At 44.9% G+C, this 110265-nt stretch overlaps 2 protein-coding genes across 7 annotated transcripts; both read left to right on the forward strand.

The window, feature by feature from the left end:
• The first annotated feature begins 9327 nt into the window (after window positions 1-9327).
• On the forward strand, window positions 9328-15842 carry MYCL (MYCL proto-oncogene, bHLH transcription factor). The gene is made up of 3 exons (XM_045771954.2): window positions 9328-9452; window positions 9789-10293; window positions 13294-15842. Exons 1-3 carry the CDS (start codon window positions 9372-9374, stop codon window positions 13890-13892), a joined length of 1185 nt encoding a protein of 394 aa, XP_045627910.1. The 5' UTR covers window positions 9328-9371; the 3' UTR covers window positions 13893-15842.
• Window positions 15843-25404: 9562 nt separating this feature from the next.
• Window positions 25405-88951, forward strand: TRIT1 (tRNA isopentenyltransferase 1). 6 transcript variants are annotated; one of them, XR_015722743.1, is made up of 14 exons: window positions 25420-25593; window positions 51050-51190; window positions 55596-55694; window positions 56406-56551; window positions 58986-59128; window positions 60828-60939; window positions 61318-61430; window positions 61678-61755; window positions 64503-64612; window positions 64935-65052; window positions 67491-67688; window positions 78252-78465; window positions 78584-78791; window positions 81289-88947. XR_015722743.1 is itself a non-coding variant. In XM_045771881.2 (12 exons), the coding sequence occupies exons 1-11, from the start codon at window positions 25420-25422 to the stop codon at window positions 67658-67660; spliced, it is 1404 nt and encodes a 467-aa protein (XP_045627837.1). In that variant the 3' UTR covers window positions 67661-67688; window positions 78252-78565. The 6 variants fall into 6 exon arrangements, 2 of the variants coding, with proteins under 2 accessions (XP_045627836.1, XP_045627837.1); XR_015722746.1 differs by having other exon boundaries at window positions 25405-25593; window positions 78584-88946; XR_015722744.1 differs by lacking the exon at window positions 25420-25593 and adding an exon at window positions 25600-28231 and having other exon boundaries at window positions 78584-88951.
• Window positions 88952-110265: the final 21314 nt, after the last annotated feature.

Here is a 110265-nt window from a genome sequence, read left to right on the forward strand (position 1 = left end):
GTGCCAGGGGCCTCTGGCTTCAGCCGTTATCACAATCTCTAGAGCTTCTCAAAAGTTCCGTCTCATCCCCCAGGTGGCAGCTCAGGCTGGCTACGCTGGCCCTTCAAGGTTGGGACACACCTTCCATCAGGTCTATCTCTAAGGAGACAAACTGCTTTTCCTCCTTGCACTAGGATTAAGCTTTCACACGACTCATAGCCCACTGGGGAAACACTGAAGGGGACCTTTCATATGTGTTGGACACATGAGAAAATGGAGTTTCTTCCATGTAGAGCTGGGGCTCAGGACCCCCTCTCTTGCATTTAACGCTTGGACTTGCTTCTTCCAAAAGTGATCTTTCCAAAGATAGATATGTCTGTCACTCTTCCACTCACAAATCTCCTGTAATTATTCATTGCTCATTATCTTCAGCCCACGCTCCTTAGACAGGCACTCAAGACCTTGGCTGAGACCCCATCCATATTGTTTACCTTAAATTGCCAAAGAAGGAAACAGAAGAAAACTGGCATTTTAAAAATTCTCCTCTGGGGGACGCCTGGGTGGCACAGCGGTTAAGCGTCTGCCTTCGGCTCAGGGCGTGATCCCGGCGTTATGGGATCGAGCCCCACATCAGGCTCCTCCTCTGGGAGCCTGCTTCTTCCTCTCCCACTCCCCCTGCTTGTGTTCCCTCTCTCGCTGGCTGTCTTTATCCTGTCGAATAAATAAATAAAATTAAAAAAAAAAATTCTCCTTTGGGCTACACACTTTGCTAAACACAGCAAATACAGGTTTCTCCTGCTATCTGAAGGTAGAGAGTTCCTATGAAATCTTTCGGAAGCCAAACAAGCATAAAGCGAAACCCGCATTCTGAAAGTTTACATGATGCTCTTGGCTTTTATGAAAAGACTTATATTAGTACAGTAGAGGCTTTTTTTTTTTTTTAATGAAATCCTCGGGGCACCTGAACGGCTCAGTCGGTTAAGCATCTGCCTTTGGCTCAGGTCATGGTCCCAGGGTCCTGGGATCAAGCCCTGCATCGGGCTCCCTGCTCAACGGGGAGCCTGCTTCTCCCTCTCTTCCCTGCTCCTGCTCTCTCGCTGTCTTTCTTCCTCCAATAAATAAATAAAATCTTAAAAATCAAAACAAAATCTCCCGAACCTTTTTCTCACTGCACTCAAAACAAGGCTACATTCCTTAGGGTTCTAAGAAAAGGACTGCTTTTCAGTGAAACTCGAGCAGAGGTAATAGAACCAGAGACAAGGGATAAGAAACCAGATTTTTATCTGATTAAATTCTTCTGGTGTTGGTGCCAGAGTCCTTCCTCTCCCTTCCTTCCCCTTCCTTCTCCCCAACTCTCCCTTCTCATCCTCTCTCACCTTTATCTCCTTAACTTCCACTGGAATTCTAGACATCTTTAAGGCTCAGATCAAATTTCCTTTCTCCAGAAAACCCTCTCAGAGCATCTGGCTCAGGAATCTGCCTAATGAAAGTGAGAGTTGTTGCAGTTTGAAAGGAAGAGGAGATTTCTGGCTAAACATGAGAATTGATCACATGTGTTTATCTCGACTCAGCCCTGAAACTTCACTAAAATGGCAGTAAGTGGATTGGGGGAAAAATATAAACTCACAAGGGAAGGGAATGAATAACTGTTTAATGGTCACAGGGTTTCCTTTGGAGGTGATGAAAATGTTGTAGAATTAGTGGTGATGGTTGCACGTACAAAAAAAGAAAGAAACAAATGGGACAACCTGGACTCCTGCCTCACACCATATACAAAAATTAACTCAAATGGATCAAAGACCTAAATGTAAGAGCTAAAACTATAAAACTCTTGGAAGAAAACAGGAGTAAATCTATATGACCTTGGATTTAGCAATGGATTCTTAGATATGATGCCAAAAAAGCACAGCAACAAAAGAGAAAATAGATTAATTTCATCAAATTAAAAACTTTTGTGCTTTAAGGGACACTGTGAAGAAAGTGAAAAGATAATTCACAGAATGGGAGAAAATATTTTTAAATCATGTATCTGAGAAGGGTCTCAAATCCAAGACTATATAAAGACCTCTTAAAACTCAAAAAGACCAATGACCTGATTTAAAAATGGGCAAAGGTGAGTTGCCTGCGAGGCTCATTCGGTTGTTAAGTGTCCAGCTCTTGATTTCAGCTCAGGTCACGATCTCAGGGTTATGAGATCAAGCCCCGAGTTGGGCTCTGTGCTGGGTGTGGAGTCTGCTTGAAATTATTTCTCTCCTTGTGTCCCCCATTCCCTGCTCTCTCTCTCTCTCTCTCTCAAAAAAAAAAAAAAAAAAGAATGGGCAAAGGATTTGAGTAGACATTCTGGAAAGAAGGTATACTAATGGCCAATAAACCCATGAAAAGATACTCAATATTATTAGTTGTTAGAGGAATGCAAATCAAAACCACAATGAAAGACCACTTCACACCCACAAGTTGGCTTTAATAATAATAACTGAAAATAACAAGTGTTGGCAAGGATGTGGAAAAAACTGTCATCTTTATACATTACCCATAGGAATATAAAATGGTGCAGCCACTATGGAAAACAGTTTGGCAGTTCCTCAAAAAGTTAAATATAAACTTGCCATATGACCCAACAATTCCACTACTGGAATATACCCAAGAGGTGCGCCTGGGCGGCTCAGACAGTTAAGTATCCAACTCTTGGTTTTGACTCAGGTCATGATCTCAGGGTCGTGGGATCGAGCCCTGCCTTGGGTTCTGTGGTCAGCGGGAAGTCTGCTTGGGATTTTCTCCCTCTCCCTCTGCTCCCCGCCCCTCACTCACATGTGCACTCTCTCTCTCAAAATAAATAAATAAATAAATACAGCTTTTTAAAAAAAAAAGAAATGAAAAAATATGTAATAGTCAGGGGCGCCTGGGTGGCACAGCGGTTAGGCGTCTGCCTTCGGCTCAGGGCATGATCCCAGCGTTATGGGATTGAGCCCCACATCAGGCTCCTCCGCTATGAGCCTGCTTCTTCCTCTCCCACTCCCCCTGCTTGTGTTCCCTCTCTCGCTGGCCGTCTCCATCTCTGTAGAATAAATAAATAAATAAAATCTTAAAAAAAAATGTAATAGTCAAAAAAATTTTAAAATCAACAGAAGGATTGGAAGTTGAGGAAAACTCCCAAAAAGTCAAATGAAACACAGAGATAGAAATGAGAGAGAAGATAAAAAAGGATAGCAGGAGTTTCAGAAAGAGAGAAGAAAAAAATGGAGGGGGGGAATTTTTCAAAAATATAATTACAGGGACGCCTGGGTGGCTCAGTCATTAAGCGTCTGCCTTCGGCTCAGGTCACAATCCCAGGGTCTTGGGATTGAGCCCTGCACTGGGCTCCCTGCTCAGCGGGAGGCCTGCTTCTCCCTCTCCCACCCCTCCTGCTTGTGTTCCCTCTGTCACTGGGTCTCTCTCTATCAGATAAATAAAACTTTTAAAAAATACATATATATATAATATATAAAAAATATACATATATAATTATAGGAAATATATATATATATATATTACAGAGTGAATGGGTTTCCAGATTAAAAAGCTTAGGGCAAAGAATGCAAAAGGACCTTGCAATGCAATTCTGACACTAACTGTCCAGAGTTAGGCGAAACTTCACAGGTTAAGGGCACAGTCCTCCATTAAGACTGCCCTCACTTCAGACACCAGCTGCAAGCTCAGGGTTTCCCAGGCCACCAACACTTATAACCAACTGGCTACAAATTCATGGGTTCCCACTACCCCTTTAAACGATAATTCACTAGAACCACTCACAGATCTCAGGAAAATGCTATACTAATGGTTACAGATTTATTATGGCCAAAAGGATACAAATCAGGACGAGCAAAAAGAAGAGACACACAAGGCAAGGTCTTGGAGAGTCCCAAACATGAAACTTCCAGTGTCTTCGCCCTGTGGAGTCAGAATGCATCACCCTCCCAATACATGTATGTGTAATAACATATACAGAGCACTGTTAACCAGGAAAGTTCACCTGAACTTCAGTGTGTAGTTTTTATTGGGCTTTCATAAGGTAACCAGGACTGATTGAATCTTCGTTCATGTCAATCTCCAGCCCCCTTTGGCCCCTTCCCAGAGGTCAGACTGGTATCACATGACCCAAAGCCCCAACCCTCTAATTACATGGTTGGCCTTTCTTGCTTGGTCAGTCCCTGTCTTGGGTCTCTTAACTACCTGGCTATCCAGTTTATCTAATTTAACATATCCTAAACTATCTAGAGGCCCACCATGAGTAAACCATTAGCATGAACTATCAGCAACCATTATGAATAATAAACAAAGTCCTATTGCTTGGCAAATTCCAAGGATATAGAGTCTACCTCCCAGGGACTGGAGACAAGTACTAATCAAATTATTTATTATACAACAGACCCACACCAAGGCATGTCAATGAAAAAATTCAGAATGTCAGAGACAAAGAACGTACCCTAAAAGCTTCCAGAGAGAGAAACAGGTCACAAAGACTCGTATTTCAAATGATATCAACCTTGGGTGCCTGGCTGGCTCAGCCAGAAGAGCATGTGACTCTTGATCTTGACTTTGTGAGTTTGAGCCCCACACTGGGTATAGAAATTACTTAAAAATAATAAATTTCAAATAATATCAACCTCCATGGCAACATTGGTTGCTAAGAAACAGGAGAGCAATACCTTTAAATTTTTGAGGGGAAATTATTTCTAATCTGGTATTCTATACCCAACCATACTATGAACCAAAGATGAAGAGACAATAAGGACAATTTCAGAAATGCAAAGTCTCAAAAATTTTACTTCCCAAGGAGCTTTTCTCAGGCAGCTGCAGAAGGGTGTGCTCCAACAATGTGAGGAAGTAAACCAAGAAAGAAAGAGCAGTGAGTTCCAGAAAATAAGGGAGCCAACACAGACTAGAGGCAAAGGGAATTTCCAGGATGATGGTGAAGGGAAGTTGCTGAATAATGATTGTGAAGTAGGCGTAGACTCGACCAAGAAATTTAGATTGGAGAGGAACCTGGATGCGCCAGGCGGTTAAACATCCGTCTTCAGCTCAGGTCATGACCCCAGGGTCCCGGGGCGGAGCCTACGTCGGGCTCTCTGCTCAGCGGGGAGCCAGCCTCTCCCTCTCCCTCTGCCTGCTGCTCTGCCTACTTGTGCGTGCTCTCTCTCTCTCAAATAAATAAATAAAATCCTCAAAAAAAAAAAAAGAAATTCAGATTAGAACAGGAACATAAAGGGCTCCAAGGGATATGTTTCCAAGAAAAAAATGGAACCGATAGATTACTTGATGGGTTTGACCACATGAAGTGATCTTTGTAACTCAGATGGGAGAGCGTAGGGTTAAATTCATCAAATACAAATAGAAACCTATACAAAAGTAAAACAAAACAAAACAAAACAATCTAACTCTGAAGAAAAATTGTGCAAGAAGGGAAATGTAGTCAGAGTTCTCCATAGTCATATAGTCAAACTACTGTAAATACTTAATATTTAAAAATCTAACTGGGAGAATACGGGAAGGCGAAGTATGTGGCAGAGGGAAGGGAAATATAAGAGCTACGTCTCCTGTTGTAGAATGTCAATAGGAATTTAAAAATCAGGAAAAATAAGGGCGCCTGGGTGGCTCAGTCATTAAGCGTCTGCCTTCGGCTCAGGGCATGATCCTGGGGTCCTGGGATCGAGCCCCGCATCGGGCTCCTCCGCTGGGAGCCTGCTTCTTCCTCTCCCACTCCCCCTGCTTGTGTTCCCTCTCTCGCTGGCTGTCTCTCTCTCTGTCAAATGAATAAATAAAATCTTTTTTAAAAAATCAGGAAAAATAGATTATATTGGTCAAAATATGGAAGTACATATTAGGGACAAAAAACAGCTGAAAGAGTAGTTGCCTTTGGGGACTGAGAATCAGGGGTGGTGAGGGCAGGGCAGAAGACTGCCTTTTTTTTTTTTTAAACCTTGTCATACACTTACTTGATTTTTAAATCCATGTACACGTATTATTTTGATTTAAAATGTTTTAAGAAAAATAAAGGAAGTGAAAAATTGAGTATTCCTAGGGTAGCATTTGTTATCTTGGGGAATTCATATCACCATCCTGGGTCCAGATAGCACCTCAGAAAACAAAGCTGTTAGCCCTAAAAGCAGCAGCATCTCTATGGAACAGACACACATTAACCGGGCTCATGAGACTGATATTTCAAATCAGATGCCAATTCATTAATTTATAAGGGGAAGCAGGGCTCTGAAGCAGACTAGATCTTCTTGTTCACTGATGAGTGCATTCTCTCCCTCTGGGCGGATCTACCTAGGGGATAGAGTGATTTTCAGCAGGTTGTTTGGTGATCAAAAGCACAAGTGAGGTGGCCGTGAATTGGGTGGTTTCAAAGAATGAGGCCTCCATCTCCCTTGTTCCTGGACCAGCATCTTTGTCCCCAGACAGCACGAGGATAGACACTTTGGTAATTGCCTTGACAACTCTTCCTGCTCTCTGCTTCATTGGCCATCTAGCCTCCTCCTGTCACCTTCTTTCTTTATTGCTTTCATGCCTTTATTCAGGAGGTGCCTGGGGGGCTCAGCGGGTTAAGCATCTGCCTCCAGCTCAGGTCATGATCTTGGGGTCCAGGGATCGAGCCCGTATCAGCCCCTTATCGGGCTACCTGCTCAGTGGGGAGTCTGCTTCTCCCTCTCCCTGTGCCCCACCCCTAACACTGCTTGCTCTCTCTTTCTCCAATAAATAAATAAAATCTTAAAAAAAAAAAAAACTTTATTCAGGTTACAGTCTAGACCAGGCCTGACAATTATTCTGTCTCCATCAGGGAGGTGGGCACATCTCTACAACATCAGAGGCTTATGTCCAGTCAAACAGGCAACACATTTACAAAGCACCCATGATGTGCTAGGCTCTGCTCTAAGCCCTGGAGTTACAAGTGGCCAACAAGACTGACATTTGTCTCTGCCCTCATTAAGCTTACAGTCTGGTAAGGAAGACAAACATTAAACAGTGTACAGCTTTTGGCCATTGTGAAGCCGGAAAGGTAAGGTTCTAGCCCAGCCGGGGTCATCGGATCTCACGGCCCTCCTCCCCTTCGACCTTTCCCCAAAGCCCCTCAATAAAATGGTTTGATTCCTCCCCCACCCCCAAAAAAGTGTGCAAAGTGAAGGAGCAGCCCAACTCTCAGAGACAATTTCCTTTATCCTAGTTCTTGAGGTGGGGTCACCAAGAGGTGACCCCACATATCACCTATTACAATGAATCCTGGGGAAGGGCTGTTGAGTAAGGACTTTCATCTAGATAAAGAAAGAACACCCATCTTCCAAGCATAGAATCCCAACCTCCTGTGTCTTCTATATCCCAAACCCCTCCAATAAACTTATTTTATTTATTTATTTTTTTAAAGATTTTATTTATTTATTTGAGAGAGAGCAAAAGTGATCACAGAGAGAGAGGGATCACAGAGGGAGAGAGAGAAGCAGACTCGCCGCTGAACAGAGAGCCCGATATGGGGCTTGATCCCAGGACCCTGAGATCATGACCTGAGCCGAAGGCAGACGTTCAACCGACTTAGTCACCCAGGCGCCCCAAGTTATTCTATGCTTAAATTTGTCTAGAGTTGGTTTCCGTCATGTAGAACCAAGAATCCTGACTGGTACAGCAACCATCCCAGACATCTGTGGACCAGAGAGCAAGTTGCCAAAAGGCACTTCCAAACCCTCTGCCTTAGGACTGCAACCAAACCTGGAACCTTTCTGATCCGCACCTTTCAAAGTTCAGTACAAAGCAGGGCACACAGGCTGTCTCAATAAAATCTGTTTGGCTGAGTCACTTACTAAGTCCACAAGTATCTGCCAGAAACTGTTCTAGATACTGAGGTTATAAAGCTAGTAAGAACTAGTTGCTGCCTTCAAACATGTCCCCCCTACATTTTAGACCCAATATATTCAAAACCGAGGGTGCCTTCTTCCCTGCCTTTTCTCCCAACCCATACATCAACTCACACTTTGTGTATGCTCCAGCCACAATGAACTGCGTGCACTTCTCACTTCCCTCTGCTGGGATGTCAACAGTGAGTACTTTGGTGTTCTTAGACCACAGGAGTGGGAGGAAAAGAGACAGCAGGCAATTTGGCTGCTGATTGTAGACAGCGACCAGACCTTGAATGCCACATAGAACGTTCTAGATGTATTGGCTGCTAACCGAAATTACTTTACTTGGTCTAAATAGAATGTCCGTATAGTTTCGCCTTTCTTTTCCCACTGAAGGCACAGAAGATGGATGACATTTCAAAGGGCTTATATGTCCATCATTTTAGCCATAGATGCAACTGCAAGCAATGGTTCCCATTTTACAGATAAGCAAACAGAGGCTTCAAGTGACTTGGCTCCACTGCTAGCAAACAGCAAAGCAAAGGCTTGAATGAAGTTTCTTGACACCAAATCCCCATTTTCTTTCCTCTAGTACTACAGCTCCTACAGCGATGTTTTGTGTGTGATGCGAGGGAAGGGAGATTCACCCCAGACCTAGATCCCGGGAAAAAATTCTCCTCGTTACCACCAGTGCCCTTGGCCTAGTACCTTCCCTACTCTATCTTTTCAAAGAAATCTCACAATACTCCTGTAAGGTAAGGATTACCATCCCTTTACTTTATAGATGAAACTGAAGCTCAGAAACGTTAAGTTTCATGCTCCAAAGTCCGGAATCTTCCTACCTCGCTTCTCTGAGGTCCAGATTTGGACCACCGCGGTAAAGAAACTGGCCAACAGGTGATAAAGAGGATACCCGGGACCAGCCCCACTTCAGGGCAGAGGGCCGCCAGGTGGCGCGGTGGAGGTGCGCCAGTCCGCCCACCTACACCCGGACCTCGGGGCAAAAGCACCTGAAATAAGCCCGCCAAGCGGGCTCGAGGGGCGGAGCAGGGAGTAACCGTATTCCCTAGTCCACAGCCGGCAAGGAGTGCGGCTTTAGTTTGCGTGCTGGGGACCGCCCAAGCCTAGCTGAAGAGTCACGCCTCCACTAGACGACCCTCAAACTGTGTCAGCTCGCTGCCTGCCCTGCAAGACCCACCGTGCAATTCATTGGAGGCGGGGGGGTCCAGGGAATACAGTAGGGCGCGAGAGAGCCTCCAGGAGGGGTGGGGCGGAGACTCCACCGCCCCCACCTGTCGGCCGCGGGTCGGGGGCGGGTCGGGGGCGGGGCCTGTCCCGTAGGGTCCGCCCCCGGCCCCAGAGCCCGGGGCGCGCGACGAGATATAAGGCAGCCGGAAACAATGCGCCTGCATCTCGCGCTCCCGCGCCGATCCCGGGAGCGTACGGGCTGCCGTGCGCGAGCGAGGGCGGGGGCGCGCGCGAGGGGGGGCGCGCTCTTGAGTGCGGGCCGCGCGCTCAGCGGCGCGCATGTGCCTGTGTGCGTGCTGCCGGGCTGCCCCGAGCCGGCGGGGAGCCGGTCCGCTCCAGGTGGCGGGCTGCCGGAGCGAGGTGAGGCTACGGGCGGCCGGGGGGCGGGCTGCAGGCTGCCTCCTGGGCACCACGCGCCCCCGCCCGTCCCGGCCGGACCCTGGGAGCTGCGCTCCGGGCGGCGCTGGCAAAGTTTGCTTTGAACTCGCTCCCCGCAGCCGAGTCCGCGCGCTGTGAGCCGCTTCCCTGGGCACGCCGACCCAGGGCTGGGCTTCCCGGGACGCGAGGGAAGGGCGCGGGCTGCCAGCCGGGAGGTTGGGGAGGGACGAGAGCCTGGCAGCCGGCTGTGCTGGGGGACCCGGGGACGCCTCCTTCCCCGGCCCGCACCCCATCAGCCAGTTCCCTTCCCTCCCGCAGGGAGCGGACATGGACTTCGACTCGTACCAGCACTATTTCTACGACTATGACTGCGGGGAAGATTTCTACCGCTCCACGGCGCCCAGTGAGGACATCTGGAAGAAATTCGAGCTGGTGCCGTCGCCCCCCACGTCGCCGCCCTGGGGCTCAGGTCCAGGCGCCGGGGACTCAGCCCCTGGAATTGGTCCCCCGGAGCCTTGGCCCGGAGGGGGCGCCGGGGAAGAGGCGGAATCCCGGGGCCATTCGAAAGCTTGGGGCAGGAACTACGCCTCCATCATCCGTCGCGACTGCATGTGGAGTGGTTTCTCCGCCCGGGAACGACTAGAGAGAGCGGTGAGCGACCGGCTCGCCACCGGCGCACCCCGGGGGAACCCGCCCAAGGCGCCCGCCGCCCCAGACTGCGCTCCCAGCCTCGAAGCCGGCAACCCGGCTCCCGCTGCCCCCGGTCCGCTGGGCGAGCCCAAGACCCAGGCCTGCTCGGGGTCCGAGAGCCCAAGCGACTCGGGTAAGGACCAGCGCCGGGCCATCCAAGAGGGGGGCACCCCAAGGGTGGCCAAAACTCTGCCGCTGTCTGAGGTCTGGCATTGGGTCTTTGCAAGCCCTTCGGCCACCTCCCCCTTCCTCTGGCTGAAGCTGCCGGTGTAGCCCCCAGCGGTGTCTGTCTGGCACGTGGGTGTGTTAGTAAACAGTTTGAAGAAGTGGCGTGGGAGCCAGCGTCCTTTTGATGATGATTGGAGCCCCGGGGGACAAGGGAGACAGGGTGAAGCTTAGCGCTTAGAGAGGACAATACTAGGATTGGACTGTAGGGGATTTCTGTCCTCCGGAGGCTGGAAGGGGTCCCTTAAGGGTCACTCCAGGCTTGAAGTTTTTTGTTGCTGCCACTTTCCCTGGGGAAACTCACACTCCCCTAGGGAGAGAGGAAGCTGAGGAGCCTTTTGTGCAAAGCCACAGCCTTCACCCTTAAAAAAAAAATCTAGTTTCCTCTCTGCTTTACTTTAAAATGCCAATAATGCTCTCCCCTGGGCCCCTCCCACCCTTTACCATTTGTGCCCTACACAATCACCCACCAGACAGGCAGCAGAGCAATGAACACTCCCCATTAACAGATGGAAAAACTGAGGCTTAGAAAAAGGAAATCATTAGAACTGAGCCCCATCTTCTTTTGCCCAACCCTCCATTGCAACCAGGCACTTCCTTGATGTTTCCAGGGTGGTCTTGGTAGCTTATCCAGGAAGGGCTACCCCTTGCTTTGTTGGTTTGGCCTGAGTTGGAACGGTGCTCCTCTAGTTCCCTCCTAATTTCACCTGTGGGCTTTGTGCAAGCTGCTTCCTTGCATTCAACAAATGTTCGCTGGCCCCTGCTGGGTACCAAGCTCTGAGCTAGGTGCTGGGGTCACAGATGTGGAACTCCAGCCTCCTCCCCTACCCTTGGATGCAAATTTAAACCTCACTAAAGGCAGACTTAGCATCCTGTGCCACCAAACTACGACATTCTTAGCCTAGCCTCTTTGACCTCTACCCATGAGAAAGACTGGAGACGGCGCTTTTATAGAGTGCCAACTGAGTAGCATCAGGTAAAGCAGGACCTAGAAAACTCGCCATAGCTTTCAAAGAATAACTTTTGCATGACCGATTGAGAAGGAGCTGGGGAGTGGGTATGGAAGTTGTTACACACTTGAGGGGAAAAATAAGGATAACAAGAAATTAAAAGTCAATTTTTTTTTCTTTTTGGTCCACCGTGTTAAGGTCATTTTTAACCTGCTTGCTTTCAACACCAAGAGCTCGTGTTTGTTTAATGGCTGGAATGGGAGTTTTGAGATCAAGAAACCAATAAAGATGTATCTTTACAAAAGCTGATGGAGTGGTAGAGTGGAAAGAGCATTGTCTGGGGAGTTTGGAGATCTTAGTTTGAGATCCAGAACATTACAGAGGTGATATGTGGACTTGGCTGATAGTGGATCTCAGTTTCTCCTTCTGCACACGAGAGGGTTGGACTTGATTGTCCAGCTGAGGCCATTTCCTGGTCTGGGTAGAGTTAGAGCATCTCTGAAAAGAATGGTGTCTTACATTATTTCTTCCTTAGGCAGAACCTTACCAGCTATGAGGTTTAACACTGAAATATTAAAGGTTTGGGATGTGGGGAAGCCTCCTGAATCATTTTCTGACTTGCCCTTTAACCTGAACCTGTTTGCAAGCTCCTGGTTCACTCACAGGCCACATGGCCCAGAACAAAATGCAACAGATTGCAAACAATAAGGGGGGGGGGTGGGGAGAGTGACTGACGGCAAGGCTCAGCCAATAAGGGCTAGGGGCTGGGTAAAATAGCATTCCAAACACAGCTTAGCCAGCCAATCACAGGCCTTGTGGCCAGGAGGGCTGAATGGTCAGGTTTTATTAATGGAGAAATAATGCGATTGTCCACACAATGGAAGCCTTCCTGACAAAGGGGCTCAAGCATCCTGATATTTAAAAGAGGCCGAGAACTGAGCTCTTCTGTTGTCAGGCTGAAATGCACTAAGGTGGCCTTCTATGTGGGGGCTGAAAAATGCGTGAAGCAGGAAGGCTTTCCCCCATTTGCACCTCTCCGTGGTTGGGTAGCCTGAGACCTTTCAGCCAGGGAATGACGGGGGCATTTCCAGGCGTCTCTAGGTCCCTGGGTGTTTTGGCCCTTTTATTGGGATATTCTGTTGCTGTTCAGTTCCTTGTCCCCCCTGCACAGGTCGCTTGGAAATGGTCGCTTGTACCTTTGTGAAGTTCCAGCAGCTTTTGCCGACATGCGATTACAAATCCAGCCCTCTTCTGGTCCAGGGAAGGGGGTGGGGCAGGCGACCTATAAATGATGGATGACTAGAAACCCATTGAAACCAGGAGCAAAATGCTCCTGAGGGAAACCCGCTCCCTCCCCTCTGTGGGTGAGGAGGGATGGGTTGTAGCCCTCCCTTCTCTGAATCTTCAGCTGAAAGGGATGGCAGAATAGAGAGGTGGGGGAATAATAGGATTTATAACTAGTGAAAAGTAACAATTCCCCAAGTGCAGACTGTGCTGGGCAAGAACAAAGGGCAGCTCTGCCCACAGACCCCTCATTTACAATTCTGATGGGGCAGGAAAGAGCCCGATTGGGGAAGATCTTTATAGCTAAACTTTGTCCCAGGCCGATAGCTCTTTCTCTCCATCCCCTCCGTGGGGGAGGGGAGCGCCTGGGCAGACTGGGGGCTGTTGGCTTGGGTCTGCCTTTTGTTCTTATCTAAGCCTTGCTGTGCAAAAGGAAATTGGAGAATATTTTCCTTCTTGCTTATTTCCCCTGCTTTCCTTCACGCTGCCCTTACCCCCTTACAAATGAACAGTTGTCTTTCTCCTCACTTCAATCTGTTTATATCTAAATGGGGAAAATGTCAGCTACTTTCCCAAGCCCCAGCGTAGGGTGTGTGTGTGTGTGTGTGTGTGTGTGTGTGTGTGTGTGTTTCTCATGGGGTGTGTTTCTTCTCTGGATCTCTCTTCCTGGACAGAGGGTGAAGAAATTGATGTTGTGACAGTGGAGAAGAGACAGTCCCTGGGTGTACGGAAGCCAGTCACCATCACAGTGCGGGCAGACCCTTTGGACCCCTGCATGAAACACTTCCACATCTCCATCCATCAGCAACAGCACAACTACGCTGCCCGTTTTCCTCCAGAAAGTTGTTCGCAAGGAGGGGCTCCAGAGAGAGGTCCCCACGAAGAGACTCTGGAGAGGGACGCCCCAGAGGAAAAGGAAGAAGAGGCAGACGAGGAGATTGTGAGTCCCCCACCTGTAGAAAGCGAGGCTCCCCAGTCCTGCCACCCCAAACCTGTCAGTTCTGACACCGAGGACGTGACCAAGAGGAAGAACCACAACTTCCTGGAGCGCAAACGGCGGAATGACCTCCGTTCTAGATTCTTGGCCCTGAGGGACCAGGTACCCACCCTGGCCAGCTGCTCCAAGGCCCCCAAAGTGGTGATCCTGAGCAAGGCCTTGGAGTACTTGCAAGCCCTCGTGGGGGCCGAGAAGAGGATGGCCACGGAGAAAAGGCAGCTCCGATGCCGGCAGCAGCAGCTGCAGAAGAGAATTGCGTACCTCAGCGGCTACTAGGTGACCAAAAAGCCTGACTGCTCTGCCTTACAGAGGCCTGAGTTTATTTTTTCACCTTCCTTCTCCCCTTCGTAATTTGCACATCTTGGTTACAGTGGGACAGTCCGAGTGCATTCCAGAATGCAGTGCGGCCGGTGCACACACTCTAAGGGCTTGCATTCTCGCAAACCTTGAAACCCAGCTCTCCCTCTTCCCTGACTCACAGGAGCACTGGGTCTTCTCCGGCGCCTTTGGCTTCTCAGGCAGGCAGCGGACTGAGGAGACCTGGGGTCTGCCTAGCTCACTGGCTCGGGAGAAAAGCCTGACAGATGCTATGCAACAGGTGGTGGACGTTGTTGGGGGGCTCCCGCCTGCATGAAATCTCACACTCCGGCTGAGCTTGAGGCTGGGAAAGGATGCTCCCACTGGTGTCTCTGGGGTGACGCTAGGACAGCTGGGCCCGGACGCTCTCCCTGAGGCTCTTCTTTCCAGGAGACACATGAGCTGTCTTGGGTGAAGACAGGCTCACAGACTTGATCAACATGGACCATTACCTCACTGTCAGACACTTTACGGTAGCTGAGGAGTTGGAAACCTTTAATATATATATAAATATATATAATGATATTAGCCAACACCCCTCCTCCCACTCTAAATGCTGCGACCTTGAGAACATTTAAAGAGCTTGGCCTCTCGATTCTTTGTCTCAAAGCCCTCTGGGCCCTTTCCTCTGAGGGAGAAAGCATTCTGTCCCCACAAGGGACTTTTTGTTTCCTTCTGCCTGCACCCCTTTCCCACAGGTCAGAAATATTTCCCCAAGACGCTGGGAAATGGGTCCTAGCCTGCGGCCTGGGGAGGGCTTGGAGTCCTGGCTGTGAAGGGGGTTATCTGCCCAGGTGTTCTCCGTCTTGGAATCTTTTTCTCAAGGCAGATGTCAGGCATCTCCGGAGGGAGAACTCTACCACTTCCTCTTTCCCACTTCCCTCTCCTCTCCATCCCTGACTGGTAAGTTTGAAGTTCTACTAGAACCATGTAAACTGTCCTAGTGCAACTCCAAGGAGCTTGATTGCTGGCTCTACAGCCACCCTGGGGCCCCTTGCCAGCCTGACATGAGTCAGATCTCTTTCCTAGCATCTGGGCCTTACTGAAGTTCTTGCTCAGAGAGCTGCTGGGACTCATCCAGCGCTCCAGAAGGTGGACTAGTTTCCTGGTGGGTTTTAAAGGAGCTTCCAGGAGCTCTGCTTAGCCGACCATGGATTTTGCCCCAGGTGAACTTGGTACCTCTGAGTGGATTCCAGGTGCAGCCTCCAGTCTAGAAAGGCATCCAACCCAACAGGTGTCCTGTGGGCAAACTCAGGAGCCCCTAAGCCTGGCCTGGAAGAAAGAGCAACCCCTTCAGAACCCTGCCCAGGGCAGCAGGTGCCTACTGGCTGTGGTTTTGAAAGTGGGGGAGGGGAGGGTGGTAGAACACTCTCTGTGGCTCTGGAAACCCAGCTGCTACTTCGAAACTTATTATGCACAATGGTCTGTTTCTGAGGTCACTTCCTGGCCTCAGAGAACCCAGTGGAAGTTTGGGAAAAAAAACCTCTCTCCCTTCTGGAGTATGGTTTTCGGGAGCCAACTGATTCTGGAACTGTCTTTGGAGAACAGGTGGGATGTAGGTTACAGATGTATCATCACCTGAATAGCTTGTGTTTTATAAGCTGCTGTTGGGTATTAGGCTGGGAGCAGTGGTTTATTTGTTTTTCGTTTTTTTAATACTGTATTTTTGTATGCCTTTTGCAAAGTGGTGTTCATTGTTTTTGTACAAGAAAAAAAAAAAAAACTCTTGGGCAATTCTCCTGTTGCAAGAGTCTGACTTATTTTGAAAGGCAAGTTTACCTGAAGTTTTGTATTTAGTTGTAATTATTGATTGTCTGATTTTAAACTGTTGCCTTCTGGGACTTCTGCTAATAAAAGATTTCTCAAACATGTCAGCGTGGGGGCACCTTATGCCAATCAAGTCCCCCTGAGCCAAGGAAAATGATTTCAGGGTAACCGCCCGTCATGCAGAAGGTTGCATTTCTCTAACCATGTTGCTAACCAGGTCATTCCACTTTGGGTTCCTGAAATGCCATTTCAGACATGTCTAGACAATGTCAGTTCAGTACTTGGTGTACTTGGTGAACGTGAAATTCTCTTGTAAGCTGCAAGGAGTGCTGAAGTTGTACTTTAGGAGGTCTGGAACCCCGGTTCTGCTACCTAACTTGTTCTGTGCCTTTTAGCTTTACTTCTGTCGGCCTTAGTCTCCCTATCTGTAAAATGGGGATAAATACTACTGCACAGGGAGTTGGCAGATATTAATGAAGTAGTAGACTTTAAGCTTCCTTCTTTCTTTCTTTCTTTCTTTCTTTCTTTCTTTCTTTCTTTCTTTCTTCTTTCGATTTATTTATTGGGGTGGGGAGGGGAAGAGGGAGAGAGAAACTCAAGCAGACTCCTCACTGAGCACCGAGCCTGACACGGGGCTCGATCTCAGGGCCCTGAGATCATGTATGACCTGAGCCGAAACCAAGATGCAGATGCTTAACCCCTTGCACTGCCCAGGCGCCCCTAAACCCCTTTCTAAAGTATAAAGCCTTATATTCTTAAGGGTGGTACCGTTCTTACTTTGGTGATCTGATGACTTTGCAGGATGTCTTAAAAATTCTCTAAGATTTTGTGACGTAATGTAATATTTTTTTTCTTTCTCCCTCAATGAAAGAAAATGAAGGCTCCCCTTCCCTCCCACCATTCTCATAAACTTGCCATAAATGCAAGAAGGGAGAATTGAACAATCGCCATTCCTGATAGAACACTGCCTATGGCAACACGCTGCTCCCTCTTACATATGACACCACAACCAACTACTTGCCCGGGCCAGGGAGGAGGGAGACTGAGGTTCTAAGAGTGAAAACAGAACTGCCCAAAGTTACTGGGATAGTAAGTAAATGAGTTGGGATTGAAACCTGCTTTGCCTATCTCCACAGCCTGAGGTCTTAATCACTGTGTCACAGTTTGTTTTGTTAGCATGGGGTGTGTGGGGAGGTAAACATGGAATTCGATCACTTAACTGCTTGTTGGAATTGTCTCTCCTTGGGGCCATTGTGCCTGCCACTTATTGGGATGAAGCGGAGCCAGTGTTCCCTGACCAGTCACTGTGCCGCATTTGTGGGCTGGGTGGCTTAGTCTTGCCCCAGAGAGGCCCCTTCTGGGACTGGGAAAGGCCAACAGTTGCTGTTTGGAAAGGCCATGAGCATCATGGTGGAGGGAGGCCACTTTGCCTCACCCAGTCCTTCCTTACAGCTCAGACCTGGTTGGTATTGCCTGCCTGCTCTCCCTCTCTCGCGTGGAACCAGAGTAGAGTCAAAAAGCTACGCTAAATTCCTCGCATTTGCAAAGTGACCCTCATCACACTGTGTAATAATGCAACCTCTGCCACCGAGTACCGGAGCCCAGGGTGGATTCTTGCTCAAGGCCACAGAAGAAAATCAGAATCCCAAACCCAGTCTCCTGTCAGGTAAACTTTCCACTCCATCCTCATTGCCTCTAAGTCACCAAACCTAGTTTGTAAGCAGCAGTTTGATAAAAACAGGCTTGCATTGTTGGGACTCTCTTCTTAAAACTCCAGTTCCCTCTTTCAGTTCTAGTCACTCTGCTCCCAGCATACTCATCCTGCTTCTTTGATGCCATTTATTGAGAGAGTAATTTGTAGGACTCCTCTCCCTTTCCCAGTCTTGAAAGAATTCATGGGCCCTTGGTAAAATAGTAGGGACTCCTAGGTACGGGGACTGGTGTTAGTTGTTTTACATACCTTAATTCTCACAATAACTGAGAGAACAGGGCGGCATCAGCCCCATTTCACAGATGAGCAGACTGAAGCTCACACACCGTGAGATCATTTGTCCAAGCGCACACAGCCAGCGCCAGCTCTGTCTCCAAGCTTCAGCTCCTCTGAGTCCAGCTCTGCTGCGAAAGGAGTGGGAATAAAGCCATCTCCTGGGGGGAAGGGAGGGTGTTTCTGGAATGTGAAGTATTTTAAGCTCCTCCCTAGCTCATTTCTACAGACTCCTACCTCTATCTTTGTCTGAAAATAGCCAGGAGTTTATTCCTGGATTTCGGAGAACAATTTCTACAAATTAGGTTTGACTCTGAATAGTACACCTAAGGGACTACACACCCAACTCCAGGACACACACGTGGACAATAAGGGGCAGCTGAGAAGCCACACTTGGTGTAAAAAAGAAAGGTCACCCTCCTTGTTAGACAATAAAAGGCTAACACGTGTGCTAATTCCCGCCCCTGTAGGAAGCTATTTTGGGGGGACTGAGACAGGTTGAACTATCTTAGATAGTTAGCTGAATTTGTCTAAAGTGCTCCCCCGGGGGGGGGGTAGGCTATTCCAGAATATTCACTTTAGAAGGAGGCCGGGAGGATGGGGACGGCTTTGTTGCTCTGGAAGGTGATAGGAGGGAGTGAGAAAGAGGTTCCTTTCTGAGGATAAGATAGCCAGTTGGAAGATGATTGATGAGTGGGTGACTGGGGAGGGGTGGAGGGGAGGTGTCTAAATGTGTCGGCTGTGTGCATGTCTACTTTAAGCCCAGTGGGCAGCTCTCGCTCATGTCTTTCTTTGGAACTGCTGCCAAAGGGATCCACCGTATTAACGTTACTGTTCTTGGGGCCAGGAAATGTAAATATGTTCTTAAAGTCTCTCATCAGGTGAGTTATTAAATAATTAAACTCAGTGCCAGGGGCCCAGTAGGTGCCCAGGAAGTGTTGGATCGCCTTTACACTTGTAGGAAGCAGTACAGCTACGTGGTCTCCCACGCCCAACAGCTCTTTGTTCCAATCTGGCGCGGCATTTCCAGCCGCACCTTGGCCAGCACCTTGGGCAAATGATTACCTTCTCGGCGAAACAGGTCGAAATAATAGCACCCACTTCATGGGGTTGTTGTGAGCAGTAGTAAGTACTCAGTAAATGATTAGTGTTTTCAAACCGGGTAGCAAGCCACACCTAGGATACAGATGAGTCATATTTGAAAAGCGGTGGAAGGGGTTGGTAAAATGAGTCTTCCCAGAAGGAGTACTTAAAGTAATCTGGAGTGTGCAGACTGATGCCTCAAGAGGCAAGAAGTCATCAGGGAAAGAGTGGCCAGGCTTTGGGGAGCCTGAGCTAGGCCCAGGGGCAACATCAGGCACAGACCCGAGCTTCCGGCGGGTCCCCAGCAGCCCAGCACCCGCGGCAGGCAGGAGCCGTGAGTCCGTGCTGCCGGGGCACCTACGGGCCCCCCCTGTGTCCTTCCTGGGCGCTGCGGTATCTTTGAGCTGAGCCGGACTCCACCGACCCCACTTCGCCAGGGAACCCCTCGAATCCCTATTTTGTTCAGGCAGCAACTCTCACACCTATCCCCCCGCACCTACCTGACGGGGTAGGCCAGAGGCGGGAATCTGCTCGGCCGACAAGCAAGCAGGAAGGTGGAATCCTGAGGCCACGCTTGGAAGAGTATTGGAAAGAGGAGTTGGAGCCAGGTCCCGCGGAGATGAAGAAAGGAAAAAAAAACCCGCCACAGAAAGTGTGGGGGTGACACAGTACGATGGCGAAGAACGGGGATTTGGAGTTACTGCCTGTGCGGTGTGGGGCAAATCCCTTAACCTCCCTGAGTCCTAGAAGTTTCCTTCTTCACTGAAATGGATATAATATGAATACCTACCACACGGGACTGTTGTAAAGAGTCAACAGGCAATTATATGTAAAACACTTAGAACAGTGTCAGCCGCAGAGTGAGAGCAGTGATCTGTGAAGCTAGGCTCCTTGTGGAAGTTCATGAGCGTGTGAACACGATCACAAGATAAGGCGGTGCATGTCTCAGACGAGGGCTCCGAGCCTCAGAAGGGGAAGAGAGCACTTTGTTCGGAGTCATCAGGAAAGTTCTTAGCGGAGATACTGTGACTAGAACTGGAACTGGAAGTCCCTGCAGCATGGAGCCGAGTGAAGAGGAAGAAGGTGTTCTAGGCTGAGAGAATAGTTTGGGGGCAAGAGGGGATTGGGAAGGTTGTATGGAGTCTGGGGAATGGGGAAGAATCTGGTTTGATGTGCTGGCTGGGTGGTCACATTTTTACAAAACAAGAGGAGTTGCATGGGATTTCTACTTTTTGATAGCAAACATCCTCAGCGATTCTCTGAAATAGGGAAGTCGGGGAAAGAAACTGATTGTGGTTTGGGACACCATGAGGCTTGAGGTGATGGGGTCACACAAGACAGAGCACCCAACAGGAAGTTGAGGATGTGATACTGAAGCTTTAGGAAGGGGTTTGCAGTGAAGGTCCGGATTTGAGACTCATCAGGATATAACCATGATGAAGGCCCGACCTGCCAAGCCGTGAGAAAAAGAAGGGGCCAGAGACACAGAGGAGAGCGCTTGAAAGAGCCACAAGCTCAGGACTGGAAAGGAGCTCTTCATGGCTCTGCATGTTTTCCCTTTTGCACTTCCCCCACTCTGATCTTATAGCCTTCGGGGCTTCGCTATGGGTGTGCAGGCCCTCTTAGACAGCTGAGAAGACCAGAAGCGAGCTCCCTCTGAGAACATTCTGGTGAGCTCTGGAGAAAACCCTATAACTTAACTTTAGGTATAGCATAAACCCTACATCATGGTGAGCTCCACTCTCTTGTGAGGGGAACCTCACCTGTTTTGAGCAATTCTTAGCTCCCAAATTTGAATCGACAGTTCGTCAATGGAAACAGCAACCATGGAAAGTATTGTGATTACTCACAGGCACTCTACTGGGTTGTACTTTGTCCCCCACCAGCATGTCTATCCAGAACCCATGATTGTGACCTTGTTTGGAAATAGAGTGTCTGCAAATGTAATCAAGTTAAGATGATGTCATAGTATGGGGTGCCTGGGTGGCTCAGTCATTAAGCGTCTGCCTTCGGCTCAGGTCATGATCCCAGGGTCCTGGGATCGAACCCCGCGTCGGGTTCCCTGCTCAGCGGGAAGCCTGCTTCTCCCTCTCCCACTCCCCTGCTTGTGTTCCCTCTCTTGCTGTCTCTCTCTCTGTCAAATAAATAAATAAAATCTTAAAAAAAAGAAGATGATGTCATAGTGGATTAAGGTGGGCTCTAATTCAATGACTGGCATCTTAGGAGGGAGAAATGTGGACAGAGACACACAGAGAAGATGGTCATATGAAGACAGAGGCAGGACTGGAGTCATGCTGCCACAAACCAAGGAATGCCAGCAACCGCTAGAAGCTAGAAGAGGCAAAGAAGAATTCTTCCCTAGGGCAAGGCTTGGGACCATGGCCCTGCCAACCCCTTGATTTTGGGCTTCTGGGGTCCAGAACTGTGAGAGAATAAATTTCTGTTGTTTTAAGCCCCACAGTTTGTGGAAATGTGTGATGGCAGCCCTAGGAGACCAATACGGGCACCAAGTTTATCATGAAATAATCCCACAGGATATATATTTTATTTGGGGTACCTAATTAGTACAGGGGTCAGGCTGCAAAGGCACCTAGGGTTTCATAAAAAGCTAATGTTTGTCTTCAACTCAACTTTCTTCTCTTGCCTTGCAGACAGAGGCTTCAGACCTCCCATGGCATGTTCCTCCTTCTGCCCTATCACAGCATCCTCTAGACTTCCAAGTTGAACATTTGAGCTTTCTGGGTGCTTCACTTCGAGTGGTCCTTCCACTCTAATGGCTTCACCTTTAACCTTCTCCCTGTGTCGCTTCTTTCTTTCTAAAAAAAATTTAAATAAATTATTTAAAATACACAGAGGACTGGAAATAATATAATGAACACTAGTGGGTCAGATATCCCCTCTACCTCTCTGCATTTCCTCCTTTCTCCTTTTTTGCCATGTTCCCACGCCCATCCCACCCCATGCACTGCTGTCAATTTTCTAAAGAAGGTGAGGCAGGTGCAGAGGCTGCCAAGCCTGACTGTACATCTGTCCTACAGACAGACACTGTACACACATGCACTGGGAATAATAATTAGGTGGCTGGCTGTGGACTTTCAGAAGGGGAGGCTAAGAATTATTACCCTCCAAGTAATTCGAGTATCCCTAGTTTCTTATTCTTACATTTTAGGTACGTTCTGGACTGAAGCCATTCCAGCATTTTTGCCTTTTCAACTGGAATTTCTTTACCCCAAATAATCTGTAAGCAGTGGAGTATGGCAAATGGGCTTCTGCATCTTCCACCTCTAGATATACAGTACACTTTAAGTGAAAGATCCCCTTTCCTCTTGAGTTATCTTCCAGAATATATTGAGCTACTTCCCATCTGGCCTCAGAGAAGGGGGTGGGGGTCATGGCCAATACTTGGTCATGACTACAGATAGCTTTTCTTTTCTTTTTTTAGTTAATTAATTTATTTTAGAGAGAGAGGGAGGGAGGGAGGCACAGAGGGAGAGGGAGAGAGAGAATCTCCAGCAGACTCCCTGCTGAGCAAGGAGCCCAACACGGGGCTTGATCCCACAACCCTGAGATCATGACCTGAGCCAAAATCAAATGCCAGTCACTCAACTGACTGAGCCACCCAGGCACCCCCAGATAGCTTTCTTGGCTCCCTTTTGTCACCCTTTGTCTTCTTATTACCGTGCAAAGCTTCCCATTAGAGGATTTTATATTGTCTCTAAAATAAATTCTTACTAATTCTTGGTCATAGACTTCAATTTCCCAATTTTCCCTTGAACTTAAACACTCCAGTGAGGATTTCAAGTTACAGATTATCTTGAAGGAACTATTCTTAGTATAATTTGGAGTTCAGAAGATCATTAGGGAAACAAACAGAGTTACAAACAAAATAGCCTAAAGGTATTTTAAAAATATGTTCCTATTCTCTTTTGGTAGGACTGGTAGAATTAACACAAATGGAAATGGTATGATGTTTTTCTCACTTCTCCTGATTTGTTTTGGACTATGGGCTCCATTCTGATTTAGGAGTCTTTCCTGCTCAGCATTTCAGTGATAATTCCCCCCATGGTCTATAGGATCCCTGTTCTCTTTGTTTCTATAGCAACAGTCCCGTGTTGCTTGGCTAGAAGCAATTTTCTGCTGCTGTGGTGAAGCCCCATTTTTTCATTCCTTTCTCCCCAGTTGCCTTGGTAACCAGCTTCTCCCTCTTTGGGTCTCTCAGTGGTAAATTCCACTCCCTTCTTTTTTTCTCTCTCTAGTAACAGTCACCTGGTCATGACTTGGACAGTGCCTTCCCATCTGTGAGTGAGCACACTCTGTCATGGTCAGATTGTCATCATGAAATTAGCCTCCCTTTTGCTTTATTTGCATCATTTCTCCTGCCTGCCATCTTTCTAGTGGTTGTCATGGTAACCGTACCCTCTGAAAGTCTCCAGGCAAAGGCTCTACAGTTAACAACCATCATGTGAGAGTGTCTGCCAATATACGGCCACACATCTCGATTTTAAAACCAGCCCCAGGCGGGTACCACAAATTGAAGAGAACAGGCTTTTGATCAAAGCAGACTGGATTGAGAAAAGGAGGTATAGGGTACCCTGGATTCTGATGTTCTCCAAACAATATATGTGGCTACAAGGTTTAGGCTGGGTCTCCAAGAGTGGCCATTATGCCAGCAGTGATCCAAGCGATTGAGAAATGTATTGGCAGTTACTCCAGGCAGGCCTATCATATGGTCTAAACTTCCAGGAGTAATTCGTCTGGCCCAAGGGATCCTGGTGGTATGACCTGAGAGCTAGGCAGAGCCAAGTAATCTCAGGGAGAAAAAAATTAACCCTTAAATTGGCTAACAGGGGGTTAGTAGAATATATATTTAGGTACTTTTACAAAGTACTGAAAATTTCTCTGCTTTTAGGCTGCTGCTCTTACCTCCTTAGTAAGGCAGATGGGGTGTTACCATTATAATAATACAAAGTGTTCAACGAATGGTGGTTGTTCTGTGCTGGGGTATTGCAGCAGGCACTTTTTGGATATAACTTCATTTTATCCTTATGACAATCCTGTGAGGTATTTCATGATAAAATTGAGGCTAAGAGGTAGTTAATTCTGTGAGGTCAGGCAGCAGCTGAAAAGTAGCAGAGCTGGATTTGAACCCAGGTCTCTCTGATTTCAAAGCTAGCTCTCTCTTTTTCTTTCTTTCTTTCTTTCTTTCTTTCTTTCTTTCTTTCTTTCTTTCTTTCTCTCTCTTTCTTTCCTTCCTTCCCTTTCCTTTCCTCCTTTTTCTTTCCTTTTTTTTTTTAAGATTTTATTTTATTTATCTGAGACAGAGAACGTGAGTAGGGGGAGAGGGCCAGAGGAAGAGGAAGAGAAAGAGGAAGAGTGAGAAGCAGATGCCCCACTGAGCAGGGAGCCCATCGTGTAACTCAATCTCGGGACCCCAGGATCATGACCTGAGCCGATGGCAGACACTTAGCCGACTGAACCACCGAGGCACCCCAAAGCCTGTTCTTAAAGGTTGTGGGGTGTCCTGAATTTCGGTCCTGTGATCTGCACTTTAATCTGAGGGTTACTACTCCTTTATCCTTTCCACCTTCCTTATTTTTCCTCTTCATATTTTGTGGGTTGTTAACTTGCTTTTCTCTGTGCTCAACCCATTTCTTGTATCCTTTCACCAAAGAGTTGGAAAATTTTGTCCTGCAAATTTTGTCCTTCTGATTGTGTCTAGGTTTGCGTTTTGGGATAACAACATTAGAGCAGCCGCCCTTGCCTGAGAACCGGGCAGATCTGATCCTGGAGAACACCACACGTCTAGCTCACTGGCTCGAGCACTAGATAGCAAACCACTCTCCTCTCCATTTAACAATTATTGAGTGTCTGTTCCGTATCAGGCATTGTGCTAGGCCCTGGAGATAAAGCAATGACCTAGGCAGAATCTGTTCCTTGCCTTTTTGGAACTAACAGCCTGGAATGGAAGACAGACAATACACAAGAAATCAGTATATATACATATATACGTATATATATATATATATATATTTTTTTTTTTTTTTAAAGATTTTATTTATTTATGTGACAGAGAGACAGCCAGCGAGAGAGGGAACACAGCAGGCGAGTGAGAGAGGAAGAAGCAGGCTCCCAGCAGAGGAGCCCGATGTGGGACTCGATCCCGAACGCCGGGATCACGCCCTGAGCCGAAGGCAGACGCTTTAACGACTGCGCTACCCAGGCGCCCCAAGAAATCAGTATATATTTTTATACTATAATTAGCGTTATGAAGAAAAGAACTAGGTGCCGTGAAAGAAAGAATAACGGGGATAGACTTGAGATAGGACTACCATCCCACATTTAAGAGAGGAGATGGTTTTTTTTTAAAAAATCAGTCTTTTTAATAAATTGATAATCAGTTGTTAAAACAACAAAAAGGAGAGAGGAGATGGTTGAGGCTCTGACACCAGCTATTTGATGGCCGTCACGTCGGGAGCTTCTCAAGCTTGGAAACCGCGGCCTCGCCCCTCCCACCCCTCTTCTCTTCCTCTTCATGGAGCCGTAGTTATGCGCAGGCGCTCTGACGGTTGCCATGGGGACAGCTGCTCCTGCGCAAGCGCAGATTTCTTCAAGATGGCGGCGGCGGCGGCTGCACGAGCAGTTTCTGCGGGCTCCCGGCTACGGGGCCTGCCACGGACACTGCCTCTTGTAGTGATTCTTGGGGCCACGGGCACCGGCAAATCCACCCTGGCGTTGCAGTTAGGCCAACGGCTCGGTGGCGAAATCGTCAGCGCTGACTCCATGCAGGTATGACAGTACGGCTGGCCCCGGGCCTGCAAAACCCAGAGGCCGCCTGCGGGCCTCTGGCCGAGTGAATGCCCTGTCGCATGGTGGTCGTGGGTGAACCCCGAGACTTGTGCGGCGGAGTGGGTAGGTGAAGGGAACCCATAATTACCAGATGCCCACCGTGTGCCAGACATCGTGTCGGGCGATTGATTCAGTTTCCTCATCTCATTTGCTTCTCACAACGTTGCGGTTGGTAGATACTATCTCCATTGACGCTTGGGGGAATGCACCTAGGGAGATGAAACGGCTTTCTCCGTGTCACATAGGAATAAGTGAAGGAGATGGCATTTGAACCTGCAGGGTTGACAGGCGTCCAGTAAATACCCGTTGAATGAAAATTATTGCAGAGCTTTTGCTGTTTAGAATACTCAGGGACAACGGTATAAATCGGTTATCGTCTGAGTAACTCCTGAGGGAGTGGAACAGGGTGGGTATTCAGGACACCTGCATTCTAGTTCCGAATCTGCCATCCGCCACGTGAGCTTAATGTATCTGTAAAGCGGAAAAAATGCCATCTACCTCACAGGGCTGTGGTGCTTAGTAAGTGAGAGCGTGAGTTTTAGAATGAAGAGCAAAGTCCTGAAGAAGGCCAGGGCCAGGCACCTGGTAAATGTTTAAGTTGAGATTTTTAACTCCCTACTGGCTGATGGGAGTCAGGAGGCTTTGTCCTCTTCCTTGAGTTAGAAGGAAGCTGAGGAGTGTAATACAGGCGGCACCTGGGTGCGTTTGGGCTCGGGTTGAGAGTGGGTGACATTTTGGGTAAATCTCTAATGGAGGAATTATAAACGCTATTTATTGAAGATAATTTGCAGTTAATGAGTTTTTACAGAGTAAATGAGGTGCTTGATGTGACATGCCTGGCACCTACCTGATGGGTACTCAGCAAGGAAGGGCATTCCTCGTTCCCGCTGCACCCCATACACCTCCAGGCGTGGTTTCTACCTTTATTCATTTGGAGGGACATGACCATCAACACACATGAAATGATTAGGATAATTCAACAAATGTTGGTTTGCCACCTCTATTTTGTGTCAGCTTTGAGAGACAGACTTTACCTCAAATCCCAGCCCTGTCATTTCTAAGATATATGACTTCAGCCTGACCTCTTTGTGCCTTTATTTCTTCTGTAAAATAGGAAAAAGGATATGAATAACACAACATTAATTATGATGATTGATGTGATAAAGTATGTAAAGCACTTAATGTATGGTGCATAGTGCTAAAAATGCTATTTTCTACAAGGCTCTTTTGGAGTGAGAAAATCATAATCCCTGTCTTCAGGGAGTTTTAGTCCAGCTAAACATGAAACAAAACAGTTAGAAAGTGTTTGAACTGTGAAATTAATGATGCTTTGCAAAGTGGATGTGGTAGGGAGGAGAGAAACTATAAGTGTTAGATTTTATACTAAACCATACAATTTCTGAGAAGGGAGAAATCAGTGAAGACTGGTATAGTTAGTCTTGGAGAGCTCTCTGAAAAGGGACTTGAAGGGTGAAGGTTGGATAGATAAGAAAGAAGAAAAGGCATGTTAAAGGAAGGAACGTGCATGAAGATTTAGAAAGTGAACTGGGCATAGTGTGTGGACAGTGAGAGGAGGGGGTTCATTAGGTATTGTAGATACTGTGGATGGCATGGGGGATAAGTAACATGATGTGGGCAGTGTGGAAGAAGCATTCATTTGTGAAGAGTATGCATGATGAATTGGATTTGGGAGTGGGTGTTAGGAATGCAGGGGAAAGGAAAGATGTAACTTTTTTTAAAGATACATTTATTAGAGAGAGAGAGTGTGCTTGAGCAAGCTGGGGGAGGAGCAGAGAGGGAGAGAATCTCAAGCAGATTCCTCTCAGTGTGGAGCTCACTGTGGGGCTCCATCCCAGGACCCTGAGATGAAATCAAGAGTCGGACACTTGACTGACTGAACCACTCAGGTGCCCCAAGATGTAACGTTTTGAAGGTATTATCACATAAAGATGATTTGGTCACTGGTTGCTGAAAGAAGAATAATGCATATGTGACTCAGGATTCAGGTCTGTATGCCTAAGAGAGTATAGTGAGCCTGGAAGTCAGGAAGATTTGTCAGGGCACAGTGGGAGTGGCAGCGGGACATCCAAGGGCAAAGTCTGCTGGGTGGGTGGAGAGTGCAGCAGATACGACCCCACTTCAGGACTCTCGTGCTTACTGCCTCTGCCTGGTGGCACTTGTTCCTCTATTTAACCTCTATTGGCTTGCTTTCTCTCTTCATTCACGTCTTTACTCAGATGTCAAGCTAAGCCTTCTCTGAGCATCCCAATTAAAATAACACACCACCTGTTCCCCATCTTTCTTACATAGCAAATATAGTCCTTGTCAGGGGAATGTTCTCAGTAAATCATCTTAATTTTACATCTTTTTTTTTTTTTTTTTAGATTTTATTCATTTATTTGACAGAGAGCATGCGAGCATGAGCGAGGGAAGAGGGAGAGGGTGAAGCCAACTCCTCGCTGAGCAGGAGGCCTGACTTGGGGCTCGATCCCAGGAACCTGGGACCATGACCTGAGCCAGAGGCAGACACTTAACTGACTGAGACACCCAGGCACCCCAATTTTACATCTATTTTTAAGTAAGTTAGTGGGTTCTGGCCATGAGTGTTGTATATAGCTCTGTAATAGCTATTATCCATTTCTCAGAAGTGTTTCTTTACTCATAGCTGTGTACCATAAGGTTGAGGTTGCCAGAGGTCTTGTTGGGTGTAAAATAGGTCATGTCAGTGTGTGACACAGTGTGCCTCGTATAGTGCTGATGGTATGGTAGACTCTTAATATTTGATGAAATATTTGTTGACTTGCCTTATTAAAATGGCACATCTTGATTCATTCAGATTTTTCCTGTGGTTGTATAAGTGACTAGAATATGAGACTTAAATTTTTTTCATCCCAGGGATGCCTTGAGGATTAATGTATGGAAACACTTTGAAGATTATTGAGCTTTCTGTACTGGCTGTACGTTGTGTTGAGTTTCGATTATACCATGGATATTTTTAACATTTCCTGTTGGTCCCCTTTGGAAAACTCTGACCTTTGATTTTACTTTTCAATACAAATAATGATATAAAGTATCTCTGCCCCATTTATGTGGCTGTACACAGTTCTTCCTTTCTACCTTTGCTTACATGCCCCTGTTACCTACTTCACTTGTTTTTTATCCAGTGGAGGGAGATGGTGCTTTTCAGTGGCTTGAGGTCGACTCAAAATTTTTGGTAAACATATGAACAAAATGGCATTTAAAAAAAGAATTGAAGTATAGTTGACACACATGTTACATTATTTCAAGTGTACAAAATGACATTCTTAAAAAGAATGACATTCTTAACGTTGGATTACCAGCTCCTTGAAAGAGCATTTTCAATTTCGAATAAATACACTGGCAGAATGATAATGATAACTTAAATTTGTATAGCAAATTTGCTTATAAAATACTTACAGATGCTTTTTATGCTCACAATAATCTTGTAAGGTAGATCCTGTCATTTCACAGGTAAGGAAACAGGCTTTGCTGTAAGGTCTTCCAATAAGTAGCAAACCTGGAGTTGAGCATAGGTGTTTACTTTCATTGCCCGCTGCCTTTTCCATACAAAGCCCTCCCCTTTAGATGAGGCGGGAGCAGTGGTACTCGGTCATTAGAGAGTATTTGTTGTGTGCCACTCTTCTTTTCCCAGGAGTGTGCTACATTTTGATCAGGATATAAAATGTATTTTAGGATTCATATTGTGAATCACAGTGTGAATTCATAGTGATGTCTGTCAGATGGAGTGTTGAGCTTAGTGGTGGCCACATGATGCGTTGCTTAGGAGGATAAAAACTTGCTGCAACTAAGAGATATAATTTAATGTCAATAATTTAATGATACCTGGAGAGAATGTTTACTGAAACAAAGGGGAAACTTGGCCTTGTGGAAAGCCTAGCCGGAGCAGTAAACTTTGTCGTACAGCCACACAGACCAAAGGGTGACCAAATGTAAAGTGTGATAATTAGAAAGTTCTTTCAAGGTTCCAAGTTGATCTTTTATTTTTTTTAAATTTTTATTTATTTTATTTTTTATTTTTTTTTAGATTTTATTTATTTATTTGACAGAGAGACAGCCAGCAAGAGAGGGAACACGAGCAGGGGGAGTGGGAGAGGAAGAAGCAGGCTCCCAGCGGAGGAGCCTGATGCGGGGCTCGATCCCAGAACGCTGGGATCACGCCCTGAGCCGAAGGCAGACGCTTAACGACTGAGCCCCCGAGGCGCACCCCAAGTTGATCTTTTTAAAAAACAAATATTTGCATTTTAATAATCCCTTTTGGAATGATGTCCAGAATTTTGCATTTCATAAGTGTACTAGTAATTCAAAAAGGATTGCAAAACACGGTCTTAAAATTTAAATTGTCTTGCACCTCATACTTATTTTGTCATCCCTTTGTCCAACCATAACAGTAGGGCGATCCCTGTTGGGCAGTTCCCGTCCCGGGAAAGTGATTGTTTTTGTAAACATTGAATAAGTAAGTGCTTTAAGTATTGAGGTAGCTTCTTTGAGGGAAAATAACAATGGAGTGTTAAGGCTAATATATCTAGGGTGATAGTATGGTCCTGGAGCCTGATAGATAATGACTTGCCTCTGTAGCCATGTAGCATCCAAAGGGCCTGCCTGGCTTCTTGCTTCCCATTCTCACGCACTTAATTTGTTGAGTGGAACGTCATAAACACTGTCTGAGGAATTACTTCCTTAGGGACTGCTGCTGGGCTCTACTTTGGACTTATGCACGGCAGGTGTGACAAAAGTGAGAAACAACATTTGTGCTTAATTTCCTGAGTTTTCCAAACCCCAGTTTCACAAATTACAGAAACTAAATATTGTTAGTCAGCATTAAGAGTCTACATTTAAGGAGGGACAGGTAATGCAATCCCTGTTTTCCAGGATGGAAAAACTGAGGCCCAGACTAGAGATCGCACTGCAAGACACGGGTACACCTGGGAATTGGATCTGGGTCTTCTGACTCCTCTGTGGTGTCTGATATATTGCAGGAAGATGATACTGAAGGTCTTCTTTTCAGTCTGAGTCTTCTTCTTGGCATGTAAATTCAAGGTACAATGCATCGCCTTCAGTCACTGGATGAAACATTGTACTGAGAAACATGAAGGCACTTGCCAAGAGATGTACAGTGACTGCCTGGAAATACAGACTGCCAACTATATGCCAAGGGAAAAATAAACAAAGTGTTCTATTTGGGTTTATAGAGAGGAAGTATCTCTCAGGCCTTAGTTCTTCAAGTCCTGTAGAGAAGCAGTGGTCATACATAGGAGCGCAGTTCCCTTGTGTCTGTCTAAACCTACGGGAGGAGAAGCAAACGATTTTTGGCAGTCTGACTAGTGAGCAGGCCGTGTGTCATCTAATAGATGCGGAGCTCTGTGTCCTTTGCCTGCTTCGGGACATAATTTAGGAGCAGTATTTTTTTTTTTTTTTTTTTTTTTTTGTCAAACCAAAGGACTGTTTGTCTATGATAGTGCCCAAGGGAGATCTGGGATGAGAAGAGGGTATGAAAGGAGAGATGGGAGAGTGGATCACAGTGGCTCAGTAGGACATGAAATAAAAGTCACAAAAACCTGTGAACCAGGAGACGTGGGAGCTTTCTGGAGGCTATTTGCCACGACTGACAGAGGCGATGTTTAAAAAAAAAAAAAAAAAAGACTAAGCCTGATGAGGCTAAGAAGGAAATCTCAAAATTTTTGACTCATCTAAAAAATCCGTATGAGTTTTTAGATGCTTTAGATCACCTCCATTGTGACTGAGTTTAGTTTTCTTTGCGTACAGTATTAAACCTCGGTGGGTTGTTCATATACTGTATATTCACTTTTTTTTTTAAAGATTTTATTTTTATTTTTTTGAAGAGATAGAGACAGCCAGCGAGAGAGGGAACACAAGCAGGGGGAGTGGGAGAGGAAGAAGCAGGCTCCCAGCGGAGGAGCCTGATGTGGGGCTCGATTCCATAACGCTGGGATCACGCCCTGAGCCGAAGGCAGACACTTAACGACTGCGCCACCCAGGCACCCCTGTATATTCACTTTTTTGCAGCTATGGGAAGAACTCCAGAATCAAACATCCTATATTATTAAGGAAAGAGAAGTTACTACTGGCCAAATGAGAAAGAGTAGGAGAGCACAGATGGGACTTGCAGGTTCTGATTTGTGAGGAGGAAGTGCTCCCCTGATGCTTCAGTGCCTGGGGCAGGGTGTTGAAGCAGCTCTTCTTCAAAAGGAATATATATGCAAGGGGTAAACGTTATTTGGGGTATACAGGGATTCACCTCTGTGATTTGTAAGTGCTTGTATGTGGCTTAACTAAGTTGGTTTTGGTTTCTTGGGTAGTTTGAATTCTTCAGATAAGTTGGAATCAGACTGGGGTCCTGTTTGCCTCCTTGCTTACCTTTGGGTCCCTGGTTCCGAGCTAGAGCTTCACCACTGCTCCTTATTGTGGCATCCGGAGTTCAAGGTCTTACCACAATAGCATGAATCATCATCATCATCATCACAACATAGAAAACAATAATAGTGTATATGCCAGGTACTGTTCTAAAAGTTTGACATATATTATCTCATTTAATCTCACCACAGCCTTGTGAGGTAGGCACTATTATTATCTCAGAAAATTACCTACAGAAAATTACTTTCTTGAACCCTTATCTCTGTACTATTCTACGTTTTTTCTTCCACCTCTTCTTATCCATTCATCCTGTATCCCATTCTTTTTTTTTTTTTTTTTAATATTTTATCCATTATGTTAGAGAGCATGCAAGCGAGAGAACACAAGCAAGGGAGGGCAGCAGAGGGAGAGGGAGAGGCAGACTTCCCACTGAGCAGGGATCCTGACATGGGGCTCGATCTCAGGACCCCGAGATCATGACCTGAGCTGAAGGCAGCTGCCTAACCAACTAAGCCACCCAGGTGCCCCCTGCATCCCATTCTTTTCCTCTCTACCACTGTATACATTTTATCAGGCGGAGGAGGAAGACTTCCTGACAAAAGAACAGCATGAGCAAAGTTAAGGAAGAATAGAAGTGTATAGTGTGTTTTCAAAGAGTGACCAGCAATTATCTGGCATAGAGGATACTTGAGGGACAGTAGTAGGAGGTGAAAATAAAAATATAGGGCCCTGTGAATAAATTGTAGAGGCCCTTGAAAGGAATACCAGGAAGTGTGGGGTTTTAAACATGGAAATGACAGTAAATCTGCTTCATTGGGTAACTCTGATGGCTAAGTGGAGAGTGATTTAGAGAGGGATAAACAGCTCAGGATTCGGTTACATTAACCTGGGTGAGAGGTACTGGTGTTGAACTGTGGCTGGGGAGAAGAGTTAACCATTTTGGCATTTTGGAGACAGAATCCGTAGGATTTTGGTTATTGAACTGGAAGTATTACGAGAAAAAATGATGGAGAACAAAGCCTTTTCATATTTAGAAAAAAAGAGATGTTCTTCCTGAAAAAAAAAAAATCCAGATGAACACAGAAAAGTGCAAAGGAAATATCGCCGTAGTCTTAGCATCCAGAGGTAACCATTTTAACATGTTGGTGCACATCCTTTCAGATATTCGTGTGTGTATTTATGCACATGTGTTTATGTGGTTTTTGCCCCAATTTTATTGTGGTAAAATACCCATCAAATTTACCACCTTAACATTTTTTTCTTAAAGTAAACTCTACGCCCAGTGTTGGGCTTGAACTCAGACCCTGAGATCAGAAGTCACGTGCTGTACCGACCGAACCAGCCAGGCACCTCCATCTTAACCATTTTTAAGTGTACAGCTCAGTGGTATTAAATACATTTATAATGTTGTGTACCATCATCACCATCTATCTCCACAACTCTTTTTTGTCTTGTAAAACTGAAACTCTATACTCATTAAACAATACCTCCTTCCTCCTTTCTTCCAGCCCTTGGTAACCACCATTCTACTTTCTGTCTATGATTTTGACTGCTTTTAAGTACCTCACGTAAATGGAATCAAAAGTATCTGTCTCTTTTGTGACTGGCTTATTTCGCTTAGCATGATGTCCTCAAGGTTCATCTATGTGTATATGTTTTTACATAAATTGACTCATACATTTCATATTCTTCTGTATCCTGCTTGCCCCTCCCTCCCTTAACAATATGTTATGGATATCTTTATGTGTTAATGTATGTAATTGTACATCAGTGGTCTTAATCTGGGGTCATTTTGCCCCCCAGAGGACATTTGCAATTTCTGGAGACATTTTTGGTTGTAACAACTGGGGAGGTGGGTTCCTGACATCTAGTGGGTAGAGACCAGGAGTGCCGCTAAAGATCCTACTATGCGTAAAACAGCTCCTCGCAACAAAGAATTATCTGCCCCAGAATATCAGTATATTGTACCGAGGTTAAGAAGCTCTGTTCTACATTATTGTTGTTTGTTAGATTTTGAAGTAATTATAGATTTACATAAGAGTTTCAAAGATAGTACAGAGAGTCCCTTTACCCATCTTCTCCTAAAATTAGCATATTACGTCATCTTGACACATTTGCCAAAATTAAGAAATTGACATAGGTGCAGTACTGTTCTCTGTAGACTTTATTTGGATTTCATCAGTTTTTCTACTAATAATCTTTCTTCTATTTTTGGGATCCTATCCAGTGTCCCACATTGCCTTTAGTCATGTCTCCTTCGGCTCCTCCAATCTGTAACAGTTTCTCAGGTTCTTGCAGTCTGTGACTTTGATACTTTTGAAGGGTACTACTGGTCAGCTATTCTGTAGAATGCTTCTCAATTTGGGTTTGTCTGATGGTTTCTCATGATTACACTAGCATTATAGATTTGGGGAAAGCATGCCGCAGAGGTAAAGTACCCTTCTCATTACATCATATCAGGGTATGTTGGCAACATGACTTAATTCTGGTGATGTTAACCTTGATCATTTGGTTTGGGATGTGTCTGCCAGATTTCACCACTGTGAAGTCCATTTCTATACTCTTATTTGTTAGAAACGGGTTGCTAAGTTCAGCCCATATTGAAGGGGAGGGGATTTAAGCTCTACCTCCTGGAGGGAGGGATAGCAGAGAATGTGTTAACGTACATTAAAAGCACCACAATAATTAATAAATATTTAAGGGGAGATACTTTGAGATTTCTTTAAGTTTCACTCACTAATTTTAGCATTTATCAGTTGATCATTCTTGCTGCAATTACTATAATTTCCTTTATTCCTTCTTTTATGAATTGTAATTTTTCTGGAATGATTTGTCCTTTCTCTCCTATTTGTTAACTTCATTTACTTACATCCTTATGGATATTTATTTTATTCTTGGGTTATACCCCAATACTATGTTATTTATTGCTCAGATTATTCCAACTTTGGTTATTGGGTGCTCTTTCACATTGACTCTTGTGTCCTTTGGCATGCCCCCGTATTTGTTTAGCACTTCCTTTCTGGCAGTACAAGATATTCCCAGCTAGTATTTGTCCAGCCCCACCCCAAGAATCAGCCATTTATCCAGGGAGCCCTGGTTCCTTTTATTGATGAATGGTTTTTTGTTTGTTTATTTTATTTTATTTTGGGCTTTGGTGAGTGGGATTTAGAAACCAAAATCTGGTTGCTGCATGTGCTTGTTGCTACTGGGATATCATTACTTCTTGTCCCTTCAGTGGACAAAGCGAGGAAACATACGTATGTACACTATTCCACTTACACACAAATATCTATGTTTATGTCTGTATCTGCATATATATGAAAATAAACATGGGTTTATACCAATATCTCTGACTCTACTCTTCATTCTAGTGTACCTTTCCTTGCCTATCTGTGACTTCTTTCTCAGAGAATAAGAAATTTGGTTCTCATTGTCTACAATATATTTACCAATTTGTGCAACCTGTATAGTAGTTTCACTAGTTACTTATGTGAGAAACAAATTTACCAATTAGGTATAATGTTTTGTGTGCAGTTCTTTTTGTTCATTTTAGCCTTATAGTATCCAGTCATAACAATGTTTTACACACTTAGGTAAGCTCCTTTTCCCCTTCCACTGCCCTTCGGTGAGGTTATGCTATACATTTGTAATACAGGTAGATTCATTTGTTGTGGTCTGCATCCTATCCTTGGTTCCCCAGACATTCTGGTTATTTTTTTTTTAAGAATTGCAGACAGTAAAGTGCATTCTTTGTTGAGTACAGTTTTATGGGTTTTGACAAATACAGTCAGGTATCCACCTTTACAGTACCATACTGAACAGTTCTATCACTCTAAAAATTGCCTTGCATGGCCTCTGTAGTCAGCTTTTCTACCTACCTCAGCTTTCGACAACCACTGATTTGTTTTCCATCCCCATGGTTTTGCCTTTTCCAGAATGTAATGTACCTGGAGTCATACAATATGCAACCTTTGGGGTCTGACTTTTTCACTTAGCAGAGTATATTTTATTATTTATTATTTTTAAAATTATTTTTATTTATTATTATTTTTAAAGATTTTATTTATTTATTTGACACAGAGAGCATAAGCAGGGGGAGCCACAGGCAGAGGGAGAGGGAGAAGCAGGCTCCCTGCTCAGCAGGGAGCCTGATGTGGGGCTCCATCCCAGGACCTTGGGATCATGACCTGAGCCAAAGGCAGACACCCAACTGACTGAGCCACCCAGGCACCCCACAAAGTACATTTTAAATTCTCCCATGTTGTTGCATGAGTCCATTACTCTTTATTGGTGAGTGTCATTCCATTGTATGGATGTACCCTAGTATGTTCATTCACCTCTGAGAGGACATCTGGGTTTCCAGTTTTAGCACTTACTTTGTGCTATTGTAGACATTCATGTGCTGATGGTTTAACTTTAAAAACTATAAAGTTTTTTCCAAAATGGCTATGCCATTTTGCATTCCGACCAGCAGTGAATGGGAATTTCTGTTCTTCTGTAGTCTCTCCAGGATTTGGTATTGTCTTTTTTTTTTTTTAATTTTAGCAATTCTAATAGGTGTGTACTGGTATCTTGGTGATCAGTGTATATTTCCCTAAAGGCTAATGATGTTGAGCATCTTTTCATATGCTTATTTGCCATCTTTGTATCTTTGAAGTGTCTGTCAGATCTTTTGGGTGTGTGTTTGTCTTATTGACTTATAAGAGTTCTTTATATGTCTTGGGTACAAATCCTTTATCAGATATGTTATTTGCAAATATTTTCTCCTGCTTTGTGGCTTATTTTTTCTTTTTCTTTTTTTTTAAAGATTTTATTTATTTGACAGAGATAGAGACAGCCAGCGAGAGAGGGAACACAAGCAGGGGGAGTGGGAGAGGAAGAAGCAGGCTCACAGCGGAGGAGCCCGATGTGGGGCTCGATCCCACAACGCCGGGATCACGCCCTGAGCCGAAGGCAGACGCTTAACCACTGTGCCACCCAGGCGCCCCTGTGGCTTATTTTTTCATTTTCTTCACCTTGTCTTTCACAGAACAAAAGTTTTAAATTTTCATGAAGTCCAATTTATCTTTTTTTTAAAAAAATGGATTGTGTCTTTGATTTCCTGTCCTAAAATGGCCAAACCCAAGGTCATGCAGATTTTCTCACCATTTTTTTTAAAAGACGTTTTATCTAAAAAAGAAAAGTTTTATAGTTTTGCATTTTACATTTAGGTCTGTGAACTATTTTGAATAAATATTTGTATAAAGTGTGAGATACTGTGGATGTCCAGTAGTGCCAGCATTGTTTTTGAAAGGCTATCCTTTCTCCATTAAATTGCCTTTGTACTTTTGTCAAAAGCCAGTTTATATTTGTGCAGGTCTATTTCTGGGCTGCATTCTGTTCCATTGATCTGTGTGTTTATTCTTTTGCCAATATTGCATTGTCTTGATTACTGTGGCTTTATAATAAGTCTTGAAATTGGATAGTGTAAGCCCTCCAACTTTCTACTTTGTTGTTTTTAATCTCTGTGTAGTCTATTTTATCAGTGTATTGTAATTAGCTAGGTTTCTACTGAAGGACATTTAGAGGGTTTGTTTGTTTGTTTGATTTTTGGTTTTTTTGCTATAATAAATGATGCTGAGATGAACATCTTCACACACACATCTTTTTGGACTGTGTGATTCTCTGTTCAGGATAAATTCCTAGAATGGGAATACTGGATGAGAAGATGCACACATTACCTTTTTTTTTCCCCTTCTTCCAATTTCCTAAGATTATTAGAGGTTATACTTACATTATTTTTCTTATTGAGGTGAAATTCACATAACATCAGCCATTTTAAAGTGAATGATTCAGGGACATCTGGATGGCTTAATCAGTAGAGCATGTGACTCTTGATCTCAGGGTTGTAAGGTTGAGCCTCACTTCAGGTGTAGAGATTATTTAAAAATAAAACGATTCAGTGGCATTTAGTGTATTCATGGTGGTGTACGACCACCACTTCTATCTAGTTCCAGAATATTTCCACCGCCCCAAAAGAAAACCCCATACCCATTAAGCATCTATTCTGCATTTCCATAAGCAGTTACTCCCACATTTTTCCTTCCCCCACCAAGCCCCTGGCAACCACCAGTCTGCTTTCTGTCTCTAGAGATTTTACCTATTTTGGATATTTCATATCAGTGGGATCATATAATCTGTGACCTTTGTGTCGGGCTTCTCTCACTTACACTTGTAGCATGTGTTGGTACTTTATTCCTTTTTACGGTTGAATGATTTTCCATCCTATGTATAGGTCACAATTTGTCCCATCTGTTGATGGGCATTAGTACCTTAGGTTGTTATGAATAATGCTGTGAACATGTACGCGTACATCTATTTGTTTATCTGTTTTCACTTATTTTGGGTGTATGTGTAGTGGTAGAATTGCTGGGTCATGTGGTAATTCTGTGTCTAACTTTTTGAGGAATTGCCAAACTGTGTTACGCAACGGCTATACTATTTTACATTCCCACCAGCAATGTATAAGGGTACCAGTTTCTCTACCTCTTCTCCAATATGTTACCCCCCCCCTTTTTTAAAGCCATCCTACTGTGTGTAAAAGTGGTATCGCTTTGTAGTTTTGATTTACATTTTCCTAGCGGCCATTTGTATATCTTCTTTGGAGAAATACCTATTTAGGTCCTGTGCTCATTTTTATTTTTAAAAAGATTTAAAAGATTTTATTTATTTGAGAGAGAGCATGAGCGTGGGTGCCCATGCCCGCACACTCACATGCTGACACGCACAAGCAGGGGAGGGGGCAGAGAGATAAGCAGACTCCCCGCTGAGCAGGGATTCCCAGGACCCAGAGATTAACCAACTGAGCCACCCAGGCGCCCCATCCTGTGCTCAATTATAAATTGGGTTGGTTGTCTTTTTGTTGCTGAGTAGGTGCACATTGCATTTTGATATATATTGCCAGACTGCTTTCAAGAACGTTTGTGCCAGTGATAATGTCTGTTTTCCTTCACTCTTGCAATTCTGTGTATTACCTCTTTTCATTGTTGTTAGTTTGGTAAAGGAGAAATGGATTTCATGTTAATTTCATTTCTTAGTTTAATTTTCTTTTCAAGGGTGCATTGGCCATTTGTGTTTTTCTTTTTTGAATGTCTTGCTTATACCTGTTTTGTGTCCACTTCTATATAATGGTTTTCGTTTTCGTGTTTATTGATTTGTAAGAGGTTTTGTGTATTTTAAGTTTTAATCCTTTGTGCAGTCTCATGTGTTATAAGTATTTTTTCAGTAGGTCATTTGTCTTTTGTATGATTTTTTTTGGTCATAAATATTTTATTTTTTGTTATTTTTGTCATCTTTTTCTTTTAAAGATTTTATTTATTTATTTATCAGAGAGGGGCAGAGCACAAGCAGGGGGACAGGCAGGCAGAGGGAGGAGCAGGCTCCCAGATGGGCAAGGACCCCCTTGCGTGACTGCATCCCAGCACTCTGGGATCATGACCTGAGCTGAAGCAGATGCTTAATGCACTGAGCCACCCAGGCGTCCCATCATAAATGTTTTAAGTTTGTATATTCTTGTACACTTATTAGGACTACAAGTTGGTTTTAACATTCTTTTAGAAAGAGAATGTTCTAGGGTTGCCTGGCTGGCTCAGTCTGTAGAGAGTGCAACTTTTGATCTCGGGATTGTGAGTTCGAGTCCCATGTTGGTCATAGAGCTTGTTTTTAAAAAGTGAGAGACTTATAATAGATTTATAATTTATTGAACTGTTGGAACTTAGCGATGTGAATAAAAAATGCTGTTGATGCTCTAGGGTGAATGAAGGTATATCCAAGACGCCCTTGCCTTCACTGTGCCTGTTGTTCTTCCCTTGCAATCCCCTATGTAATTGCAGAGGAAATATGGGATTCTACATTGTCCGAGCTGGTATTTTTGGTTAGCTACCCAGCTATCCAATCAGTTTCCTTACTCTCCTTTTTTGTTTACATCTTGCTAGTGCCTTGCACAATACTTGTAGCAGTGGTTCTCACTCTCAGGTGCACATTGCAATTACCTGGAGAGCATTAAAAACACTGATGCCCAGGCTTATAGTATTCAGTAAGTGTCTGTTGATTAGAATTAGATGATTTGCCTAACTCTTTAGGTGCCCATATTCTTTCCTAATTTACAGCTTTACTCTGAGGTCTTCATTTAGTCTCTTTAGCCTGGTAGGCAGTTTTATTTACTGGGAAAACTGGGTTTTAGTCCCAGCTTTGCCATTAACTCACTATATCTATAACCTGGGACAAGCCCAGAGAGGGCTTTAGTTTCCTGTTTGGCTATGTTAGGGAGGGGAACTGATTAGATTAGATCAGGGATAGGCAGCCTGTTTCTGTTAAGGCCCAGATACTCAGTATTTTAGGCTTTGTGGGTCATACAGTGTCTGTCTGTCACAGTGTCTAAAGCTCCTTTTAGCTCTGGCATTTTGTGGTTCTCTTCTTTCAAACCCTGGCCAGAGGTCTCACCCAGAAAAACCGAGGAAAATCTTGTTTAACCACCACCAGTTAAATATAGATAATATCAAGCAGTTATATAGTGCTTACCATTTGCCTGCCACTATTCTAAATATTTTACCTATATTAACTCTGATCTTCAGAATAACCCAGTGAGGAGTGTAGGTGCTATTATAATTCCCATTTTATAGATTAGGAAACCTGAGGCAAAGAAAAATTAGATACTTAAATAACCTGCAACATGAACCTAGGCATTCTGGCTCCATTATACTCTACTGTCTCTCCCTAACTTAGACACAGACCTCCAAATAATATATACTCTATCATAGGGATCTTAAAATAAGATAACACTGAAACCCTCAAAGGTGGGCCAATCTTGAGGCTGTAAAAGTGACCACGGAGAGAAACTTTATTATTAATTTTATTTTCTCAAAAGACCCCTTTTGTTTCTGTCCCAGCATTATAGTCACATGGCATTGTCTTTGTGTATATTTTTAGCTTTTTGTCACATTTACTCTTCAGAACCGTGAAGGGGTTCAGTGTATGGAAGCGGTTTTCTCCTCAGTTTCTGGAATTTAATTTCACCTTAGTAAGAATTCATTACTTCAAGCATACAAACAGACCAGAGTCAAATGGAGATAAAAATTCCACTGCTAAGAGGCAGCAGAAACAGCTTGTGTTATAGGCAGAGCATCCAGGCTTTAGTTGTGTCTCTGCTGCCAGTCAGTGTATATGTCCAGGAAAGCTCTCTGAGCCTCCATATTCTCAAGTATAAAATTTCAAGTGATCGGACTGGGTGCATGATCTCTGAATTTCCTTATATCCGTGCTTCGCCAGGGTTTGCAGGTGAACCTCTAAGCAGCCATGACAGAGGCTCTCCATTGCGCTTTTTCATGCTTTAACTTAAAAGTATGTGCCAGTTTTGCATTCTCTGCCCTGATCTGTCTATATTTATTTAGATGTAAAAATGTTTCAGATTCTTTTTACCATTTAGTAAGATTGATGCTCTCAAAAAATGCATAGTATACTTATTATGTATGCACTTCTTGGTTTGAGAAGCATGGCCTTGTATTAAGGTTCCAGTCCCATTTCCTTTTTTTTTTTTAAAGATTTTATTTTTATTTATTTTCATTTATTTATTTATTTTTTTAAAAAAGATTTTATTTATTTATTTGACAGAGAGAGAGACAGCCAGCGAGAGAGGGAACACAAGCAGGGGGAGTGGGAGAGGAAGAAGCAGGCTCTCAGAGGAGGAGCCCGATGCGGGCTTGATCCCAGAACGCCAGGATCACGCCCTGAGCCGAAGGCAGACGCTTAACGACTGAGCCACCCAGGTGCCCCTAAAGATTTTGTTTTTAAGTAATCTCTACACCCTACATGGGGCTTGAACTTACCACCCTGAGATCCAGAGTCACATGTTCCACCAACTGAGCCAGCCAGGCACACCCCCCTTTTCTCTTAAGTAGGGATAGCCGTTGGAAGAATAAAAGTCAGGACTGCACTGCAATTTCCAAACCACTCCTCTCACCAGGCTGACTGAACACGTCAGGTACGAGTTCTACTTTCTGAGCATCATAATCTGTCTGATTTAGTCTGCATGTCTGCAGTTGAACTTCTGCCAAACAAAGCTAAAAGGAGTAGTTGCCTGCCATGATGTTCCTGCGGCTAACTCATTTTTTCTTAATAAAGTGTAAAATTTTTAAAAAGTCATCCTTTTATTAAGAAAGAAAAGTTAGGCAAGAGATTGATCTTTTCCCTACTTTTCCACATCTCTTCGGTTGAATAATCAAATTCAAATTGAAATCCCTTTAATAAAAAAGGAAAATCAGCTTTCTGGAGAGTGCCAATATCCTTAAAAAAAAATAATTTTTCCTTTTACCCTTCTATGCCATGATTCTTTTCGTCTGAAGTTTGGACTATTAGAATTAAAGGGGATGTTAGAAATGAGGAACTTGAGGTTCCAGGAAAGAAAGCTGACTTCCCAGAGTCAGAGAGCTGATTTGTATGTAACAGAGATTAGCAACATGATGGGAAAAGAACACTATGAAGTCAGAAGACGTGGATTCAAAATTTTCCTCTGCCACTAATTTGCTGTGTGACTTTGGACAGGTTACCTAACGTGTGTAAGTTTTCATTTCCTCATTGGTAAAATGGAGGCCAACATAACTTCATAGGGTGTGGAATTTTTAACATAGGATTTAGCCCTCTACCTCAGGCACAGAGTATTTACTGAGTACACTCCATGTGTCATTAGGTACTGTGTTACGTGTTGGGGCTAGCGATAAAATACCCAGTTTCTTCCCTTGGAACTTGTAGTCTAATGGAGATAAAACTTATTGTATAAGACTCTAAATTACTTCTGTGATAGAGGTAAATGCAGGGTACCGTGAGGCCACAGAGGACACACATGGGGTAGGAATGAGGAGTGATCTCTAGGCAGGCTTTCATCAGGGGGTGATGCTAAAGAGTTTGGGGCTGGATGAGATCAGATTTTCATTTTAGAAAGCTCCCCGGCTGCAGTGTGGACATAAATTGGAGGGATTATACTGTGAAGGTAGGAAGATCAGTAAGGAAGCTGATGGAATGAATAGTCTAGTTGGGAAATCATGAAGCCTTCATTTGGTGTAATGGCAGTGAAGTGATGATGAAGTGGTGATGGTGAGCTTTGAGATCATTTTAGGGACTAGTGTGGATAAAGTTGAGGGATTGGAAATGTGGGGAGAGAGAGGGATACAGAGATACTAGGATCACTTGGAGGTTTTTGGTTTGATTATCTCATGGTTCACTCAAGTATGGCTGGGAAGATAAGGTGTTCAGTTTTGGTTATATCAGGTTACAGGTGTCTGGGGTGATGATGATGACTCTGATAAGGATGATAGCTAACATTTATTGACTGCTTCCTATAGAGCAGGCCCTATTCCATACGCTTTGCATGTATTAATTATTTAATTCTCACCATAGTCTTTTGAGGTTAGGTTTAAGATGATCCTCACTTTATAAATAAGAAATATGAGGGGCGCCTGGGTAGCTCAGTCGTTAAGTGTCTGCCTTCGGCTCAGGACGTGATCTCAGAGTCCTGGGATCGAGCCCCGCATCAGGCCGCCTGCTCCACTGGCAGCCTGCTTCTTCCTCTTCCACTCCCCCTGCTTGTGTTCCCTCTCTCTCTGGTTGAGAAATATGAGGCACAGAGAGGTTAAATAACTTCCTCAAGGTTACGTAGCTAATAAGTAGTGGAGCCAGGACTTGAATCCAGGCAACCTGGCTCCAGAGTCCTCACTGTTAACAACTTCACTATATTAAATGCCTCTCATTGATGATGAAAATGTCCATTAGGCAGTTAAATATACAGGTCTGGCATCAAGAGAGAACTAGATTGCAGATAGGAATTTTGGGAGTTAGCACAAAAATGGTTATAGAAGCCATGAGTGTCAGACAGTTTGTAGTATAGAAATGGCAGGTAGATGCCATAGAGATGGCCATTTCTCAATATTGTCACCATGACAGATACTGCTAATAGATTAGTGGTTGGCTTCAGTAGGGAAACTGAAGAAGGGCCAGTGAGATAGGAAGAAAAACTGGAGAGATTGCTGCCATTGAAACTCCAAAGGAGAATGAATTATGGAGAGAGACGAGTAGTATCAGATTGTTGGTTTTTCTATTAAACGTGTTTTGAAAGCTTAGTAGAAAAGTGTTAATATTTGACAGGGTTCATTAGTGATCTCAGAGAATGAAATATCCATGGAGCAGTGGGGAGCGGCCAGCAGAGAAGGTAGGTGATTGTATTGATTCATAATCTGTGATTGTGCTTTTCAAAGCAGATGTAATCCATAGAGGCAAGAAAGTGATTGAAGGACTTCAGGGTCTAATTTGGATTGGGAAAGAAATGAAGTCAAAAGGGGGAAAAAAAGAAGAACAAATAAGGGGGGCCAGCTTTTCCTCGTGCTTGTAGACAGCAGTGTTGGGCAGTCTTAGCCAGCCTGCACTCAGAGCTCCATGATCTTCCCAGTGCCCAGGATCTTGCTGATCAACACGCTCAGTAGGACCACCCTACAGCCTGACAACCATAAAGGGATGGAGCCTTACACGAGTGGATCTTTAGTTGTACACTTAAAGATTTGGGGGAGTTTCTCCAAGGTAGAATTTCTTTGGATCAGAGTTTCTCAGCCTCAGGACTGTTGACATTTTTGGGCCAGATAATTTTTTGTTGTGTGTGGGGGTAGGTGGGTGGGGGGCGTTGTCCTTGCATTGTAGGATTGTTTAGCAGCGTCCCTGACCTCTAACCACTAGATACCAGCAGTACCTCCACTCCTGCAGTTGTGACAGCCAACAATGTTTCTAGATATTGCCAAGTGTCCCCTGGTGGACAATTCACTTCTGGCTGATAACACAGCTCTCCATTCTGCTGGTTTTCCGCTAGGTCTCTGTTGTAAATTTCACTCCCTTTCATTAGCGCCTCTGGGCACTTTAGCTCTGTTGGTTTGGAGAGTTCGGGTTATTGCAGTTTTGTGGCCTTTTCCCAAAACATTTTCAATCTGGAGATGAACTCTCAGTAGAGGTGAGACAGAAGCGTATTTCCTTCTAATACCCAGTTAAATACCTAGAACATTAAATGCTTCATGGTTATGAAATTTAAAGAAGATGGTTACAGTCAAACTTTATTGTCTCAGAAACTTTTATATCATTTATCTCTGTAGTACAGTTATTTGTATCTGTGTCTTTTGCTAGCCTGAACTTCTAGAGGACAGGGACCCTTTTTAAATCTTTTTTGCATGCCTAACGTCTTGCAGGGTACCTGGCACATAGTAGACTCTCAGTAAATATTTGCTGAGATAACTCAGTTATGTTGATAATTTGCTAAGTAGGTTAAACCTGTAATTTTTCAAAGTATTCAGTTATCAGACCTCACAAAGAGGTCAGAGTTCCCTTAGTATTGACGAAATCTGATTTGTGCGGAGAGAAGCATTTTATCCAGTCGCTTCTGTGTACGCAGATCACAGGTGTCCTCTAGGAGAGTAGGAGGTGGACCAGAGTGACATGCTGCCTTTAGAAGATAAAACAGATCCTTCAAGCTCTTCCTAGCACCAAGGGCTGACTGTTTTATAAGTGGAGTCACACTGAAACTGTAATTGAAGCTGGAAAATATAAGGCGATCAGCTACAAACCTAACTTACTCGGGTAGGATGATGTTTTCTGGACAGGTAATAAAATAAGCCCAGTTGTGGGATTTACAATACAAATATCTGTATGGACCAAATGTGACCTTTACAAAATTGATTCGTTTCTAAATTTGTTTAGATATTTATCCTTAGTGCAAATGTAAAATGTGTTCTGTTTTTGCTTTTTGGCTGGGTGGTATGACTTTAGTTGATAAATAATGTTTGTCATAAAATGCATAATTCATGGGGCTCCTGACTGGCTCAGTTGGGTGGAGTGTGCTACTCTTGTTCTTGGGGATATAGGTTCAAGCCCCATATTGGGTGTAGAGTTACTTAAAAATAAAATCTTAAAAAATGCATAAAAATTCATAACTGTACAGTTCAGTAAGTTATCAAAAAAGTGAAAATACCTGTGTAATCAAAACTCAGTTCAAGAAATAGAACATTACCAGTCCTCTCAATAATTTTGAAAGTTATGATATGATCCAATAATTCCATTTCCATTTCAATTCCTATATATTGAAAAGAATTGCAGAATACAAGGGGTGCCTGGGTGGCTCAGTCTGCTGAGCGTCTGCCTTCGGCTCAGGTCATGATCGCAGCAACCTGGGATCAAGTTCCGTATTGGGTTCCCTGCTCAGGAGCGTAGTCTGCTTCTCCCTCTCCCTCTGCTGCTCCCCCTGCTTGTGCGTTCTTACTCTCTCTCAAATAAATAAAATCTCTTAAAAAAATGAAAAAGAAAAAGAATTAAAAAATTCAACACATTTTTCAAAATTTCATTTCTTTGCTAATAATCACTGGTTTCTCATTGTACCAAAAATGTCTTCCAAGTCTTCTGTTATGGTAAAATATACATGGCATAAAATTTACTATTTTAAGCACATTCACATTTTTCTGCGGTCATCATCACCCTCCGTCTCCAGAACTTTTTTCTTCTTCCCACACTGAAATTCTGTACCTGTTTTATACTAATTCCCCATTCTTCTCTGTCCCTGCCCCTGGCAACCACTCTTCTACTTTCTGCCTTTGAATTTGGCTACTTTAGTTGTGTCATGTTGTTACTGGGTTATTTCTCTTAGCATAATGTCTTCAATGTTCCTCCATGTTATAGTATGTGTCAGAATTCCCTTCCTTTTTAAGGCTGAATAATATTCCGTTATATGTATACAGTGCATTTCGTTTATCCATTCGTTCATGCTGGACACGGATTGCTCCCACCTTTTGGCTTCTGTGAATAATGCTGCTGTAAACATGGGTGCATAAATATCTGTTCAACTCCCTGCTTTCAGTTCTTTTCGGTATGTACCCAGAAGTGGAGTTGCTGGATCATATGGTAATTCTATTTTTTATATTTTGATGGGGCTTGAACTCACAACCTTGAGATCAAAAGTCACATGCTCTGCAGACTGAGCTAGCCAGGCACCCCTCTATTTTTTGTCTGATGAATCGTCATACAGTTTTCCATCCATAGCTGCATCATTTTATATTCCCACTAGCAATGCACAAGGGTTCTAATGTCTCTACGTCTTCACCAATGTTCGTTATTTTCTGTTTTTTTGACAATAGCCATCTCAGTGGGTGTGAAGTGCATCCAAATTTTTTAAAAGAAACTTTTTGTTAGAGAAAGTTTCCAACATACAAAAAAGCAGAATACCAGTTGAACTGCTATGTGTCTCACCTCACTTCAGTAGTTAGGACCACTTGGCCAACTTATTTCAGTTAGTCTGCCCTTCCTACCCGATTATTGGAATGCAGATCCCAGTCTTCATATACTTTCTTTTTTTTCCCTATGATTAAAAGCAGAAAATAAGCATAAATTTTTAAAAAAAGATTTATTTATTTCTTTGAGAGAATGTGAGAGTAGAGAAAGAGGCAGAGGGAGGAGAGAGAGAATCCTCAATCAGACTCCCCGCTGAGCACAGAGCCCAACGCGGGGCTTGATCCCAGGATCCTGAGATCATGACCTGAGCCAAAATCAGGAGTCGGTTACTCAACGAGCTGAGCCACCCAGGTGCCCTATAAACATAAAATTTTAATGTTATGAATGTAATTGCAAATTTTACTTGCATCATTGTTCTGCCTTTCATTCAGTGATCATAATCCTTTTTTTTTTTTCTGAAGTAATCTCTGCGCCCAGCATGGGGCTTGAACTCACCATCCCAAGATCAAGAGTCAGAGAAAGACAATCATCATATGGTTTCACTTATATGTGGAACATAAGAAATAGTGCAGAGGACCACAGGGGAAGGGAGGGAAAACTAAATGGGAAGAAATCAGGGAGGAAGACAAACCATGGGAACAAACTGAGGGTTACAGAAGGGGGAAGGGGGGGGATGGAGTAAGTGGGTGATGGGCATTAAGGAGGTCACATGATGTGATGAGCACTGAGTGTTCTTTGCAACTAATTAATCAATGAACACTACATCAAAACCTAATGATGTACTATATGTTGGTTAATTGAATTAAAAAAGAATCAGATGCTCTACCCATTGAGCCAGCCAGGTGCCCCAGTGATTATAGTTCTTGTATCATTATTAACAAATATCTTTTCAGCATCGTTCTTGCTCTCATGCAGTGCAGATATAGATGTATTTTACATATGCTCTTCATCTACCCTTGCTTTCTTGCTTGTTAAGAATTTATTCATGGGGATGCCTGGGTGGCTCAGTTGGTTAAGCATCTGCCTTCGGCTCAGGTCTTGATCCCAGGGTGCAGGGATCGAGTACGGCATCAGGCTTCTTGCTCAGTGGGGAGCCTGCTTCTCCCTCTGCCTGCTGCTCCCCCTGTTTGTGCTCTCTCTCCCTCTGACAAATAAATAAATAAAATCTTTTAAAAAATTTATTCATGGGTAAAATGAAAAAATACATAGTAGCTGTGATCACAAGTTGCAGTCATTCGTAAGCTCAACTGTAATAGCACATGAGTAAACTGTTGAAAGAAGTCATATTAGAATGGAAGACTGAAGTATTTCTTTTAACAAAAGATATACTTTCATTCATATGTACCTCAATATATTGCATACCTCAAAGTTAAGGACTCCTTTTTTTAAAAAACATAACCATAAAACCATATGATTCCTAAAAATAAACAATCCTTTTATCGTCAAACATCTAGTTAGTATCACCCGTATCTTTATGCCCAGTTTCTTTTAATCCGGTGGTACAGGAAATGAAAAGTTGGCAGATCACTCAAAGATGACAATTTACACTGGTAACCAAGATGTAGTACTTTTGTGTGTATTACAGCTTTTAGTTTGTTAACTATGTGAGCAAGATGTCTACTTTCCTTAAACCATTAATACTCTTTTCTTCTTTCTGGTATTTATTGGCATTTGTATATACCATAAACAGTACAGTAAGCCACTTCCTTTAATAAGGTGAGCCTTGTTCTGGGGCTCCCTTCTGTTTGATTTATGTCGATGTGTTTATTTAAACTTAACCATTTTTAGGAGTTCTAGAAAAGACACATAAAGGCAGGACTCAGGACGAAATTTTATCTACAAAGTTATCTATGTATCTGATAGAATTCACTGGTAGAGATGTTTACATTTTGGCTTTTTTTGGAGGTGGGGGATGGTAATTGTGCATTTGCAACTATGCTTTTCCTTTTTTTTTTTTTTAATTTTAAGATTCTATTTATTTGAGAGAGAGAGATTGAAAGAACGAATGGGAGGAGGGGCAGAGGGCGGAGCAGACTCCCTGTGGAGCAGGGAACCTGACATGGGACTCCATCCCAGGGTCCTGGGATCATGACCTGAGCTGAAGGCAGACACTGGACCAACTGAGCCACCCATGCACTCAGAACACACAATTATTAACTCCTTTCCCTCCTTCAGTTTTCTTAATTTGTGCAGGAGACTGCATTGTGCATTATATGCTGCAGCACTTTATAATGTCAGAAGGATGTCTTGTTCAAGATACACAAAAAGGAACACCCTATGATTGAAGATTCCATCAGTATTCAGGTGTAAGAAGGCAAGTCTGTTGTCAGGCACAGATTAAAGGAGTTAAAGGCAGAGCTGGTTCTTTCCCTATGGCTCTTTATATTTCTTCTGTGGACTATTTTACCAATTAACAATTTTCTTTTACTTGAAGATAGCTTATATGCTTGTTGGGTAAATAACCTCAGTAGTTAAAAGCACAGAAGCTTCAGAGTGATAATGACACTAAACTTATTTCCCATTCTCCTTGCGTTGTGATAGTCCTAGTGATTGTAATATAGGTAGTTATACAGTGACCCTGTAGAGCGTATGCAGTGTGTTAGGCAAAAACTAAGTGCTTTACATGTATTAACTCACTTAATCCCCATAACAACCCCATGAGATAGATACTGTTATCCTCGTTTTACTGATGAGGGATTGAGGCAGAGGAAGGTTAGTAACTGACTACTCCACAAGTACAAATAACTGGTAAGCGGCAGAGCTAGGAATTGATCTGAGGCAGCCTGGCGCCAGCGTCCTTCCTCCTAACCATTATACTGTACTGTGCTTAATCGACACTCATGTAAGTAAAGGGAAATGTGAGATAAAAAATGCTTTTAACATCTTTGTGGGCTCTATGGAACTTATTATTTGTTCATTCAATGCTCCCTGTAGAATCAGTGATTACAGAGGGAACATTTAATCTCAAAGCATTCATCCCTATTTTCAAAGTAGTATTTTCAGATCTGTTCTCCATCTGAGACCTTGCATTTAGAAAAAGTACATTTGAACTTTTTAGTTGAATTGGCAGATCAAGAGCTTACAGACAGGATATTGCCTTTGAGTATTTAGACTGTATGTGCTGACCCCCTGAAGCAGTAATTTGGTTAGATCACAATGTTTCCATTAGAGTACAGCAGTATTAGGGGGTCTGACTTCAAAGTGTGTATGTGTGTGTTTTATATGTATCTTTGTAAATAGGCCACTTCTCTACAAATGGAGCCAAGATTTTAAAACTCTTTCAGAGCCATTTAAATCCAAGAAATATCTAAGCATTTGAAGTAGAACTATGAACAATGCAAAATGTTACCTTTCTGGAGACTTATGATAATTAAAATAAATAAAACAACCTGCCCATTTTTAAATACTTAAAGAACCTCCAGTTAATCTTGCAGAATGAGTTCTCACTTGAGCATTGATTTACATACACTTTTTATCTTGAAGTCTAAGCTAATAGCCACTATTTAATAAGAAAACCAGTGTTCCATTTTCTTCTGATTCCTTTGTCTTAGGTTTTTGTCTATCTGCTGTGCTCTGAACATGTACGCTTAGAACACATCTATGCTGGTGCTTTGGGTCAGTCACGTGTTTGGCTGGAGGGCAAGGGTGCCTTTTATGGAGGCAGGTGACTTTCTCATGCTAATTTTCTTTCCCCTAGGTTTATGAAGGCCTAGACATCATCACCAACAAGGTTTCTGCCCAAGAGCAGAGAATGTGCCAGCACCACATGCTCAGCTTTGTGGATCCTCTGGTGACAAATTACACAGTTGTGGACTTCAGGAGCAAGGCAACTGCTCTGATATCCTTAGGAAAGACAGCAGCTAGGCTTGGTGGGTGCAAGCCAGTCCAAGCCAAGAAGGAAGTTTTCTTTTCAGTGACAATTTCTTCTAAGCAGGGGTACTCAGACTTAACAACCAAGAGGTAGCACCCCCATCAGAACTATATGGATCAAGAGATACAATACTCTTGCGTCTGAGTCTTGTCAGACTGCATCATCAGCCATCCCTTGGGTGTTTATTAGAAATGCCGAATTTGGGCCTCCCTCCAGGACTGCTGAATCAGAATCTACATTTCACAAGAGTTCCAGGTGATTCATTGCATATTAAAATTTGAGAAGCTGTTTTAGTGGAGAGAACACTGATTTAGGAATTAGAAAATCTGTGTTCTAGTCCCAGAATTGCCTCTGTTGACCAAGTGAATTTTATTGGGTAGAGCGTTTACCTGACTCAGCTTCAGTTTCCCACCCTTTGTATGGGGATACAAAATCAATTTATAAATATAATGGAGTTATAGTTAGAATTTAATAGGAATTGTTGGGTGAGGGAGGACTGCAAAACAATAGAAAATTTTTCTTCTGTGATCAGTGATCTTTAATTGATTGATTGATTAAGTAGGCTCTACGCCCAGTATGGAGCCCAACCATGGAGGTTAAACTCACAACCCTGAGGTCAAGACCTGAGCTGAGATCAAGTCGGACACTTAACCGACTAAGCCACCCAGGTGCCTCTTGGTTATTTTTTTAAATTTTAATTCCAGTATAGTTAGCATATAGTGTTATATTAGTTTCAACACCAATACATTTTGAAAAAAAGAATAATATAAGGGGGATTGTCCTTACATTTTAATTGTCCAGACTTCCAGATGGGGTGCCTGGCTGGCTCACTTGGTAGAGAATGCCAGTCTTGATCTCTGGGTTGTGGGTTCAAGCCCCACATTGGGTATAGAGATTGCTTTAGAAAAAAAATATTTGGACTGCCAGATATTGAAACATAAGGAAAATTCATAATAATTATAATGGTATGGAAATTACACTAGACAAATTTATGACACAGAATAGAAAACTCAGATACAAATTAAAATGGATGTATATATTTACCTTATGATCAAGGTGGCATTTAAAACAATAGAGAAGTAATGCAGTAGTTAGTATTCCTGGGACAGCTAATGTTTTTGGAGAAAAATAAAATCACGACCTCATTATATGTAAGTTGCAGATGGATTTCAGAATTAAATATATGTATTTTTGAAACTTTAAAACAAATAGGATAATATATAATTGAATAGTTATGTGATTTTAGAGTAGGGAAGGACTTTGTAGATACCTAGTTTCTAAAAAAGTTATTTTAATGGGTTTTTTTAACTCAATTTTTTCCTTTATTTTACTGTGTTAAATATTCACAAAATTTACCACTTAACCATTTTTTAAGTGTACAGTTCAGTTGTATTGAATACATTCACAGTGTGGTGCAACCGTCATCACCATCCATCCCCATAACCTTCTGTTTTGTTTTGTTTTTTTTAACGATTTATTTATTTGAGAGAGGGAGAGAGAGCACGAGTAGGAGGGGCAGAGGGAGAGGGAGAAAGAATCCCAGGCAGACTCCCTGCCCTATAAGGGGCTTGATCCCAGGACCATGAGATCATGACCTAAGCTGAAACCAAGGGTCGGATGCTCAACTGACTGTACACCCAGGCACCTCCCACCTTTTTAAAGGAAAATAGCTAACTTTGAGTATGTACAAATTAACAATTTGTGTCGGCAAGAATGTGTACCAACCAGAACTAAGTATCCACCATGGAGTAACCTTGCCACAAGTGTAACTGGAGATAGGTGGTAGATCTCATTCATGGCAGCATTGCTCTTAATGGCAAAAACATAAACACCTAAATTCTTACAGAAGAATGTATAAAATTTGCTTTGTTCATATAAGTACTTTTTCAGCAGTGAAAATGGATAAATTGTAGCTATACATGGCAATTGATGTGGAAGAATCTCAGAAACAATGTAAAATGTGAGAAATTCTAGACATTCATGCCATACACATTCATACCATTTATTATAAAAGTTAAAAAGCAAGCAAAACTAATCAATATATCTTTTAGGTCGTTACATATACATAAGGACTAACGTAAAGAAAAGCAAGGGAATGATAACAAGAAAAAACAAACAATTCAGGATAGCAAATCTCAGGTTTCCTGACAGAAAGGGGAAGTAGGGGGTTGGGGTGGGAATGAATACACAGGAAACTTCAAAGGAATTGATAATACTCCTTTTCTTACATTGGGTTCATGAGTATATGTTTGTTATTAGGCTTCATAATTTATGTATGTTCTTTTGTATGTATTGAATATTTTATAATTTTTAAAAAATTAGCCTACTATAAATAAAATTAAAAAAACTACGAACCAGAGGAAAAAATATTTGTAACATACGAAAGGCAAATGGTTAATATCCTTAATATATAAAGAAGGCATATGAATCAATATGAAAAATACTTAAAGGGCCTGAGTAGTAATTCACAAAGGAAGAAATATAAATGATGGTAAACATGAAAAAGGGTTTACCCTTGCTGTTAAGGCCATGCAAATCAAAATAATGAGATCATATTTTTTTGCCTATCAAATAGGCAGAGATTAAAATGCAGATAATTCTTGCCCTACCTGCTTTACGAGACAGTTGTATCAGATGAGATAATGTATATGAAAGCCCTTGGCAAATTAAAACATATCACCAAATTATGTTGTTGCTTTAAGACAGTTCGGTTGTTAGAAAGAGCTGATAGAAAATGGAGTTTTCAGAGGGCAGTAGGGATGACTTAATCACATCACCTACAGGATTGGAGATTTCTGAGTTTAGGTAAGAACCTAAAATCAGAATGTCAGAACTGAAAGAACCTTAAGAAGTAGCCAGTTAACCTTCTTGATTTGACAAGCTAAATAAGGTATTAGATACGGAGGCCCAGAGAGAAGGGTTTTGCCCAGGATCACAGTTGTTTCATGGCTTGGGCAAACAAGTTAAATCTTTTCCCAACAAATATCTCCTATCCCATCTCCTTCCCTCTTTTCCACTCTCTCTCTTTTTGGCATTTCACCATTTTCCCCTTCCCTTTTTACTTTCCTTGCTCCCTTTCCCTTTTGTCAATCATAGTATATATTTGAATTTCTATTACAATTACTGTAATTGTATGCTCCCTATACTTAATAGGGCGAGTATAGTATTTCTCTTTTTAAAAAGCAAATAGAGAGGGCTGCTAAGTGTCAGCCTTTGGCTTGGGTCACAGTCCTGCAATCCCGGGATGGAGCCCTGCATTGAGCTCTCTGCTCAGCAAGGAGTCTGCTTCTCCCTCTGCCCCTCACCCTGCTCATGCTGTCTCTCACTCTCTCTTTCAAATAAATAAATAAAATCTTAAAAAAAAATACAGAAACAATGTTTCTTCTTTAAGATCCTTGATTGGTAACAGCTTTCTTCCCACCCCACCCCAACCTCTTGGGGTTAGTGGGCTTCTGGTAGAAAAGAGGTCATCTATCTCTGTGCCCACAGACAGGCTGGCAAGGGGAAGAAATGTGTAAATGAGTCTTTGTCTAGGTTGAAAGTCTCTTTTTATCAATTATCCTCAGAAGCAAAGCCCTTCATAAAGCAGATAATTATCTGTTCAACAGGGATTCTAAAGAGAAGAATTCAAAGTAGCAGGCATATAAAAACAATAGTGGCTCAAGTAAATTCAGTGCTTACTCAATTGAAAGCCAATATTTCAGGCATCATGGTAGGGGATTTATATGCCTTGTCACATTTAATGCCCCTTAGAATTCGGGAGAATTTTACAGGTGAGAAAACTGAAGCTCAGGCTGAATAACTTGTCAGAGTTGGAGCTGGTAATTGAAATCTATTTGTCTTTGGAACTGCTGCTTCTCGGTTTATCTGGCGGAGTCTCAAGTGGGGCTGAAATTGCGGTACTACCACATGATGGTGGGGACTGACTGAGTCTAAGAACCATGGTGTAGAGAAACCAGCTTGTATTTTATTTTAGAAGGCAGTCACACAATGGACGTCACCTTGGAGGCTTCCTGAGCAGCTGACACTTGGTTCTCTGAGAGCCCTTGGGCTTGTGCTTGTTAAACTGATTTGGAATACCAGGCAAGTTTTGAATTTTAGCAGCAAGGCCTAGAAATTTCTAGAACTGGGAGGAACTACCATCATGCATCTGTATCTGGTTTATGCAAGTCCCTCCAGAACTAAGAGGAAATGCTTCTGAGAACTCATGGGAAACAGTGAAGACTGATATCAGTTCATCTTGGTTTCCACCCTTTCTCCTCTGGTCTCTAGACAAGTAAATGAGTGTGGTTTCTTGCTAATACCTCCTTCCCAAGTGAGTCAGGATGCTTTTCTTGCTATTAAATATTGTGATGTCTTTCTTAACGTTCACATTGAAGATATATTTGCCCGAGACAAAATTCCTATTGTCGTGGGAGGAACCAATTATTACATTGAGTCTCTGCTCTGGAAAGTTCTTGTCAATACTAAGGTATGTTTAGTTCACTTATAAGTCACTGAGGAAATGGGTTCCTTTTTCTCGCTAGCTAATTTTAGTGGGAGGAAGGTTGACTCTTGTCTATTTCTTAAACTCATCAACTGTAATTTTCTTACTTAATATTCTCAAGCAAATGCCACCTCCATATGTGAAGTGTGCTCCTCCAGGGTGGCCTGAGGGCAGGGGACGTGTGTGGGAAAAATGCTCCTCTCTGAATTAATTAGCATCTCCATGTAAGTTAACAGTACATCAGTCTGACTCAGCATTTCTTGGCTGTAACAGTCTGTACATCAGTGAGATGTCCAACACTAACCTTTCTTATGGAGATGCTATTGCAATAGGGTGATACTTCGCACACTGTAATGTGTGGGCAATCCTGGTCCCCCCGGGTCGCTTGCTGAGAAGACTGGACTCCTGGATATGTTAATACAGATGTGTTAGCCCTGGTTCCTGTTTGTACTTCTGACAAGGAAGCAGGTACCTGAGTACTTCCCTGGGCAGTAAGTCCTCCTTTGTGTGCTGTGGGCTCACAACACTACCACAGTGTATTGGAATTTTCTGTGGTCTGTCTCTCACTATATGGCAAGACCTTCTGATTTCTCTCCGTTCTGTATTCCTGACTCCTAGCAAAGTGCCTGGCATATACACTGTCACAATGCTTGTTGAACTGTGGAATTAAATTTATTCTAAACCTTCTTTTAATAGCCTCAGGAGATGGGCACTGAGAGAGTGATTGACCGGAAAGTAGAGCTTGAAAAGGAGGATCGCCATGCACTCCACAAACGCCTGAGCCAAGTGGACCCAGAAATGGCTTCCAGGCTGCACCCACATGACAAACGCAAAGTGGCCAGGTAAAAAAGCCTCTGGAGTTGGGCAGTCAATTCTTCAGTGTGCCTGGGTAATGAGAGGGGTTTGGTAATAGCAGTTGGTGGAGATTGGTGTGTTCCCAGCTCACAGGTCGCGAGGCCCTGACGTACTGCCTCAGTCCAGCTCCCTCAATAAATAATTGCACCCAACTTTGTTGTTAATTTAGAATGTATAATACAATAGAGTTTCCCCTAGGGCCTAGGTAATTGTGCTTCATTTTCTATTTGATCTTTGCTTGTATAACAGTTTTCATATAAATGTTTTCTGGCATGCAGTTGGTTTACATTGTGATTTGAGTTTCATAATTGATGGCGCAATGCTGAGTTCTGCCCCAGCAGCTTTCCCAGTGAGAGGTAGATTTTATAAACTGTCTCATAGACCAGCTCGCCTTTGCTTATGGAGGCTTTCTTGAAGGGAAGAGAGAGGTGGTGAATGAACTCATAAGGTCACGTTTTCTTAGGTTGTTTTGAAATTGCAGCCTCGTGTGTTAGGTTTAATTTTCTGTAGTGTTGGGAGTGATACTGTATCTGGCAGGTTAGAAGATCTAATGAAAGATGGTTGATTACACAGATTAAATATTATAGCACCATCTGGTATTGGTAGGGATTATGAAGTATTCCACTCAAATGAAATGTTCTAGATCAGTGTTTCTTAATCCTTTTTCATTATCTCCCACCATCCCACACACACCCAGAGCCTTTTTAGAATTTTTTTTTTCTTAATTGTGCCTCCCTCCCTCCCTGTCCTCCATGAAGTTTAGTGCTAAAGGATAATATTTCTTTGGGTATGGTTGCCCCTTGGAGTGTCACACACCATTGTAATGTCTAAGTTTTTCTGCCCCCCTTGAGAGCAGTGTCACCTTGGGTGATAATGCACATTCTAGATAAATGAAATTTATACTTTCAGTATCCAAACATTTTATTTTAAAACATTTTATTTTTTATTATTTTTTTTTTAAAGATTTTATTTATTTATTTGACAGAGATAGACAGCCAGTGAGAGAGGGAACACAGCAGGGGAGTGGGAGAGGAAGAAGCAGGCTCATAGCGGAGGAGCCCGACGTGGGACTCGATCCCGGCACGCCGGGATCACGCCCTGAGCCGAAGGCAGACGCTTTAACGACTGCGCTACCCAGGCGCCCCTATTTTAAAACATTTTAATAGAGATCTTTCAAAAATTTTTGGAAAACAGGAACATTAAGATGAACATTCATTTTTATGTTGTTTTATGACAATTCTAGAGCTTGGTCTTTATTATCCTCTCTATTTATTAATGAGTTCTTTCTTTCCACCTCTCCTCATTTTGCTACATCTAAACTAGTGATAAATTAAGAATTGTGTCTTAGTAAGAGTCAGTTGCTTCTAAGCAAGAGCTCTAGAGTCTCATCTTTAGAGAGGACTGGAGGACTTTGTTCATCTTTTATTTTTTTTTAAGGTTTTTATTTATTCATTTGAGAGAGAAAGAGAGAGCACAAGCAAGGGGTGGGGGTGGAGGGGCTGAGGGAGAAGTAGACTCCCCACGGAACAGGGAGCCCGATGCAGGGCTTGATCCCAGGACCCCGGGATCATGACCTGAGCTGAAAGCAGACACTTAACCAGCTGAGCCACCCAGGCGTTCCTCATCTTTCTTTTAGTTTGTGACTGTATCCTAACCTCCAGATGATTGGGATTACCTATTACACGATTTTCCCTCACAGGTCCTCTTTGAGTGACCAATGGTATGGAAAGACAGGGGGTCTCTACTCTTGTGTTAGGGTGTAGAATTGGGTCAGGGAGAGAAAGATCACTTTCAAGCTGCTAAGTTGCAGTCACCCAGAGTGGGGGAGTGTAGATTTGAGAGTTACATTACCTAGAGCTGCATAACTAATAGAGGCGGACAGAGCAGAGAGTGGCCGAAGAGTAAGTATGTGAGTTCTTTCTTTAGTGGTCTTTGTGCTAGTAGAGTACCAAATCAGCCAGAAGTGTTCTTCGTTAATTCTAGACGTATGTAAAAAAAAAGTTGATGAGCTGGGTGTACGACATACTTTTGTACTGTGGGAAAGGCGTTCCGGCGAGACTGGACTTGCTGGCTTGTACCAGTCTCCCAGACAGCTCTTTTACTGCTCACCTGAAGGTGAGTGAGCCCCATGCTGTTTCTGTGGAAGAAGCCTGCTGTTTCTGAACCTGAGTTCAGAAAAACTAATGTATGTGTAGAAGAATAGTATTATTCTTACTTTACCTAAATTTTTCTTTGGGACTGTTGTCTGAGTAGCTGTAGGATTGGAGTAACCCCAGACCTTCATGGCTTCGGGAGCTTATGCAGTGAAATTGAGAAAGAGGTGTTCTATAATAGCCTCTCTCCTTGTTTCATTTGAGAATCAATCTTTTCTAATGGTTTTTATGGGTGTCCCCCCCGCCCCGGCCCCTTTAAATGACTTAGGAGCTTGCAAGTGTTTGAAGAAACGGGAATCACTCATAGTGAATTTCTTCATCGTCAACATGCAGAGGAAGGTGGTGGTCCCCTTGGAGGCCCTCTGAAGTTCCCTAACCTTTGCATCCTCTGGCTTCATGCTGACCAGACAGGTAAAAGCCCTTTGATGCCTTAGAGTCCAACTGAGATAGAGCTCATATATGTATGTGTAAATATATAAATAAAATGCCCAGAACCACAAATGGCTCATAATAAGCACTTAACAAGTGTTAGTTGTTAATTTTATAATCACCATTATTCATTCACTTAGTAAGGCATAGTGCCCCTCCGCTAGGTATCTGTCTGGAAAGGGAAGAAGGGTGGCCCTGGCACTAGGATAAGATACCAAGGGTGGGATAAGAGGAGATGGGTGGGATGGGTAAGAGACTGCTATCCAGGGAAGGTCTGAAGAGAAAGAGAAGGAAGGCTCTGTGGAAGGAGGTCTGCCTCCCTGGACTGGCTGGGTGGAGGCTGCATCACTGATTATTCTAGAAGTAGCAGGCCTAAGAAATGGGTATGATAGTTAGTTAGCTAGCCTGATTATGTTTTTGTGGGTTTTTTTGTAAAGTATGATAATGCCCTGTGATAGTACTAACTTCTTCAACCAGCTAACGTTCAGTAAGGATTCAGTGAAGTGCCAAGTATGCTGCATAGTTACTTGGATTTCAGAGATGAATGTGAGACCATGCCTGGTTTTTAGGAGCTCCCAGTCTAGTGGGACAGCAAACAAAGATAGATACTACATTGTGATAAATGCTGGGCTAGAAAGTGCTGTGAGGCCATAGAGAAGGAATACTCATTTTTTAAGGGTAACCTATGAGCTAGGTGTGTATGTGAAAGGCAGTATTGTGTAGCGATTAGGAACATGGTCTCTGAGCCAAACTGTCTGAATTCAGATTCCTGGTCCACCGTCTTCTAGCTATGCGTGTTTCAAGGCAAGTTAGTTAACCTTCCTGTGCCACAATTTTCTCTTCTGTAAAGTGGAATTAATGATAATAATAGTAATAATACATACATGTATTGAGGATTAGATGAATTACAACATACAGAGTGCTTGGAATGTGCATAACGTGGTGAGTCCTTAATAAATACAAACTGTTTAGGAAGATAGGATAAAAGGTTACCGTTACTGCAGGCTGAGAAGTAGCAATGGCAGATATTGTAGAGCATGGTTGAAATGGTGAAAATTTGCTGTTAAATTAATCTCAGGTGCAAGTTTATAGAAAAAGGTAATTTTTTAAATGAAATTTTTGTAAATAAAAACATGTATTGCAGTTTGGCATAAATAATGGAATCTGATTCATAATAAAGCTGACCACCACCTTTGGTCATAATAAAATTTGACCACCGCATCTGAGTGGTTATGACCACTGACTTTGCTCCTTTGTCTGGCTCAGTAGTTCAAGATGTACCTAGGATGGCTTTGGATTAAAGTTCCTTGTTCCTGTCCAGGAACACTAAGAGTAACAAATATAATGGAAAAAAGTAAGAAGGGTAACCCAGGGTCTCTCAGCTGCCTCTAAAGTAAACAGTGAATATACATTCCATAATAAAATATTTGTCCTTTCTAATAGCTGTAATCGCATGCTTTCTCTGTATATAATAAGACATGTGCTTCATTTTGGCTGTTTTTACTGAAGTGCAGTTTTAAGTATGACCAATATAAAATGAATTATTCTGTGATCTTTGGCCTTTGAACCCTTTCTCCTGTTTGAACAAATGTTCTTCTTGTGGCAGCCGGTCCGTTCATCATGTAAGTATCAGTGGGCACCTGCAACAGGCTTGCTGGTTGACGGGCTGCTGTGATTGCAGTTCTAGATGAGCGCTTGGATAAGAGGGTGGATGACATGCTTGCTGCTGGGCTCTTGGATGAACTAAGAGATTTTCACAGGCGCTATAATCAGAAGAAGGTTGCAGAAAATAGGTGAGGATTTGGCCATTTCTTTGACCTACTCTCCCTCCCTTGCTTATAGTCAAAAGACCATAAATGTAATTCTGGCTTGCGATCTACTTGTTTATTAGCCTTTGTCCTTGGCTTTGGCAAGGCTTGTTGGAAGGAGGTCTGGTGTTCTTGCTACAGTTGCACTTTTCTAATCTGGCAGACATTCCCAGGAGTTAATTTTCAGGGGAACTAACCAGGGAGCTGGTGGGGGGTGGTGGAGGAAGGAGTTTAGAGAGGCAGTAACTGCTCAGGATCTCAGTTTCTCATCTGTGGGATCAAATGGCTCAGCTAGATCCTCTCTAAGCCCCCTGCTAGCTCTCAGATGCACTGGCTCATCTGCTGATGCTCTCCTGTTCCCAGCCAGGACTATCAGCATGGTATCTTCCAATCCATTGGCTTCAAGGAATTTCACGAGTACCTGGTCACTGAGGGAAAATGCACACCAGAGACTAGTAACCAGCTCCTAAAGAAAGGTGTGAATTCCTGCATGTAACCTAGCCTTGGACATCCTTGGGTGGCAGAGTACCCCGCTGGTATGGTTTGAGAAAGAGCTGAGGCCAGAAGAGTCCCAAATGGCCTTCAACTCAGAATTGAGATTTTTGTCTAACAAGTGTACTCCCGTGTGCTGCTGTGGTTGATTTTCTCTTCTGCTGGGCTGGGAGGGCTTGCCTTTCGGCTGGGTCAGAACTTAGAGGTTCTTAGATCTACCTTGTCTTTCAGGTATTGAGTCTCTGAAACAAGTGACTAAGAGATATGCCCGGAAGCAAAACCGATGGGTTAAAAACCGTTTTTTGAGCAGTAAGTCTCGTGTTTTTCCTTATCCCCTGGTCTGTTTCCAGTAGAATATAGATGTCCTTAGCTCACCCAGAAAAGGAACTTTAGTGTCTGGACCTGTCCTAAGCTTTGGGGACCTGATCTGGGAGAGGGTCTACTATATAAATGACTATGCAGGAATGCTTCTTTGTAATGTCTCAGAAAACAAAGGAAATCTTTCCAGTGAGGAGTTGAACACAAGAGTGTCGGCTGTAGGAGCATAATAGCAACATCTCCGCACAGTCGGCGCTCCAGGTTGACTTGAGCTTCAGAGTTTGTACCTCAAGTGCAGTCAGATTTCTGTAGGGAGGCTTTCCTAATTAAAATGGTTCTCTGGTGTCTGGCTGGCTTGGTTGGAAGAGCATGTATCTCTTGATCTTGGGGGTTGTGAGTTTGGGCCCCGAGTTGGGTGTAGAGATTAGTAAAAAAAAATAAAGAGAGAAAATGGTTCTTAGGCCAGATGAGCAGTGTAAAGAGTCAAACCTTCACCAGCTCTCCCAGCATTGCCTTCACATTCAGGTTCTCGGTGCTTCCGAGTGCTGCAGCTTTGCCTTTAATTGAACAGCACTTTTAAGGAACAGGGAAGGATATTCTCCTTCATTTGACCTTGTTCTGTGTCTATGACACTAAATTTGGTGCTCTACATATATTACTGACCCTGCGAGGTAGATGTTACTCTTTTATTTTTGCAGATAAGGTAATGGAGCCTTCAAGAAGTTAAATATCTTGCCCAAAATCTGCCAGCTGAATAAGCAGTATTGAATGCAGGTCTGACCCCCCTCCCCCCCCCACACACATACACTGTACTTTAGAGCACTCTTCTTGTTTCCGGTAGCTATAACTTTAGCTAGACAGCATTGGAATTGGGCCTCAGGTAAGAAATTGTGTGGTTATGAGCTAAAAAGAGAATAACTTAAAGGAGATTGAGCGACACACCCAACTTTATCTTATAGGCACTTTTTAAATACACTTCTGAATCATCCCCTGCTTGCCTTTTGCCGTTAGACTTCTGCTTTCAGTTATAGATAAGGACAGCTGAGGCCTCCACGCTGCTCTTCAGGGTCTCTGAACAGAAATACCTCCGTCCACGTTGTTGACCACCGATTGCTGAAGTTCTCTCCTCCACACCCGCTCTCTGCCAGGCCTCTCTGGGGTAGTTCTGGCACCAAGGGGCTCTTTATACTTCCTTCTACTTACCCTCCTTCCTCTGCATGTCCTGTCGGGAGAATTCTTCGCTTCAGCTAAAATCGAAATTGAATTGCATCAACTGAAATTCACTACTACAGATTTCTAATGCAGCTTCTCTTCTCTCCAGGACTGACAGTTAGTCTGTAACAAAAGATGTTTTTTGTAATGATTTGAAACTTCCTCCTGTGGTAAAGCCACAGTAACTCCCCCATCTCTGAGTCGGGAGGGATTGACGGCACCGCGCATCATCTGCATTCCTCATTCGTGTGTACGCCGGCTCGGTCCTGGTGCTAGAGTGAAAGGCACAGCTGCCTTGTAAACCAGGAGCTGTGTGTGATTGGCCCGGGCTAGTCTGCTGGGACATGGTTCTGGCAAGAAGCCAGAGGGACTTCCCCGCCCCAACTTGGCCTTGGACCCAAGCCAGAAATAGCAGCTGGGAGCCGAGAACTTGTTGAAAGGTGCTTAGACAGGGCACAGAAGCTCAACAAAGGACTCAGAGGGGAAAGGAAAATATAGAGTGGCCTGGAAACAGGTGCAGAGCTTAGCCAAGGCCAGGTGTGCTGTGGATGCTGCCTGCACCCTCCCAGTCTCACCTTTCCGTGTGGTGGCAGGTGCAGCCCAGTCCATTTTATGAAGAATCTTACTTGTGGTTGGCACAATCAAAAGGCCAGCACCTGCCAGCCGTTGGCATCCTAAGGACTTTGATGTTTTTGTCCATGGGGAGATGCTCTTTGCCTTTAGGCAACTGACTTGACCTAGCTGTGGAAGGCAATTTAGTGTGTCCATAGACAGGGGAAGCTACCAGCAGAGACTTAACAGGATTGGCTCCAGTGGACAGAATGCCTGGAGCTGTACTCTAGGCTATCCCCAGTCGCCTTTCCATTCAGAAGTATTTACCAAAGGATGTTTCTTGAATACTCCTCTAGATCACTTTCCTAAAAGAAGGGGCTTAACTAGTTCAGTTTCCAGGCTTCTTTCTAGTTCTCAGATATAGTGGCTCACTGATTGATATTCTTCTGTTCCCAGTCCCTGATTATCTGTATGGTATCAGCAAGTTTCATGAATGCCTTACTGCTGAAGGGGCATATACAAACCTGAGACTAGTGTCTGCTCCTAAAGAAAGCTGTGAACTCTCTTGGCACAAGAGCAACGTCACTGCAACATGAGAGGCAACTTAGAACAGGCATTTACTTCAAGCTGTTAGTTTATTTACTCCTATGTATGCCATCTTCATATTGTGGCCCATGTAGTAGTCACTAGAGCCGTTACTCTGTTCTGTTTTTCTGACTGATCTGGAAGATGCTGTCTCTAGAAGTCTCTGGATTATACAGCTAGACTTGTTGGCTACAGATCAGTGAACCTTCTAGGTCATTCTTGGATTGCATGTAGTTGTTTGGTTCATGTTTCTGGTTAGAATGAATGGCATGATCAGAATGTTTATTCCTTTGACCCCATATATTTCCTTGGAGGCTTTTGGAGTCCTGGGAGCAGAATTGATTGGGTCTTGGAGGCTGACTTCTCACACTTCTCTTTGTCATCATTAGGACCTGGTCCCAGTGTCCCCCCAGTATACGGCTTAGACGTATCTGATGTCTCGAAGTGGGAAGAGTCTGTTCTTGAACCTGCTCTTGAGATCGTGCAAAGTTTCGTCCAGGTGATTATTAATCACAGTACTGCATATTGTTTGGCTTTCAGAGAGCTTTCCTTAGCTGGCACCTTTGTTGGTGGGGAACCAAGTTTTTTTTTTTCCGTGGAATAGAGCAGGAGAGCTGGCTGCTTTTAGATCCCTGGAGGCTGTGTTTCTACTTTCACATTTAGAAAGGTTGTTGCTAAAATCTGTCCGTAGTCCACCTGTTCTCTGGGATAAGAAAAAGGAACCTTGGGAAAATCCCACTCCCCTTAATATCAGAGAATGAGACCCAAATCTCTTTGAGTCGATTGCTTCTCTCCCACCCCCCCACCCCCCGTTTTTTCAGGGCCACAAGCCTGCAGCTGCTCCAGTAAAGATGCCGTGCAGTGAAACGGAGAACAAGAGAAGTTATCACATGTGTGACCTCTGTGATCGAATCATCATTGGGGACCGTGAATGGGCAGGTAGAGTCTGGGGAAGGGCACAGAGAAATCTGTAAGGGTGGCTCACAGTGACTTTGTGATATTTAAGGTTTTTAGTAGGCTGAATGCTGGAGTCTGCTTATTTGTAAAGGGATGGCCAGATTCCTCTAAGAGCCCCTAAGTACTCAAATTTCATGGAGACTTTCCCATTTTGGAGAGTTATCTTTGTATTCTGAATTTCAAAGGAAGATCATATGTGCTCCAACTTCAGCTAGAGTAGATATTTCATACCGAGAGGTCTGCAGTTAACTTTCCCGAGCTCCTTTGACTTTTCCTGATCCTACCTTCTAGGAGTTTCTTGGTCTTTCATGTTTAGAACTCAGTGCAGGTGAGGTGGGAAACCAGTCAACTCACCCAGGAGACCAAAGAAGCAGAAACAGCTGGGAGGGTAGGAGGAAGTGCAATTACTCCTCCCGAGTACATTCTTTGAAAATGGGGTCTCTTTGGTGATTTATAAGGTAATATATTGAAATGGTGGTGATTCCTAAAACTGTGATGAAAAGTGTTAAGCTGTGAAAGCAGGGGCATCAGTAGGTTAAGTGTCCGACTCTTGGTTTCAGCTCAGGACATGATCTCAGTGTTGTGGGAAGGAGCCCCTCACCGAGCCCCGCACTTAGTGGGGAGTCTGGGAATTCTCTCCTCTGTCACCACTACCCGCCACCCCCGCGCATGTGCACATACTCTTTCAAATAAATAAATCTTAAAAAAAAAAAAAAAAAAAGCAGCTGTGAAAGCAAGACTGTCAGACTCATATAAAGAAGTTGGCCAAAGGGCGATGTTTTCTTTAAAGGTACTCCTGACCAACAGCATGAGCCCTGACCTAAGGCTCTCTTCCCCTGTTTCAGAGCCCGGATCTGCCTGTGCCACAGAGCCACACTGAGCTCCCCTGTCAGATTCTTGTATCCCTCTAGTCAAAGCCCATAAAGGGCCAGGGCCTCCCAAGTCTTGAGTTTACACTGGGTTTGGAAACTTGTTTAAGGCTCACTCCTTTTGAGCACAGCAGGGCTTGTAGGGACCCAGTGGCTGGAATCCTGTTCAGAGTACTGCCTTGCATGGGATTCTCCTAGAAATAGAGTTTTCTCCCCATACCAACCAATAGAAGGATTAGTTCTGTTAACTGGTAACACTGGCAAAATGAACTTCATTGTCAGAGACTGGGGATGGCTGTGATTTGCCCAAGCAGCAGAAGAAGCCTCGATTGTCGTTGGTTTATAATGATGAAAGGGGAAGAGAAAGAGAGTGTCTGATTGTTTTTTTCTAAAGGAAACTTAGTGGTTCGATTTGTCGAATGTCCTTCAGGGTTAGCCTTAAAGAAACAACATTTGTGAGCCTTTGTGAGCTTAGCTTGTGTGAGCCCTTCTATAGTGCCATCTGTCAAGTCCTTGCTCCCATCTCCTGCTGCCATGGAGAGCCAGGCCAGAAGCCTTTTTTTGCCTTAGGCTCTAGCTGGAGAATAAAGCTGACTTTTTTCCCCCAAGTAAACTTTTCTTTGACTTCTAACCTCTTCCGTACTTGTTTTTTGCTTTGAAACCCTTAAAATGATGTTTTTAATAGATATCAAAGATCATTTAATCTAGTTATCTATCTCTTTAGAGGCTTTCAAAGAAAATTTCCTTGTAAAAGAATAAGTAAAAAGAAGCTAGTATGAGTTAGTCAGAGGGTGGGAACAGTCTTTGGGGTGAGAGGTCAGAAATTGGTTTCAGGCAACAGTAGCCTTTCAGCTTTACTGCTTCTGTGGACCCTCAAAAAGGATCGACAGAGAAGAATGCTTCCTGTTATCTCCCTGGAGCATTGTGTGCTTGGAGAATGTGAACCTCGTGGCTTAGTCATTCACATGGCCTGTCTAACCCAGGCAGAGGGACGTCAGATCAGGAGGAGCAACCTGTGTGAGCAGGGAAGAAGTGCAAGGACAGCTCTAGGTCTGATGTGGGACAGAGCATCTGTCCTGCAGTACAGACAAGGATGTGGATTTGTTCCTTTTTAGCTGAATGAGTTGAAAGGTAATCTATGTGTAACAAGAAGCCCCATACTGGAAAATCGAGTCTAGAGCCCTGATTCTGGAAAATTTGGTCTTTTTTCGAGCTGTAGATGAGCCGAAGAACTTACATGCGGTGTGTCCTTGGACAAAATCTAAGTCCTCGGTGAACTTCAGTTTCCTCGGGCATAAAATGAGCTGAATAATACTGTCCTGGGAGATGGCTGTGAGGATTAGTGATGTAAAGTGCCCAGCAGGGTACACTTAATGCATGGTAGCTTGCTGGCCATGAAACTTTGCCTTCCCTTAAAAATGGTAAGCAGCTACACCAGTACATGTTGATCCTGTTATTATTAAAGAAAAGGGTTGTACAGTTAATATTGTGTGCTTCTAGGATTGATTCTAGAAAGTTCTAATGAGTTGTTTTTGTTTTGTTTTGTCTTAGCACATATAAAATCCAAATCCCACTTGCACCAACTGAAGAAGAGAAGAAGATTGGACTTGGATGCTGTTGCTACCATGGAAAGTCAGAGTGTTTCTCCAGACCGTGACAAAGAGCTTAAAGAGAAAGGATCCCCAGGGCAGAATGAGAAAGAGCTGAAATCTGGTGTTTAAAGAGACATGTCCAGTAGCCTTTGCACAGGTAGGGACCCAGTTCAGGAGGGACGGTTATGTCTGTGTCCCCGTCTGGACTGAGGAGTGCTATGCAGAAAGCCGCCACTGTTTTCTTTCTTCAGTGGTGTAGTTTTGAAGTCTTGTGTTCTCTGTCATGGAAACAGCAGGGCTTGTTACCTCCTTGTTTGGCTGATGTACCCAGTGGTAATGATGATTTTGGGAAGGAATTTTTTTTCTTTTAACCTTAAAGGTTCTATTTTTGAAAGAGGCACAGTTTGTACTTTTTAATACTTGAGGATCTTTTTGGTAATGAATACCTGAATTTCCTATATCCCTTAAAAAAGAAGTTTTATGTCCCTGGTCTGGCTAAAAATATCTCATTTCCAGATTTTATAAAAGATGACTAAAGTACTGTGAGCCATAAATCAGGAGTTCTGGATTTGCGTGAATGGCAGGGCCCCAGTGAGATGATTAAGTGAGTTCAGCCAGTTCTTGGAATTCCACTGAGGAGAGAAGGAGGTGGTCATGACGTGACACTTGAAAACTAAAGACTGACATTTGTTGAGCTCCTCCTGTGTGATAATTACTATCACTGCTGTCTTTCTATTGAGTTAGGAGTCTATATTTTTATTAAAAGTTAAATAAAAAGTTTCCAAGAGTCTCTTTAGTCCTTAAAAAAATATAAATTCCATGTCTAGTTTATACATAGTAGGCTCTGTTATCAACATATATGATAGCTTTGGGGCACCTGGGTGGCTCAGTCAGTTAAGCATCCTACTCTTGATCTCAGCTCAGGTCTTGATCTCAGGGTCGTGAGTTCAGGTTCTGCGTTGGGCTCCACCCTGGGCTTGGAGCCTACTTAGAAAAAACACGCACACAAAACAAAACCAAACCATGATAGTCTTTTCTCAAACTTGACATTCTTCACATGGTCATACTGTCTATTCATTATTTAGCAAGTGTTTATTGAGCACTTATTATGTTCCTGGAAGACATAGAGGGTTCTTGGAGATGTGTGATTTCCAGCAATGTTGAGTATATGTATGTATGTATTTAGCATAAAATTAAGCATTTTTATGTTTACCGTTCAGCAGCATTAATTATGTTCATAGTGCTATGCAACTATCACCTGTATTTCCACAACTTTTTCATCACCCCAAATGGGGTGTATCCATTAAGCCATAACCTCACTCAGGTAATACTTTATTTGTTCAGAATCTACGAGATGAGAGGCTAGAGGGAGTTCAGAGATAAAATGAGATGTTGTTCTTGTTCTCAGGGAGTTTTGTTCATACTGTACAAACAGCCAGTCTAGGGAAGAGAATATCTAAAGGCCTAAGAGGTGTGTAGAATTGTTCTTTGGAGGGGAGGGAAGGATGCGGGGGGGGGGAGGACCGTGGAAGAAGGAGCATTTCTGCTGGACTTTAAAAAGTAGTTCTTGGTTAGCTGTGTGTAGGAGGAGAGGGTAAAGAACTATCGGTCTTGGCTGACCTTTGTTAAACAGTGCTGCATTCCATACCTTACCTTTTTCTTCTTTTTCCTTCTAACATTTTTTAAAAGTTTTATTTTTTCACTAAAATTGTTTATATAGTTCAAAAATCAAAATGACATCAAAAGACATTCATTGAGGGGCACCTGGGTGGCTCTCTCTCTCTCTTTCTGAAATAAATCTTTATTTTTTTTTAAAGATTTTCTGTATTTGAGAGAGAGAGCATGAACAGGGGGTGGCGGGGGGGGGCAGAGGGAGAAGCAGACTCCCACGCAGCAAGGAGCCTGATGTGGAGCTCCATCCCAGGACCCTGAGAGATCGTGTCCTGAGCAGAAGGCTGATGCCCAACCAACCAACCAACCAACCAAACAAACAAACAAAAGATATTCTTGGAGAAATCTCCTTCCATCTCTATCCCCTTCTCCCCAAATGGTTACTTATTCGTTTTTTATATCTCTCTCGAGTTTTTTAATGCAAAAATGAACAAGTAGAAATATATATTGTTTCCCCCCTTACCGAAAAGATAGCGTTTAGCACATACTGTCTTCATCTGTCACCTCACCTGTTAGCAGCATCTGGGTGTGCGTGCGTTTTTCCCGCCACCTCTGTCGGGTCTCTTGTTTGGGGCCTTAACCATCTACCTAGGTTTCCACAGTTAACCCCAGCGGGTTCACTTACCTTGTATACTGAACTTCATTCAGATGCTAGGGTTTAGGCCAAAACCTGTCTCTGACGATTTCTTAAGCTATGGCCGGTGTATTCATTCAGCCAGCAGATACCTCAGAACTTACCATGTGCTTGGTGCTTTGCTAGATTCAGAGGATACAGTGGTGATCCTGAAAGTCCACACTGATTAAATAATTACAGAATTATAGCTGTAATAAAGCTGCAAAGAAATCACACTTACTGTAAGGACAAATAATCCGAGGACCTGCCCCCTGCCCCCTTGGTGTGTGGGAGTGTGTGCATGTGTTGGGGGAAGGCACGTGACATGGCACAGCATGAGGCTAGGGCAGGAGTTTGGAGCCAGGTCTGCAGATATGGTACCATGTGACCTGGAAAGCTGGGGTTCTCGACATGACTTCAGGGGCTTCTCCTCCCTCCTTCCCTACTCTGTGGGATATCTTGGACCCCTTGAGTTTTATTGAGCTTTACCCATTTTTAACGACTTCGAATTTCAAGAAGAAATTTTTCTAACTCAAAGAAGAAGTTATCTTTGTATCTACCCCGTGTTGTTCTTTACATGAAACATAATATAGTTTTCCCGGTCAGTTTTATATGAGCTACTCTAGGAGCTGACAGAGCAGAAAGTCCCATCTTCCCACCGGAAGTGGCATGAATACTTAACTGTGAGTCCAACAGGACCAAGCGCTCTCTATACTTTCTCTTCTCACGTAGTCCTGTGAGGGAGACGCTGTTCTCTTCCCACTCACCAGCGGGCAGAGGGCCTCAGCCCAGCCGGTGAGCAGCAGCGCGGGGCTTGAGGCACCGTTCAGCTGGCTGTAATTTTAAGAGGAGCCTTAGTCTCTGAAATGCTCTTCACTCAAGTCACTAAATATATTGTAAAGCTTTAAAAAAAGTTTCAGTGGAGAAGCAGGAAAAACTAGTTTTAATAATCCTACCTCAAAAAGCCTTTAATCCTTTCATCTGAGATACCTGGGGCCGCAGCTTCTCATTGAACTCACTGCTATCTCTATGGCCATTGGAAATAGGAATTTCCCGAAAGAAAGAAATCCAAGTGCTCATATTTACGAAGTACCTACGAAGTTGAAGGCACTGTGGTTGTGCCCACTGCCCCTGTTCTCAGACACTGTAAATTCAACAAGGTGGAACTCCTTCACCATCAGCAGGGAGCCTGCGGAGGAGGAACACCCGCTAGGAGTCAGCTTGGTGCCCGGTCCGATGCGCTGCCCTGAGGCAGATTCCCCCTTCTCTGCCGGCTGCCTTCTGAGTGCCCTTGCTGTTGCGTGTAGGGAAGGAAAGTCGTTCTTCCTAGTGACTGTCATGAATGTAGAGATGAAAGGAGCCTTAGCACCTTCTTGTGCAGATGGGGAAACTGAGGCCCAATACATGGATGTCCCATAGCCATAAAGCAGGTTGTGGCAAAGCCAGGACAAACCTCCGCTTCCCTCTGTTACTACTACTAAATATCTCATTCCAGATCTCATTTGAGAGCTGGAAAGGACCACGGAGACCAGCTCTGGGCTATTTGTTCAGCCTGGAGGGAGGATGAAGAGTGCCATTTTGTACCATCTGGCCTCAGCTAATCCACAGACAAGCAGAGCCCTTTGGTCCAGGTGCTCAGAGTCTCCAGTACACAGCAGTGCTCTCTAAATGGCTTTGGTAATTAATTCCAGCACTCAGCAAGGTATTTGATCCATCTACCTCTGTCAGTAAAAAAAAATTTTGCCCCAGTTTTATTGAGTTAAAGTCGACATAGGAAGTAAACAATCTTAACTAGGCTTTACATTTCTTGTATTTCAGGCAATGCTGTTTGTAAGTGGGTGGGAAATATTTCAACTCAAAATCTAGAGAGCTGGGTTCTTAGTCTTTAAATTATTTTGCTTGATTTTTAGGGCTAAGCAGGAAAACAGTTCATCTATACTCTAGGTACATGGTTTGATCCTTTGTAACCTCAGTAACTGTCTTCTTAGTCTCAGTTCCTACGGAGAGGTTTTTCTGCTTAAAACACAACATTAAAAACACCACCAACAACAACAAAAAAACACTAGAAGGCAAGCTTTTTATGAATGCAGTAACTTGTCTGTATATCCCCAACATCTCGAAAATCAAATATTTGTTGAAACAATTACATGAAAGCATAACAGCTAAGTGGGTCTCTGCATAAATGATCTGCTTTAATCATTAAATAACCTTAACCAGTATGAAGAAATCTTGAGATGGTAGCCACAGGAAGGAATTTCATTATTTATCACCTGCTTGGGCAGTTAGGGCTATTTTCTAAAAAGATGGTACCTGGTCACTTGTAAAGCTATTCCGAATACGTACGAGAGGAAGCTGCATGGTTGTATGAGGGTAAAAGACTAAGCTGCTATAACAAAGAGGCCCGACAGTGCAGTGGCTTAAGGAGCAACGAAATTTGTTTCTTTCTCACATAACAACTCTTGAGGGGGAGTTAACATTTCCGAAGTGAGCGGTCCAGGTCAGTGGGTCAGCTGTGCTCCAAGCAGTCATTCAGGGACATGAGTACCTTATATCACGTTGCTTTTCCATCCTCTGGGGGCATTGTCATTTTATCATCTGCATCAGTGAAGCTGGGTCATCACTGGTTCCAGCCAGTGGGAAGGGGACACAGAGCACAGAGGAGACACCCGGAGCCTTAAGGCCTGGACCCTGCCGTGGCACACATACCTTGCACTTTCCTTTGGCAAGAACTTAGTCATATGGCCGTCCACACGTACCTGCAAAGGAGGCTGAGAAATGTAGTCAAGCCATGTGCCAAGAAAAAATGGGAGAACAGACTTTGGTGGGCAACTTGCAGTCTCCACTAAATACTTGTAGCGTGGAAAGAGCACCGGACTCCAGGCTGGTGTAACTAATTAGCTCTGATATCTTGCTAGGGGCAAATCTATTTCCCCATCTGTGAAGTCAATGAGCTGTAGGAGCTGACTGCTGAAATATTTCAAAAATTAAAGCTGAACAAAATCTTGGCTGGTGAGATTTTTAAAGATGGGTATTAAAAACGATCATAAGGAACGCGAGACCGCGGGAGCCATGGGGCCAATGGCTAGTGTTCTAAAGATGGTGGGGAGGAATGATAGGTATTTTGGTGGCATTGTGGAATCACTGAACGGAGGGCTATAACTACCTACCTGCAGACTTCTGTTTATGTGAAAACAAAAACAAAATACAAACCCGAACTGCTATTTGTACTTGCAACCTAACACTTTCCTATCTAGTATACTGTCTCTGTGGCCTTGGGAAAATTGCTCAAGTGGCCTCAGTTTCCTTATATTATAAAATGGAGTTATTGTCTCCATTCCAGGGTACATCGTAAGGATTAAATGAGGTCCTTCTGAAAACAGCATAGTTGTTGCCATTTACTGGCAATGCAGTGCCCAGTAAATGGTGGGTATAAATTGGGTTTATTTGCTTCGTTGTGGAAAAATTGTTAATGCCATTGAAGTATTGGTTTATGGTGTACTGTCAGTTCCCAGAAGTTATCAGGTCAAGCTCTGACTTAAAACTGATTAGTTTGGTGGTCCACAGTGCTAATGGCCAAAAGCAGGGCCTCACACATTATCTACCACCTATGTTTGCTTTTTTTTTTTAATTAAAAAAAAATTTTTTTTTAAGTAAACTCTGTACCCAACGTGGAGCTTGAACTCACGACCTTGAAATCAAGAGTCGAATGCTCCACCGAATGAACCAGCCAGGACCCCTCTTGTTTGTTTTTTTGTTTTGTTTTGTTTTTAAGATTTTATTTATTTATTTGACAGAGAGAGACAGCCAGCGAGAGAGGGAACACAAGCAGGGGCACTGGGAGAGGAAGAAGCAGGCTCCCAGCAGAGGAACCTGACATGGGGCTTAATCCCAGGACTCCGGGATCATGCCCTGAGCCGAAGGCAGACGCTTAATGACTGCGCCACCCAGGCGCCCCAGGACCCCTCTTGTTTTTTAATGCATATGATTTCTTCATGGTTTAGCTCATTTACTTAAACTGTGTTCTTCATCTGAAATGCTTTCTGCTACTTTTTACCTAGTGAACTCCTTCCTATATATCCTTAAAGGTCCAAATCTGATGTCCTCTCCTTGGACAAAGCTTTGTTGGCACCCCTAAGGAGGCTTAGTGTCTCCTTCCTATGTGTTCCTCTAGCAGTTTTTTGTTTTGTTTTTTTAAAGTAATTTCTGGCCAGTGTGGGACTTGAACTCATGACCCTGAGATCAAGTATCACACTGGGCCAGCCAGGTGCCCCTGCACAGCAGTTTGTAAGTAACATCAGGTTGTACTTACATAGCAGTATGTGCCAGACAGGTTTTAAGTACTTTACATATAATAACTCCTTTAGTCCTCACAACAGTTCTCTGTGATAATACCATCATTGTTGTTATCAGCCCTATTTTTCAACTGAGGAAACTGAGTAGAAAAGTTGATTTTCCTGAGCACAAGCTGGGGTTTGAAACTGGCGGGTGACTCCAAAGTCTGTGTTCTTACCCACCGTGTTCTTTTGCCTGTTATCCTGCTATAGCACATACCCCCTGTACCTTTCTCTGGCTCAGTTGGAGAGGAAATTCTGTCAAGATGTCGGTCCCATTTTGAGACAAATGTAGGACATACACGGGGCCCCCAACAGATACTGAGGCTCGTTCCTGCAAGGCATGACTCTGTGTCTAAACACAAACGTGGCTGCTTTTCACTGAGTGCTTGCCGTGTGTCAGGCAGGCCCTGCGTGTGAAGCACATGCATACCTTATGATGATTCCTTTAAACGGACGGACAAGGTAACGTACTATCCCTGTTTTCTAAGCAGGCGTGTGTATTCAGAGTGCTTACCAGTGCCTGGCACATAGTCGACGCACAGTTATTTGCTGAGTACTGGAAAGAAAGTGAGGGCGGGAGGTTTTGTCCATTGTTAACCGCTTTATCCCTGGCACCTGCTGGGGGCCTGCGGCTTGCAAGCACTCACTAAGTATTTGTTGAGCTAGGATTTGAAGCCAGTTTGGGCGGACTCTGTGCTCTGACCCATGCTCTAACCGTTACTCTACTTCCTTAAGGGCATTCCTTTAGGGCTTCTTAACTGTACGAAGTATTTACATCCCAACTTCTTGTAAGAAGGAATCAAGAAAAGAGAAAGCAAAAAAGATGCCCGAAGAATGAACCCTTCCACTGAGATGTTTATTTTAGTTGAGACTCATGGTTACCGATGAAATAAGTCAAACTGAGGCACCTGGGTGGCTCAGTCGGCTAAGCGTCCGACTCTTGATCTCCGCTCAGGTCTTGATCTCCGCTCAGGTCTTGATCTCAGGGTCGTGAGATGGAGCGTGACATTGGGGCACACAGTGTGGAGCCTACTTAAAAAAAAAAAAAAAGAAGCCAAACTCTAACTGAAGCAAAAAGTTGAGTTTATGAGAGGGTTACTTAGGTGCCTCACCAGATTCAAGGACAGAAAAGGCCCAGGCATAACCCGTCCTACCTAATCTGACGCTGTGTAGACACCTCTCTCTTCTCTCATTGCAAACAGGCTTTTTCTACATGGTGGGAGACAAGGCTGCGAGTAGCAGCTTTACCTCTTAGAGCTTTTGCATCAGAGAGGGAGTGCTGATTCTTTCTCTAAAGTTCAAAAGTGCCGGGATATCTTTCGCCCACTAGGATGGCTCCTATCAAAAACCAGGAAATAATAGATGTTGACGAGGATGTGGAGAAATTGAAACCCTTGTGCAGTGTTGGTGGGAATGCAAAGTGGTATAGCTGCCGTGGAAAACAGTATGGTGGTCCCTCAAGAAATCAAACATAGAATTGCCGAATGACCCAGCAACTCCACTTGTGGGTCTGTACCCAAAAGAACTGAAAGCAGGGTCTTGAAGAGATTTTTGTACACCCATGTTCATAGCAGCGTTATTCACAGTAGCCGAAAAATAGAAATAACCCTCAAGTGTCCATGGACAGATAAATGGATATGCAAAATGTGAACTATACATACAATGGAATATTATTCAGCCTTAAGAAGGAAGGAAGTTCTGACACATGGTCCAATATGGATGAACCTTGAGGATATTATGCTAAATAAAATAAGCCAGTCACAAAAAGGACAAGTAGTGTATGATGCCACTTATATGAGGGATCTAAAGTAGTCAAATTCATAGAGATAGAAAGGAGAATGGTGGTGGCCAAGGCCTGGAGAGCAGAGGAAATGGGGAGTTGTTTAATGGGTATAGAGTTTCAAGTTTGTAAGACGAAGTTTTGGAGATAAGTTGTGCAACAGTGTGAAATGCTCAGCACTACTGAACTATGCACTTGAAAATGGTTTAAGATCATAGATTTTAGGGGCGCCTTGGTGGCTTAGTCGGTTAAGTGTCCGCCTCTTGGTTTCAGCTCAGGTCGTGATCTCTGGGTCCTGGGGTCAAGCCCTGTGTAGGGCTCCACACTCAGCAGGGAATCTGCTTGAGATTCTCTCTCTCCCTCTCCCTCTGCGCCTTCCGCTACTCACTCTCTCTCAAATAAAGTCTTATAAAAAAATCACAGATTTTATGTTATGTATATTTTACCACAGTTTGAAGAAGAAGAACCCCAGGAAAGGGACTCGTTAGCCTCGATTGGTTCTGGTGCTTATCCTGAGGCCCGTCAATCCATCGGGCTAGGGGTGGGATTTTGAAAGAATAGGGCAGTTCCCATGGGAACCAATGGATGGCCTGGAGGTGGAGTGACTCCCAGAAGCAGGGTGTGTGAGCTGGGAGGGGAGGGCAGCTAGACAGATGAGCAGTGGGTCTCCACCGCTGAGTACCTGCCTTCTACTCAACAAGACACTTGTCTTTCTCGCAGCAAGGGTGAGTTGTGCTAACACCACCGGGGTAGCACTTGCCATCATATTCATCATCAGACATGTCATAGTCACTAGTCAGTCCTTAAATATTTATAGCTTAGGACCGTTCTAACAAAGTTACATAGCTCCTTCGTCCTTGCCAAAAACCTTTCGAGTAGGCTCTGCAAATGAGGAAACAGACTGCTACTCTTGAAGTGACTTAATGGAGAGTTGGGGTCAGCTCAATTGTAAGGGACTAAAAGTCAATTTGAATTAATTTAGGTATAAAGACAGACCTGTTGGCTCATGGGATCCAGGACACATTGAACAACCGAGCCCCTCTGAAGTGCGGGTGGGATGCAGTTGAGCATGGGGCACAGCTGCCATCAGGGACTCCACACAACCAGCACTGGTCTCCGCCCCTTTCTCTTCTCTGCCTGCTGACTTGGCCTTTTTCTCCAGGCAAACAAGTTTTCCTCAAACGGTTACTAGAAGCTTCCACACCTCACCTCTTATAGCTTTGCACCACCCCCCCCCGGCAAAGAAGTACGCCTGATTTTGCAAGCTTAAAAATCCCAAGGAAGGAGAAAGGAGTAGTAGAGCTGAATTCTGTTCTTCCCCCGGGATTAAGCAGGAGAGCCGGTCACCTAAGAATATGGCTACTCCCCGTAGAAATATATGACTAGTGGGGCGCCCGGCTGGCTGGGTCGGTAAAGCACATGGCTCCTGATCTCAGGGTTGTAAGCTTGCTCCCCATTGTTGGGTGTAGAGATTACTTAATAAAATCTTAAAAAAAAAAAAAGAACTGTCTGATTAGAAAAAATGGGGCTGTGGGAAAAACAGTTTTTAAGAAGAGGGTGGGCGTGGGATTGATGCTGAAAGATCAAACAATAGGTGTCCCCACTGAGACTCAGGGCCAGCAAGTGGCATATTAGGGGATGCCCAGGTCTGAATATAGTCATTGGCACAGCTAACTACTGAGTACGTCCCACACAAAAGGAAGGCCTAGCTATGCGAGGCCCCAGGACAGTGCATTCTCAGGTGTGAGGCTGGATCAGCCTCGGAGTCACCGGATGGGGGTGAGGAGCTACCTGAAGCGGGACACAAAACCGTTTAGCCTACGCCTTCTGCCTGAGCTTCCCTGTTAATATTGGGGGTTGCGGGATAGACCTTTATATAACTTGTTTTTGTGGGTTCAGAAATGCCTCTGTGTCCTCCTAGATGTGCCTAATGAGGTGGAGTGGCATGAAAACCAGTAGTTTCTTGCCAGCAGATGGAAGGGCCAGCCCACCCTCTCCAAACTTCCACAGAATCTTCACATGCTTTTAGAAACTGCCTTCTCGATACTGACACTCATGCTTTCAATTGTTTTAGATGTCAGCATGCGCAGAATTCAACTGTACATCTGGTAGAGTTGTTTTCAAACTAGCTTTGGCTATGGATCCTTTTTTTTTCCCCCAAGTAAAACCTTACCAAAACTCCTAACACATAATACAGATCGAAGCAGAGTGGCTTGGGTCTTGGTGGGTCATAGGGGCCTCTGGATGCTCCGATTCACGTCTCTTCCCGTATGGAACACACTTTGAAAGTCACTGATCTAGATGAGCCATTTTATTTTGCAGATGGAGAAATTCAGGCCCGGAAAGGTTAAGTGGGTCACCCACAAGAGCACCCACAGGAGCAGAGCTGACTGGTGCCCTGGTCTACTAGCTCAGGAGTTGGGCTCTTTACCGTGTCATGCTGCTTCCAGCTGTTCGGAGAGAGCACTCCGACGAAGTAGTGGCGTTTTCCTTGAGGTGTCCGACACTGTCTTGAGGTGCAGGAACTAACACGAAGGCAAGTAGAGGACTTTGGGAGCCTAGTCTAGTAAACAGATAAGAGCTTTATAATTAGGAACTTCTGTTTGTTAATTTATTCAACAGACTTAATGAGTGCTTACTATTCGCCATTCCAGGTGCTAGAGATATGTCAGTGAACAAGACGATTCCTGTCTGCAGAGAGTTCGAGTCTTCCATGCTGTTTCAAGGGATGTGATAAATACTCTTACAGAGATGTTCAGGAAACACATGATTGTACCTGACTCGGTTCGGAGGCATCTGGGAAGGCTTTCTGAGGAAATGGCATCTAAGAAAACACCAGAAAAAGGAATGGGAGTGAGCCAGGTAGGGGAGTGTTAGGAAAAAAAGGCTGGAGAATTCTGCAGGAACCAGGTTACAGAAGGCCCTGTAAACCTTTAACCCCAAGATAAAAACATCACATGTGTTGACTGGAGAGATGACTCTGGTGCAATTTGGAGAATGAATTGGCTGGAAACAGCCAAGAGGCAGGGAGATGGTAAAGTAGGGCACGTAGAATTCATAGGACTTGATGGTTGGTTAAATATGGGTGGTGAAGGAGAGGGAAGGGGTCAAGAGGAAGGCTTTCTCACCCAAGCGGTTGATTGATGGTGGTTCCTTTGGCCGAGATGGAGAGCACCGGAAGAAAAGTAGGATTGGGCCCAGGGCAGAGGATAACTTCACTTTGGGACTTGAGATGGAAGTGTCTGCAGAGAACCCTAAATGGAAAGTAGTGAGGAACTGGATATTCAGGTTGAGCCCAGGGAGCATTCTGGGCTGGAGATAGAGATCTCAAAGTCATCAGGTTTGGTGGTATTTGAAGCTGTGGAAGATGAGGTCACTGGGTGTGTAGTGAGAAGAGAAAGGTCTAGAACAGAGTTTGCAGAACAGTTGACAGTTGAGGAAGGGGTGCTTGTATCAGAAATGGAGGCGTAGTGAGAGAGCAGGGAAACCAGAGGCTGGGGTCATGGACCGAGTGGAAAGAGCTTTGAGAAGGGAGTAGTCAGCAGGGAAGAATGTGTAGAGAAACCATGTCTGATAAGAAATAAGACGCATTCTGTGGCTTTTAGTGATGAGGACATCGTGGTAACCTTGATAAGAGAAGGCTCAGCCGATGGGTAGAACATAGAAGCCACATCTCCATGGTTTGAAGAGTGAATGGGAGGAGAGCGGCCAGCCATAGTGACAGCGGTCCACTCCTTAAGTAATGAATGGAAGGAAAGGGTGGCTGCTAGAGGTTTAAGGTTGAAGAAAGTTGTTTTCCTTTATTGCTGAGAGACTTTTACATGCTTAAGATCTTAGGATTGTGAGTTCCAACCCCATACTGGGGGTAGAGATGCCTTAAAAAAAAAAAATTGGGGGCGCCTGGATGGCACAGTGGTTAAGCGTCTGCCTTTGGCTCAGGGCGTGATCCCGGTGTTACGGGATCGAGCCCCACATCAGGCTCCTCTGCTATGGGCCTGCTTCTTCTTCTCCCACTCCCCCTGCTTGTGTTCCCTCTCTCGCTGGCTGTCTCTATCTCCGTCGAATAAATAAATAAAATCTTTAAAAAAAAATTGTAAGTAAGTAAATAAACAACAACAAAAAATTGATTTGGGGGAATGTCTGCACCAATACAACAGAGCTCCTCTTGATGCTCTCTGCAGCTGGAGATAGGGTGCCCCACTTGGCCAGTTCGTCTGGGACTTCCCTGGTGTCACCATCAAAAGCCCCATGTCCTGGGAAGCACCTCACTCTGGGCAAACCAGGATGCCCCATAACAATAAAAAAGAACCGTTCTGTGGTTGTAGAGCATGACCTGTCATCTCTCCAAAGACGTAGAGGAGCTGCCTACCTTAGAAAAAGACCTGTTGTAAGGAACAGAAGAAAAGGTAAGGTAGCCAGTACTTGATTGATACTCCAGTCGGCTTCCAAAAGAAAAGTACACCATGAGCTTAGAAACGGATCCTACAAATGGAATAATCTGAGATAAGGAAGGAGGAGGAGATTACAACTGTGGCTCTTGAATTAAAAACTGCATGCAAGCAATGCATGCCAGGTTGAGCACAGTAGGTCTACAAAATACAGAACATGGACTTCAGATGATCTCCGAGAACACAGACGAAACTGATGAAGGTGGGAAAATAAAAGACGAGATCCAGAGGGCAGAACAATGAAAGATGAATTTTAAGAATTCAAATGAATGTAAAAATTTTTTTTAAATTTAAACAATTTTTAAATTTTAAAAATTTAAAAATAAAATACATTTTACAATATTTCAAAAATAAAAATTAAAAAAAATTCCAGTGAATGGACTAATGATTAATAAAGAATAAAATAAATGAAAACACACTGAGTGCTTATTCTGTACAAGCACTTTGTAAGCCCTTCACATGTGTGAACACTTACTTCTCAACACCACGGGTACTATTATCCTTCCTATCTTGCATACGGGGAGACTGATGCCCAGGTAGGCTCAACCCCTTGTGCAAGTGTACAGGGCTAGCAAGTGAGGGAGGGAGCTGTGAACCCAGGCAGTCCAGCTTCAAAGCCTTCACTCTGAAGTGCGGAGCCGCATGCCTACGAGGCAGAGCATTGACCAAATGATTCAGGGTTTTTTGGTGTCTCTTGAATGTCGCTGAGTTCTACTACTGGGAAATTATCAAAGACCAAGACAGAGTAGAACCCTGCTCAAACAGAGCTTGCATTCTACTATCCCGAGAAGAAAATATACTGGTAAAAAATTAAGAGAATGTGAAGTATTAAGTCCTATGAAGAAAAAACTGAAAACCAAGGTAGAGAGTCACTAATTATGTGTGTGTTGAGGTACGTATTTCTACTTTAGGTGGGATGACCAGGGAAGACCCTCTGAAGAGAGGACATCACCTGAGTCGAGAATAATACAGAGTCAGCGGTGGAGCAAGAGGAAACAGCAAGTGCAAAGGGCCTGCGGTGGGATTGCATTTGGCATATTCACAGACTAGCAAGAAGGCCATTGTACCTGTAGCAGAGTGAGTGGGACCTGTGTAAAAGAGAAATAGCCGGTGCTAGATCAGGTAAGGCCTGATGGGCCATGGTAGGGATTTGGGATTTTATTCTAATTGAAACGGAAGGAATTAAAGAGGGTTCTTTGTTGTTCTTGTGTTTTAGGTTATGGGTTTGGCTTGTCTGTTTTTAGCAGGGGAAGAATATAGCCTGATGTGCATGTTAGAAGGTTAGTCTGGCTGCTATGCGGAGAATAGACTGTAGTGATAAGGATGTGGAATGAGGAAACAGGAAAAAGTTTAACTGGATGTTCTGGCTGGAAGCAGGGCCTAGAGCTCAGAAGTTTTTGGTACGTTAATGGTTAATGCTAGCTGTTTCTCTGCCCTGGGGCATCCCCTCCCGGTTTATGTAATGGCATTCACTAACTTACAAAGAGCTGAAGGATCCTCTGGTGGGAAAGAAGATCAGAGACCCCAACACCCTTAGCCGGCAGCAATAGGCCAGTGGAGGACCCCAAGCTGGGCCAGTCAGACGCCTGAGAATGTCAGACCGCAACTCCGTCTTTGCTGGGTACCCTTGAACACGGAAATGTAATGTTTGCGCACATACTCCAAATAAATATTTGTTGTATGAATGGGTGCATGGCCAAAAAGATCTGCAGAGAAGGAGAAAGGATGCAGGTGTACGAGGGGAGAGAAGTTCCTGCTGACTCCCTGGTTCCTGGTTTGGTTTCTGGTTTCTCATTCTCCCGAGGCCTAAGGTGCTTCCTTGGGTTCCTGGGAACCTCATTTCCTTAATAAAACGGAGGTTTTATTTTTGCCTCCATGGATTTCTTTTATGTGCAACTCAAGGGCCCCCCACCCCCCCACCGCAGTCCAGGCTGAGCATGTCGTTTAAGCCCTTGTCCTTCATGGGTGCCTTGGTCGCATTTGTGGCTAGCGTGCTCCCCCGTGTCTCACGGCCTCACCCGCTCAGGGCTTGGTCTCCTATTTCTGTTTTTTCTAGTTTTATGGGCCTGTAATATTATCTTAAGCTAATTGAATTTGCTTTTATTTTATTCACTGGTAAGACTCAACATTTTCCTGAGAAAACTTCATATTCATATTATTTGCAAATAAGGCCTTTCTGACTGAACACCAGTGTTATACTTAATAGAGTTATTCAGTTATTCGGATACTAAATGTGTATCTCAGTGTTTGTTTTTGGCCTACGTAGTTTCCCTTTCCTTTTTATAGTCCACAGAGGACAAAATACAAATTAATCCATTCATCAAGCATCCTCTGAATTCCCACCGTGCAGGTATATACATAAGGTGAGCATGTTGGGGGGCCCCACCCTTCTTTTGCCCACCCTCTAGAAGCTCGTTCCCGGCCCTCCCCTCTCAGGCCGCAGCCCCTCTCCAGTGATCTCATCTGCTCTCAGGCCTTAGCTCACACCCGTTCTGCAGGGTGAGCAGGCTTTTTTTTTTTTTTTTAACTGATACGTGATTTCTACCCCATGCACTTTGTATTCAGTGTTTGAATGTTTAGTTTGACCCATGGGAAGCTCCACCGAGATATTTCTGTCACTGTTGGGAACACGTTGGTGCCGTCCACAGGTAAACCTCGAGTTATACCGGCCTATTCACTAAATTGCATCTTCAAATGGACAGTGCGACAGGGAGCCCTCCAGGAGCCAGTAACGCTCACCCAGCAGCAGCCCAGAGAGCGGACCTGCTTGGACCTTTGCCCCGTGGCTGCCCTGCAAGGCCCCGGCGGCCGTGAAGACACACGCGGCACCTCTTTGGAAGAGTCCGTTTGGCTTCTCCCATCTGGAGTCAGTCTTCCACCCCGTCCAAACTGGGGTGTGAGGAGGATGTGTGGACAGGTGTGTCAGCGCTCAGCAGCTGCATTTAGGAGAGACTTTCTTCTTCTTCTCCTTTTTCTTTTAATTTGTCAGAGAGAGAGCACAAGCAGGGGTTGCGACAGGCAGAGGGAGAAGCAGACTCCCCGCTCAGCAGGGTGCCCGACTCAGGGCTTGATTCCAGGACCCCAAGATCATGACCTGAGCCAAAGGCAGACGCTTCACCAAATGAGCCACCCAGGCATCTCTAGGAGTGACTTTCAACCTCATGCCACAGGGTCTGAGCTGGAAAAGGAAACCCACCTCTGTGGCTGCAAGGGTCTCCCAATAATTGTCAGACCAGTGCACACAGATGGCTTTCAGCTCTGCCCGAGGCTTCAGACCTTCCTTCTGGATGTCTCCCCTGGGCGTCCCATGGGCACTTTAAACATACATTCCAGACTGAACATGCCACTTTTCCTCCACTATTCCCCAAACTGCCCTTTCCTTGCTAGTCTGGATTCTGACTGTAATGCTCTCGCCACCAGCACCATTACCCAAGCCAAATCCTGGCTCTCATCCTCCACCCTTTCTGTGACCCTTCCCTTTCCTTCTTTTGGAACTGTGGAGCAAGGCATCAGGGCCCCCAGTGACTGCTGAGCTCAACGCAAACGGGCAATGCAAACAGGCTCATGAAACGACCCACCTCTAAATAGCCATAGGCCCTCACTGACCAGTTATAGCCAGGCGCAGTTCCTAAGATCACCAAAAAGGGGAAAATTCCCTATGTCCCCATACTCCCTCACTCCGCCCTGTGACTGTGGCCCCTCACCACCGCCTCGGAGCAGACAGTCTGTCCTCTGCTGGCCTGCGCACTGCTTCCTTGCAGTGTATTCAATACACTTCTCTCTTGTTCTGCGTGGGGTGAGTTATATCACCATCTGCGCCGCCGGCCTCCATCCGATCAGGGCACCCCACATTTGGTGGCCTCCCCATCCAATTGGGACACCCCTCAGTAACTACCTGGTCGCCAGGTGTTAACATCTGTATTTATTTCCTTCTGCTGATCAATAACTACAAACTTAGTGGCTGAAAACAACACACATTTATTATGACAGTTTGAAATGAGTTTTAATGAGACTAAAATCAAGGTGTCAGCTGGGCCGATTCCTTCTAGAGCTTCTGAAGGAAAATCCGTTCCTTGCCTCAGCCTCTAGAGACCACCCACGTTCCTTGGCTTAGAGCCGCACCACCTCGGGCTCTGCCCTCCTCTCACATTGCCCTCTCTCCACTCCTCTGACCTCTCCTTCTCTAGTAGGGACCCTAGAGATGTACGTAGGGCCCACCCAGGTAACCAAGATAATCCAAATAAGGTGATATTCACAGGCTCCAGGCATTAGGAAGTGGATGTCTTAACACCATCCCACCCACCCGACATTCCTGGAACCCATGTGTTCCAACTGTCAGTCTTCAGAGCACATTGTCTCATCTAGGTTGTTAAAACCACCTCCTAGTTGGTGGGCTCTTGATGCATGACCCCAATTGTGCAGTGGGTTCTCTGCTTCTGGTCCTGCCCCCCTCCAATCCATTATGCTTCATTTTTTAAAAATGACATTTATTTATTTATTTATTTATTTATTTATTTATTTATTTATTTGAGAGAGAGAGAGAGAGAAAGAGCAGGTGAGCCAGGGGACAAGCGGGGGGGAAGATCATAGGGAGAGGGACAAGTAGACTCCACGCTGAGCGCGGAGCCTGAAGTGGGGCTCGATCTCATGGCCCTGAGGTCATGACCTGAGCCGAAATCAAGAGTCAGACACTCAACCAACTAAGCCACCCAGACGCCCCTAATCCATTATGCTTCTGATTGCATCTTGTTTGTCTCTCTCTTGGTTGAAAGTTTCTACGGACTCCCCTCTCCTCTCAGGATAGTCTCGGCTCCTGAGATGGTATACCAGGTCTTCTGTGGTCCTTCTTCTGCTCACTTTTTCAGCCAAGTCTCCTACAAGCCATTACAAAGCTACTTGGAGTTGCTCAAGACAGAACGGTGTGGATTACAGAACTTCTGAAGCCGCACTCCTCAGGCACGGGGGTCCCAGCTTTGCCACTTGCCAAACACGAACTCTTTGGCCAGTAACTTAACTGCTCTGGACCTCCGTTTCATCTTTTTAAAACTTTGACCTTCAAAAATTATTGTGATGATTAAATTGATTACATTAATTAAATTACTTAAAGTACTTATTAGAGGGGCACCTGGTTGGCTCCGTTAGAAGAGCAGGCAACTCTTGATCTTGGGGTTGTAAGTTCGAGCCCTATGTTGGGTGTAGAGATTAATTTAAAATAAAAAATATATATTTTGGGGTGGGTGAGATTTTATTTATTTATTTATTTGAGAGTGTACAAGCAGGGGGAGGGGCAGAGGGGGAGGGAGAGAGAAAATCCTCAAGCAGACTCCCAGCTGAGTGCAGAGCCAGATGTGGGGCTTGATCCCACAACTCTAAGATCATGACCTTAGTCGAAATCAAGAGTTGGACACTCAACCAACTGAGCCACCCAGGCGCCCCTAAAATAAAATCTTTAAATAAATAAATAAATAAATAAATAAATAAATAAATAAATAAATAAATAAAGTACTTATTAGAACAGTGCTTGGCATACAGTTAGGGTTTCCTCCATCATTCCATGTTCTCAGTCCTATTGATGCTGTCTGGAATGCTCTCCCCATGACCCTGTTTCCCTGGAAATTCTTACCCACCCCTTCAAGGCTCCCCTCAGGATCACCTCCCAGGCACAGGCCTCCCTGCTGCCTCCTCCCACCACATGCTGGCACTCTGGGAGCTCTGCGTCCTGAACCAGAGGCCCTATCACGTATTTACAATCATTTCATGACGTGTGTAAGACGGAACATCCTGAAATACTATTTGTGTTTTTCTTTTGCACACTTCCTCGTATGGGACCCTCCTGCACTCAGTCAGAGGCATTCCCATCATCTTCAAGAATTAGTCCTTATAACAAGAAGGCCAGGAGAGAGGAAAAGATTACGTTTAGCTGTTCAACTTCCAAAGTACGCTTCACCGTGGACACCCACACGAGCAGTTTTGGAAGCCTAGCAGTGGGCTTTCTGGAGAGGACAGATTTTGAGAATCTCTCTGTGTGCGCCTCGGTCATGGACTAAACGAGCAAAGCGCCCAGCCCATCCTGCTCACGGGAAGGCTGGAAAGGGGTCACCTAGGCATCGAGTGGGGACAGGAGTTGGACTTGGAGATCAGAGAGGGGCAGAGTCAGCACCAGCCGACTGCCCAGCAGCAGAGCCAGGTGGCATGTTGGCAGCCGAGCCCACACAGTACCGGTCCGTGGCCCCCGTCCGTGGTCCCCGTCTGTGGCCCCCGTCCGTGGCCCCTGTGTCAGCACTGCCGTCACCTGTGCGGAGCGGTACAGTCACCGTTCTGCTCCTTGCTTGCTGGTGAAGTCCTCTTGTCAGCCGCCTGCTGTTGCCCTTACGTTACTCAGCAGAAAAGGTGCCCACCCAGGCTGTGCCCCATGTGAGCCATTTCCTGAGGGCACCCACTTTTCATAACAGCTCAGGAACCTTGGAAGCCTCATCACACAAAAAGCAGAACCTCCCTCTCTCTCTTTCTCTCTCTCTCTGTTTTTAGTAAGCTCTACATCCGGTGCCGGGCTTGAACTCACAACCACAAGATCTAGAGTTGCATGCCCTACTGACTGAGTCAGCCAGGTGCCCAGAAGGGTAGGGTCTTACACTGAAATCAATGGTGTGGGAAAGAAAGTCCCCAGCACCTGAACGTGGGAGGAGCTGGACAATGAGGCCGACCTGATTCATGTGGTGACTCCGTGCCTCTGGGACGTAGACCGAGCCTCTGGGAGGGCAGCAAGCATTGCTGGATTCCTCTCTCTGTCCCTAACACATGGCTGGTGCTTAGCAGATTTTTTTTTTTTTTTAAGATTTTATTTGGGGCGTCTGGGTGGCTCAGTCGATTAAGCGTCTGCCTTCCACTCAGGTCATGATCTCAGGCTCCTTGCTCAGCAGGGAGTCTGCTTCTCCCTCTCCCTCGGCGATCTCTCTTGCTTTCCCTCTCTGTCAAATAAATAAATAAAATCTTTATTTATTTATTTGAGAGAGAGCACGAGAGAGCATTAGCAGGGGAAGAGGGAGAAGCAGGCTCCCTGCTGAGCAGAAAGCCTGACGTGGGACTCGATCCCAGGACCTTGAGATCATGACCTAAGCCGAAGGCAGACACTTAACTGACTGTGCACCTTGATTGATATTTATTACATTGAAAGAATGAATGAAAATCACCATCTAGTGAGGGAGACAGATACATAAACAAATAATAATACAGCCTGAGTTCTGTGATAACGGACTGCAGAAGGCACTGAGTGAACAGAAGGGGGAAGGGTCCAGAGACGTAGGAGCTGTTCTGAGGCAACAGCGGGACTGGTGCACAAGTCTTGTGACCCTCACTCCGGAGCACCGCTGGAGAGATGCTTGTAGGAACATCTGCCCACAGGACGGCTGGGGGCTCAGACGGTTAAGTGTCTGCCTTTGGCTTAGGTCATGATCCAGGGTCCTGGGATCGAGTCCTGAATTGGGCTTCTTGCTCAGTGGGGAGCCTGCTTCTCCCTTTGCCTGCTGCTCCCCCTGCTTGTGCTCCCTTCCACCCTCCCTCTCTCTCTCTCTGACAAATACATAAAATCTTAAAAGAAAAAAAAAAGAATGTCTGCCCAGCCCATGCTGCTGTGTCTGGGCACTAGACTGCCCACAGGACTGGGTCCCTGGCAGTGCCCTTGGCCATAGTTGATGGACTCTTGGTACATGACCCAAATAGGGCAATGGGTTCTCCCTCCCATGATTTTGCTGTTGGGATTCAGAGATGCCAGTCCGTTTCTGCTGGGCTCCTGACCTGGAGATGGAGAGCTGGCCGTGTTTGGCCATGTGTTCAGAGAAGTGGACAGAGGTGAGGCTCAGAGAGAGAGAGAGCCAGCTTCCTGGCTGCTCAATGACTTTTAAGATCCTGATTCTTATTGCTGTTGAGGCCTGGTTGTCCCCTACCCTTTGGTTCCATGTGACACCTCTGAAGACTTGTATTAAATTCTTCTCTTGCTTAAGCTTGCTTGAGTGGTTTCTGTTCTGTGCAACCAAGCGTCTTGACTAACATTATCCTCATTGATGTCACACCATGATCACAGCAAATACCTTACAGTGCTTACAAGGCCCGGACTCTATTCTGAGACCTTGCGTGTAACAACTTGTTAAAGCCTCATAACATTCCCATGAGGTAGGTGCAACGATCACCCTTTGTTTTTAGATGAAGAAACTAAGGCACAGAGAGGTTCCGTAACTTGCCATGTCATACGGCTAGTAAGTGGTGGGGTTCAAATCCAGACCGAGCCTACATCCAATGTGGCAGTTTTACCATATTTTGTCAAGCAGAAGTTTGTATTTTTGTGTTTTTAGCCCATTGTCCTAGAAGAATGTAGTTCTACATGCCAAACACATGAGAAGCCCTGGGTGAGTCCCTTTTTCTGAAATGAGGCTGGGTGGGCGGGGAGGCCGGCCCCCTCTGTCAGCCCCACCGGTCCTGCCTCTCGCTTGCCGGGCCTGGCAGAGGAAGCGCGGGAAGGAGCCGCCGAGCCAGGTACAGGGCTTGGCGGCAAAGCTGCTTGTGGGGCGGGAGGCCAGAGCCGCGCCCTGGCACCTGGCAGGCGGCCCAGCCTCACCGTTGAGAAAATACCTGGAACAAAGGAGTTCTCCCGCCACGACTGGCCGCCTCTCCTTGTGCCCACAGCTCCTCCGCTAAGGAACCTGACCTCCAGGCCAGGCCGGGTCAGGTCCTTACACGGCCTCAGGAGGCTGCAGAGAGGCGTCAGGGCCCGGCCTGGAGCACCTCCCTAGCTGCCCCCAGGTTGGGGGGTGGGTGTCTCAGAGGCTTCCAGGTTGATTTCCACCCAGGGGCTCTGCTGGGCTGCCCGAACTTTCCCGTACAGCCACCCTTCCCCTTGGTGTCCAGGGCAGGTGGCTTCAGAGCGCTGGGCCTGGAATCCCCCGGCCTGGACGTCCGTCTCATAGCAATGGCTTGTCAGGTGCCGAGTGGACGGATGTGGTCTGGGCGAAATCAGGGGCCCCGTAAGGAAGTTTGGGCATTATCAATAGCAGGCATTTGGGGGAGTAGATCTGGACTAGAGGCCTGGGAGGATGAAACGCAAAGACTGAGACCGCAAGGGTAGTAGTGTGGTTCTTCTTGGACACCTTGTTTTTAAGTAAAATCTATATCCACCAGGGGGCTCGAACTCACAGCCCCGAGATCGAGAGTCTCATGCCCTACAGACTGAGCCCACCAAGCGCCTCCTCCTTGGACGCCTCTCGAGCGAAGCACTAGCTGCTCCTCAGAGGTGAGCGCTGGCCTCCCGAAGGAGTGGCCAGCCTGTGACCAGTTCCTTCTCCTTCCTTCCCCCCGTCTCATGAGCAAGACCAGAGGGGCATGGATCTGGACGAGAGAGCCCCGGCCCAACTCCCAGCCCCAGGCCAGCCGTAAGCCACCCCACTAACCCTAGGCTTTAGTGACTGCTGTTGTCAGGGCCCCTTCCAGCCCATGTGCTGCCTTGTGATGACTCAGAAGAAGAGACGGTTTCCTGCAGGGGCCACCTCCGTCCTCCAAGGCCGCCGGCCGTGCTAAGTGCAGCTGGGCTTCAGCGTGCTTGCTTCGCGTCTCTAGAAGCTGGAGCAGACCCAACCTTTGCTGCCGTTCGTGGGGGCGGTGCCTGTACCGCGCCCCTGGACCCCGGATTCCCGGGTGAAATCCTCCCCCCGGTCGGGATCGTCCGTGGGCTGGGCAGCAGGCGGCCATTCCAGAGGCGGCTTCTCTTCATGAGCACGAACCCACTTTAGGCAACAGGGAGGGACTCAGGAGGGGTTCCCTAGAAGTAGCTCTCTGTAACCACACGGCGGGAGGCTTCTTCCCAGGCAGAACCGGCTGGCCTTGGGGTAGCCCCTGGATGAGGGAGCTGTGGGTATGACCTTGAGGCTATCCTGAGGGCAGAATGCTGTCCAGCACATGCTCTGCCCCCAGTGTGGCTCTGTGCGGACGGTAAGCAAGCCCTTGTCAGGCAAAGGTGGCCGGAGCTGCACCCTCCAGCCCGGCTTTCTGTCCCCCGGGCCCACACTCAGTGCCCAGACGCAGGGAGCCTGAAGGCTCTGGGCCCAGGGCACAGCCCCCGTGCCCATCACAGGACCAGGCTCACCGAGCATCCTACACACTCAGTCAGATGAACGAATGAGCAGTAGTCCAAAGAAAGAGGCCCTTCCGAGGCAAGTGTGGGCGCCAGGGCCCAGAGTCCCAGGATCCCCCACTCTGGACCCTGGGCGCCTCACTTCCTCTTCTGTAGAACAGGCATCAGAGACACCTGCTTCCCTTGGTTGCCAGGCAACCTGCTATTCATGATGAAATAGGAACACACAGCATTCACTTCTTGCGAACTTCCTCTGGGTTAAGTGCTTTGCATGAATCCTCCCAACAGTCTTGCGAGGGAGGCGAGGGAGGCGAGGGAGGCGCTCCCCCCATGTTACAAGGAACTCGGGGATGACTCCGTGATGATGAGACTTGCTCAGGAAAGGGCAGCTGTATCCGTTCTGTGCGGGGCCACGGGTGTCTGTGGAGTTCACAGCTGGGGTCAGAGCCCCGGCCACCGTCCAGAATCCAGGCCCAGCGTGTCTCCCTCCAGGGGCTGAGGGTCACCTGAGTCTAGGCCAGGGGTCCCAGCTGCTGGGAGGCTGGAGTCTTGGGTTCCGGTGCACTTCTGCTCCTGATCGGCTCTGCACCCCCGAGTGGGTCCCTACCCTTCCCTGGCCTCAGTTTCTCCCACTGTAAAGGGAGAAAGAGGGGTCAGATCCCTTGATCACCAAGGTCTCTGCCCACAAAGGAAGGCAAAGGAAGTTCAGGGAAACAGGGAGCCTGTGTCTGAATTCTTGGCTTCTCTCTGCCCCCTGGTGGAAGCCAGCAGCCTAGCACCCAGGAGAAAAACTTCCTGGGTGACCCCCTCCAGGGAGTCCAGCCCCAGGAGCCCCAGTCCCCATCTGCTAAAGGGGGATAATAAGAGTACCTACCTCTTTGGAGTGCTGTGAGGATGCAAACAGATAATACAAGAGAAGTGTTTGGACAGAGGCGAGGGCTGGCAGGGCTGCGGGCAGAGTGGCGGACCAGGGTCCTGGAGCCAGTATGGAAAGTTGGGGGAGCTGATGAAGGGGGAGGCCCTTAGCAGTCCTCCAGGCCACTCAGGGAAACTGAGATCAAGATCAGGGGAAATAAATTTCTTAGGGTTATACTGAGCATTCAGTAATTCAACACATTTTTTTTTAAAGATTTTTATTTATTTATTTTGACAGAGACAGATAGCCAGTGAGAGAGAACACAAGCAGGGGGAGTGGGAGAGGAGGAAGCAGGCTCATAGCAGAGGAGCCTGATGTGGGGCTTGATCCCGGAACGCCGGGATCACGCCCTGAGCCGAAGGCAGACGCTTAACGACTGCGCTACCCAGGCGCCCCAATTCAACACATTTCTAAAAATATTTTGTTTATTTGAGAGAGAGCATGAGCTAGAGAAAGAGAGAGAGCAGGAGAGAGAGAGCAGCAGAGAAAGAGAGAGCAGGAACAAGAAAGAGAGAGGCACAAGTGGGGGGTTGCAGAGGGGCAGAGAGAAGCAGACACCCCCCAAGCAGGGAGCCCGTCGTGGGGCTCGATCCCAGAATCCCAGGATCATGACCTGAGCTGATGGAAGATGCTTAACTGACTGAGCCACCCAGGCGCCCCAACTCATTTTTATTCTATTCAATGTTTCGGCTAAATAATATATTCACAACATCCAAGAAACCATATATGGAATGATAAGTGTTCGATTTTATTAGTTTCTTATGTATCTTTTTCATGTGACTAATATAACCAAATATAAATATGCATTCTTACTCATTCACACCCCCTTTTTACTCAAAGAAGGGCATACAGTATTCTGCATTTCATGTTTTACTTAACAGTGTGTTTTGTGGCTTAATCAATCCGGAGAGAATTCCTTGTTCTTTTTTTCTTCAGCCGTCTAGTATTCCATAGTGGGGACGTGCCACTGTTTGTTTATTTAGCCGGTTCCTTCCTTATTAAGGGGCACTGGGGTTTTTGCTATCACAAACAATACTGTAAATGAATAATCTTCCCTTCTCAGGGCTGATGATTAGGCAGGGGTATCAAGGGCGTGGTTGTCTCGGTTATTAAAATATTGAAATACTTTCCTAGTGTTTGGTAAACAGTACAATTGCAACAGTAACAATCGATAAACATAATTAAGGATATGAATTCTGTTATCAATTCTGAAGTTCAAGCTATGGCTGTGGGACGTCAGGACTCATTCAGCGGACCACCTGCCATACATGCGTCTAGATTGTTAGAAACCCGAGGGCCAGCTGGGACTTCCGCCTAAGCCAGAGGAGCCCTGTGACTGCGTGACTGCGTGACCGTACTAAGCATTCTTTACAGAGCACCCAGTGTCTTAGAAGAGTCACCGGTGGGGCGCCTGGGTGGCGCAGTCATTAAGCATCTGCCTTCGGCTCAGGGCGTGATCCCGGCGTTCTGGGATCGAGTCCCACATCGGACTCCTCGGCTGGGAGCCTGCTTCTTCCTCTCCCACTCCCCCTGCTCGTGTTCCCTCTCTCGCTGGCTGTCTCTCTCTGTCAAATAAATAAATAAAATCCCTAAAAAAAAAAAAAAAAAGAAGAGTCACCGGTTTATCATTGTCCCCTAGTTATCTGGTTGCTACTGCTCATAGATATTGTTTCCACTGGGCTTTTTATTGGTTTGTTTTCATTCTTGTTAAGTAGGATGAATGCAGTGTTTGATGTTTGAAAATTTAAGATTTGTAGTAAAATATTAGAAATAAACAGAGATGAGAAAATTTGGTGTTCGTAAGGTTTCTTTTAACTGTCTTAAACATGAATCTTCCTTTCCTGGGAGGTAGAAGAAAGGAAAAAATAATAGTCACAGCCTGGAATATTCTTTTATTACTGTGCAAAAATCTGAAGACAGTAGAATATTGACTAGCGTGTGAGATCAGTACAGGGTGCCTGGGTGGCTCAGTCATTAAACGTCTGCCTTCGGCTCAGGTCATGATCTCAGGGTCCTGGGACTGAGTCCTGCATTGGGCTCCCTGCTCAGCGGGGAGTCTCCTTCTCCCTCTGCCTCTGCTGCTCCCCCTGCTCGTGCTCTCTCCCTGACAAATAAATAAATATATTTTTTTTAAAGGCTGCCTTCTCCTTCAAAAAAAAAAAAAGAATAAGAATCAATACAACATAAGACAAATAATTTGTATTTCTAGAATAAAAAACTAATTTACAGACTTGTACTTCAGGTTATGATGAACTGGGTAATTTTAATCAACCGTATTCCTGAGGACAACTAAAAAAGTTGAACAAAATCATTTAAAAATCCTACTTAACAGCCGTGACAGGTTTTAAATGTGTCCCTTTAGTCACCAATACTCCTCTTTTCAAGAGGTAGAGCCCAATTCCCCTTCCCTAGCATGTGAATTGGACCTCATGACTCATTTCTGATGAAGAGAATGAAGTGGAGGTGACAGCAAGCAGCTGGATCATTAAAGAGATTGTGGTTTCCTCCTTGCTCTCTCTCTCCTGGATTACTCAGTCTGGGAGAAGCCAACTGCCATGTCACGAGGACACCTAAGCACATGGAGAGGTCTGCAAGGTGAAGATGCTGAGGCCTCCCACCAACAAGCAGCACTGTCTTGCCAGGTGTGAGTGCACCATCTTGCAGGTGGGTCCTCCAGCCCCAGTCAAGCTTTCAGATGAACACAGTCCCAGCTGACAGCTTTACTGCAACCTGTGAAGCCAGAACCACCCAGCAAAGCCACTTCTGGATCCTGACTCTCAGAAACTGTGCAAGATAATAAATGCTTATTATTTTCAGATGCTAGGTTTAGTAGTAATTTGTTATTCAGCAATAGGTAACTCACATAAAGGCGGTGGAGTGCTCACAAGTTAGTGAAGAATTACCAACTGGGCCAGGGCCCTTAAAGGCTCAGGGAGGTGAGGCTTATGTTTGGTGCTGAAAGAGGGCAGCTGGGAGGCTCACTAATACTTCCATGAACTAGCAGGGCAAGTGGGACAGGATTTGGAGTCAAAGACCATCAAGGAGAGTTCCTTAGTGAAATCCTCTGGCTTTGAGTTAGAGCCCCGAGAGGCTAAACTCTAGGAGTAAGTAAGGATGAATGGGGAGTAGATAGATCTTCACAGAGAACGCACCATAGCTCCGTACCATCCCAATCCCTGAAATTGTGTTAAGGTGATCCCAGGTTGCAAGTCCCTGGGTGCTGAGTAGAAGCAAAAGTAAGTCCTCTCTGGACTTACTTTCTGGAGGAAGATAATACTACGCTCAGCCTGAAATCGTTTCTACAAAGAACTTTGCAAATACAATGCCCAGCACATTCATGCAACAAGTACGTGAACAGTTGACATGAACGAAACCAAACAAGTAGAATCAATAAGCAAGAAAAATGAACCCTCAGAGGCTTTAGATATTGGAATTATAGACACAGATGTTCAAATAGCTTCCTACATTAAAAAATATGAAAGGAGGGGGGGCCTGGGTGGTGCAGTCGGTTAAGCAACTGACTCTTGGTTTCAGCTCAGGCTGTGATCTTGGGGTCCTGGGCTTGAGCCTGTGTAGGACTCCATGCTGAGTACGGAGTCTACTTGGAACTCTCTCTCCCTCAGCCCTTCTCCCTGCACTCTCTCTCAAATAAATAAATAAATCTTAAAAAAAAAAAAAAAGGCAAGCTTGAAATTCAGCGGAGAACTGAAAACTATAAAAAGAACCAAAAGGGAGGCGCCTGCGTGGCTCAGTGGGTTGAGCGACTGACTCGGTTTCAGCTCGGGTTGTGATCTTGGAGTCGGGAGATTGAGTACCCCTGTCAGGCTCTGTGCTCGGGGTGGAGTCTCCTTGGGATCCTTTCTCCCTCTCCCTCTGCCCCTCCCTTCAACCCCCCCCCCCAGCTCATACACATGATCTTTCTCTCTCTCTAAATAAGTAAATAAAATCTTTAAAAAAAAAAAAAAGAACCTAAAGGAAAGTGGTATGGGTTGAGTTGTGTTCTCCAAAAGGATATGTTGAAGTCCTAACCCCTGAGCACTCAGAATGGGACCTTATTTGGAAATAGGGTCACTGTAGATAGAATTAGTGAAGTTCAGATGAGGTCATACTGGAGTAGCATGGGCCCAGAGTCCAGTACGACTGGCATCCTTAAACAAGAGGAGGTGAAGACATACCAGAAGAGAAGGCCATGTGATGACCGAGGCAGAGATCGGAGTGATGCATCTACAAGCCAAGACACACCAAGGATGGCCATGCAGAAACCAGAAGTCTCCAGAACTGTGAGCGAGTACATTTCTGCTGTTCTAAGCCGCCCAGTTTGTGATACCCTGTTCCTGCAGCCCTAAGAGATGAATGCAGAGAGCATAGAGTTGAAAGATACAATAACTGGAAGTACAAACTCAGTGGATGAGGATTGGTGAACCAGAAGACTGGTCAGAAAAAAGTACCCAGAACGAAGCCCGGAGAGACAAAAGGATGGCGAACACAAAACAGGTAGTAAAAGTCTATCAAGAAAGAACTCTAACCTCCTAGAGGGCAGCAGGTAGTCAACCTGCCACAAGTCCATAGGTGCTGAACATCGACAACAGGCCCTGACAGGTGTGAGCAGCACAGCCAACAGCAGGAACAGCAGCACGGGGGTGTCTGTTCCCTTGCCTCCAAGTCCCATGGGGGTGACATGATGGAAATGGCACATGAAATGAGTTGTGCCCCAGCCACAGCTGAGGAACCCAGAGCCAAGGGCCTAGCACTTTTTATTTTTTTATTTTTTATTTTTATTTTTATTTTTATTCAAGTAGGCTCCATGCCTTGTGTGGAGCCCAATGCAGGGCTTGAACTCATGACCCTGAGATCAAGACCTGACTAAGATCAAGAGTTGGCCGCTTAACTGACTGAGCCAACCAGGTGTCCTAAGAGCATGGCACTTTTTTTTTTTTTAAGATTTTATTTATTTATTTGTCAGAAAGAGAGAGAGAGAGTGCACACACACACAAGTAGGGGGAATGGCAGGCAGAGGGAGAAGCAGGCTCCTCACTAAGCAGGGAGACCAGTGCAGGACTCGATCCCAGGACCCTGGGATCATGGCCTGAGCCGAAGGCAGACACTTAACTGACTAAGCCACCCAGGCTTCCCAGGCCCGGCACTTTTTGCAGCAAGCAGCAAACCAGCCCCCTCCTCTGGAGAGTGGACAGGCGCATGCAGTCACCCGTGGTCTCCTTGACCTGCCTCGTCACCTTCGTGTGAGGCTACAGGGACTGTCCTGTATCAGGTAGTTTAGTTTAGTTTAGCTCAAGAAGGATAAAAGGGGCTCTCGAGGCCCGTGGCGGCCTGCCTTTCCAACAATCCACCCTGCACCCTCCATGTTCATAAGTGAATTCAAATTTTCTCATGACTACGCCATCCTGTCAGAAACTCAGATTGGGCATACTGACTGGGCCCGGGAACAAATCCATTCAGTCTGACTCATACAACACTTGATTAGGCTGTTGCGAACAGAATCCCAACCAGCAGCATGAGGCAGTGTTGACCTCGGTCACGCACCTCAGGATCTCTGACTCAGCCAAGTGAATGAGTCCCAGGGGGGCACTGGTAGGAATGACTTCAGACGACCCTTTAGCTTCCTTTCTTGTGTTGTGGATGGACACGGTGCTTGAACTGTGCTCTTCATCCAAATAGAACAGAAGGTGCTGACGACCCTGAGTGCTCCTCCCTGTTCGTTTAGGATGTAGTCTAACGCCGGACCCTTACCTGTTACAGCCACGCGGGAGAGTTGACACCGACCCGCTAACCTGGGCCTTGTGCCATCTCTCTGGCTGTGGTAGCTAGAGTAGAAGGTAGGTTTCTGATCGTTGGGTCTGCAGCATGGTCTCTGTTGGGAGACACCAAGACTCACACAGCTCTGTGGAACCAGGAGTCAGTGTCTGCTCCAGGCAGGACTGCCCTCTTCACCTGGGGACCCGACAAGGGAAACATGGCCCAAGGGGCAGTGTCATTGTCAATAATCACAGAAGATGATAGGTAAGCCGGAAAGCAACCCCCATCTCTAATGGAAATTCCACGGCCCACCCTTCCCCCCCAAACATGTCCCGTGGGGTGACACGTGGGCCAATATGGAAGCTATACAGGCAGTGGGCTCCCCCACAGCTGATCCTCTGTGACTAGCTACGGTAACTGCACAGCGTCAGGGAATAAGGAACCTTGAAGTCTGACATCCTCGGCAAGGACGGCAGAGGCCGAGGGCCCATGGCAGACTGCCTTTCCAACGGAGAGAGATTCCGTGAGAGGGTTTAACCCACGCGTGTTTGTATTCCCAGGGTGGAGAGCAGGAATGGGGCAGAAGCAATATTTTGGAGAGAATGGTCAATAATTTCCCCAAACTGATAAAAATCGTCAAGACACAGTTAAACATCAAGCCACATTGAGGAAGGCTTACAGACTCTGCGTTACCTTGCTGCCATCACAGTAGGCCACAGACGGGGGCTTACGACAGGAGACCGGAAGTCCAGGACCACGGTGTCGGCAGGGCTGGTTTCCCCCGAGGCCTCGCCTCGTGGCCTTGCAGATGCTACCTTCTGGCTGTGTCCTCACACGGCCTTTTCTGCCCACCTGCGAGCATCCCCGGTAGCCCTCTTCAGTCATATTGGATGACAGCCCCAGCCTAATCACCTCATTTGACTTTAATCGCCTCCTTAAAGGTCCTGTTTTCAAACAGAGTCACATCGGGGTTTAGGACTTTAACATAAGAATTTGTTGGAGGGACACATTCATTCCATAACAAACTCCAAACACTATGAAAAGAAATCACTGGGGCGTCTGGGTGGCTCAGTCGGTTAATTGGTCGACTCCTGATTTCAGCACGTGGTGATCTCCGCTCGGGTCATGATCTCAGGGTCTTGGGGTCAAGCCCCCGTGGGGTTCTGTGCTCAGTGGGGGGTCAGCTTGGGATTCTCTCTCTCCCTTCCCCTCTGCCCTTCCCCTGCGCATGCTCTCTCGCTCCAAAATAAATAAATAAATCTTTAAAAAAAAAAGAAAAAAGGAAAGAAAAGAAAAGCACTTGGGGCACCTGGCTGGCTCAGTTGCAAGACCATGCAATTCTTGGTCTTGGGGTTGTGAGTTCGAGCCCCACATTGAGTGTAGAGATTACTTAAAAATAAAATATTTAAAAAATAAATAAATACAAAGAAAAGCACACTTATGTACATCAGGGTAAAGCAGCTAAAAACCAAAGACATTATCTATTATTAATTATCTGTCTGTCTATTCCTTCCTACATCCTTGATCTTCCATCAGAGGGAGATATGTATATATATCTCAAAAGACAAACCAAAAAACAAAAGATATAATATATATCTTCCAAAGAGAGAGAGAGAGAAACAGAGAGAGAGACTGGGAAAGATAGGCAAATGGATAATCTGGGTGAAGGGTATATGGGTGGTCTCTGTCCAATTTTCACAACTTTTGTGCAAGTTTGAAGTTAATTCAGATGAAAATGTTTATAAAAAACAAAATGAAAGGATCAGAAAAGATCTATCATGCCAATATCACCCAAAGAAATCTGTTATGGATAATTAATATCAGAAAAAGAATTTAAGGCAAAAAAATAGTATTAGTGATAAAAAGGGACTCTTCAGAGTAAAAAATTCAATTTACCAGAAAGATAATTCTTTTTTTTTTTTTTAAAGATTTTATTTATTTATTTGACAGAGATAGAGACATCCAGCGAGAGAGGGAACACAAGCAGGGGGAGTGGGAGAGGAAGAAGCAGGCTCATACCAGAGGAGCCTGATGTGGGGCTCGATCCCATAACGCCGGGATCACGCCCTGAGCCGAAGGCAGACGCTTAACCGCTGTGCCACCCAGGCGCCCCAAGATAAATAATTCTAAATTTATATTCTCTGATAACATAACCTCAAAATATTTATAGCAAACATTGGCAGAACGTGAACAAGAAATAGACAAATTTAAAATTACAGTGAAAAATTTTGACATACTTCTCAGCAATGGATAGAATGAAGCAGACAAGAAATAAGAAAAAATGTTCTTTCAAGAGTACAAGTCACACTAGGATGGTCGATTTGATGGACATGGCATTGGAAGAGTGTAATGGCAAATCACGGCTCAGACAAGGTCATCATTTAGCTAGTGACGACTGCATTGTACAAACGATAGGCCAACAGTGTCTTAAAACCAACGTCGCATGGGATTTGCGCATCACTAGAATAATCTGGTAAGTAGATTAGCACCCACAATTTGCATCTCGTTAGACGGTCATGTAAGTATAATTTAGATAAATTAGAGAATACAAGGGAATACTTTAAAATTATTATATAATTATTATAAAATTATTGACATGCATACACATACCTATACATTTTAATGATCATACCCAGTTATGTATTTGGAATATCACCTTTGCACATATGTCATTTCTTAGTACAGAGATATAGCTATATAATAAGTTCTCAGAAGAGGGATTGCTGGGTCAGAGTGTGCATTTGAAATTTTGGTCGATGTTGTCAAATCGCCCTCCATACGGACTGCACTATGTTTGTACTCCCATCAGCAAGTTACGAGTGCCTGTTTCCTCACAGCCTCACCATCAGTCTGTGTGGTCAAACTTTAAGTTTTGGGCGCCTGGGCAGCTCAGGTCATGATCCCAGGGTCCTGCTCAGTGGGGAGCCTGCTTCTCCCTCTCCCCTTGCCCCTCCTCCCTGCTCATGCTCTTTCTCTCTCTATAAAATAAATAAAATCTTTTTAAAAAATCTTTTTAACTGTTTGCTCTTTTGATAGGTGAGAAAAGCTAGCTTTTTAGCTCCGTGTAATTTAAATTTGTACTTTTATCATAATGAGTAAAATTGGTGTATTTCAATACACGCAGTGGTTATTTTCATCTTCTGTTTTGTGAATTATATATTGATGAGGACCGTGTGAAGCAATTTTTTGTTTGTTTGTTTTTACTCTTCAGAGCCATGGGCAGGTGTCGAAGTGTTACTTGTTGGGAACAAACATAAGCAGAGTTGCATTTTATTATTTTTAAGTAATCTTTACACCCAGCATGGGGCTGGAACTCACAACTGTGAGATCAAGAGTCGCACGGTGTGCCAGAGTCACACGGTCCGCCGACCGACCGAGCAAATCCCACAGATTTGCATTTTCAAACAAGCACCCCCGCAACTACTTCCTGATTTTTCTCCCCTACCCTGGCTCACTTCTCTCCAGTGAATAGCGTGAGGTTCCTGAGAAGGGTGGATTTCCGAGCACAGGAGTGTCCTCGGACAGGAGGGGAGGGAGGGAGGATTAGGCGGCTGTGTGATAGCTTCCGTTTTCTCCGTCAGGGAGAACATTAGGTCATCTGCGGAGAGGGAAGGGGTAGAAGGGAAGACAGACGTCTGAGAACACTGTATCTAAACAACCAAACACAGAAGTGCTGAGCAGCGCTGAGGTTGCTGACTGTGAATTTATGGGGTCACCTATGCCGCGTGGTTTATGCTCTTCAGCGATGCTTGCCGTCTGGATGCAGGCAGGAAGGAGATGGATGGTTGGGCTCATCCAGAGGTTGCGGTTTTGATAGGTAAGTGCTAAGGGGTGGTGGAAGGCGGTGGAGTTCAGGATGTTTGCGAGGAAGTGTTCAAAACGATGGAACATGACATTGACGTTGGTTGAAGTGCAAAATGAAGGCCGAAACGAGTCGGTGGATAGGGAGAAGCTGGAGTGTTCAGTGGATCGGAGGCCTTGAGGAGGTCCAAGAAGAGGAGGGGCTTGACTGGTGGAGCAAGCAAATTGGGAGGACATGAGTCTGTGGGCTACAGTGATCCTGGGCTTTGACAGGGTGCACGGGGTCGTCACGGACATCAGGGGTGTAGTGAAGTGCAGAAGGAGGTCACTGGGGGTGAGGAGATGAGGAACGAGAAGTCATGGACGGAGAGCAGAGTCATGGACGGTGGTCCTGTGCCTTTCTCTGCAGGCAGGAACTTCTCAGAGGATCTTGGTGATTTCACATTGTGTTTAGGTTGCAATCTTTTACAGAAACCATTCGTTTCAAGCCGTTACCAGGGAACATGGGTGGAGCATTTACAAAAACAGAGTATGTGTTTTAAGGTCATAAAGGAAGTCTCAACAAATTCTAAAGGATTAATGTCATACAGTCTATGTTTCTCAACCAAGATTCAGTGAGATTACAAATTATAATAGGCTTATATGTTTGGTAACTATTGTATTGACAACTTTTGGCAGAAAAGGAAATCACAAAGAAATCGGAGAGGTATTTAGCTCGAATAATAATGACAAAAACCACACGGCAAAGTTTGTGAGACACAGCTAAAGCTTCACTTAGAGGCAAATTTGTATCTTAAAGATACTTATTAGGAAACAGTACATGGATAAACATAAACAACCCCCCAAGAGACATGAAATCATATATCCACACAAACACTTGTAAACAAATGTTCATAGCAACAGCTGCTTACAACAGCCCCCAGATGGAAGCAATACAAATTCTCAACAACTGGTGAATGGATCAACAAAATGTGGTATGTCCATACAAGGGAATATTATTCGGCAAAAAAAAAAAAAAAGAGCAAAGCACTGTTACATGCTACAATACAGATGAATCTCAAAAACATTATGTTAAGTGAGTAAAAGAAACCAGACACAAAATATTTTGTATTGTATGATTGCATTTTTGTGAAGTGTCCAGAAAAGGCAAATCTATGAAGAAAGAAAGTAAATTATTGGTTGCCTAGGGCTGGGAGTGGAATTAAGGATAAACTGCAAATGGGTATGACGTCGCTTACTCTTGGCGGTGATGGAAATATTCTAAAATTATATTGTGGTGATGGTTACACATTCAATTGTACACTTGAAACAGGTGAATTTTATGGTGTGGAAATTATACCTCAATCAAATGTTAAAATAAACAGAGCAAGCATTCAATTTAAGATGGTGAAAAGAGAGCAATGAAGCAAACATCTAAAAACGGGAAGGAAGGGGGCCCCTGGCTGGCTCCTTCGGAGGAGCACGCGACTCTTGATCTCTGGGTTGTGAGTTAGAGCCCCACGTTGGGTGTAGAGATTACTTAAATAAAAAAAATTAAAAAAAAAAAACAGGAAGGAAGGGAACAATAAAAATATCAAAAACCAAGGAAAGAAAACAAACAAAAGAAGGAAAAATAAATTTGGTATTTTGAAAAAATAAATAAAATATATTAAATAAAAAATATAAAAATATGTAAATGTATGTAATAAAATATATGTAAAATGATATCCAGAGGTGGATTAATTATCACAGTGAATTCACTTACAGCTTAAGTAAGTAACTTCGGTTTCCAATAACAAACAAGTCTTATAAGCTTGTAGTCATTGCGTGCTTCACTGATGACAGGACTTGCCATCTCAGTTGTAGGATCTGGCTCCTGTTGATTGACGAGGGTGTACTTGCGTCCGTCCAAACACTTCTCGTGTATTATCTCTTTGCATCCTCACAGCACTCCAAAGAGGTAGGTACTCTTATTATCCCCCTTTAGCAGATGGGGACTGGGGCTGCTGGGGCTGGACTCCCTGGAGGGGGTCACCCAGGAAGTTTTTCCCCTGGGTGCTAGGCTGCTGGCTTCCACCAGGGGGCAGAGAGAAGCCAAGAATTCAGACACAGGCTCCCTGTTTCCCTGAACTTCCTTTGCCTTCCTTTGTGGGCAGAGACCTTGGTGATCAAGGGATCTGACCCCCTCTTTCTCCCTTTACAGTGGGAGAAACTGAGGCCAGGGAAGGATAGGGACCCGCGCGGGGGTGCAGAGCCGATCAGGAGCAGAAGTGCACCGGAGCCCAAGACTCCAGCCTCCCAGCTGCTTGGACCCCTGGCCTAGAATCAGGTGACCCTCAGCACCTGGGGGGAGACACGCTGGGCCTGGATTCTGGACGGTGGCCGGGGCTCTGACCCCAGCTGTGAACTCCACAGACACCCGTGGCCCCGCACAGAACGGATACAGCTGCCCTTTCCTGAGCAAGTCTCATCATCACGGAGTCATCCCCGAGTTCCTTGTAACATGGGGGGAGCGCCTCCCTCGCCTCCCTCGCGAGACTGTTGGGAGGATTCATGCAAAGCACTTAACCCAGAGGAAGTTCGCAAGAAGTGAATGCTGTGTGTTCCTATTTCATCATGAATAGCAGGTTGCCTGGCAACCAAGGGAAGCAGGTGTCTCTGATGCCTGTTCTACAGAAGAGGAAGTGAGGCGCCCAGGGTCCAGAGCGGGGGATCCTGGGCCCCTGGGCCCTGCGGTGAACAGGGGCAGCTTCAGGCCGTCTGGGCTCTCTCGGTAGGTACATTCATGACCCCAACTTGTGCACGAGAAGTCAGAGGTTGAGAGACGGTGAGTGTCCCAGGGCTGGTGTGGAGCTTTGATAGGAACGCCTGTCTGTGGGATTCCAGAGCCTGTGTTCTAAACTGCCACTTGCCCTCGACCACGACCCTCTGCTGTGGGAGCCTATGATCAGCACAGGCATTCGGTCATGAGCGTGTGTCCGTGGGCCTTGTCCTTGGACTGTGAGATGCCAGGGGTAGTCTATACCCACCCCCTGCACTCTGCTAGCTTCATTCAAGAGTGTGGTTTGGGTAAAAATGTCTAGATATTACTTTTGGCCACTTTTAAAATTGTGGTACAATATACATAACATGAAAATTACCATTTTAATGATTTGTAGGCGTACAGTTCCGTGGCATTACGTACGTTCACACTGTTGTGCAACCATCACCACCATCCGTCTCCCGAACTTTGTCATCATCCCAAAATGAAACTCTGTGTCTCTTAAAGAATAACTCTTCACCCACCCCCCCAGCCCCGCACAGCCACCCTTCCACTTTCTGTCTCTGACTTTACGCCAGGTATCTCGTTTAAGTGGAATCATACAATCTTTGTCCTTTTCTTTCTGGCTTCTTTCACTCAGCATAAATGTCCCCCAGGTTCATCTATGCTGTAGCATGTGTCAGAGTTTCCTTCCTTTTTAAAGCTGAATCATGTTCCGTCGTACGTATATTCCACATTTTGTTTCTGCATTCACCTGTTGAGGGATGTTTGGATCGTTTCCAGCTTTCGGCTATTGTGAAGAATGCTGCTATGAACATCGGCGTACAAGTAACTGTTCAACTCCCTGCCTTCGGTTCTTTGGGGCATATGACCGGCCGGATGTTACGGTAATTCTGTGTTTAACTCTTTGAGGAGCCACCATACCATCCCACGCCATTTGCATTCCCACTGGCAGCATGCCGGGGCTCCGGGTTCTCCACATCCTCACCAACACTGGTGATTTTCTGTTTTGTTTTGTTTGTTTATTTTATAATAGTTTTCTTTTGTTTTGGCTTTTGTTTTTTCAAAATAAACATCCTAATTGATGTAAAGTATCTCATTGTGGCTTTGATGTGCCTTTTCCTAATGATTGGGAATATTGAACATCTTTTTTTTAAAAGACCCATTTAATTAATTTATTCTTTCAAAAAGATTTTATTTATTTATTTGTGAGAGAGAGAAAGAGAGACAGGGAGAGCACAAGCAGGGGGAGTGGCAGGCAGAACAGGCAGAGGGAGAAGCAGGCTCCCCACTGAGCAAGGACCCTGATGCCGGACTGGATCCCAGGACCCTGGGACCATGCCCTGAGCCAAAGGCAGACGCTTAACCAACTGAGCCACCCAGACATCCATTTTATTTATTTATTTATTTATTTATTTATTTATTTATTTATTTATTTAATTTTATTTTTTTAAAGATTTTATTTATTTATTCGACAGAGATAGAGACAGCCAGCGAGAGAGGGAACACAAGCAGGGGGAGTGGGAGAGGAAGAAGCAGGCTCATAGCAGACGAGCCTGATGTGGGGCTCGATCCTGCATCGCCAGGATCACGCCCTGAGCCGAAGGCAGACGCTTAACCGCTGTGCCACCCAGACATCCATTTTATTTATTTTTTAAAGTAAGCTTTACACACAACATGGCGCTTGCACAGACAGCCCCATGACCAAGAGTTGCCCGCTCTACTGACGGAGCCAGCCAGGTGTCCCTGAACACCTTTTTTTGTGCTCGTTGGCCATCTCTACATCTTCTTTGGATCAATATTTACTTAAGTCCTTTGCCCATTTCTAAATTGGTTGTCTGTTTTATTGTCGTTGAGTTGTAAGAGTTCTTTATATATTCTGGATATTATTGGATATATGATTTCCAAATATGTTCTCCCATTCCATAGGTTGTCTTTTTGCTCTATCGATAAGTGTCCTTTGATGCACAGAAGTTTTAAATTTTGAGTCCAAGAGTCCAATTGATCTATTTTTTCTTTTGTTGCCTGTGCTCCTGAACACATCTTGATGACTTTTCTTTTTTTTTTTTTTTAAGATTTTATTTATTCATTTGACAGAGAGAGAGATAGCCAGCGAGAGAGGGAACACAAGAGGGGGAGTGGGAGAGGAAGAAGCAGGCTCCTAGCGGAGGAGCCTGATGTGGGGCTCGATCCCAGAACGCCAGGATCATGCCCTGAACCGAAGGCAGACGCTTAACGACTGAGCCACCCAGGCGCCCCAATGACTTTGCAAACCAGTCCAGCATGGAGGGCCCTCTCTCTCGAGCTCAAGCAGTATTCCATTCCGCAGTCAGAACTGTGAGCCACCCGAAGAAAAGGGATCTCTGCAGACAGTGAGGTTTGTGTGCTTTTCTCAGGCAGCACAAGTTGGAGGAGGCCCTGCTGTTTTCGGGCCAGTTCATGGACGCTCTGCAGGCCTTGGTCGACTGGCTGTACAAGGTGGAGCCGCAGCTGGCCGAGGACCAGCCCGTGCACGGGGACCTCGACCTCGTCATGAACCTCATGGACGCCCATAAGGTGAGGGGCGGGAGCCAGGCCGCCTGAAGCCAGAGCCGGCGGGTCGTCCGCCTCTGCGGGCCTTCTGCTCATGCTCCCCATCCGGGGGAGAAAGGACGTCAAAATGAGCCTGTGTCTCCTCGTCGGAGAGACGGCCGCTCCTCACTCTGTGTACTTAGACTATTACTGGGATTCTGCGTCAGTCACACAGATTTTACCCAGATTGCTTTGATTCCGATTTGGCAGTGTGTAAAGTTCACCTTGAGAGGACCCCCCACCCCACCCCCGCCCATCCGCAGTCCTTTCATCCATGGGGTCACATCCCTCATTTGGGTCACAAATGGGTTTAATTTCAGGTGGAAATTTCAAACATACCCATTTCCACGGTCTCCCAAAATAAATGTGAGAATATTTGAAGCACTTTGAACCAGCCACTTCAGGATGTAGCGTGGCCTGTCGTGAGCCACATAATGTCCTCCTGTCTCGGCAGGAAGGATGCTGATGACGGGGCACTTTCATCACTATCTCTGTTAATATGCTTTACCTTTTTTTTTTTTTTAAGATTTTATTTTTCTGGGGGCACCTGGGTGGCTCAGTCGGTGAAGCATCTGCCTTCAGCTCAGGTCATGATCCCAGGGTCCTAGGATCGAGCCCCACATCGGGCTCCCTGCTCAGCGGAGAGTCTGTTTCTCCCTCTCTCTGACGCTCCTCCCCACTTGTGCTCACTCTCTCTCTCTCTCTCCGTCTCAAATAAATTAAAAAAATATTTAAAAAAGATTTTTTTCTTTAATCTCTACACCCAACACGAAGCTTGAACTCGTAACCCTGAGATCAAGAGTCCCAGGCACTACCGACCAAGCCGGCCAGGCGCCCCAATATTCTTTATCTTGAGACTAGTTTTCCTGATATTACTAAGCCACTCCAGCCTGCTCTTTTATTTGCATAACATTGTTTTTCCATCCATTTACTTTCGACCTGTATTGTTGTATTTACAGTGCATCTCTTAGAGAGAGCTTGTCCTTTGCTCTTTTGCTTTTTTTCCCCCCTCCCTTAAGTCATCTAACAATCTTTGACTTATAATTGGAGCGTTTAGTCCATTAATAGGAGGTGACCTGACCCACTGGCTGGAGATCCCCCATGAAAAAGGAACCGTGTCATTATGTTGGTTTGTTCTCGGCATGTCAGCACACCTTGGGGACACAATGAGCCGGCTTTCCCAGCCTTCTAGATGCAGCCAACCAGGAAGGTAAGGGAGGCGCACTCTGGGCCTCTTAGCAGTCATTTAATGAGGCAAGATAGTGCGCTTAGCCCCTGGCAGCCTCTGGGTCTGACACAGTCATGACAAAGGAGCTCTGGACAGGATCCTGTGATAGCATTAAACAGGTGCTCAGATCACACAATGCAAAGGTTAAATATGTTGGTGGAACATTGCATAATCTCCATTCCTGTAGTATCTTTCTTATGGAAAACTGTTCTTTCTCTCTCTCTTTTTTTTTTTAAAGATTTTATTTATTTGACAGAGCACAGGTGCGGGTGAACAGAAATGTCTGCAACAGGACAGGTGAAGGGACCACAGGTAATCCCACGTGACTGCATCAAAGCGTCCACCATTGGAGGCTAAGTAAGACTATAAAGGGGGAAGAGCAGGGGCGCCTGGGTGGCTCAGTCGTTAAGCGTCTGCCTTCGGCTCAGGGCGTGATCCCGGCGTTCTGGGATCGAGCCCCACATCAGGCTCCTCTGCTGAGAGCCTGCTTCTTCCTCTCCCACTCCCCGTTTGTGTTCCCTCTCTCTCTCTCAAATAAATAAATAAAATCTTTACAAAAAAAAAAAAGAGGGAAGAGCAGCAGGGACTCAGGGGTGCAGGCCGGACCACTGAGTGCACGGCACTTGATCACAGATCACATCCTGCCCTCCTGGTCCCCAAGATGTGGCCTTCAGCCCCCAGCCCCCTAACATGGCCAAGTGCATTTGGAAGACGATGGACGAGAGCTAAATAATTCCTTCACTGCAGGACTTGCCAGAGCTTCCTGCCGGTTACAGGAGGGCTCCCCTGGGGGAAGGGAGAAATGTGGTGTGTGACCTTTACCAAAGTCCTTTTTGTAGGAACCCCCTCACGAACCTGGGTTTGGGTAATCCTGCTGTAAGAAACGAAAGGCCATGGAAGGTTTTAAGCCATTACAGAAATCAGATTTTCATTTAGAAATTCATTCTGGGGAATGAGGAGTGTGGGAGGGATGGGGAATGGGAAACAAGAAAACCAGTTGAAAGGAAGCCCGTTAGAGCCATGCAGGGTGGAAAAGACCCTCCATGAACCACACAGGAGGAGGGCATGGAGAGTCTCAGGGGATTCAAGAAACATCAGAAGGTGGAGTCAATAGACTGAACTGCCTTTGGAGGGAGGAACACACATTGGCTCCCAGGTTTCTGGCTTCGACCATGTCTGATCACTTGTTGGGTGTAACTCCCGGTGCTCAGGAGAGGGTCTGTGTAGGATACATTTGGAGTCAGGCATGACCGTGTGACGGCAATGAAGTCTCTGGTGGGTCAGCTCATCATCACCAGGTTCAAAGTCCAAGAGGGAGAACAGGACTGTGGACAGAAGCAGAGGAACATCAGTGTTTAAGAATGGGCAGGGAGGAGTAATTGGAAGGAAAGAAACAGGAGAGCAGTGTCCTGGGAGCCAAGGCAGGAGAGGGTTTCAGGAAGAGAAGAGGTTAGTAATCCCCCTGTGTGCAAATTACAACAGCAGAGAGGTGTATTCACTTGTCCATCAGCAGAGATGTATTGATTCATGTGTTTAACAAGAATAGCTGCTATTGGCAAGGGTGAAAGAAAATGGGCACCCTCATATGATTTGGGTAACAGACAATAAGTAGCAAAAAACTTATAAACCGAGTATGCCCTTTGATCGAAATATTCCATCTCTAGAAACTTATCCTAAGGAAATCATCATGGAGGGTGATGAACAAGATTGTTCATAACAGCATAGCATGTAATATTAAGAAAGAAACATATTATTCAATAACATAGGACTGGTTAAAAACATTAGGATAGTCTTATGATTAAAAAAATATGAAACCAGTAAAATACTACATGTGAAATAAATAATGGCATGGTGAAATATTGCAATAAATTATGAAATCAATAAATCAAACATGATTGTTTTTTGTACTAAAAATATATAGATGTATATAAGAAAAAGACATACCACATATTAACCAGTATTTCTCTCTGGAATATGGGTTTGGGTGATTTTTGTTCTCTTTTTACCTCTTTACATCTTCAAAAGTTTCTACAATAAGCAAGTTACTTTTTTAGTTTTGAATAGTGTAATAATAATATTTTAATAATGACGACAGCTAACACTTATTGCCCGCTTGCCATAGGCCAGTCACTGTGCTAAGTGCTCTATCTACAACGCCACCATCGTGACCCCATTCACAGATGAGCAACAGCCTGGGTGGTTCAGAAACTGCCCAAGGTCACAGCATGGCAGGAGGCTGGGGAAAGCCCTGTCTGACACTACTTTCTCCGAAACCTTCCCCACCTCGGTTCCCTTCCGGTTCCTGAGTTCCAGGATTCCGCTCACATCCCCGCCCCCACGTCCCAGCTCCTTGTCCTCTGTCCTTCCAGGTGCTTTGCCCAGGGTCTCTGAGCACAGCCTTGGTTCTGCCTTCTGTAAAGACTATGATCACCTGACTTATCACCTCCGTTGGGGGGCGAGCCACTCGGGCAGAGACTGGTCGGCTTCATCTCTGGCTCAGGGCAGCGGACGGAGCAGCCCATGGAGGTTGCTGTTGAACTGAGTTGTGGGGTGACACCCTTTGGGATGGCTAAAACCTGATGTTTAGGTTTATGGGAATGTGAGGCCCATTGTTAAAAGAACACAGCTATCTCTGCTCACCCGAAATTGAGAGAAATGATTTCTGCTCTAAGAATCAGGCCCACACTGGGCTGCTTACAATCTGGCTGGAAGCCCAGTGTTGCACGATACACGACCTGCGGATTACAGGCTAGATCTG

The sequence above is a fragment of the Ursus americanus genome, chromosome 33 (assembly GCF_024610735.1).
Source record: "Ursus americanus isolate L20-20 chromosome 33, mUrsAme1.1.p, whole genome shotgun sequence".
Classification (NCBI taxonomy): domain Eukaryota; kingdom Metazoa; phylum Chordata; class Mammalia; order Carnivora; family Ursidae; genus Ursus; species Ursus americanus.

Bases quoted from the DNA above. Each gene is read 5' to 3' on its own strand.
- MYCL (XM_045771954.2), top strand. From the start codon at position 9,372: ATGTGCCTGTGTGCGTGCTGCCGGGCTGCCCCGAGCCGGCGGGGAGCC. The intron at 9,453-9,788 runs GTGAGGCTACGG...TCCCTCCCGCAG, and splicing joins TGGCGGGCTGCCGGAGCGAG to GGAGCGGACATGGACTTCGA. The intron at 10,294-13,293 runs GTAAGGACCAGC...CTTCCTGGACAG, and splicing joins CGAGAGCCCAAGCGACTCGG to AGGGTGAAGAAATTGATGTT.
- TRIT1 (XM_045771880.2), top strand. From the start codon at position 25,420: ATGGCGGCGGCGGCGGCTGCACGAGCAGTTTCTGCGGGCTCCCGGCTA. The intron at 60,940-61,317 runs GTGAGGATTTGG...TCCTGTTCCCAG, and splicing joins AAGAAGGTTGCAGAAAATAG to CCAGGACTATCAGCATGGTA. The intron at 61,756-64,502 runs GTAAGTCTCGTG...TGTCATCATTAG, and splicing joins TAAAAACCGTTTTTTGAGCA to GACCTGGTCCCAGTGTCCCC.